At 38.9% G+C, this 144,179-nt stretch overlaps 2 protein-coding genes across 2 annotated transcripts; one reads left to right on the forward strand and one right to left on the reverse strand.

Moving 5' to 3' along the window:
* Positions 1-53,998: 53,998 nt before the first annotated feature.
* On the reverse strand, positions 53,999-61,714 carry LOC134311538 (cytosolic beta-glucosidase). The gene is made up of 5 exons (XM_062993169.1): positions 61,560-61,714; positions 59,807-60,031; positions 57,802-58,604; positions 56,651-56,774; positions 53,999-54,969 (listed from the first exon to the last, which is right to left on the reverse strand). The coding sequence occupies exons 1-5, from the start codon at positions 61,642-61,644 to the stop codon at positions 54,746-54,748; spliced, it is 1,461 nt and encodes a 486-aa protein (XP_062849239.1). The 5' UTR covers positions 61,645-61,714; the 3' UTR covers positions 53,999-54,745.
* Positions 61,715-67,547: 5,833 nt separating this feature from the next.
* On the forward strand, positions 67,548-116,102 carry LOC134311909 (adhesion G protein-coupled receptor A3-like). Its single transcript, XM_062993558.1, has 19 exons — positions 67,548-67,735; positions 82,211-82,282; positions 90,821-90,892; positions 98,525-98,596; positions 99,094-99,165; positions 99,499-99,659; positions 100,218-100,431; positions 101,180-101,344; positions 101,903-102,104; positions 102,405-102,554; positions 105,490-105,645; positions 107,359-107,562; positions 108,115-108,304; positions 109,309-109,517; positions 110,007-110,131; positions 110,555-110,678; positions 110,873-111,018; positions 111,308-111,403; positions 114,355-116,102. Exons 1-19 carry the CDS (start codon positions 67,548-67,550, stop codon positions 115,817-115,819), a joined length of 4,083 nt encoding a protein of 1,360 aa, XP_062849628.1. The 3' UTR covers positions 115,820-116,102.
* Positions 116,103-144,179: the final 28,077 nt, after the last annotated feature.

Consider the following 144,179-nt stretch of genomic DNA (forward strand, 5'->3'; position numbering starts at 1 on the left):
CATGGAACTATTATTTTAAGGTTTTTCCCCTAAAGCTTGGCAAGAGAACGCTGTGCTTTTTAACTATTGCAGCCAAATTAGTCTTTTTTATATGTACAGAAAGAAGTTACCAGACACAACCACTAACAAGGAGCTTAGAGCTCATGCCAGAATATTATATGCAATTTCTAATGATGCTCTATTGAGCCTGTAGTGCACTTTAGAAGTGCATCATTATTGTACACCCTATTTAGTAAGAATACACTATTTTATAGGGGAAAAAAAACTTAATGTGTCTAAACTTATTTCTAAATGTGTTTAATTTTTTATTCTTTTTGTGCAGATAAATTATTTTAAGTGTTACTGTTAATTTCAAACAAATAATCTTGTTATGGGTGTTTTTTTTCTCGAATACGAATGACTTAATGCCCAAACAATTTTCTTATTTTTTAAGCTACAGTGCATCAGAAGATAACTTCAGTCTGCATCCACAGCCGAGCAGTTCGTCGGGGATGCCTCACTCTGTGCCATTTTCAGCATGCCGTCTATCAAATTCCATTTTGCAAGGTCTGCTTTTGCATTTTTGAGAGCTTCAGTTGTTTTACTTCACTGCTCTGAAGACAACTGGTGATTCATAGTCTGTGACACTTTGACAGATGGACAGATTTGAGGTATTTTGGGGACTTCATCCTTGATACAGGTGGCAAAATGGAAAACATTTTTCATTGTGTTTGTGGCAGAGTTGCTATGGGTTGTGTGTGTAGGGGGGGTGAGAGAGGTACATCTACACAGTTCTCTTCTACACTGTACCAAAGTATTGGAACACTTACACATTACACCTACAGAAGCTTTAATGACATCCCATTCTAAATACATAGGTATTAATATGGAATCCCCCCCCCTTTGCAACTATAACAGCTTCCACTCTTCTGTGAAGAGTTTCTACAAGATTTTGGAGTGTGTCTGTGGGAATTTACACCACCCCATTCGACTCTGCTCTTGGTGATGTAAGCTTTACATGCAGCTGCTCAGAAAGGGAAACAAACCCATGCCATGAAGCTCTTAGCACACAGGGGGTTTTTTTTGGCTGATGTTAATGCTAGAGGAGGTTTGAAATTTAGCTGTTATTGAGTCAGCAGTGTTGACACTGGCGACTTCTATGCAATATGTACCTCAGCCACTTTACTATGTAACTTTATGTGGTCTGCCACCTAATGGCTGAGTGGCTGTGGTTCCTAAACACTTAAATTTTTCAATAACACATTTTACAGTTGATTGTAGAACATCTAAGAGGAAAGATGTTTTACGAACTCACTTGTTGCAATAGTGGCATCCTGTTACAGTACCCAAGCTAGACTTTAGTGTGCTTCTTAGAACCTTGTTTTTCAAATGTTTGTAAATTCAGACTCCACAGCTAGGCGCTTGATTTTAGACATCTGTGGCAATGGGACTGAATGAAACACCGCAATTCAATTATAAAGAGGGACACACCCAGTCCGTTTGTCGGCAGCACTTGACCCCTACTGTGGATGAGCTGCTGAGCCCCAATCTACAGCCACCCTGTTACATTTAATGAATGTTAATTGGAGAAAAAAATAAAAAAGGCCCAACGCCTTTGTCATTTGCAATAACCACGCACTTTTGGCATTTCCAAACACTTATTTATATATTTTTTTCTTAATAAAGAGGGAAAGCTTCTCTCTTAAGAAGTGCTGAATGTGGACAAAATGTCCACTTTGTCTGCCTAAGCAAATAATTACACAAATTAATTAAGTTAGCTGTTAACGCCTGCAGCTAGATTTCTTAAAATACAGAGATAGCGGTTGCCCCCAGGGACAAAAAACACTAGAGGGCAATGCCAATTGACCTGGAATAGAGAAAATAAGATTTGTCAGTTCCTTTGGGAGCTGTCGGCATCCTTTAGAGCAGGATGGTTGGTTCCAGAGTTGTCAGCGTGTAGTTCTTTATAAGCCTGACATGCTGGTTTGTTGGTTTTTTGAACTGGTGAAGGCTTGCCACACACTGAGTAACTAATGGCATGAAACCAATTTTTTTTTTTTTTTTAAACAAATGTCTGGCTGTGCACGTGTGTATACTGTGTGTATACTGGCATGTACTGAAAAGTCTCCCTGGTACTCGAATTTAGAACAAGGATCATTCCTTAATTAAATAGGTTCAGAATTGTAAACAACTAGCAGCCGGAAATTACTAACTGATGTTGTTTGCTTTCCTCCAAGCAGTTTTAAACTGTCTGCAATGTAATAAAATCAAAAACTGAGCGGAAGAGTAGGATGATTGTGGTTGTGAGATTATAGGTGCACCCTCAAAGCACTAAAGGATTAGTCAGCCTCAGCCTTATCAGCTATATACAAAACCCCCTCTAGTGGCATCTGACATGTTTTAGACTCATATTTTATATTTCTAACTTTGCTGTCAGAAAATTGGAGGATATTTTGGGTAAAAAGGAAGTGTTTTCCTCTCATTAACTGCATTTTGGGAATAAAAACTCACTATTGATGGATATGTGGAGACTATTGGTCCGCATGGTTTCATAAGTGCATATTTTAAGGAATTAATACAATTATACTCCCAGTGATGTGGAATTTGGTAGTTCAGTTCAAATTCCAGGTTAATGTAGGCAATTGTAGCCTAGCAGTTAAGTTACTGGACTAGTAATCTAAAGATTGTTGCTTTAAGCCCCACCACTGCCAGGTTGCTGCTGTTGGGCTTTTGAGCAAGGCCCTTAACCCTCAATTGCTCAGACTGTATACTGTCACACTAAGTCGCTTTAGATAAATGTAAATGTGTCAACTAGTATTTTTGCCATGCCACATCCTTATAATCAAGAGCTCTGAAAACCAGTGCATTGCATGATACCATGAAACTTCAAAGAATAAAAAAAGTCTTTAAAGGGTAAACTATTTCAAAACACTGACATATTCAAGCAGGCTGGTTTGAATTGTCTTACATTTTATAGGATCCCTATTTGAAAGTAAAAAAACACTGTCTACAAGCACAGCTTCATAGACTCTATAACAGGTTCTGTTATATAGGAACATTACCTAGGTGTCAAAGTCTAAACAATACAATGATTGTTGTTTGTATGAATGCAAGCTTTCACATGCTTTACATTTTACTCATTTAAAAAAAGAACTATGCACAAGAATGGATCTTAAACAAGTTAACTGGACTAGTGCCCATGGGCCACGGTAAGAATCATGTCCTTCTGTGCTGCCATTTTGGCCGGCAGAGGGGACATAAAGGCGCAGATGATTGATGTGACACTTTCTCCTAAATGACAATCACCTGCACCTCGTGAACACAACCAGGGTCGCTGTGCAATGGAACCGCCCTGAAAGAGCAGACTGCCCCCGAGGTGGTGTGACATCCCGTTTCTGGAGCATAAATGAACGTTATGGTGTGGTTGGGTTAGTGCTTGTGCATTGCTGTTCCCTAGTGTTCCCTGAGGGTTATCTGAGAGTTTCCTATCTCTACTTTTTTCAGCAGGGGCATCCTGTCATATTTTGTTTACCAGTTCTCAGTTCTGCGCTATACCAGTTCCTTCCACGTTCTCCATTGCGAGCTGCAAATGCTATTGTGTCTTCGACTTGTTACATTGTCTCTTTTTTTGGCCACCTTATTTATTTAAGATGGTTCTCTTTTTTTGTTGGTGGCTTTTTAGCCAGTTTTTTCTACCTTGGTAAAATAAATTCATTCTTGAAGGTGTGGGTCTAACCTTGCAATTCAATAGCAAGGCGTGGCCCACCTTGCCACAGAAGGAGCTGGCCAGTGTGACAGGGAGAAACCATGATATATAGAAAAACTTCCACCCGAAGCGAATTAATGCCCATGAAGCTAATGATGCTCATTAATGCCTCCATGCCAGCTAAATTGGCAATGCAGAAGGACATAGGTTTTAAATTATTTATTGCCCAACTACTTCAGCAGCTGCCACTTTGTAGTTATTTTTTTATATAATGTGTTTCACTGATGTACTATTTTGCGTCCATTCTCATTGGTACAGAGTATGCTGTTTGTATCTTACAAAGAATATTTAATTTTACTGCTTTTCTTTCATTTTTGTGAAACACTACTTAACACTGACATGTTTTATGGTGACTTTTACTCATTCAGTCATTTTAGTGATTTCCTGGTTGTGTCCCAAACCACATCTTGTGTGCTACATAGTGTGTAACAATCCCATTTGCAGTGCACTAATTAGGTATACTTTTTGGAACAGGATTGTGTGAATTGGGATGCAGGTTGCTTTAATACTCATCCTTACTTTGTGTCCTGTCCTCATGAGATCTGATTGGATTAATAAAACAAACTTGTCCCTGTCTGACTGAGACTTTGTTTTCCACCTAACTTTAAGCTAAAAGCTTCCACAAAATTTCTCAGACTGTCTTTCAGCAAAATAATGTGGCACCTTTTTCCACTCACAAGAGATTTTCTTGATCCTCAGCATTTCAGTTCCTATAGGAAAACTTACCGAGGCTGCATTTGCAATTCTGTTCAAAAGCTGTGGTGAAAACAGGATCATTTCTCAAAGCATATATATATTGTGTATATTGTCTTAGAAATGTTTCCTCTTTAGTGAGGTCATATCAGGTGAGAGGACTGAGCGTGTGACCCTGGGTATCTGCAAACTGCAAACTCACTATCTATGCAGTCTGCATTTTAACTGATGATGTCTGGACATTTGATCCTCCGATTAAGCTTGAACAACAGATTTTCCTCTTCATAGAGACTCCCATCTACTTTAAAATAGCATTAATACTCATATCATGCAAACAGTCAAAAACTGTTGTCTATAATTGTCTATATGTTTTTATGCCGAGATTAATAGTGGTAGACTAGCAAAACTGCAACTTTATTTAATTTCATCACAGCATTTAAAATGGTGTCACTGTTGAACACTATATTTTTAAAAGAATGCCACCTGTAATCACCAAAATGTAGTAAGAAGAACATGAACAAATACAATGAAGTAAATTGTCATTACTTTTTATTACATTAAAAAAGAAGTAAAAGTGCCCATCAAATTAATTACACTTATGAGTGAGATTTGTGCCTTTATTTATGGAAATTGTATACCATGCCACCATAAACCTCCATGGAGTCAAAATAGCAGAATTAATGCTGGTCCCTTAGTGGCAGCCCTTCAATCAGAGCAAAGGCTGAGATATTGTATTTTAGAAGTGTGTCTTAGAAAGGCCTGAACCTAATAATGGAAAGCCTGGTGCATTCATCATTAATCAGAATGGAAGAAGATTTGTGACTGTCTATCAAATCTGGGAGACATGGGATATTTGGCCATTTTACCTGCTGTTTTATCTGTTATTTACCACTGTTGGCATAGCAGCCTCAAACCTATGGGTTTCGTAGTTGAAATGTAATATGAACAAACATGCAGAAAGCAAATTGACTACCCTTAATTCCCCCTAGGTGTGAGTAAATAAGTAAATGTGTGGCTGTATATTGGCCTACAATAGACTGACTGTATCTGCTTTGGACACGCCTCACTAATGATTGGTGGGGCAAATCCACACACCTGCAAGAATGGAAATAGAACCTGAGTTGCAATCAAGGAACACCTGCAGAAGACCAGGCGGGACAAAGCAGCCCAACATCACTAACTCAAGAGAAAAGCAAGTGTGCCAATTAAGGAGCTGGCAAAGCCGAAAGGGAAAAACTATGGGATATATATAGAAAAACTTCCACCTAAAGCGAATTAATGCTCATGAGGTGCAGGTAGTTGTCAATTAAGAGAGACTGACACATCGATCATCTGATCATTTGTGTACACTCTGCTGGCCAAAAATGGCAATGCAAAAAGACATGACTCTTAATATGGATCAGACCTGCCACAGCTCCAGCCACGATAAAGCAGTTAGTGAGAATGAATGAATTAATAAAAATGAATTTCAGATGGTGGTGGGGGGTGAGGAAGTGTAAATATGGGAGCTTGGGTAGTGAAGCAGTGTAATACACTAGCCCAAGGTTTTTAAACTATTGTGACACAGGCAACACAAACAATGTAGCTTACTCTATCTGGTCTCACTGTGATTTACAAGATGTAACATAAAGCCTCCACAAGGGGGCGTTTATTTTTATTTTTTTCAACAACCCCCAGGGTTTAGCCCACTGCTAAAATCTAGGTTTTGTCTCTCCAAAAGCAATGCAGCTCTTGCAGAGGCTCCATTGTGAGCAGGTGAAAAGATGTGACCAGTGACTATCCATGTGTCAGAGGGGGCATTTAGGGGGCGGTGCTAGTGGTATGAATTTGTAGTGGAAGGAATTAAAGAACTAGATAATAAACTAAAAAAAATCAAATATTTTAAGCTGGCTTGATTATAATATTATGCTGTTGTGAGCATTGCTGGGTAAATAAATCCACTTGAAGAAAAACTGGAGAGCAGGATGTTTGTTATCAGAAAAGAGCTGCTCTAGCCTGAGGTGGGAAAAATATCATTGCCAGTAAAAAGGCTTGGTGTTTGGATGAAAAAAGCAGTTCTGTTATCAGAACTTTATCTTAGCTTTATCAAGCAAAATTAAATGTCTTTTCTGTGCCAAGTTTGATATGCAGCATTCTATCTTCAGTGCAGCTTGGGGCGTATTGGTAGCCAAATATATGCAGCGTGTTCCTGATGCATGGCGATTCTGGAAGAAGGTAATTTCCAGCTCTAACAGGTGTGACTGCTGAAAAGCAGAGAGAGGAAAGGCCACAGGTAACCTGGCACTCTGATATCGATTCAATTCTTCCAAGCCCCGAACAAGCCAGTGGGTTGGTATAGCAGACCCACCTAGAAAGATATCTGCATCGGGATAAGTTGTCCTTTTCGGCTTGAATACTATTGCATCTTCTCATCTACAGTACACCTTCCTCCAAGGCTGACAAGAATGCTTCCTGTATGTCACCCACGCGTGAGTGGGCGTAAGTGTGATCACCACACAGTTGAAAGCAGGAAAAATGACACTCTTCCAAATGTGTGTGTGTATGTGTGAATGAATCTTGCCCAGGGCTGAAAGGGCTATCCCAGAACTGCTATCATATATATTTCCACCTTCCCATCCCTAAATCCATTAGTGACACAATTTCCTCCTGCCTATCTGTGCTGCCCTTGATAGCACCCACCATCTATTTTATTTTATTCTTATTTTCAATTTTGTGGATGGGAAAAGGTTAGGATTAGTTATCGACAGGCTGAGGAAGCAGGTGACACAGGAATGGACTTCCTAAGCCTATTTTCTGCATCCTGGCTGACTGTAAATTCATGGGTGGGAGAAAAGACTAAGACTTTCTGTAAATATTTGTATAGTCAAACATTATTTACTCTATGTATTAGTCATCTTTTTTCATTTTTATTGACTATTTCATCTTAATAAGGGTTTAGTTTGTCCATTACCATAAACTCACCCATTTATTTTAACACTTGCATCTAGGGGCAGTTTACAACAGTCAATCTAATTTTTTAATGTTTTGGGAGGTGGGAAAAACATGTTGCTTGGTTATACCCACACTACCTTCTGCATGAAATAGGCTTATGTCTGTATTATATATCTATTTTCTGTAATGAATCCACACATTTATGTCAGTTTTTTTACTGGACAGAAACAGCCCAGCTCAAAAAAGCCCTAAACCATTATTCCTCAACAATGCATAATTTATCACGTCAGAGAATATTCACTTCTCCAGATTCTTTTTGTAGTTTGTTCTACATCACCGTGGCCGTGAGGGTGTGATCAAGCCTCCTCTGAGGCTGAAAGGAAAAGGAAACCATCAAAAAGGACAGAGTTGCTTGGTTGAACTGACTACGGCTGACCAGCCAAAGCCCATTCTCATAGTCCTGGTGGTTTGTGGCTGTGCAGTTGTTGCGTCTGGTATCTTTACAATAGTTGACTGGGCTTGCTTTGCCAAAGAACAGGTCCTTGGTTTGATCCCCAGTTGGGGCAGTGTGGAGTTTGCATGTTCTCCCCATGTCTGCGTGGGTTTCCTTTGGGAGCTCAGGTTTAAATTTGCTGGGGTTTTTTACACGCTAATGTGGCCAGTTAAAAAAAAACTTCACTGTGAGTTGTACTGTGTGTGACTATGTATATAATAAATAAACTTTGACTTGATTTTATTTAAACATTCATTTATGCACAGACTGATATAGTTAAATGACCTATAATTGTGTCTGTTTTAGCTTGTTTTAAAGGCAGTACTTAATTATTAATTTATTAAATCATCTTCATTACTACTTCATCCTGATCAGCATCAGGGTGAGTTTAGCACCACTCTAAATCAATGGGGTAGGAGAGAAATACAGTTAGGACTGCACTACTTTATTGCAGGACATCACACATTTACTCATATACCTACAACTCAGAGAAACATACAGTGACCAAGCCACCTTATGCATGTTTTTGGAAAGGGGGAGGAACTCTGATAGTACCATGAGGAAACCCATCCATACATAAAGAGAACAGAAACAAGGTTTGAGCCAGGACGCCCGTGTTACATGACACCTACACTACCTGCTGTACCACAAAGTTGCTCTTCTCAAATGTTATTTTTTATTATGGCAGTTTACAAAATATACAGTATATACTATAAATATATACTGTAGTTTTATATATATTTCTACTGTATATATATATACAGTATATATGTATATATATATAAAGAAACATCAAATAATGAATTAACTTTTTTTACCCAGTGCTCCTATTCTAAGGGTTTCTAACATTTTGTGATGTGCCTTACCACAACCTTCAGATTAATGCATCCCCATCTGTATCTTAGGTGATTCCAAGTGGATTCCCAACCCCAAGGTTAAGAAAATACTATGCAAAGACATTCAGGACAAAGACAAGCTCCCTTTATTTCCACTTTTGGGTGGTAATAAAGGGAGCCTGACAAAAATTTAGGGACAGCAAGATCCAGATCTTTGGAGAGTAAAAACAAAAAGTGGCAATAAATAAATAACCTTTCACCACCATTTCTCATCTACACACACACTCACACAGACCTATAAACACACACACACACACACACACACCTGGATGATGATGGAGGAGTCATGTCCAGCTGATCATCCATCTTGATGTGTCTGCTCACTATCTTCAGTCTCTCCAACCAGAGCCAAGCCCAAACCCCCAACCTCATTTAATCTGTGATCTACCCACATGTTCATCCTCGACCCAGCCACGCTTAACCCTGCCAAAATAAAGCTTCATTTATTCACATCTGTGATCATTCTCCAACTGCTCCAACAGCTGTAATTATGTATGATCGTTTCTACCCTGTGTGTGTTAAAATAGCACAGGAACATATTGAAAATATTAAAATTTTCCTTATTTACTTTTATTTAAGGCTCGAGTTTATATATTTCATGAATGGGATTGCCTTTATGCTATGCCATAACAATCTATTACAGCGTCACATAAAATGGTTTCTCAGCATTTCTGTTTTTAAAAGGAATAAATCCAACTGAATCATTATCGGCTATATTATTTCTCATGGAACCTTTATGAAGATCGATCTCAGGGCTGCATGATAAATCTTAATGAAACTTACCATAACAGAAATTAAAACAGGCTACATTTGTTATGCCAGGCCCAAAGGCTGCATTTCCATATAAAGTAATAGAGGGGTGTATTATTCAACTATTACTGACATCCATTCAGCTTTTCCATGAAATATTGCAAGATAAATGGCTGTGCTATATTTTGAGCTGGTGTTGACTGAAGTCAGCTACTGTATTGTAGCTTTTTTAAGACTTCTGACTCATGTGGTCAAGATAATGCTCTTTGGGTGCTGCCGATGACTAACCATTAACTGACTTTAAACTGCTTTTTCAATAGCTTAAGTTTATTATAAGTCATTTTGTCTAGTGTTTAAGACATTTTTTTTTTTTTTGGTTATGCTGATTAAAAATATGCTGGTTATGCGCCCAGGTGGCGCAGTGGGATATTCCGCTAGCACACATGCGCTGAGATTCTGAATTCCTTTGTTATAAACTCGGCATTGCCACCGGTCGGCTGGGTGCCGTCTAGCGGGCATAATTGGCAGTGCTTGCAGCAGACACTGCAGACATTGGTCACCGTGCAATCCTCCTCGAATGCAATCAGGGATGCCAAGCAGCGGAAGACAGAGTGACCATGCTAAATCGGGAGAAAATGCATAAATAAATAGAAAGTGAAAAGAAGTAAATTAGGTTGAGTGGGTGCCACACAGCAACATGGTTCCCAAATCCTTTTCCTTTCCACCTCTTAAAGTATGCGTAAGGCAAATTAGCTGCAATAAACCACTAAACTGCCTCTAAGTGTGAATGAGTGTGTGAGTGAGTGAGTGAGAAGCAAAATAATGAGACGCAAATTTTCATTATTCTTTTTTAATAGGGCAGCACGGTGGCTCGGTGGGTAGCACTGTCACCTCACAGCAAGAAGGTCCTGGGTTCGATCCCCAGGCAGCCTTTCTGTGTGGAGTTTGCATGTGTCTGCGTGGGTTTCTTCCGGGAGCTCCGGTTTCCTCCCACAGTCCAAAAACATGCAGTCAGGTTAATTGGGGACACTGAATTGCCCTATAAGTGAATGGGTGTGTGTATCTGCCCTGCGATGGACTGGTGCCCCGTCCAGGGTGTTACTGTGTGCCTTGCGTCCATTGAAAAGCTGGAATAGGCTCCAGCACCTAACCACCTAAAGTCATTAATTGCTTATAATGACTTATTAAAGGTTTCCTTTGCCCCAAGTAACTCATGTACCTGTACAGTCCCTTTTCTAAGAATGTTTAGAGGTTATTATATAGCTACTCCAAGCCATAAGTACAGTACATAAGGACAGTGATTATATGGGGATTTTCCAGAGAAAATGCTTGCTGCTCTCAAGGTAACGTCTTTTCCAGTGAAGTCCATGATTATTTCAGCAACATGATGCCAGGCCTCATTCTATATGTGCTACAACAGCATGGTTTCATAGACACTGAATGTGTGTGCTTGAATGGCCTTCTAAAGTCCAGTCTCCTGTTGAAAATGTATAGTGCAGCATGAAGATGAAAATCAGACAACAATGACCATGGACTGTTAAGCAGCTCAAATCCCACATCAGGCAAAAATTTACAAGAATTTAACTTGCAAAACTGCAACAGTTAGTGTCCTCGATTCCTAAAATATTTAAAAAATGTTTGCAAGGGCTTTGGCTGCCCCCCCCTTCCCCCACAGATATAGCCAATCATGTCTGTGTAGATGATAAAAAGGTTTATCATCCTTCTGTATAGTCTGTGGTACAATAAAGTCCAATAACAAGTTCTTCACATTTTCAGGGCTGTCACTGCAGAGTCCGATCACATCCAGAAGTCCAGCAGGATAGCAATGTTGTCATGGCAACCTCAAATCTACAGGCTTTAGTCTCAGGTGGTTGAAAAGGTTTACATCAGAACCACATTGGAGCAAAGAAACAAAATGTGTAGTTAAAATATGACATTAACTAAAAACAGTAATAGTAAGAAATAAATTGTGCATGAAAAGTGAGACTCTGGCACCCCCTATTATTACAGCATAACTAAAAGCAAGAACAAGAAGGTACCACAGCCATATTGGCTTTTACAGGACAACGACACCCATCTCCCACTCTATCAACAAACCTGAGCGATCATATGTGAGAGCCAGAACAACAGCAACCCAACATCCCTGATCACCACAAATCTCTAAGCCCATAAGCCCCCAAGCTCTGAACCTAAGGACAGACTGGCAAGTCCAAGTTCTTGAGGGCTGAAATTCAGGACAGTCAGATGACCTAACATATCATATAGAAAACTGGCCAGCAGGTGGGACAGACCAGGCTGCATCCGAAATTACATACTTAAACAGTCTGTAGTAAATTGGGGGCAGTGCACACTGCTCGGCCACTAAAACAGTAATCTCTTTCATTACGCAGTTTGTAGTATGCATGCCTTTTCAGATGTACCACATCCGCCATTTTACCAGCGTCACGTGATGCATTATGTCACATTGCCACAGTTATAACAATTTTAAAATCAGACAAAATGAATTCTGTCATTCTCCACAAAGCTACTCATAACCTTATTCAGGGTTGTAAATTTGTAATGTTTGTCTTACTCCGCTTTCTGCCATCTTTCTTCTTCGCTATGAATTCTATTGCAGCTTCAGTTGAATTATGGGATAGATTAAGCCGCTCAGGTGGCGCAGCGGTAAAAACACATGCTGGAACCAGAGCTGGGATCTCGAATACATTATATCTAATCTCAGCTCTGTCTACCGGCTAAGGATGAGCGGCCACATGAACAACGATTGGCCTGTTGTTCAGATTTGGGCGGGACTAAGCCAGATGGGGTCTCTCTCCCATGACTGGTGCAATTTTGACCTCTGCTGGCTGATTGATGGCGCCTGCACAGAGATGAGAAAAGAGTAATTTATATAATAAATATCATTTTTATAATTTATATAATAAATTATATATATAAGTAATTGCTAAGTAATTGCAAAATTGTTGGAAAAAAGATGCAACACAGAGATTTGCATGTATGACACACCAATAGGATTATGATCTGTGTTACCTTAAATGCATTTCACTAGCGTAAATGTCACGATCCAATCCAGACACAAGTCAGATCAAACCACCAGCTATAAATAGAATTTTATTAAATATGTTTCAAAATACCAACTACATATTGCAAAAGCAGGATTGAAGTCACTGTTTAGACAGATAGTTTAATAAAGCTGCAACATTGTTGACTGTGTAAGGTGGACAAATAAACTTAAGTTTAGACATTGGTACACTGATGAAATCAAAGTCAGACCAAACAAGAAAGTAAGCTGAATGTCAAGCCATCCTCCAACTGAAAAACAGAATAGAATGGGACAAAGAAAGCCAAAAGGCTATTTAAAGTCAGATCATTCATTTCCACTTGCTCTCTTAATCCATCTCTCTTGGGAAATGGGCCTTCTTTCACCTACCTAAGGCTACCAATCTATTCCCACCTCCATGTTCTAAACCCATACAAAGACAGGCAACAAGGACAAAATGCTGTGTACTAAGACACGATCTGTTTTATTGCAGTCTAAAATGTTTTGCAAGCTGTTGGGTGCAATGTAGGTGCGATCGCAATTTAACCATTTTGTGTCTAATAAGAGCAATAAAGCCGAGAAACCAAGACACAACAGATGGGAATTTTACAGTGGTTTGGTTTTAATTTGATTAAATGTCACTGTAGATGAAAATCTCTTTCTTACTTCTGCTCGGCACTGGTGTCCCCAAGGCCGCTGCATCTGCCAGAGACCCTAAATTCGACAGTCTGGCTTTCTGGATAAGCAAAACACAACTGCATCATCAAATTTGCAGATTATTTCAAAATTGAGCTCATTAAATGCATGTAGAAGTGAAATGGCAAAGGTGCCAAAGGGATCGTTTAGTAACAGCTACATGGGCCTGGTTGTCAGTATGTTAGCTAAGAACTATTAACTGTAAAGACTCGATACCACTTTTTTATGTCCGATACCGATACTGCAAATTGAGTATCTGCCGATACCGATACCAATCCGATACCGTCATTTCTCCTTTCAAACAACTAAGCAGTAATAATACGTGTCTCAGTGCACCATGGTTAAACTAGCTATCTAAATAACAATGCTCAGACTGTGAAACAAATATTCTAAAGAAATAAATACAGAACCTACAACATCACACTTATGCTGTTTTTATTTTAACTTTTACACACAGAACATTTAACAGCATTTTTGGTTACGTTCGAGCTGTTGTTCTGGTGACACATCTTGCTTTACGGTGTGTCATGCAAAGTGTCTACAATTGGAAGATGTGGATGTCAATCAATGTGATAAGTTTGAGAGTTGAGATTTTCCGTTATAGTTCTGTCACGTTTTTAGGTTATTAAACCCTGCTGAAAAGCACTGGGGACATGGGAAAACCTCTGGTATCTAAGAGATAAAAACAGTATGTATACAGTCATTTTATATTGGGAGGGTAGAAAAACATTGTGTTTAGTATTTGAAAGTGTTATTTCAGTAAGATGTTTAGAAATTGTATTGTTTAAAATTTACTTAATAAATACAGTGATCAGTACTGGGGACACAAAAGGCACCGAATTGATAATCCTATGTCACTTCCTTTTCATGAATAGAAACAGATGAGAAAGTGCAAGCAATAGTACACAAACAGTCCATCTCCCTTTTTATTTATCACATCCATCTTTCTTTTTTCATAAACTGATAGGGTCTATTTTGTCGACTAATAATTCATCTAATTCAAAAGAATGATCTAAACACATTCTGATATAATTTCTTTTCAGTTTTAAGCTTTTGTAAGTAATGGGTAACGGCTCAGAGTTATGGCCGCTAAGGACAGAACTGAGTGTACCGTTAAAGACTGCCTCATTCGAGCCCTGCAAATTAATTGCTGTAATGGTTTGATAAATTGTAGCCATCTGAACCTCATCTATATGCTTCAGTAATTTTTTATAGGTATTGTAAAGCACATTCGTTTCATCCTGCATCTTTCCATCATCAAGTGAAAACCAACCCAAAATTGTTAAATGTGTACATTTGGGTGACTAATAAGATTAATAAATTTTAAATGAGGATCAGGGTAGGGATGGAAGCTGAAAATCCTTTATCCTTCAAGAGGCTATCAGTGGAACACATCTATTTTAAGTGGAAATAAGGATTGAAGTTTTACAATGTTGCTTCTGAGTTCTTACTTTTTTCTTTGTCTGGCTTGAAATTTGTTGTTCCAGTTGTATTATTTCAAAAGCTAGAAACACCAAGCTAAAACGGGAACATAGAAGTTCTTGTATTTGAAATAAGGCCATGGTGGCACCTGTGCGTAAAAGTTGAAAGAAGAAAATCCACAGGGATATCCATGGGTATATTCTTGCTAATTTTATATTCTCTTTTAGAATCTGTGTGTGTGGATTGTGTATGTTCTGGGTTCATTCCCAACAGGTTTCTCTGTGAGAGATTGAGAGGGGGTAGGACAGCTGTCATTTTAGGTCATGATCTTGGTGGAGGCAGAGTAAAATCTGCAGCTGGCCCTGGATTAAACCCCCATCATATGATACTTAGATTCTGTCACACATTAAAATCAGCTGGTCTTTATGGAATCTCTGCAGATGTTCCATATATGCAGTCAGTTAATCTAGTATAATCCTTAAAGCTCAAAAAGATGCTTTGGTTCAACATGAGAGGTAAACATGGCGGTGGTTGAAAAATTAAGGATGAATCATTTTTTGTGTGTGCAATAAAACAGCTATGCAATTTCCACAGACAAATTCGTTTTTACCTGAAAGCCTAGTAAAGTGTTATATTATTATATATATATAATATTATTTTTGGAATATCATAGGCCCTCTCTGACAGTTCCCCTATGAAGTGAATTACAACATGGCACTATTGTAATAGATTGTGCCCCATCTATCAAATAACTGTTGTTCTGTCACTTAGAAGTGGAAATATCTAGCAGCAACAACAGCTCAGACACAAAGAATGGGATGGACATGTGTTGCAATGGTGCCTTCAACACCCACTACCGAACTCCAAACTGCATCTGTCAGCACATGTACAGTCTAGAGCTATTCAGATTACCATAGCAGTAATTATCTTAAATGGTGTAAAGCACACAATTATTGAACTCTAGAGCAATAAAAAACAAAACCAGCTGTAAAGTTGTAAAGTAACCAACTGTAAAGTTGTAAAGTAAAAGGTGATTCAATGGATTTAACCATTTAAAAAACAGTAAAAATGATTCATCTTCATGGTAATTTTGACATGCTACAGTAATTCTACTGTGCTTTCAACTTTGTGGCATGAAGTTGGGGAACATTTCTTACTTTTTTTTATTTTATTTATGCATTTTGTCCCATTTTCTCCCAATTTAGCGTAGTCAATTTGTCTTCTGCTGCTGGGGGATCCCTGATTGCAGTCGAGGTGAGTATATTGCTGCTCACGCCTCCTCACGCCTCCACAAGCCCTTAGTGGAACCCTTTTTTTACCCATGCATTCTGCACAGACGCCTCTCTATCTGTTAATCAGGGTCCTTACACAGCATTTGAAGACCCCACCCACATAGTCCCTAGCAGAAACATGTCTGCTGCAGGCACTGCGAATTATGCCTGCTAGATGGCGCCCAGCCGACAGGTGGCAACGCCGAGTTTCGAACCGAGGAGTTCAGAATCTCAGCACTGGTGTGCTAGTGGAATATCCCGCTGCACCACCTGGGCACCGGTATGGAAGAAAATTAATGATTTTACCGAACCCTAAACCTAAAGTCGAGAGAAACTTGTAGGAAATATGGGCTGGAGGATAGGTCTTATAAGAGCTCAATGAAGTGGCAGTGATTGAAACAAGATGTATTTCCAAAAAAAAGTTGGGCCAGAAATTGGCAACTAGAGCTGTGAAATTTGTATTGGAGCTAAATGGTGCAAAACTAGTGCCTGACCCTTTAAAATGCACGCATGTCTGAGTAGTGAATAATGAATCTGGTGGAAAGTGTTTCAGAAAATCTATTCAGAAGTCTATTAGGGCAGCAAATGGAAAACAAATTTATCAAAATACCAATGATTGTAGATCATTTAGAGCGGACACACATGTAAAGTTTCCAGGTATGACTGTGTGTCATTTATTAGGATTAAAAAGACTGCATTTTAGTATTTAAAGCCATGCCTTGTAGGTGACATTAGCCATTAGCATTACCAGATACAAGTTAAAATTTTCATTAACATTTGAATATGTATATGAATGTCTTTAATGAATTTGAAGCACAACCAGTCGTTAATACTAAACCTGCACAGAGTTAATATCACCTCAGACATTTAATGGCCACTTAGCGTGTCTGCCATGTTTACAATTGTAAACAGTTAAGACTAGCAATGCATAGCATGTCAAGCTTGGCTAGCAATACAGACAACAGCTCTGTGTATTTAGATGATGGTCTTTCTTCAAACAAGATTTAATTATATTGTTTTAACAGTTTTGTTTCACTGTGTCCACCAAACCCACTGTGGTGACCCCTAAGTACAGGAGCGGTTCTATAAACAATTACAGTACCTTTAAGGAAAGCAGATTACATTGATCCTATTTCCAAATGACTTTCCTTTCACTGCATATACACTTTATATAGGGTTCAAATGAAGAGTATTCACACCCTACATAATGACGCTACCAAGGGAAATTACCTTTCATCTAAAAGTCAGCCCCAATAAAATGTAATAATAACATAACATGTAATAATATATATAAGTAAGTAATATAAGTAACAAAGTAAATGTTTTTATTAGGGATGTAACGATACACTCTATCCACGATGCGATGCGATTCACGATACTGGGTTCACGATACGATTTTTTCCTGATTTTTTTAAAACTGAAATTGAAGACAAATTATGACAAAGTTTCCTTTTATTATTTCTCTTAAAAAATATAAAATAAAATACTGTATTTGTGATCTTTTATTTATCTAAATAATGAATGCCCTTTTATTTCTGAGGTAGATACAAACTATGCAAAACAATTTTGAATTAGCCCAATTTAGCTGAAAAACCCCGAATCTGGCAACCTGGTATAGCGCCAGTGACGTCAACCAGGCAATGTGTATAGCGCCAGTGCCCTCTGCTGTTTAAAGAAAATATCGATTCATTATACATGTCAAATCAATTTGAATGGGGGAATTTTTGAATCGGTTATTAACTGTCTTGTGGTGCATCATTACATCCCTAGTTTTTATATTTACTAAACTAAACTCTAAAAGTATCTCACAGGTACTACCCAGCTCTGATAGATTCTGCCTATTTGATATGTTTAAATGTTTGATGTGTCTAATATTTCTTTGGTTGCCATCAGAAACATGAAGGGACTGAAGAAATGGCTACACGTAGGAATTCCACATTTTACCTCACAGGCCAATGTACAGGATAGAGAGGGCAAAAGCCTTGCATCTTCAAAGGCACCTTACATCAGCTTTTTAGGCTGACATGGATTAATTATACAGAGCTGTAATTTAGCCCTGCTGCTGCAGAAAATATCAAAGAAAAAGACTTTGATTTTAGCATCAGGGAAAACAAATATGAAGAAACAACACTGGGTGTATTATTTTTCTTTTAATATGTTTTACTACAATTTCTTCATAACTTTTGTGAAACATTAGCCAGTATGTTTTTAATCGTGACTAATGGTTTGATGAGACAAAAGGCAACTCCACTGGTCAGACTGTTTTATGCATGTTTATTATTGTCTACATCATACAGATTGCTCATGTATCTGAAGCTTTTCATTTCTTTAATACTACTATTTTCTTCATGTATTATTGAGATTTCACATACAGAAATTAAATTGTACTTTCTAAATAGAAAAACTTTTTTTACTAAAGTTGGGTTAAACCTGCTTTTACAAGGAATTTTCAACTACACACTTTTATATTTTGGTTGGAAACGGTGAGGACAGGAGGATTAGTAACTGGTCGTGTTTGAGAGACTGAGAGAGAGCTTATTGTTCGGATTTAGCGCCACCTGATTTCCACCTTTTTGGAAGAAGAAGCTTTAAGGGGACGAAGATTTTCATGTGATGATGATGTGAAAGCAGCGGTGCATCAGTGGCTACACGCTCAACCAAAAACATTTTTTGATGATGGCATCAAAAGCAGCGGTAAAACATGCTAGCACACCAGAGCTGGGATTTCGAATACATCGTATCAAATCTCAGCTCTGCCATCCGGCTGGGCTGGGCGGCTATATGAACAATGTTTGGCTTGTTGGTTCATACAGGGAGGGAGCTGGATAGGGACCTCATGACTGATACAATTACGACCTCTGCTGGCTGATTGCACAAGGCTGATCCGCATATGAACTCACCTTGTAAGTGCTTCAACTCATTCTGCTTCATTGTTTCCTTTCCCTTAAGTCCTTAAAGAGAGAAAGCATTGGCTGCTGAGTGAGTGAGTGAGTGAGTGAGTGAGTGAGTGTTTTGCCGTATTGGTGCTCCATCCCGTATGTATTCCTTTCTTGTGCCCAGTGTTGGAGAAGTAAATTGATGGCAGGTAGTGTGAGTCCTGGGACCTGGACTTAAATCTTTGGCTTTTAGGAGTTTGGCATATTCCTCCTGTGCCTGGGTTGTGTTTTATTCTAGATTCTTTGGTTTATTTCACCTCTTAAAACATGCAGAAGGTAAAAAGGCTGTTCTAAAATTCCCCCTAGTTGTGAGTGTATGTGTGTGTGGTGAGGAGGATTAGTGCCCCACCCAGGGTGTATTCCTGCCTCACGTCTGACCCGCAGCGTCCCAGTTTAAGATCAACTGGTTTTTCAAGATAATTGCATAAATAAAAATAAAACTTTCCATTTTTAGCCTCTCCACCTCACCAGGTAACTAAATGATAATTCTCACCTTTCCTACAGGCATCCCTGCCTTTAAGGTTACGGTGTCACGAGCAACTGCTGGACTTGAACATGTAAGCTTCACCCAGCAGCGTCGTCTTTGCCGAGGACGACCAGGTCGCTACAATTATCACCAGCTATATTTAGCTTGTGCTATTCATATAGCATATTCTGCTTTGTTATTTAATTCACTAACAGCTCATTTAAAAGGTAATGCATCTCATGGGCTTTAGGGAGTAAGAGGAGATAAAAGAGCCTGTGCCTGAGTAAGTGTGTGTGTGAGTGTGTGTGTGTGTGTGTGTGTGTGTGAGGGAGTTGGAGGTTTAACCTGGCTGACCTCAGGTTTGTGACACTTTCTTAAAGCCACAGGGTTAAGTGGTTAGGTCAAAGGGCTGCTGGTCACCACTAAGTGACTGTACAATCAATGCTGTAGGTGACAGAACCAAAGGTCACAATGTTTGGAAACAGTACTGGAATTAAAAGAGATTTTTCCATTCTCTCAGGATGTTTGTGTGGGTGTGTGCAAGAGTATTTGATCTTACTGTGTTTTGACACACATCTTACACCTCAAGTTACCGTTCTGATGAAATTCTGAAGTCAGATTTCAAAAATCTGATTTTTTTTCATGAACCCCTGGTGTCAGGATTGTTCTTAAATGCAATAAATGCAAAAATATATTACACATAGTGTACAGTTTTTCATAAATATAATCTAAATTTATGTATCAGTTTACCAAGCCCTAAGATTTTAATTATTTCTGCCACTATTTTGTTTAATATTAGCATGTACAGTGGGGCCAAAAAGTATTTAGTCAGCCACTGATTGTGCAAGTTCTCCTACTTAGAAAGATGAGAGAGGTCTGTAATTTTCATCATAGGTACACTTCAACTATGAGAGACAAAATGAGAAAAAAAAATCCAGGAAATCACATTGTAGGATTTTTAAAGAATTTATTTGTAAATTATGGTGGAAAATAAGTATTTGGTCAATAACAAAAGTTCAACTCAATACTTTGTAACATAACCTTTGTTGGCAATGACAGAGGTCAAACGTTTCCTGTAAGTCTTCACCAGGTTTGCACACACTGTAGCTGGTACTTTGGCCCATTCCTCCATGCAGATCTCCTCTAGAGCAGTGATGTTTTGGGGCTGTCGCTGGGCAACACGGACTCCACAAATTTTCTATGGGGTTGAGGTCTGGAGACTGACTAGGCCACTCCAGGACCTTGAAATGCTTTTTACGGAGCCACTCCTTCGTTGCCCGAGCGGTGTGTTTGGGATCATTGTCATGCTGGAAGACCCAGCCACGTTCCATCTTCAATGCTCTCACTGATGGAAGGAGGTTTTGGCTTAAAATCTCATGATACATGGCCCCGTTCATTCTTCCCTTAACACGGATCAGTCACCCTGTCCCCTTTGCAGAAAAACAGCCCCAAAGCATGATGTTTCCACCCCCATGCTTCACAGTAGGTATGGTGTTCTTGGGTTCTTCTTCTTCCTCCAAACACGACGAGTTGAGTTTTTACCAAAAAGTTCCATTTTGGTTTCATCTGACCACATGATATTCTCCCAATCCTCTTCTGGATCATCCATATGCTCTCTGGCAAACTTCAGACGGGCCTGGACATGTACTGGCTTAAGCAGGGGGACACGCCTGGCACTACAGGATTTGAGTCCCTCTCGGCGTAGTGTGTTTACTGATGGTAGCCTTTGTTACTTTGGTCCCAGCTCTCTGCAGGTCATTCATCAGGTCCCTCCGTGTAGTTCTGGGATTTTTGTTCACCGTTCTCATGATCATTTTGACCCCACGGGATGAGATCTTGACCCCAAGGGAGATTATCAATGGTCTTGTATGTCTTCCATTTTCTTACAATTGCTCCCACAGTTGATTTATTCACACCAACCTGCTTGCCTATGGTAGATTCACTCTTCCCAGCCTGGTGCAGGTCTACAGTTTTCTTCCTGGTGTCCTTCCACAGCTCTTTGGTCTTGGCCATGGTTGAGTTTGGAGTCTGACTGTTTGAGGCTGTGGACAGGTGTCTTTTATACAGATAACGATGTCAAACAGGTGCCATTAATACAGGTAACGAGTGGAGGACAGAAGAGCTTCTTAAAGAAGAAGTTACAGGTCTGTGAGAGCCAGAAATCTTGCTTGTTTGTTATTGACCAAATACTTATTTTCCACCATAATTTACAAATAAATTCTTTAAAAATCCTACAATGTGATTTCCTGGATTTTTTTACTCATTTTGTCTCTCATAGTTGAAGTGTACCTATGATGAAAATTACAGACCTCTCTCATCTTTCTCAGTAGGAGAACTTGCACAATCAGTGGCTGACTAAATACTTTTTGGCCCCACTGTATTTGGATTAAGATTGACTACAGCTGGACTTCTTTAGTGCTAGTTTGAATGCATCCACTCAAAAAGCCTATTGTTTGCTATGACAATGTCAGCTTCCCTCTACCCTAGCCAAAAAATTCAAGGGACCCCTATAGAACCACTACAGGTAAGCTTAGAATGCCTTTATTTGTCATATATACAGTACATATACAGATGACAGTACAACAGAATTTTTTCTTCGCATATCCAAACTTGTTTGGAAGCTGAGGTCAGAGACAGGGTTAGGGGCCTTGCTCAAGGACTCAACAGTGGCTGCATGGCAAAGCTGGGATTCAAACTCTCAGCTCTACCCACTAGGCTACCACTGTACCAGACAATATAATATTATTAGAATAACGATAATTTTAGCAGTGTCGGTTCTAGATCATTTCAGTGGAAGAGAGTAGACTACGTATGGCCATTATTATTTGTAATTCTTTAATCCACATTGATAGCTATAATAAAAATTAATAAAGTGGTCTGAGACATTGGAGCGGTCGAACCCCAATTTAATTCTCAGGACAGTGAGCTAAGAATTTTATCTTGACAGACTAGGAACTGACTCGTAACAAATGTAACAAGTTTATCTGTACATATAATCTTACATATAAACAACCATGCGCTCAGCATATGCCACATTCGGTGGCACAACATTGATAAATAGCCAGTCTCTTCACCTTCTGTCTAGATCACTTCATAGCCTCTTATTATAAAACTGTCAGCATATAAAGCTCATTGCATTTCAACAGCAAACACTCTGTCCAAACTTTGCATCATTTTCAGCAAGTTTTCTGCTCCAGCACTATGGAAGCAGATATCAAACTGACATGCTATACAAACGAGTGACAGTAAATCCGTAAAGAGGAGGGGGGAAACGACACAGAAATGTAAACCCTCGCTCAAAGCCGATGAAGTCCAGATGCATGCTGTGCATTCAAATTGCCCAGCTATGCTTGACAGACAAGCGCAGTGCCTGTCTAAGGATCTGAGTCTAGATCGCTGTTTGTTTGTGCCAGCTTGCTCTGAGGCTATCTGCCGTCTGTTTTGTGCACTAGGCTTACATGTCCACAAAAGCAAACTTGCTGTCAAAGCCCACTGTCAGATCATTTCCAATTTGAACATGGTTTTGGAGAGATACTAGTTTATTCAAAATACTCAGAGTAGATGGTTGTACTTTGTTTTGTTCTCTACTTAGCGATTAATAGGCTGTTAGTTAAGATCTGTCTCTTTTGATTTTATAGAAATGGAATTAAAACCACCTTCTTGTTTCTACATTCACTGTCCATTTTATCAGCTCCACTTACCATATAGTAGCACTTTGTAGTTCTACAATTACTGACTGTAGTTCATCTGGTTCTCTGCATGCTTTGTTAGCCCCATTTCATGCTGTTCTTCAATGATCAGGACCAGCACAGAGTAGGTATTATTTAGGTGGTGGATCATTCTCAGCACTGCACAGCAGCGCTGCTGGAGTTTTTAAATGCTGTGTCCACTCACTGTTCACTGTATTAGTCACTCCTACCTAGTTGGTCCACCTTGTAGATGTAAAGTCAGAGACGATCGCTCATCTATTGCTGCTGTTTGAGTTGGTCATCTTCTAGACCTTCATCAGTGGTCACAGGACGCTGCCCATAGGGCGCTGTTGGCTGGATATATTTTTGGTTGGTGGACTATTCTCAGTCCAGCAGTGACAGTGAGGTGTTTAAAAACTCCATCAGCATTGCTGTGTCTGATCCACTCATACCAGCACAACACACACTAACACACCACCACCATGTCAGTGTCACTGCAGTGCTGAGAATCATCCACCACCCAAATAATACCTGTTCTGTAGTGGTCCTGTGGGGGTCCTGACCATTAAAGAACAGTGTGAATGCAGGCTAAAAAAGTATGTAGAGAAACAGATGGACTACAGTCAGTAATTGTAGAACTACAAAGTGCTTCTGTATGATAAGTGGAGCTGATAAAATGGACAGTGAGTGTAGAAACAAGGAGATGGTTTTAATGTCATGGCTGATCGGTGTATATATATATATATATATATATATATATATATACAGTGTATCACAAAAGTGAGTACACCCCTCACATTTCTGCAGATATTTAAGTATATCTTTTCATGGGACAACACTGACAAAATGACACTTTGACACAATAAAAAGTAGTCTGTGTGCAGCTTATATAACATTGTAAATTTATTCTTCCCTCAAAATAACTCAATATACAGCCATTAATGTCTAAACCACCGGCAACAAAAGTGAGTACACCCCTAAATGTCCAAATTGAGCACTGCTTGTCATTTTCCCTCCAAAATGTCATGTGACTTGTTAGTGTTACTAGGTCTCAGGTGTGCATAGGGAGCAGGTGTGTTCAATTTAGTAGTACAGCTCTCACACTCTCTCATACTGGTCACTGAAAGTTCCAACATGGCACCTAATGGCAAAGAACTCTCTGAGGATCTTAAAAGACGAATTGTTGCACTACATGAAGATGGCCAAGGCTACAAGAAGATTGCCAACACCCTGAAACTGAGCTGCAGCACAGTGGCCAAGATCATCCAGCGTTTTAAAAGAGCAGGGTCCACTCAGAACAGACCTCGCGTTGGTCGTCCAAAGAAGCTGAGTTCACGTGCTCAGCGTCACATCCAACTGCTGTCTTTGAAAGATAGGCGCAGGAGTGCTGTCAGCATTGCTGCAGAGACTGAAAAGGTGGGGGGTCAGCCTGTCAGTGCTCAGACCATACGCCGCACACTACATCAAATTGGTCTGCATGGCTGTCACCCCAGAAGGAAGCCTCTTCTGAAGTCTCTACACAAGAAAGCCCGCAAACAGTTTGCTGAAGACATGTCAACAAAGGACATGGATTACTGGAACCATGTCCTATGGTCTGATGAGACCAAGATTAATTTGTTTGGTTCAGATGGTCTCAAGCATGTGTGGCGGCAATCAGGTGAGGAGTACAAAGATAAGTGTGTCATGCCTACAGTCAAGCATGGTGGTTGGAATGCCATGGTCTGGAGCTGCATGAGTGCAGCAGGTGTTGGGGAGTTACATTTCATTGAGGGACACATGAACTCCAATATGTACTGTGAAATACTGAAGCAGAGCATGATCCCCTCCCTCCGGAAACTGGGTCGCAGGGCAGTGTTCCAGCATGATAATGACCCCAAACACACCTCTAAGACGACCACTGCTTTATTGAAGAGGCTGAGGGTAAAGGTGTTGGACTGGCCAAGCATGTCTCCAGACCTAAACCCAATAGAACATCTTTGGGGCATCCTTAAGCGGAAGGTGGAGGAGCGCAAAGTCTCGAATATCCGCCAGCTCCGTGATGTCGTCATGGAGGAGTGGAAAAGCATTCCAGTGGCAACCTGTGAAGCTCTGGTAAACTCCATGCCCAGGAGAGTTAAGGCAGTTCTGGGAAATAATGGTGGCCACACAAAATATTGACACTTCAGGAACTTTCACTAAGGGGTGTACTCACTTTTGTTGCCGGTGGTTTAGACATTAATGGCTGTATATTGAGTTATTTTGAGGGAAGAATAAATTTACACTGTTATATAAGCTGCACACAGACTACTTTTCATTGTGTCAAAGTGTCATTTTGTCAGTGTTGTCCCATGAAAAAATATACTTAAATATCTGCAGAAATGTGAGGGGTGTACTCACTTTTGTGATACACTGTATATATATATAAATAGGTTGTTAACAGGTTTGACTTTTGACTGCCATTGAAACAATCTCTAAGAATATGACAGTGTGTAATGACAGTCAGATAATCAATAAATGGAGAAGTGGGGTATTTATGAACTGTAAAATATCTTGGTACACTATTTTATTTGAGATAAAATAAAGTGAAGGTTATTTCCTGTGCATAAAATAAAATGTTCTTTATCCTGCACATATAAAATTTAAATGTTCAGGTTTAATATTATACTGGATATCTTCAAACCAACTAATTTAATATTAGCTGTGGATAAAAAACCTTTTCTGGCAACCTTTCTCACAACAGGAGCAAAATGTGTGAGAAAGATGAATTGAAGAGCAGCATGATTCCTTTGAGGTTCTTCTCCATCACATTTGGACAGAGACATAACCCATCTTCCTCAGCAGCAACAGGTTCACTGGGGTCACAGAGTAAAAGCTATAGCCATATCCTCTGAGATTGTATGTGTCATACTAATGTGCTGCAGTCAGATGTGAATAGAATAGGAAACTGTTCATTAGTACATACAGCCTCAGGCCTACTTGTTATTTATTACCCTCCATATAACTCACAGTTTAATCTGTATCCTGTTCTCCATGTGGTAGGTCTACTATGGCATGTCTGGCACAACAAGTTGAATTATAATGCATACGCTACACTGCCATAATTTAATCAGTTGCATTCATTGCAAAGATTAAGCATGGAACCTGGGAGCTCAATAGACAAACAATGGCTCTTAAATGTGTCACACCGAAGAACTTCATGACTTTTAACATGGCACCATTAGATGTGTGGGTAAAAATGTCTAGAAGCATCAACAGCGTATTTGCGAAACAATAGCCCACGCATGCTCACAGAACAGGACTGTAAGCTTGTGTAGGCTAAAGTGTCTTTTTATGTTTGCAATATTGCTAATGAGTTCCACACTACCTCTAAAAGCAATGTCAGCACTTGATTAAAGTCATCATGAACTCAGTGTGCAGAATACTTAACCAGGTAGGACAAGCTAAAAAAAGCCACAAGCAAAAAGGGCAAAAGGAAAATCACACAAAAAAGTAAGAAAAGAAAGGAACAAAATATCTGCAGCGCTCAACAGAGAAAGAAAATAGAAAAGGGAAGAATGAAACCTGAGGGTCACAATAAGAAGAGCATAGATCCAAACGTGGGGCTCCAGAAAGGGCTGTCACACTGCCTCTGGAAGCAAATCGTCCATCCAGGGCAGTTTTGTTGTGACAGCAGAAAGATGCCACAACTCCTGCTCGGTTCCCATTGGCACCAGCAGAAAACGAACCTGATCAAACCCAGTATCACGATTTCAGAGTAGAGGTGCCAATGTAGGAGCCAGTAGTCAAGTCAAATTTTTTTGTATAGCGCTTTTTACAATAGACATTGTCTCAAAGCAGCTCAACAGAATACAGGACCGACAGACCAAAAACTCCCTTTGAGCAAGCCAAGGGTGACAGTGGCAAGGAAAAAATTACTAAAATTACATGAGGAAACCTTGAGAGGAACCAGACTCAAAAGGAAATTTAAATTAAACAAAATTAATTTAAACTAAGAGTTATAACTAGTGAAAAGAATAAACAATGCTGTGAGTGAGAAACCATGATTAAATACACATCCGTTCACCTGGAGCAAAATAACACTCAACAAAGCGCAAGTAACTGCCAGTTAAGAGAAACTGCAATGTCAGTTGTCTAGTCCCCCATGCCCAATTTTTCACCCATAAACATCATGGCAAGTAGTCATGATTCTGTAACTCATTCCCCTTGCTGATCTCCATTACAGGTGGGTCTGTTACACTAAGCATCAGCCTATTACACTAAACACATTGTTGGACTGTTGTAGAGGTGACAACACATTCTCTGTCATGGAGAAATAATGGTCTGGGGTGTTTTTGATCGCTTGGGCTGGGCCACTTTATGTAAGATAATGAATATTTTAATACTACAGCATAAAATATGTGAAGGTTGTTTTCTATTTTAGCAAAAGCTATGGACCAGTATCTTGTTTAAATCTTTGTCCCATTAAAAACCAGTAGCCACTAAAGGCCAAAACAATTGCATGTATGAATCCTTAAATAAATATAAAACACATACCATAAAAAGCATCTTCCTACAATTCAGTCTGATCACACTGGTTTGTGCTAAGCATTTCTCCAAAAAACTCTTAGCGGGGCACCCACGTGGCACAGCGGGATAATCCGCAATGATAAACCAGCACTGGGATTCTGAACTCCCAAGTTTGAACCTCAGCTTTGCTATTGGTCAGCTGGGCAGCCCCAGCAGGCATAATTGGCAATGCCTGCAGCAGACAAAATTGGCCATTAAGTCTGCCAGGTGGAAAAAGACAGGACTGAAAGTGGGTGGGGTCTTTGACGCTGTGCAAGGACCCTGGTTAGTAGCCAGAGGCGACTGTATAGAAAGTGGAGGAGCACAGAGATCAGTGCGTGGCTCTCACAAATTTACCGAACGTGTGGGGGAATAAGAAGGGGTCGGTGGACTGCGCACATGTCTGAGGGAGCGTGAGGCAGGCAAAAATACCCTGCATTAATTAAATGAAAATGCATTAATTAAATAGCAATAAATAAGTTTTATCTCATGTCTGGTCAGGTGGCTTACAGTTCTGGGGCTTTAGGATTTGTTTGGTTAAAGAGCAATAGCATACGAATACACAGTACAGACACCAAGTCTTGCAGAGCCAAACAACAGAGTTATAGTGTTATGCTGAATTCTGTATTTGTTGTTCTTTGCCTTCTGGATGACCTAGTGGGTGCATCCCATTTCTTTAAGTGCTGTCTCCTCATTTACTTCACTTATTTTCTATGTTATTCTTTTTAGTAGAGTGAGGAAACGAGGACACATGAATCAGGGCTTAACATATTAGTGAAATGAGATATCCTGGCTTACACTAATGGATGGTGTGTTACCAGCTGTGTGACCTGTCACTATAATTAATTAAAATAGGCTAATTGTGTTGTATTGTATTTTATTATCATACAATTAAGTGTTACATAAAAGCATGTAATATGGCCCTGATATCTCTTGCTAATTGCTCCAGATATGAAGGTGTGGGTGGAGAAAGGACTTAATTGTAGGCTACATCATGCACTACACTGCAAAAGACTTTGAACTGCAAAAGACACTAATGTATCCTAGCTTTAAAAGCCTGGCAAATGTAGTGTATAAGTCCAGATATATAAGATTTAGAAATGTAGTTACTATTATTTGTATTTTAAATGTGATATGTACTTTTAAGTGGCACCTAGAGAATAGAGTACAGCCATGCTATCCATCCAACCCATAAATTGTGTTTATTTTTATATTTAAAGAGCTAAATTGTCAGCGAATATAAATATAATTTCTCGAATGGAAAGACAGCATGCATCCTCTGCCTTTCCTCAGTGTATCATTTAACAGCAGCATCTCATCAGTAAGGCATATGGCACAATTGAGACTCATACTGAGACGTTCCAAAATTAGGCTCCAGTTCAACAATGACTCATTTTGTCTACTGTGAGTCACCATTTAATTTCTCTGTTACTATTTATAAGTTTTCTTTACGCATTATACTTCAGGACAACAGTGATGCTGTGCTCTGAATCTTAGGGGAATGGAAACTATCTGCTATACGCTGTCCTGATTTTGAAAACAAAATGATGTGTGCAAAAATATTTCAGAAGATGACTCAAAAGCTTATATTTTTTCTAAACTCTTAAACGTCAGCAACTTATTTTTAAGGCCTGTTTTCCCAGATAAGGATGCATGGGTTATATTTTTTCCCCTCACAACCAGCTATCCTAATATGTTAGCCAAGGTTTTTACTTGTGAAAAGTAAAATTATAAATAAGATAAATAGCTTCTGAAGGATGTCTATAGCGTAATGTCTATAGCATAATGTCTATAGCGTGATCTGAAGGTTTCTCCAAACAAAAAAGCTCACATGTCACATCAGCAGTTGGGGCAGCACGGTGGCTAAGTGGGTAGCACTGTTGCCTCACAGCAAGAAGGTCCTGGGTTCGAACCTCAGGTGGGGCGGTCCGGGTCCTTTCTGTGTGGAGTTCTGCATTCTGCATGTTCTCCCTGTGTCTGCGTTGGTTTACTCCGGGCGCTCTGGTTTCCTCCCACAGACCAAAGACATGCAAGTGAAGTGAATTAGAGATACAAAATTGTATCTCCAATGACTGTGTTCGATATAACCTTGTGAACTGATGAATCTTGTGTCATGAGTAACTACCATTTCTGTCATGGATGTCACCGAAGAGTGTAAAACATGACGTTAAAATCCAAATAAAACAAACAAAACATCAGCAGTGACTTTTTGCCCAACGTTGCTAGTTTATTACTAGTTGCTTGGTTGTACAAGTATACTGCAACATTTTGAACATGGACCTAAAATGTAGAAAAGTTGTCTTTATTGTACTGTATGTAGATGATGAATCCCACAAAAAGCAGTCAGGTTGTTTTAAACATCAACACCTGAATAAGTGAAGGTAAGGTACTGGACTAGCAATCTAAAGGTCGCTGGTTCAAGCCCCACCACTGCCAGGTTGTTAGTGTTGGGCCCTTGAGCAAGGCCTTTAACCCTCAAATGCTTAGAATGTATACTGTCGCAGTACTGTAAGTCACTCTGGATAAATGAGTCTGCTAAATGCAGAAACTAGTGAGTTGGTTAAACACAGTCCTGTTCTGAGATTTGGCAACCTTATTTAGGTGAGAGTAATAATGTCTTTGTTTTAATACATACACTGATCAGCCATAACATTAAAAAAACCTTCTTGTTTCTACACTCACTGTCCATTTTATCAGCTCCACTTACCATATACAGGTAGAAGCACTTTGTACTTCTACAATTACTGACTGTAGTCCATCTATTTATCTGCATGCTTTGTTAGTCCCCTTTCATGCTGTTTTTCAATGGTCAGGACTCCCTGGACCACTACAGAGCAGGTATTATTTGGGTGGTGGGTCATTCTCAGCACTGCAGTGACACTGACATGGTCGTGGTGTGTTAGTGTGTGTTGTGCTGGTATGAGTGGATCAGACACAGCAATGCTGATGGAGTTTTTAAACACCTCACTGTCACTGCTGGACTGAGAATAGTCCACCAACCAAAAATATATCCAGCCAACAGCGCCCCGTGGGCAGCGTCCTGTGACCACTGATGAAGATCTCAAAGATGACCAACTCAAAGAGCAGCAGTAGATGAGCTCTGACTTTACATCTACAAGGTGGACAAACTAGGTAGGAGTGTCTAATAAAATGGACAGTGAGTGGACACGGTATTGAAAAACTCCAGCACACAGCACACACTAACACACCACCACCATGTAAGTGTCACTGCAGTGCTGAGAATGATCAACCACCTAAATAATATCTGCTCTCTAGTGGTCCTCTGGGGGTCCTGACCATTAAAGAACAGCATTAAAGGGGGCTAACAAAGCATGCAGAGAAACAGATGGACTACAGTCAGTAATTGTAGAACTACAAAGTGCTCTTATATGATAAGTGGAGCTGATAAAATGAACACTGAGTGTAGAAACAAGGTGGTGGTCATAATGTTATGGTTGATCGGTGTTTGTACCATACAATCAAACTCTCCTCTTTTCATATCCCAGCTTGTCCTAAAAGTGCAAGGTCAACAATTATGCAGCCCCCGGGAGCCAAACGGATTAAGGGCTTAGTTCTTGGGCCCAACTTTGGCGGCTTGGCAGGGCCAAGATTCAAACTCTCAACCTTCAGATTGATAACCCAGAGCCCTAATCATTTATGTAGCATTCAGCCAGTGCATGCTCACTCTTCAAATCCTTCTTTAAATGACAGCATCCACTGACATTCACATGAACTGTGTAGCTCATCTTATGCCGCTGTATTGCATAGCGTAGTAGTGAAACACTGGTGGTGTACTGACAATATTTAGTTTGATTATTAGTGGTTTGAAGCAACCAATACAGCCAATGTACGAGGGATCTTCAAAAAGTTTCCGCACTTTTATATTTTGGTTGGAAATGACTTTTATATTTTGGTTGGAGGAGTTTTAATTAGTCGTGTCTGAGAGAATGAGAGAGAGCTTATAGTCCGGATTTAGCGCCATCTGATTTCCACCTTTTTGGACCACTCAAAGAAGCTTTAAGGGGAAGAAGATTTTCATGTGATGACGATGTGAAAGCAGTGGTGCATCAGTGGCTCAACCAAAAACATTTTTTGCTGATGGCATTAAAATGGTACGACGCTGGGAAAAATGCATCACAAAGGAAGGTGACTGTGTAGAAAAGTGATGTCATTTGTTTTTGAAATTCTTTTTTTTTCTATTTTATTTATTCATTTTCTCCCATTTTCTCCCAATTTAGCATAGTCAATTTGTCTTCCGCTGCTGGGGGATCCCTGATTGCAGTCAAGGTGGGTATTTTGCTGCTTACGCCTCCTCCGACCCGCGTGCACCCCTTAGCAGAACCCTTTCTCACCCATGCATTCTGCACAGATGCCTCTCTATCTGCTAATCAGGGTCCTTACACAGCATTTGAAGACCCCACCCACATAGTCCGGTCATCCTGCCCGGCAGGCACTGCCAATTATGCCTGCTAGATGGCGCCCAGCTGACCAGTGGCAACACCAAGTTTCGAACTGAGGAGTTCAAAATCTCTGAGCTGGTGCGCTTGAAGTAGAGTTTAAAGAAGTGCTTTTTGAAGAACCCTTGTACAAGTATCACATTATGTAAATATATCACCCTATGCTTTTCCTCATGCCACTGTAGATCACCAGCTCTTAAGGAAAATAAAAGATTTCTGATTGGTTGTGCTGTGGCTGTGTGATAAGTTGCTTTTGTACATTATTTGAATTGTGTTTTACTGTGTTCTGTGAATTTTTACACCTTACTTGTAATAATAAAAAGAGTAAAATATTTACCAACGCATCTTAAAATTCCACAGAAATTAAATAAATGCAACATTGTCAAAGAAAAAACATAGTATGCCCTTTAAAATACTGATCGGAAGTGACAAACCCAGGCAGAAACAAAGGCCTTTCAGATTGCACTTGACAGAAAAATGAACAGTGTCACATCTACTTGGGGAGAATGACTGTGCTCTGATTGCTCATGCAGTCTGCGAAACGCTTTGCGGTATAAGGCATGGTGGCGAAGACAACAGATTCAAAAATAGCCTCCCAGCAAAGAAAGACGGAAGATTTTAAAGATATTATCCTCAAAGACGAGATGGCAGCTTTGAGTGAGACTGGAAAAGAGAAGGCGCTGTCTGTGGTAAAATATGAAAGACCTACACTTGGTGACAGCCCATGGCTTTTCTCGATACCACTAACACCAGCTGACTTGAATGATCCATTGCCGCTTTGTGGAGACTTGTGATACAAACGCTGAGGGCGAGATGTTGGAGATCCAAGTTCTCCCTCCCTGCACCTCTTTTCCTTTACCAGGCACCGTGCTGTCACACAGGGGTATTTGTTATGTTCTCTCATTTCTTCTTTTCCAGGCGAGGAGCGACTGGGGCTACGATCGTCCTTGTGCCTTTTCAATTTGACAAGCGAGTAGCCTTGGGGACTTTGAACTCCATTTTTAAATTGACCATTTGTAATCAGGCCTCTAAAGAGAGTCAAAGAGGAAAAAAAGGGCCAAGGGAGGAAAAGAAAAGAACACAGGAGAAAAATGGAAATGCCGCTTTGGTTGTTACCATGGTAGACCTAGAGGTGCAAGTGTAGTAGAGTTACTCAAGATGTCAAAGCATAGAGACAGACTAATAACAATACCATCGTATCAAATTTAATATGGTTTAAAATGTGCTATGTCTTATTATTAATAATCTTATTTAAAAAAAAAAAGACTGGCGAGTTAGACAGGCAGGCAGGCAGGCAAGCAGGCAGGCAAATTTAGGATAAATAAAGTACATCTATTTATGTAATATGGCACACTATTTTAGAGTTCAGGGTAGATAACAAAAAGCTTTTTCTACCGGCTCAGCTGGAAGTGATAATAAAGATTGACAGCAAGCAGACTTTCCTAAGCAAATTGATAAGAATGTGCAATACTGCTCAGGAGATCAGTAATATATTCAAGTGCTAAACTATGAAGAACATCAAGTTTTTAATCTGGGTAGCTCGAATCAAATCAAAGTTTATTTGTCACATACATAGTCATGCACAGTACAACTGGCAGTGAAATGCTTTTGTGACTGCTTGGCCACTTTAGTAATTATACAATTGGACAGAAAAATATTACTACACAATAGAAATGGTTTTTTTAATGAAAAAAAAAGGTAGAACATTTGAACATTTTGACAATTTGAACAATTTGAATTCAAAAATAAAATAAAAATATTATTAAAAAAATAAAACTAATTTATATTAGAAAAAGGGAAACAAACATTGGTAAAACGTCATCAAAGTGCAAATATGAGACGAATCTGCATTTGTGTAGAATAATCGTCAAATTTACTTTTAATTTATTTGTAAGCTTCCACATGTATCTGTGTTTAGCTGGATTTTCCTTCTTTTTCACTTTAAAACTTGTGTTACAGCTCGGGGTACTGAGAAATTGTGAAAGTCAGAATTTCTGAGAGTCTAAAACACTTATCGTTAAAAAAAAAAGCTTAATGTGACTTAATGTATTAAAAGAACGACATAGGGACACGAAACCTCTTTTAATTATTACTGCTCATAAGTTCTTTCCACTAATAAAATTCCTCGCTTAATGTTTTATTACAATAAGTCATGTTAAGCTTTGTGCACTGCCCCACTCCATAGAAAATAACGGCACAGCCAGTGCAAAAGCGGTTTTGTCACTTCTCATGTGAATGCGCCCTTATTTAACTCGCTAAGGAATACTCCAAGGTATTCCAAGATCAAGCATCTCTACAATTAAGAAGCATAAGAAAACAATAAAGAAGTAAAGGTAGTGCAGGTTTTATTGTATTTTTATATAGAATTTTTACTGTTTTTCAACTGTATTTTAGTGTATTGTGTATTATATTTGTATAATTTTTAGTGTTTACATGTCAAAAATAAACCCATTATTTTACATTAGCCTAAAATATATGCAGTTCCACAGGACCATGGAACACATTAACAGGTTTCCCATACATACTCATGGGAAAAAATACTTTGAAACTCGATGCCAGTCCCTAGAACCAACTGACATCAAGTTTCAAGGTACCACTGTATACAGTCTCATTATTGGGATGATTGGTGTCCTTAGCTATCTTCCTGATTTTTAGCTTATGTAAGTTTAAAGTTTTGTGTTGGTACTACAAAAATATATTTCTCTGCCTGAGTTATAATCCTTGTACATATCTTGGTTAAGCAAAGTGTGTGGAATAGACTAAAATGCTTTTGGAGATCAGTACGGTATGCACACAGCTGAAGTAATGTAATCTGCCTTTTTCATGTTAAAAAAAACAACCTGCAGTTGTCCAAAAAAGCTTATTTAAATACTCTGCGAGTTAGACCAGCTAAAGTTAGATTAAGATTGGATGTTATAAAAAATGCATACAGAATTTCTTAGCATGTAGGGCTCACATGTCTTATTTTGCTATGTTCATCAAATGATAAATACACTGTTTAATGTATTGGAGTTAATAAGCATAAAGTAGCATCAGGTGTTCCCACTGTATTTTGGCATGTTCATTGGTATACACAAGGTCAGCAATTACAAGTGCCCTTAAACTACCTTTGGTCATGCTGATTGCCCTGACTCCCTACCAGCACTGGCATTTAAAAAGATATTTTGGATGTGTGTGTGTGTGTGTGTTAATGCGCTCATTTTCTGTAAGACTGCCTCACACCTGAAGCCACACTTGTTTTTAACAGCATGCCATGCAGCGTATGCAAACTGGCATGCCAGTAATAGAGAGTGTGGCCTGTGGCTTACTTGTTTTTATGCCAGCTGTGTAAAGGAGAGGATCCAGCTGAACACCCAGTGACACCAGATTTATGTCAATACAATTTAAAAGCAAAATAATATTTATTTTAAGGGATTTTACTAACATCAGTAGTTTTGCATCATAGTTTTAGGATTAAAAGGATTGATAACAGGTTACACTGACGTCTAAAGTAGTAGTAGTGGGTCACTGAACCAAAAAAAAGGATTTGGTTAAACAGTGTTTAAATTAGATGTAGTTTTTGAAAACAAGATGGTAGTAGCCCAGGGGTTAAGGTACAAGACTGCTAATCAGAAGGTGGTTGGTTTAAGCCCTACCACTGCCAACTTGCATTAAGTCACAACTGTCAGTTGCCCTAGAGAGCATAATAGGCACTACAGGTGCCATGCAATAGAATTACATCCTGTTTTGGGTTTATTTTCTCACCGTTTACACAGTATTTCTGGAATATTCATTCATTCATTTATTTATTCATTGTCTGTTTTACCACCACTTTATTCTGGTCAGGGTCAAAACAAAACACCCTGGACAATTCGTCACAGGGCAAACACACACACACATTCACACCTAGGGCAATTTTGTATCCTCAATTAACCTGACTGCATGTCTTTGGACTTTGGAGAACCGGCGCACTCAGAGGAAACCCATGCAGACAGACACTGGGAGAACATGCACACAGAAAGGACCCAGATCGCTCCATCTCAGAATTGAACCCAGGACCTTCTTGCTGTGAGGCGACAGTGCTACTCACCAAGCCACTGTACCACCCATTTCTGAAATATGTTTTGAAAAAAATAAACTAACCAATGTTAAATACAAATAGCAAGATTCAGAGCAGAGCATTGACTGGTGCTCAGTACTTTTTATTTAATGACATTAGATTTGTTTGCTTACAGAGGTCACTGTGGGCCGGGGCTCTCCTTGATCTCTGGTGAATTTGTGTAGTGTACATACATAGACCATTAGATAAAGTGGTCTGAGGTGTCAAATGACATATAGTGCAGGTTTGGAGGTCACACACACCATAAGGTGACCCCGTTTTTTTTTTTTCTCAGTTAGTATTGATCCTGTACGTTGCTCAATGCAAGCTTAAAATCAATCAGGTGTTGGACAAGGTAGAAAAAGTATACAGGGAAACCAGTGAGAATCCTTAAACATAATACTTTAAATAAAAATTACATATGTGCACACTGTTACCCTGGATAATGGAGGTTTTTGTACAGTATAAACATATATTAGAGTTAAGATATTACTGAAATTGAATAATAATTCTAAGTATTATTGTGAGTATAGACAGGCGGAGCAAATAAATACAAATAAGTCAAGGTGGCTTTTGATTGCCCACCATAGAAACCCAAATGGACAGTGGAAGAACAAGAGAAACTCCTCACAGACTTTGACCAAACGTGAGGATCAAACCCTGCCATACATGATGATTACACTGATCAGGTATAACATTAAAACCACCTCCTTGTTTCTACACTCACTGTCCATTTTTTGTAGGCTCCACTTACTATATAGAAGCACTTTGTAGTTCTACAATTACTGACTATAGTCCATCTATTCATCTGCATGCTTTGTTAGCCTGCTTTCACCCTGCTCTTCAATGGTCAGGACCCCCACAGGACCACCACAGAGCAGGTATTATTTAGATGGTGGATCATTCTCAGCACTGCAGTGACACTGACATGGTGGTGGTGTGTTAGTGTGTGTTGTGCTGGTATGAGTGGATCAGACACAGCAGTGCTGCTGGAGTTTTTAAATACCGTGTCCACTCACTGTCCACTCTATTAGACACTCCTACCTAGTTGGTCCACCTTGTAGATGTACAGTCAGAGACGATCGCTCATCTGTTGCTGCTGTTTGAGTTGGTCATTTTCTATAATGTGGCCTTTACACAAAACAGATCTCAATCAAGTTTAAAATCAACGACAATGTTGGGCCAATGTGTTGGACATTTCTCTCCATCATTAAAACACCAACAAAGATAATATCTTTGTTAAAACTGTGTTCAATTTATCCAGTAACCTTCCATAGACTTGCAGAATCCATGCCAAACAATATTGAAGGTGTACTGACAGCTTGTTCAACGAAGAGTTCAACCTTCAATTTGCTGCCTGCCTGTAATAAATTATAGACCAGCAACTTGAAAGCCTTCAAATAAAATCTTGTCTAAGTTTATTAGCATGCTCTTTTCATCTTGTAGAAACGGGCAATCCATGACTCTTATTTAAACTACCATAAAACAAAGGGGTAACCCCATCTCACGCTGTCCCCTAATGCCCCCTCAGGTTCTGGCATCCCTTTTCGCATGTCAGAAATACCATGAATTATACAGAGCTTATCTACAAACCAGAGCTGTTCATTACATTAAAAGGAATAGGTGGCGTGGTGTGGTGTGGCGTGTACTGTATGTGAGGAAGCAGCATAGACCTGGTTTCAAAAAGGGGGGGGGTAATTATGATAACAAGGAGGCAGACAAAAATATGCAGCTCAAATGGAGAGCTCCCATTTGTTTCAATAAAGGAAATTGATTCCCTTGTCCTCTGGTGAATGGGTGCTCTTCTCCCCAATATGTGTGTGCGGTGAGTAAGACAAAAGCAATGGGGACGCATTGATTTCTGTGCAGCTCGCACTTCAGAGGTTGGTTGAAGCCAAAAAGCGGGATGATAGATTTTAAATATTGAAGGATGGGTATATCACTGATTACTCATTCTCACTGTTGTACAATCCCCATCCTGACATTTATTTCTGATTTGTACATGATAGTTTTAGCATGCAGCCTGATTCAAACAGGCTGTAAACGTAATTTATTCTGCATATATGCTGAATGATTTGAAGCCTGAATGGAGGTAATAACTGGGATCATTATTTCATTCTGCACATACAGCGTGATAAAAGCACAAACAACCAGTAAATATATGACCAACAGATATGGAAAGCAATTACTTTTAGCTCTGCCAGGGTGCATGTGTGATGGGATATGGGCATGAGCAGACTGTACATTAGCAGGCAGGTGAAGTATTTTTAAAATACTCGCTGGCAGCGACTTGCAGAATGTAAAGGACAAAAAGGATGCTTATAGCAGGCTCTCCCTGGGGTTTAGCCCTTTCTCACTGCTAAAGGGGCAGCTTAGTGGACTGATGTAGAACATCAACCGAGCTACTTTTGTACCAAGGTAAAGCAGAATGGAAGCAGCTCACCTTTGTGGCCATCTGCTAGTCCTTGAGAAAAGTTTTGTTTAAATTGATCTTTGCAAGATTGAGTGGTGTGATGATGTACCAGTGACAAGTCATTAGTTAATCATTAATAACGGTTTTATTCTAATAAAAGAGGGCCAGAGGGAGTCCAGAGTCACAAAAAGCACTGGACAGGGAATGAGAACATTGCAGGGCACCAGTCAATCACCTATTTAATTACTCCATCACATATAGACACCAACAGTCTGACCAGGATGAAGATACATTTGTAAAATACATTATTGGAGTCTTTCTTAGATTTTCCACAGACAAAATGAGTCAAATCTACCAACAACACCTCCCCTCTCAACACCTGTGTATAGTAACATCCCTCTTAACCCTGCTTTTATTTCTGAGTTAACTGCCAAATCAAACGCATCTACCTGTCAGCTCAATTCTGCCCCCACCTCACTTCTTAAAAAGTGTCCTTCACTTATCTCTGACCCTATCTTTCATTTAATTAACTCATCTCTTGCTTCAGGTTATGTCCATATCACTCTTAAAACCTGTGCTATCACTCCCACACTTAAGAAACCAGGTCACTGCTACAGCAACCCCTGAACACTATCAGCCAAATTCTAATCTGCACTTTTTAGCCAAGATCTTAGACAGTATCATACCTTCTCAAGTGCAATCTTTTTTGATAAACAATGATCTTTTTGAACCTTTTCAGCCCGGTTTCTGTACAGTGCATAGCACTGAGACAGGTCTTTTATGAGTACTAAATGACCTGCTCCATATTACTGATTCTGGTGATATCAATATTCTACTACTGCTAGAAATAAGCACTGCATTTAACACCATTAATCATGACATTCTTATCTCCCACATTTCAGCTATAGGCATTTCTAAAACTGCCCTTGCCTAGCTTATCCTACATCTCTAATAGATTTCACTTTGTTGCTCTTGGTAAGCATCATTCTGCTATTAGAGCTGTACACAAGGTGTTCCCCAGGGATCAGTCCTCGGCCCTCTACTCTTCATTATCTATGTGTTACCCAGCGGTCAGATTATCTGCCATCATGGACTTCATTTTCACTGTTATGCTAATGATATTTTGATCTACGTCAGCATCAAATCTACCACCTACCTAACCTCCCAACCCCGCTTTTATATCTTGAAATCACGATCTCAGACAATGGATGAAAGTAAACTATTATACTGTTTGATCCAGGTTTTTTTTTTTTTACCTCATATTAGAGCTCTGATCATAACAGGGTCTCTCATCTCCATAATATTGCTTGTCTTCACCCCATGCTCTCTATGAGAAATACTGAAACTTGCTTGGACTACTGCAACTCACTTTTTACTGGTGTCCCAAACAAAATTCTTCACCATCTACAGTATCATATCAGCCCAGTTCTATGTGTTTAGTTACATTGGTTACCTGTCCCTCTTTGTTTTCAGTTTTAACTCCTGCTAACATACAGATCTCTACATGAGCTAGGACCAGCCTATTTAGCCAAATTCCTGCACCCTTATTGCCCTGCCCAAACACTAAGGTCCTCTGATACATGGTGTTTATCTGTCTTAGACTGGTTACTGTTGGGGATATTTTAGCATTATGGCCCCCAAACTGGGAAACAGATTACCACAATCTCTTTATAAGTGTCACTCACTGTCCCAATATATGCCATTAAAACTCAGCTGATTTTACAGTAATTACAGCAACATTGGGTATGAATAATGGCTATATAAATTAAAGTTGTTATTATTATTTATTTTTAGTTATTATTATTAATTTTTCCTCCCAATCTAGTCATATCCAATTACCCGATTACATTACCCCTCCTCTCTACTGATGTTGACCTTCACTCCTGTCCGAGGAGAGCCGTGACTAACACAAGGCCCCTTCGACACGTGTGTAATAGCCGACTGCATCTTTTCACCTGCAAGAGGCGAGTTCATATGTGGAACAGATGCGAGCCATGCACTGATCTCCATTATCCCTCATCCTTGTCCATCAAACAGCCAGCAGAGGTTGTAACTGCACCAGTTACAAGGTCCTCTCTGGCACCCTCCCTACGAACGAGCCAATCATTGTTTGTGCAGGCACCCAGCCTGCCGGTAGCAGAGCTGAGATTTGAACCAACGAGTTTGTGAAGTCAGCTCTGGTGTGCTAGCACAGTTTGGACTGTACCTAAAAACTGTGTTTATGAACCTTACAAAATCCATTTTAAGCTAAAAAAAAACAATCCTCATCTGGAAAGTTTAAAGAAGCCCTTTGTGAATTCAGCGTTGTATGCAAAGAACTTAAACCAGACAGTAGGAGTCACTGATGTAGCAGCAAGAATGCAATTTCCTATCTGGCCTCTTCACCCTCAGACATTGACTGAGGCCAGTAGCAACGCTAAGTCTAAAGTGTACAAAAAAGCATCTGAACATTTTATTACCAGTTTATACTGAAGTGGCAAGGTGGAACAGCAGGTGGTATTGGTGCCACACAGCTCCAGGATTCTGGATTTAATCCAAACCTCACTGTCTGCATGGAGCTCTTCCCATATCTTCCCATATCTATATGAGTCTCCCATCTCTTGAAAATGTTACACAAACTGTGCATCATTCATTGTTTATCATATAAGTAATTCAAATTACTTGCACACTTACCAATTCACCATGTTTTCCATGTATTTTATATCCTGTTCCGACCATAACCTTCCTTTGATATTAGTGCCAGTATTGTCCACTTTTGCTTAGAAACAATTTCTTACAATTTGGCTATAAAGCATTCACCTATTAAAGCACTGAAAACATAAACTTCCCCCTCACACATTAACACCAGTGAGCACGCTCCATATGGCCTGGGACACATCGTCAACCAATCTATCTCAGCCAGAGCCGTTCTCAACCAGGGTGCACATTCTTCTTGTCTGGCTTTTGAGATTGAGCCTTGCCCCTCCTCTGGGCCAGCCACCTCAGCGCTCCCGAAGCAGGGTGGCATCCATCTCTTCACAGCTGCATTGGGTTCCAGGACACCGCCACTAGCATGGTACGTTCCCCAATAAATCAGCGTGTGTCTTTGCTGATAGCTCCCCGGCTCGGTTGTATGGATGACTGTCACTTACCTGCGAGGACCTGCATGCCAATGAACTTCCTATTACTGATAATGGCATAGTCGCTCTGCTTAAAGGCTTAATAGCAATTGAAAAGCGGTGGTTACTTGCTTAAAATGTTTATACAGTTTTCATTATTCATTAAAATATGAAAATAAAACAATTAGTCTTTTCACCTGACGTTGGTTTTATGCTAGGCATGGTTTACATTTATCTCCCTCCTGACTGCACAGTTAAGATTTACTGCATGCCTGAAAAGAGCCCCTATTTTTCTTCTAAAAAGCAGTGTACGTAAAATGATTTTCTTCAAAGCCATTAAGCTGAGCCTGATGAGGGTTAGGAACAGTTCTTGTATAAATGAAGGCCATGCAGTAGCAAGGTATACGTATAATGCTGTGATCATTGAGACCGTCAAGAGGTCACTTTCACTCTACACTGGGAACAACTAATTCTAAAAAGCATAAAAACTAAAACTAGTCAAATAAAGTGGTTATATAGACCGATCAGGCATAACATTATGACCACCTTCCTAATATTGTCTTTTTGCTGCCAAAACAGCCCTGATTCATCGAGGCATGGAGTCTGTCATCACCATTCTATCAGAAACAGCATTAACCTTTTCAGCAATTTGAGCTACAGTAGCTCGCCTGTTGGATCGGACCACACGGGCCGGTCTTTGCTCCCACCTTGGCCGCCCATGACCCTGTCGCCGGTTTACCACTGTTCCTTCCTTGGACCACTTTTGATAGATACTGACCACTGCAGACCGGGAACACCCCACAAGAGCTGCAGTTTTGAAGATGCTCTGACCCAGTTGTCTAGCCATCACAATTTGTCTTGTCAAACTCGCTCAAATCCTTACGCTTGCCCATTTTTCCTGCTTCTAACACATCAACTTTAGCATAAAATGTTCACTTGCTGCTTAATATATCCCACCCACTAACAGGTGCTGGGATGAAGAGATAATTAGTGTTATTCACTTTACCTGTCAGTGGTCATAATGTTATGCCTAGTCGGTGTAAGAGATAAAATGATATAAAATGCTTTAGTTAGCTTTAATAAGGTGACCAGATTTAAAAAATGACTTATTATTACTACTTAAAAATGGCTTATTTTATTTGGCTGGCATAGGTCTTGTTAGTCCATTTATTTTTTTTCTTATCAATCCCCTCTCCATCTCCCAGTTTCTCTTACTATTCACAGTTTTTCACATTTTCTTCTGATTCTTCTTCACTCTCTCTTAACTAATACAGTCCTTCATTAACTCGTTCATTGTCACAACTTTTTTTCCTTTTCGGGGTTGTGGTGGGTATGATTCACTGGGCGAAAGGTAGGAAACACCCCAGTCAGGTCAAAATTGGACAAAAGGTGATCAAAAAACTAAAAGAGATTGAAGAGTGAGATAAAACATAATGAATATGCTTAGTCTACAGCAAATAAACTAATACATTTACAAGAGCTAGATAAGGTTGATCTATTCTATAATTATAACATTGTTTATTAAAAGACTGAGATGATTACCTACAACATTGCCTGCACAAATATATTTCATAACCTTATTTATCAGGTATGATATTAAAGCCATTTGGTAGTATGTATCTTAACAATTTGACATTACCGGAAGGTGGCAAGTCTGGCCATGATTTTTTTCTTTGGTTTGTTTGGTTGTTTTGGGTTTTTGCAGGTGCGCATATGTGTGTGCGTGTGTGTGTTTGGGCAAGTGGTGAATTTTAGGAAAGAAGACAAGCAAATTGCTATAACAAGCAGCCCCCTTCAGCTGGCCAAAGTATGACATGATAGGTGTGCATTAACTGGAAAACTTTAACTTTTAAGAGTTTGTTCACATTGCACTGCTAAAATCTAAGCCATTTTTGGGGGACTGCTCTTGCCTGGAACAGTTTTCTAAAATCGATGACTGTTGACGGAGTTAGTTATAGCTGGTTACCCTAGGTAGTCAGCTTAAACTAGACATAATGGGTTGCCCCCTGACTCCTGCATAAACACAAATAGTAAAAGCTGGAAATTGATCTAGAATAATGAAGTTTAAAAGCTCTAACAAATACTCATCTGCAACTAAATTAAGCAACAATAGACCAGCAAACATCAGCAACACAACTGTAGGTCAATGGCATTGCATGAATGTGTTTTGAATGCAAAAACAGCAATTTACAATTTTTGTCTATTTATTTATGCATTTTCTTCCTTTTCCTGCCGATTTAGCGTAGTCAATTTGTCTTTTGCTGCTGTGGATCCCCAATTGTGTTCGAGGAGGGAACATTGCTGCTCACATGACCTGCACTGTCATAGCAGACCCCTTCTTTTTCTGCACAGGCACCTCAGGGTTCTTACACAGTGTTTGAAGACCCCACTCACTTAGTCCCGTCATTTCCCCACCCAGCAGACACATTGGCCAATTTTTGTCTGCTGTAGGCACTGCCAATTGTGCACACTAGATGGCACCTAGCCAACCAGTAGCAGAGCCAAGATTCAAACCGGGATGTTCAGAATCTCGGCGCTGGTGTGCTAGCGGAATATCCTGCTGTGCCACCTGGGCACCAGCAATTTACAATTTAAACCACAATACTTCTTTATTTGACACTAGAAACCTAGTTAGCCAAGCAATCAGCTTAATTTGGTCTAGGATTTTTTAGCAGCGATGTGAATAATAAAACTCCTTAATTTAAATATTCCTTTATAAGGTTGTAATGTAAACATGTTAGCACAACACTACTGTGTTGAAAGTGGTGAGCTTACTTGGTAACATAACAACTACAATGGATTAATCATTGCCGTCTGTCTCTGTCTATGACACACAAGTGGATTGATTACCGTAAACTGGCCCTGGTTGTGACTGGGTGAGTAAATATGTGAGTTTTCTGTGCCCTGCAATGAACTGACAACCTGATCTGGGTATATTTCTGGTCAGTGTTACAGAGTGGTCGGCAGTGGTAGCCTAGTGGGTAGAGCTTTGGGCAATCAGCTGAAAAGTTGAGAGTTCAATTCCCAGCACTGCCATGCAGCCACTGTTGGGCCCTTGAGCAAGGCCCTTAACCCTGTCTGCTCCAGGGGCGCCGTACGATGGCTTACCCTGCGCTCTGACCCCAGCTTCCAAACAAGAAAGAATTTTGTTGTATTGTACACCTGTATATGTATTTTTGACAAATAAAGGCATTTTATTCTCTGAGCAGGGGTAGCTCAGCGGTTAAGGTACAGGACTAGTAGCCGGACGGTCACTGGTTCAAGCCCCATCTGTCAGCTTGCCACTGCTGGGTCCTTGAGCAAGGCCCTTAACCCTTAATTGCTTGCAATATAAACAGTCTTAGTTGTAAGTCACTTTGGATAAAAGCGTCTGCGAAATGCTGAAAATGTAAATGTAAAATTAGACAGGTGGGTGTAAATACATTTCAAGAGCACAATGCCAAACATGTCCCAGTGCAGTCCAGAAACTGGTAAAGAGTTTAAGTACACAACCAGGATACAAACAGAGTTCAAACAGGGGCAATCCTAAAAGCAAGGTCAAAAAGGCAAAGCAATGTACAGTTCACAAGATAGCAATCAAAAGATCAACAAAAACACTGCTCATAAAGGCTGAAATACCATAAATTGGCAAGGCTGGTAAATTACTCGAGTCCTTTTGATGCCTTCTTGATTCCTAAACCCAGAAATCAAAGTCAGACAGGTTTTAAGAAGGTCTGAATTCTCTACATGTGCTTAGAGAAATTAAAGAGCTAGGTAGAACAAGCTTCTAGAGCAAGGACATTGTTGTAGCTTACATTAGTGGTCCCCAACCACCAGGCCTGGAATGGGTCATTTATTACCGGGCCGCACAGAAAGAATAAATGAGATCGCTACAAAAGCAATAAAAACACTGCTTCCATTTCCATCATCCTATATTTGTGAAGTGGGATTTTCTGCAGCGATGGCAACCAAAATGAAGTTATGGAGTAGACTGGACATAAGGAACACACCTCAGGTGTTATTGTCTCGTATCACCACTAGGTGGGAGCATTTCATTGGAGTGAAAAAAGCTCAGGGTTCCCACTGACTCTCCATCATTGGTGAGTAGTATTGTTATGTACAGTACTTTGTGTTTATTATTATTATTTATTTATTTATTTATTTTTCATTTCAATCAACAAGAAGACCCTAGAATGTGTGGACCACTTCCCGTACCTTGGCAGCATCCTGTCCACCCAGTGCACATCATCTAAGGACGTAGAAAACAGAATCCAAGCGGCACATCAAGCTTTCAGAAGACTCACCAGCTGTATCTTCCATAACAAGGATCTAATCCATCGAACAAAACTCATGGTCTATAACGCCGTCGTCGGGTGTAGGGGTGTGAAACCTGGACCCTCTACCAAGCAGATCGGAAGAAGCTGGAGCAGTTCCACCAACAGAAGCTGCAAGCCATCCTCGACATCAACTGGGATGATTATGTGACCAATAATGCCATACTGGAAAGAGCTTCCTCCGTCAGCATTGAAGCATCCATCATGAAACATTAACTCCGGTGGATAGGCCACGTAACTCGACTCCCACGTATGATCCTGTTTGGTGAACTTGCATCGGGAAATAACCCCTCGGTGCCGCACGGAAACGCTACAAAGCGGACCCTAAAATCTACAGGCATTGACCCCAAGACCTGGGAAGCATCAACTCAAGAAAGACCACTGTAGACAAGAGCTGTCAAACGAGGAATTACACTCTTCGAAGCAAACAGAAGTGATACTGCAGAAGTGGAAGCGAGACAACAATGGAGGAAGGAAAGAGCATGGCAACCCCGAGCTCATACAATCCCCTGTGAACATTGTCCAAGAATGTTTGTCTCAAGAACTGGTCTCACAAGCCATCAGAGAGCCAAACACTGACGGAGAACCAAGCATCGTACTGGAGATCTATCCTCGGATTACGAGGGGACGCCATCATGTCATATAATTTTATTTTAAATCCTCCCAATCCCGCTGGTCTGTGAACTTATATTTTTTATGAAACTGGTTTGTGATGCAAAAAAGGTTGGGGACCGCTGGCCTACATGGAAGTCTCTTTGGCTTAGTACATGGTGTTATAAAATATCCACCCTTACATCTGAAGCACCCTGCTAATAATAGTGGGACCAAATGATGTGCTTTTAGATCTTTTAACATTTTATCCAACTTTTTGTTAAATGGTAATTAAGAAGTTGCCCATTTGAATTAATTCCAGTGACAGGCAGCAGCTTTGATGAGTGACATCACTATGAAGTGATGCTTTTGTAAGTCTCTTAAATATACAAATATGGATCAAGTAAGTGAAAAGTAACAAGGAGACAACAGAACTTCTCTGTGTTAAGGCAGCAGAGTGGTGTGTGTGACTAGGTATAGTCATTGTATTCTGATTAAGGAGACCTCTGGTGGTAAGGTGGAGTAATGGCAGTATTGTTAACTGCAATCATTCATTTATTATCTTTAGCTTCAGTATTCTGATCAGGTCTGCACCGCATCCTACCTAGAAACCCTGGGTAAATGGCAGGAATCAACCATGCACTGAGGGCCAGACAGGATATTAGTGCAGATGTATTACACTTGTTAGTATCTTAATCCTAAATAATAATATGGAAAATATAAAATATAATATGGAAAATACAAAAATAAGATACAATATTACTACACTATTTTACCCATTCTCATGCATATTAAGGTCTGCATTTATCTTCTCTCTGACAGCACAGTTGAATTCATGAATGCCTGAGATGAGAGCCCATTTTTTCTCCTGAAGTGCAATGTACAAGAAATGATAGTATTCAGAGCTATTTAGTAGAGACTGATAAGAGTTCGTAAAAGTCCTTGTATAAACAAGGACCATGCGGCAGCAATGCCAGATGATAATGCTGTGATTATTGAGACCCCGGGGAGGCCTCTTTCACTTTCTCCAGTATAACTCGTTCACAGCAAGAGTCCATTATTCTGATGTAAATGAGAGTGAAAATGTACATTCAACACTGAACAGACTGCTAAAAGTACACTCCGTATTCTCTAGTAATCCCCTCCTAATTGTGTCATTATAGTGCTTATTCACCACATTTCAAACTGTCTGTAGTGAAGATGCTAATATACTTGAGTATGATGTCTCCTGTCAACACTTAAATTCTACATGCCATCCTTCTATTTATACCCTTATCTAATTACTTTAGGCTTGTTTTACACTAATATGCATAATCATAGGTTTGTCTCGAAAGTACGTAGGGACAGAAAAGCGAGCTCACCCTTTATGATAGTGCTGAGTCAATCGGCTTCTTTATTTATCCTTTTACTGATCAGTTATGCAGTGGGTCTGGAGCCTATCTAAAACACTGGAGAAAAGATGAAAATACATACCTGGACTGGCTACATATACATTTCAGGGCATCAAACACACACTCATTTCCAGGTAGGGGCAGTTAAAATTATTTTATCCACATTATACCACATAAGATTTCAACCAACTGCTGAGTACCTCCTGTCTATACACATTTACACCTACAATACATAAGTGCTCATATTGCCATTATGGATATACTGTATAATGTATGTATTATATACTGTATATACACGCTGATCAGCCATAACATTAAAAACACCTTGTTTCTACACTCACTGTCCATTTTGTCAGCTTCACTTACCATATAGAAGCACTTTGTAGTTCTACAATTACTGACTGTAGTCCATCTATTTCTCTACATACATTTGTAGCCTGCTTTCACCCTGTTTTTCAATGGTCAGGACCCCCACAGGACCACCACAGAGCAGGTATTATTTAGATGGTGGATCATTCTCAGCACTGCAGTGACACTGACATGGTGGTGGTGTGTTAGTGTGTGTTGTGCTTGAGTTGTTGGCCGGATATTTTTGTTTGGTGGACTATTCTCAGTCCAGCAGTGACAGTGAGGTGTTTAAAAACTCCATCAGCATTGCTGTGTCTTATCCACTCATACCAGCACAACACACACTAACACACCACCACCATGTCATTGTCACTGCAGTGCTGAGAATGATCCACCACCCAAATAATACCTACTCTGTGGTGGTCCTCTGGGGGTCCTGACCACTGAAGAACAGCATGAAAGGAAGTTAACAAAGTATGCAGAGAAACAGATGGACTACAGTCAATAATTGTAGAACTACAAAGTGATTCTAAATGGTAAGTGAAGCTGATAAAATGGACAGTGAGTGCAGAAACAAGGGGGTGGTTTTAATGTTATGGCTGATCGGTGTATATATATCCAGTCAAGCAAATACTCCTAGGGTCAACACACTGTTTAGAGGAAGAAATAACAACGCTGAAGTAATTGATTTGGGTTCTGACCAGAAGTAGGAATGTTCAAGGCTTTCTTATGAAAAAGCTATCCTAATTCAATATATGTTGTGGTCTAAATGGGCTGCAATTTGATTTAAATAATGCATTAGAATTAAGTTTATTATGGTCTATTTCATTATAGCTTTTTCAAGCCACTTGCTGGTATATAAATTAAAGGACAGCAGTGTCTTTTCCTTTTTCTGTTGTATCACTAGACAATGCCCTGTGTCTGTGTGGGTTTCCTCCGGGAGCTCAGGTTTTCTCTAACAGTCCAAAGACATGCAAGTGAGGTAAATTGGAGATACAAAATTGTCCATGACTGTGTTTAACAATAAATTAATTTTTATTTATGCATTTTCCCCCAATTTAGCGTAGTCAGTTTGTCTTCCGCTGCTGGGGGATCCCTAATTCAGTTGAGGTGGGTGTATTGCTGCTCACGCCTGATCCTAGTTTACAATGCTGTCTAAGCAGACCAAAAATGCTATTATCACCAAGCACAAGCAGTCTAAAGGGTACAAAACCATCTCCAAAGACCTTGACATCTCTGCCTCAACAGTTCAAAATGTTATCAGAAGTTTGCCCCTCATGAAACAATGAAGAACCCCCCAGGGTCTGGTGGAAGGAGGAAAACCGATGAGAGAACCCTACAAAAAGTGGTCCACAATGTGGCACATAAACCACATACAGCATTCAAAGAACTTCAGGCTGAGCTATAGACATCAGAAGTGATGGTTTCAATTCATACTATACGCCACACACTGAACGAAACAGGGCTCTGAACAAAATAGAACAAAACTGCACGACGCAAGACAGTGGATGGTTTTCTCACCTCTTTCTCCTCATTCTTTGTTCTTGTCTTCTGAGAATAAAAAATGAAGAATATAGAAAGTGAAGGTGATGAAACAATGGCCTTCCCAACCTTGTTTCCTTTTCTTTCTGTAATGCAATGAGAAAAGGAGGTCATGAAAGCAGAGAAAACCAGAGAAAAAGACCTACAATGCATAGACTATCTGTGTTCAAGGGTAAATAAAGTGATCGTGCGACTTGGACTCTCATGGCGTCAGAAATACGCAGATGAGGGTGATCAGTTATAAAATAAAAAGTCATTCTTTGCCACAAGTCAACCTCTCTGTAACTGAGATAGCTAATTAGAAGCTAAATTATTCAGTTAATTTATATTAAGCGATTGAGTACCCTTGTCACTGAATATTTCATTATGCCTGTCAAAAATATAACAAGTTAACTTCAGGCAAATACAAATGTGTCCCCTGTGGTAATTAGCTAATACGTTCGTCTGTGTAGTGGTCTATTGCAAAATATGATTAAATGTTACAATTAAACATGCTGATGTGTCTTACCTGTACATATCATTTATTTGTATCTGTATCTACAGAGAAGAGTGTTTAACTTTTTCTGTTGCTATGTAATACAAGAGTATATTTAGAACAACCTGAATATCTATGAGAACAGCTGCTTGTGGGTCTGTCATGCTAGCCCTCCACCCCTGAGATTTGGGTTCGAATCTTAGCTGTACTGTCAATCTCTTAAAACATGCATAATGCCCCTAGGTGTGGCTGACTCTGTGTTTTCCTGCCATGAATTGGTACGTTGTCCAGAAAGTATTCATAACTTAAGCCCAGTGCTCATGGTAACCCAGGATCCACTGCTAAACTGACCAGTATGAAGCAATTAAAAAGAATAAATGGAAATTAATCAGTGTTTCATTATACATAAACTGTTCACTTGTTAGTTCAGGCATAATGAGTTTGTTTATTACTAGGACTTGAATGAAGTGCAGACCGTAATTAAAATGTTTAAATTAATGCAAAATTTCAAAAAATTACCAACTATTTTTTTAATTATGTATATACAGTACGTATACTGATCAGCCATAACATTAAAACCACCTCTTTGTTTTAACACTCACTGTCCATATTATCAGCTCCACTTACCATGTAGGAGCACTTTGTAGTAATTCTACAATTACTGACTGTAGTCCATGTTTCTTCGCATGCTTTGTTAGCCCCCTTTCATGCTGTTCTTCAATGGTCAGGACTCTCCCAGGACCACTACAGAGCAGGTATTATTTGGGTGGTGAATGATTCTCAGCACTGCAGTGACACTGACATGGTGGTGGTGTGTTAGTGTGTGTTGTGCTGGTATGAGTGGATCAGACACAGCAGCGCTGATGGTGTTTTTAAACACCTCACTGTCACTACTGGACTGAGAATAGTCCACCAACCAAAAATATCTAGCCAACAGCACCCCGTGGGCAGCATTCTGTGACCACTGATGAAGGTCTAGAAGATGACCAACTCAAACAGCAGCAAAAGCGATCGTCTCTGACTTTGGACCAACTGGGTAGGAGTGTCTAATAGAGGGCACAGTGAGTGGACTTGGTATTTAAAAACTCCAGCAGCACTGCTGTGTCTGATCCACTCATACCAGCACAACACACACTAACACACCACCACCAGGTCAGTGTCACTGCAGTGCTGAGAATGATCCACCACCTAAATAATACCTGCAATGTGGTGGTCCTGTGGGGGTCCTGACCATTGAAGAACAGGGTGAAAGCAGGTTAAAAAAGTATGTAGAGAAACAGATGGACTACAGTCAGTAATTGTAGAACTACAAAGTGCTTCTATATGGTAAGTGGAGCTGATAAAATGGACAGTGAGTGTAGAAACAAGGAGGTGGTTTTAATGTTATAACTGATCAGTGTATATATGTATTGTATATACTGCTCATATTCAAGTGGAGAACAATAATGTCCTTCAATCATACAGTTTATAGGTTTTCTGTGCCCTCCCACTAGACAGCCTTAGCAGTCAAGTTTAATTTTCATAAAAATAATATCCAAATTGACATTTCAGTGATAGATCTGACAGAAAAGCAGCGTTCCAAGTATGCAAGGTACACGTGGGATCAAGCAATAATATATTACACTGAACCCAAGCTTTATTCAAATTAGGTTTTCTCATTTTAGGACTTTAATAAAATCCTGACTTAAATGCTGAAATTGTGATGTTGTTTAAGCCCACTCTGCCCTCAGTCAAGTGTTTTGAGCATGGCGCATGCAGCCGCTCGTATATTTTCATTACCTGATAGACTGAAGCAAAGCCTTTTAAGGTCTGGAAAACAAGGACAAGAGTTTTGAACTAGATCCTGGAAGTAATGTAAAGCCAGTAAAGATAGCTGTGAACCAGACAAGCAGCTTAATTCTGAATGCTTCTCAGTGAAAATGGAACATGAAGGCAGATCAAAAATTAATACAATTTGGACTAAGATAACAAGAGTATCTTGATGAGAATCTGAGTGGTTTATATAGTAGGAATTAAATCTCTTTTTGAATAATTTATTACTTTAATTTGTGATATTAATTTTTGAAATGGGCTTCATCAGCTCCTTTTAATAAATGAATCAGTGAAAGGGGGGAGATAATTCAATTCAAGCAAATTAACAGTAGCGTTCATGACAGTTTTAAAAGACCATTCAGTGCACTATCCTGCGAGTGTAAAATATTGTTTTAGTAATATTTTGGGTAGTCAAAAACTTATACAAATAGAACAATATTGAAAAACATGACAATATTGCACCTAAAATGTTTTGAGGATCACTTGAGCACCCAGTTATGACAGATGCTGAAAAGGTACGATAATGACTATCCTTAGAGTTTTGAGAATCTGGGACATGACTTGTAACTCACTTACTCACTCACATAGAGCAGTAAGCCACAATATTAAAACTACTGACAGGTGAAGTGTATAACATTATAATAGTACCTGTTAAGGAATGTGATATATTAGGTGGCAAGTGAACAATCTGTTCTTGAAGTTGATGTGTTGGAAGTAGTAAAACGCTCATGCAGGCTGTGATAGAATGGTGTCACTCTCACACACACACACACACTCTCTCTCACACTCTCTCTCTCTCACACACACACACACACACACACACACACACACACACACACACACACACACACACACACACACACACACACACACACACACACACACACACACACACACACACACACACACACACACACACACACACACACACACACACAGTGCATCACAGCGCATCACAGCTTGCTAAGTATGGGACTTATTTACTTATTCCCCAGCTTGGTGCTCATATGTACGCAGATCCTTTAACTCCTGTAAGTTGTGAGGTGGGGCCTCCATGGACCGGACTTGTTTGTCCAGCACATCCCACAGATGCTCGATTGGATTGAGATCTGGGGAATTTGGAGGCCAAGTCAACGCCTCAAACATCGTTGTGCTCCTCAAACCATTCCTGAACCATTTTTGCTTTGTGGCAGGGCGCATTATCCTGCTGAAAGATGCCACAACCATTAAGGAATACCGCTTCCATGAAAGTGTGTACATGGTCTGCAACAATGCTTAGGTAGGTGGTACGTGTCAAAGTAACATCCACATGGATGGCAGGACCCAAGTTATCCAAGCAGGACATTGCCCAAAGCATCACACTGCCTTCACCAGCTTGCCTTCTTCCCATAGTGCATCCTGGTGCCATGTGTTCCCCAGGTAAGCGACGCACACGCACCCGGCCATCCACGTGATGCAAAAGAAAACATGATTCATCAGACCAGGCCACCTTCTTCCATTGCTCCAAGGTCCAGTTTCGATGCTCACGTGCCCATTGTTGGCGCTTTCGACAGTAGACAGGGGTCAGCGTGCAGCCCAATACGCAACAAACTGTGATGCACTGTGTATTCTGACACATTTCTATCAGAACCAGCATTAACTTCTTCAGTAGCTCGTCTGATGGATCAAACCACACGGGCCAGCCCTCGCTCCCCACGTGCATCAATGAGCCTTGGCCGCCGATGACCCTGTCGCCGGTGTACCACTGTTCCTTCCTTGGACCACTTTTGATAGATACTGACCACTGCAGACTGGGAACACCCCACAAGAGCTGCAGTTTTGGAGATGCTCTGACCTAGTCGTCTAGCCATATTTATAAATAAATAACCACCTATCTAATTTGATGTCTAATAAACTACAGAGACATGTTATTTGTTACCAAGATTTATTATACATTTCCCTTTACAAACTTATGTTAACTGTTAGAAAAATAATGATGAATTATGAATAATGAAATCATCATTAATGATTATGAAACATCAACAGTATTTTATATTGTATCAAAACGTTATGAATAACCACATAACTTGACAATGTACAATGTTTTTTTTTAGGTACAATGGTATTTTAACTAGTTTGTAATGTGGTAGATACTGTTCATTGCTTACTGATAGCTCATGGTTTATACACCAACCAGGACGAATCTTCGTCTGATACAACCACTTTAAGGACCAAGAGCAACTTATTAAAGAAGCTGTATCTGTACCTGTGATACCAGTTTCCACCACATAGTGGCAGTGTAAGATCACAAAACACAAGCAGACTTACCCTGCCTGTCCTGTTAATCAAATATCAAATAATAAACAGAATAGTAACTGTACAAAATCAGAGCAGTTATTTATTCTGGAATTCATGTCAATATATTAAAGTTTTACAGGCTGAAAATTTTAGTGTTGTAATTGATCAGCCAAGCATTTAAAATTCCATATTTGTCTTGTAATACCAGTAGAATCAGTACCCTCAATTAATGCTCAAATTTTGAGAAACTCATAGCCTGATACTAATTAGCTTTTATGCTTGTGATTTCAATATGAAATTAAGTACAATTTTAATCTGACAAAGCAAAAAACATGTATTTGTCCATTTAAGAATCATGTATTTAAAAAGTACTGTTTGGTGATTGTTTTTCCTCCCAGTCATTTTGAACCTTTACCACTCTCTACCTTGATGTTGGTACCATGTCTCTGTATAATAGCTTTATATTCTTTACCAGAACGGTACATAGTGCGTTTACATTCAGTGCTGCAGAAATCCACATGAAAGAGACCAAATCGCACGCTGAAGCCATCTGACCACTCAAAGTTATCCAGCAATGACCAGGCAAAATATCCTCTCACATTTACACCATCTTTGCTAACAGCTGAAAAACAAAATACAGTATTGTGAGTGGTAAGGCAACATAGTAATTAAACAGTAGTAAAATGTGTTCTTGCATAGGGCAGAGGTCTCAGGTATCAGTTTGTTTATGAGGATTTTAACGATGTGTTTTATACTTCTGGTTACATTCATGACAGGAATGATAGTTACTCATTACACAAGATTCATCAGTTCACAAGGTTATATCAAACACAGTCCTAGACAATTTAGTGTCTGCAATTCACCTCACTTGCATGTCTTGGGACTGTGGGAGGAAATTGGAGCACCCGGAGGAAACCCACGCGGACACGGGGAGAACATGCAAACTCCACGCAGAAAGGACCCGGACCGCCCCACCTGGGGATCGAACCCAGGACCTTCTTGCTGTGAGGCGACAGTGCTACCCACTTAGCCACCGTGCCGCCCCAGAGGTATCTCAGCTGTTGTGGTATTGGACTAGTAAAAGGTGGTTTAAGCCCATTGAGGAAGGCCCTTAATCTTCTATTTGGTCAGAGCAGAGCAGAGTAGGGTAGAGTAGAATAGAATCTTTATCGTCACTATACACAGGTACAATATAATTTTGTATGGCATCTCTCCAATAGAGGTAATAGCAGCAGTAGAAAGGTGCTCTGAATAAACGTGTCTGCTATGTTTCTTATATTGGGATTTTACCGTCATGTTTTACACACTTTTGTTACATTCATGGTAGGTAGTTACTCATTACACAAGATTCAGCAGTTAAAGTTTAATGTCAAACACAGTCATGGAGAAGTTTTTTGTATCTCCAATTCACCTCACTTACATGTCTTTGGACTGTGGGAGGAAACCAGAGCTCCTGGAGGAAACCCACATGCATTTCCAGCATGTTAAATCAAGTAATTTCCTCCTTGTATCTGGAGTTTACTAGAAGCTATAAATGTGGAGTGTGAAAAAAACACTGCTTAATCAAGGCTGTGGGTCCAGAGCCATCTGACACAAGGCAGGAATACACTCACACTCTCATTTGGAGCAACCAACCTATATAGGAGTAAACTAAAGTAACTGGAGACACAAAAGAAAACATGTCCAGCCCTAAAGTCAAGTTTTAAAGCCCAGGTGCTCAGAACCCTGGTGCTATTAGCGCCATGCTTTATTTATAATTCCAAATGAAATGTAAATGATGAATTAATTTGTACACTAAACATTAGTGTACAAAAGACTTTAATTTAGGATTGTTTAACAATTTATAAAAAGTTATTATAGATTATAAAGGAACAGTAGCATTTCTCTTTGCAAGATTGCATAATGCCCGAGCTTTGAAAAATAAATTGCTGTAGTTTTTACTTTTAAAACCATTTCTAAGGGAACAAAAACAATAAAACTGGGGAATTCAAGAAAAAATGTTGACCAATTTATCAAAGAAAAAGCAGTCTAGAAAATAGAATTGAGTTTTTTCACTGTTTGATGTAGACACAGAGACATCTTAGGTTTAGTTTGATAATTTAAAGAATGAATAACGGCTTTGGTAGTTTTGTAAAGATCTGGCAACACAGCATTTTCAAATATTAATAAATACCTACATATGACACTTCCCTTTTAAAACACTGTTTAATTATTTAGAAACACCCTAACAAGGTGTTTGTAAATAAACCTGATCTAGTTTACATCATGTGTATAAAGTTTAATGATTACTGATAATGCAAGACCTTTGGATACTTCCAGCAAAGTGTCCTGATAAAACTGGCAGCGGTCAGAGTCTTCCAGCTCCACAGGCCCCACCTGTGAGAAGCCATTTTCAGTTATGTAAACAGCAGGATTGTTGCAGGTCTCCTAAAAGAGATTTAGTAAAATCATGTTTAGGTGAGGTTATATATTCTGTTATATATAAGGTCACTTTATTTTACACACTTCTTGCAGATACAAATGTGTGTGATGACCCAGCCAATAGCACCGCTGGGGATTTGAACCCTGGATCCCAGCAGTAGTGAGCTAGAGTAACCCACTAAACGTTTCATCCTAAAACCTAATGAACTTCACATTTGAAAACCATGAATTTGGAGTACGGCGTTGTCCACTCTTCTGGGAAGGCTTTTCACAAGGTTTGGAGTGTGCTTGTGGGAATTTGTACCAATTCCTTGGCTTGCAACTAACAGTCAAATTTATCCCAAAAGTGTTCAGTAGTAGTTTTTTCTAATGCATTTTCTCCCCTTTTTCTCCCTTTTAGCGCGTCCAATTGCCCGATTGCATCATGCTTCCTCTCCACCAAAGCCGATCCCCACTCTGATTGAGGAGAACGAAGGTAACCCACAACCCCTCCGACACGTGGGCAGCAGCCGTATGCATTTTGTCACCTACACTTTGACAAGTGCAATGCGGATCAGCTCTGTGTACGGGGAGACACACCCTGACAGCACTCTTTTCCCCATCTCTGTGAGGGCGCCATCAATCAAGTCAGCAGAGTCGTAGTTGCATTAGTTATGAGAGAGTCCCTATCTGGCTTAATATCCCACCCCAGTCTGAACAACAGGCCAATCGTTGTTTATGTGGCTGCTCAGCCCAGCCGGCAGGCAGAGCTGAGACTAGATACGATGTATTCGAGAGCCCAGCTCTGGTTCCAGCGTGTGTTTTTACCGCTGCGCCACCTGAGCGGCCATGTGTTCAGTAGTAGTTAAGGTCAAAGCTCACAGGTTCCTCAAGACCAATCTCGTCTCTTTACGGACCTTGCACAGTGTAAGCCAATGAATGGATAAATAAATCTGATAAATACTGTAGCTATAATTACATGAACATTAATATTTAAAGTCTTTATTATCTGTCACCATCATTGCTGGAATCTCACTAATTACTATTTATGTACCTTTATGTATTTCAGCAACTTCCGAAGTCCTTCAGGCACCACAGCAAGCCAGGACACCCCAGACACTGGCCATGAGGGATCCATTACACGCTCAGCTCCCAGGTCGCCTGCAAGACTAACTTCACTAGAACAAGAGGTCATCTCCTTCACTTTTCGTGATGTATAGTAGTTTAGTGCAAAAAAATCTGCCGTGCCCAAAGGCTTTGGCTCATCTTCTGAAAACTTGGGCAACCGTTCACCCCCAGTGAATCCTAGTTCCCGGTTCTGGGCCTCAATCCTGCACTTCATGGACTCTGGATAGTCCCCTGTGCCAAATAAAGGGCAAGTAAACCAGTCCAACTCGAAATTCATGTAACGCTTTGTGGCAGCTACATCTCCAGGAAGGCTTGGATCCAAAGGTTCAGCCCAGTCACTGTTAAGAGCTATAGACACCTTCCCTTTCTGCTCATGTCTGAAGTGAGCATCATAGCTATGCCAGGCTTTAGCATGAGCACGAAGCATGTTGTGAGCTACTAGGTAGACAGAGGTTCCAAGCTCCTTGAGGCCTGGGGCAAAAAGTCCCTTCTCATAGCCAAGTTTAGCGTAAATAATTGGCTCATTTATCGTAAGCCAGAGCTTCACCCTGTCGCCGAAGGTCTTAAAGCAAAACCGGGCGTAGTTGTCAAAAAAGTCTGCAATCTGTGGAGATTTCCATCCACCAACATCCTGGAGGGCCTGAGGCAGGTCAAAGTGGTTTAGGGTGACCATGGGCGTAACAGCATTGCTAATTAGGTCGTTAATCACCTTGTTATAATATTGTACACCTGGGGATTAATAAACAGGGGAAATTATTATATATAAGTACAAAATAACTTTTAGTTAAAACATAAACTATAAGGACAGACGTATGTGGACACCTTTTCCAGTTATTAAGTCTAGCCACAGCCATTCCTAACAGATATACAAAATCAGTTATATATAATAAATGCTATGCCTGCTTGTGGTAGAATGATGGTGCCTCTGTGTACAAACATGGTCATGGTTAGACATGTTTTTGTATGAATTCCAGTGACCCACACAGAGGCCTGATTTCAACCTCAACAAACAGCTTTGGAATGAACTGGAATGTCAAGCCAGGTCTTTTCATCCAACATTAATGCCCAACCTCACAAATGCTTTTTTTAACTGAATGGGCACAAATTCTCTCAGACAAAATATTTTGAAAGCCCAGAAAATAGAGACTGTTCTAGTAGCAAATGGGGGCCAATGACACATTAATGCACATGATTTTGGAAAGGCATGACCAACAGTTTAATAATTAGGTGTCCACATACTTCTGGACATATATTTAGTGCATACAGACTAACTTACAGACTAACCCTACAGAAGTAACACACAACCCAGCATATGCTTTGTAAATTATGATAAATAAATTATGTTGACAAAAAAATATATTTATATAAATTCATTCTGAATTTACGAATAATGAAAAAATATACACCGATCAGATATAACATTATGACCACCTTCCTACTATTGTGTTGGTCCCCCTTTTGCTGCCAAAACAGCCCTGAAACTGTGATGCACTGTGTATTCTGACACCTTTCTATCAGAACCAGCGTTAATTTAAGCTACAGCAGCTCGTCTGTTGCCTTCGCTCCCCACGTGCATCAGTGAGCCTTGGCCGCCCATGACCTTGTTGCAGGTTTACCACTGTTCTTTCCTTGGACCACTTTTGATAGATACTGACCACTGCAGACCGGGAACACCCCACAAGAGCTGCAGTTTTGAAGATGCTCTGACCCAGTAGTCTAGCCATCACAATTTGGCCCTTGTCAAACTCGCTCAAATCCTCACGCTTGCCCATTTTTCCTGCTTCACTTGCTGCCTAATATATCCCACCCACTAACAGTGGTCACAATGTTATGCTTCGTCTGTGTATATAGTATGTTGTTTTCTAAAAACATTCTTGATATAATGTGGACATTTCTAGCCTGATTCAGTTTCCAATATACACATGCTGTACCTTTCGGATTGACAAAACTTGTGGTTCCATCAGGGAGCAGCCGTGACCAAGAGAAGGACAAGCGGTAGTGAGTAAGCCCCAGCTGTTTAATACACTTCAGATCTTCATCCCAAAGCTGGTAGCTGTTACATGCCACATCTCCAGAGTGGTTTTCAAACACTCGACCTTTAGCATGGCAGAAAGTGTCCCATATGCTGGGGCCTTTACCATCCATATTCCAGCCACCTGCACACAAACCAGGGTTATTAGTATCTACTGATATTACACTAAGTATACTCTTATGGCCAAAGTTTATATACATACGTAAGGGACATGTCATTTCTTAGGGTTGCATTTATATTTGCAGCAGCTCTTTTCTGTGACTGAATGATTGGAACACTTTACAATGAAATAGAAAATGTATCTAGCCATGATTTGAAAGAAAGCCCTTTAGAAATAAATATCACCTTATGCTAAAAGGAAATGTATCCGGACAAAGTAACCATCAAAAACAGTCTAGTGAATGTTACAGTGTGATCAGCATAGAGGTTGCCATGCTAGAAAAAATCTTTAAAGCTTAACTGAATTTTATTGTTTTACAGATCAGATCAAATAAAGCTTGAGTCACAGTGACTGGGAGTATGCTTAAATAAAAAACATAAGACATTCACACCCAATCACACTGTACCTACTGTTAAGCATTATAGTGGTGTTATTATGCTCAGGGGCAGTTTTGCTGCCAGTGGAACTATAAATGTATAGGACATGACCCAAAACATTTATCAAAACTTATTTTGGAATGGCTAAATCAGGCTAAAACTAAGCTTCTGGACCAGCTTAACCAAAATCCTGATCCTTACCCTATTTTTTTCTTTCCCCCAATCCTTCGTCACAAAAAAAACAGTAGTTAAAGAAACTATACAATCCTAAATCTGACATTCATTCATTCATTGTCTGTTTTACCACCGCTTTACCCTATTAAGGGTCGAAGTGGGTCTGATTTACTGGGCGAGAGGAAGGAAACATTCTGGACAGGTCACCATCACAGGCAAACACACACACACACACACACACACACACACACCTAGGGGGACTTTAATATCTCCAATTAACCTGACTAAATGTATTTGGAATGTGGAAGGAAACTGGAGCATCAGCAGGAAATTCACACAGACACAGGGAGAACATGCAAAGTCCACACAGAAAGGACCAGGACCACTCCACCTGGGCATGGAACCCAGAAACTTCCTAAGGCGACAGTGCTACCCACTGAGCCACCATGCCGCACAAATCTGACATAACATGCAATAATTGCCACCTTTGACCTCAAGTGTATGCATTCTTATCTAAGATTAAGCAGTACTTTTTTTATTTGTATTCAAAACTAAACATACTTAAATTAAGCTTGTTAATGAAATCAAACTAAATATAAAAATCTTTCAATATTAGTACAAATAAAGTTTTAAATAAAGGTAAGTATTTACCATAGTTTACCTTAAAATAAATGTTTTATGATAATAGTAATATTTATACATTTATACATATATAAATTCTCATTTGGTGGCATTTAATCTACATTTAATCGATTTATTTAAAACGCTGCAGTTACAGACAACATCTACATCAAACATACTACTGTACTGAACAGTAAAAGTACCAAAGTACTACACCACTTGTTTTGTACTGTTTAGTATGCTAGTAGAGGTTTAACAATGCATTTTCAGTAGCTGGAGCCCAAACTAAACCAAAACAGTCTCAGTCAGAGCTAACTCACCTTCTATTTGATACGCGGCAGTAGCAGCTCCCCATGCGAAATCTTGAGGAAAAACTTGGACGGGTACGTGCTGAGGAAGCGCCATAACTGCTCGAGTGTGTTTATTACTAATAAATGTTTAGTAGACTTTACAGCTTCATATGCTTCCACCTGAAACCCAGTGTGCTCTTTAGTTTTCAATACAGAACTAGGGACGCTTACGCAAAGGCTAAGTCTCAAACCACGTATTACCACACTTAATAGTGTGTGAAATCGGAACACTGCCAATGTTATTTTGACGAACTACTTAGTAACGTAGTTTAAGGTTTAAGACGCAGCCAAAGCAAATGGACGTGCGGTATTTGTACGTCATCACGCACTCCGAAACATAAACATCGGCTCTAGCAGTGTTTATTCATTCATTCATTGTCTGTTTTGTGCTGGTTAGGGTCGCAGTGAGTCCAATTCATTGCCAGTCCATCACACACACACTTAGGGCAGTTTTAACCAGCTCCAATTGGCCCGACTGCATGTCTTGGACTTGTGGTAGTAACCCAGAGCCCCTGGAGGAAACACAGGGAGAACATGCCAAACTGCACACATAAGGGACCGTGGCCACCTGGCCGGGAAATCAAACCCAGCCCATATTTGTTCTATGTCGACAGCGCTACCCACTGCGCCACCGTGCCGACACAGTGTTTATTCAGTAGAACAAAAACCTAACAGGATTTAACATGTTTAAATTTCATTATACCTTAGCTTTAGATAAACATTGGATATAAAGTCTACACATCCCTGTTAAAATGGTAGGTTTTTGTGATGTAAAAATTTGACTATAATAACTCGTTTTAGATTTCCACGTTTAATGTGACATAATTTGCCATAATACAATAGCAATATGTTTAATGATATAGTTTTGAGTGAAAAAAAAATAAGTATGCACACCTTCTTAGGTGTGTTGACTTTTTATATCCACTGTATATGCAAAACTTTTTAAGGGAAAATTTGAGGTTTGTGAGGTAACATCCATCATAAATGTAAATTAAATACACACACACACACACACACACACACCAGTCACTTTATTAGAAACATTTGTATATCCATGCACCAGTGTGTATTTTATCTATTCAGCCAGTCACATGGCAGCACATTGTGTAAAATTATACAGACAATGGGTCAAGAGCTTCAGTTCACATAAAACATGACAATGGGATTTAAAACATGTGATCTGAGTGATAGTCATGGCATAATTGGTGTTGCCATACTGGCTTGTTTTGGTATGTCTGAGACTGACACAACTTACAACTGTGTGTAAAGAGGAATTAACGCAAAATTTATCTAAAAACAAAGACAAGTGAGCTGAAGTTTTACAGATAATAACTGTGGTAGGCAGAAAAGCATCTCAGAACGTTTTGAACTTGTTGAACCATGTTAGGAAGAGGCTGGAACAGCAGAAGACCACAATGGGTTCTACACCTAACAGCCAACAAGAATTATAGGCTACAGTGGGCATTGAGTCTCCAAAATTATACAGTTTTTTAAAATATTGGCTGACTTTATGAATGTCAATTTCTGTTCAGACATGCCAATAATATAATAATAATAATAGGGTCAGCATGGTTCGAATTATGGAGGGATTGGGGGGATCTGACCCTCCTAATTAATACCAAAAAGAGGTTAGCTAAACTGTAACTTAAGGTAAAACTAAGAAACTAGCTGATGTTAGCATTCATCAATATGCAGATAATATAGTTAAAACAATAATAGAATAAATGAGCATGGACAGTGGTAGCTCAGTGGGGAAGGTACTGGACTAGTAATCATAAGGTTGCAGGTTCAAGCCTCACTGTTCTTAGCAAGGCCCTTAACCCTCAATTGCTCAAACTGTATTCAGTCATAATTATAAGTCATTTTGATAAAAGCGTCTGCTAAATGCCACAAATGTAATGTAAGAATATCACTATACACAGGTACAATAACATTTTGTATAGCTCTCTCCAATAGAGGTAGTAGCAGCAGTAGAGAAAAATAGTAGTAAAAATCACAAAAAAATATTTACACTCTGCATAAGTAAATGTACATGTGTATCTATAAATATTAAATACTGAATGTGTATAGTAAAGTATATTAAGCTAGATAGCTGCTAACATTAACATACAGTGCTTTCTCTGGCTTGCGCAACTGCAATTTTATTGAAGATATACAAAGTTGACCCCCCAAATGTCACTGTATAATGACATTATTTAACACTCTAATGGTCAGCATTTGGCAACAGCAAGAATCCATGGATCCAATCTGCCTTGCGTTGACTGTTTAGACCAGTGGTGGTAGTGTAATGGTTGTGGAGGTGTAAATTGGTGTAAACTAATCATTTACTGTATGCAATTCTGATCTACACTAATCAGCCATAACATTAAAACCACCTCCTTGTTTCTACACTTACTGTCAATTTTATTAGCTCCACTTACCATATAGAAGCACTTTGTATTTCTACAATTACTGACTGTAGTCTATCTGTTTCTCTGCATGCTTTGTTAGCCTGCTTTCATGCTGTTCTTCAATGGTCAGGACCCCCACTTGACCACTACAGAGCAGGTATTATTTGGGTGGTGGATCATTCTCAGCACTGCAGTGACATTGACATGGTGGTGGTGTGTTAGTGTGTGTTGTGCTGGTATGAGTGGATAAGTCACAGCAGCGCTGATGTGACAGTGAGTTTTTAAACACCTCACTGTCACTGCTGGACTGAGAATAGTCCACTAACCGAAAATATCCAGCTAACAGCGCCCTGTGGGCAGCATCCTATGACGACTAATGAAGGTCTCAAAGATGACCAACTGAAACTACAGCAATATATGAGCGATTGTCTCTGACTTTACATCTACAAGATGGACCAACTAGGTAGGAGTGTCTAATAGAGTGGACAGTGAGTGGACACAGTATTTTAAAACTCCAGCAGCGCTGCTGTGTCTGATCCACTCATACCAGCACAACACACACTAACACACCACCACCATGTCATTTTCACTGCAGCGCTGAGAATCATCCACTACCTAAATAATACCTGCTCTGTGGTGGTCCTGACCATTGAAGAACAGGGTAAAAGCAGGCTAAAAAGGTATGTTGAGAAATAGATGGACTACAGTCGGTAATTGTAGAACTACAAAGTGCTTCTATATGGTAAGTGGAGCTGATAAAATGGAAAGTGAGTGTAGAAACAAGGAGGTGGTTTTAATGTTATGGCTGATAGGTGTATATGGAGAAATACAGTATCTTAAGGCTGACCATTAATGACCTTATGTCTGAGCAGAAATGAGCACCGCTTTAGAACCGAGTCCTAATCCTAACTTGACTTCAGTTATTGTTTCCCTCCAAATTCAACAATGCTGACCACAACAACTTAATGACATTAAAGTTAGATGAGTCTATATGTGAATGTTTTATGAGCAAAAAACACGTTAGGAAGTGTTCATATTGTTAGCTAAGATGACTTTGTGTCCTGATTTGTTTTGATCCCGTTTATAGCGCCATGATTTGAAATCACTGACTGACTGCACCTTTAATGCAGCCTTTAATGCACCTAGTCCACTTTTTTTTTAATTCTTTATTTTGAAACATATTCTTACATTGTTGAACATAAACATACATTACATACATTACATTACACAGTGGGCATTACACAGCAATAATTCCAAACTCTTCCAGTAATACCAAAGTTTTTCTAGCTTTCTTGTTCTTGGAAAATTTGATACAGTCAATGTAGTTAAGAAGGGCTATATTAAATACACTGAAACAGGGATTAAAACTACACCATTTAGCTTGATGTATATGATACACTGCCTGGCCAAAAAAAAGGTCACACACTCTAATATTTGGTTGGACCATTTTTGTCCAGAGTTGCATTAATTTTTCCCCAAGATCTCGTATTGATGATGGGAGATTTGGACCACTGCGCAAAGTCTTCTCCAGCACATCCCAAAGATTCTCAATGGGGTTCAGGTCTGGACTCTGTGGTGGCCAATCCATGTGTGAAAATGATTTGAAAATGATCTTTCACAATTTGAGCCCGATGAATCCTGGCATTGTCATCTTGGAATATGCCCGTGCCATCAGGGAAGAAAAAATCCATTGATGGAATAACCTGGTGGTTCAGTACATTCAGGTAGTCAGCTGACCTCATTCTTTGGGCACATAACGTTGCTGAACCTAGACCTGACCAACTGCAGCGACCCCAGATCATAGCACTGCCCCCACAGGCTTGTATGGTAGGCACTAGGCATGATGGGTGCATCACTTCAGCCGCCTCTCTTCTTACCCTGATGCGCCCATCACTCTGGAACAGGGTAAATCTGGACTCATCAGACCACATGACCTTCTTCCATTGCTCCAGAGTCCAATCTTTATGCTCCCTAGCAAATCGAAGCCGTTTTTGCTGGTAAGCTTCACTGACAAGTGGTTTTCTTAAGGCTACACAGCTGTTTAGTCCCAATCCCTTGAGTTCCCTTCACATTGTGCATGTGGAAATGCTCTTACTTTCACTATTAAACATCTCCCCGAGTTCTACGATTTGATTTCACCAAACGTTTAAGTGATCGCCGATCACGATCATTCAAGATTTTTTTCTGACCACATTCCTTCCTCGAAGATGATGTTTCCCCACTGTCCTTCCACTTTTTAATAATGCGTTGGACAGTTCTTAACCCGATTTTAGTAGTTTCAGCTTCTCCTTAGATGTTTTCTCTGCTTGATGCATGCCAATAATTTGACCCTTCTGAAACAGAATGTCTTTCGACATGGTTGTTTAACAAATGACAAGCTACTCACTGCATCAGTTAGGGTTAAATAACTTGTTGCCAGCTGAAACATAATCACCCATGAAGTAATTATCCAATGGGAGGCTCTTACCTATTTGCTTAGTTAAATCCAGGTGGTGACAGTTTTTTTTTTAAGTATCAAAAATAAATCAGTCACATATTTTCTATTTGTAGGGGAACCATCTCTGTAGAAATGTAATAACACAACTTGCATATCCAAAGACAAATTCATTTTAAGTTTTTTATTCAAAAACTGAACTATCTCATGCCAGAACATAGATACAATGGGACATAAAAAAAGATGCTCAATAGTTTCTCTGTCTCCATTACAGAAAGAACAACTATAATCTATATCCAGTCTGAATCTTTAGTAATCCACTATTCCTTCTCAAAAAGGTAGCCGCTCTGTAGTGACGTCAGCGACGGAAGTGGGACATTTACACGGACTTTTACGAGTTCATCAGCTACAACAATACTGCTTTTCGTGTTTTTTTTTTTTAATTTATGCGAAACTACTATAATTTCTAGTTGCTTTAATGTTTAAATATCACTGAAGATTGATAAAAGTCGAACAAACAACCATACTTAGCGCGCACGCTGTTTTTGGGAAACATTGTTTGGCATGCTGATCGTTTGAGCTCCATTCAACTCTTGTTTTTGAGAAGTGTGCAGACGTTCATCGCTGGATCTTGTGTTTAATTTAACTGTTACAGAAACTGGAGTTTATTGTTGGAAATCTGGTCGACACAAAAGAAACTTACGCTTGAGCGGAGCGTGACCAGATTACCTAAAGTTTGTGTGTCTTAGGCTGCAGCTGTTTCTTCATGGAGTACGCGACGTGGATTACGACGATCACGGGCAACTAAGGTTCAGGAATCTATGCTCGAGTTATTTCTGCAGCACCTAACTGAATATGAATAATTTTGGAGTTTTGACACGCTTGAAAGACTTTATGGTTCGAAATCGAGGCAGCTGGAAAACAAAAGAGTCTCGCAGCGCTTCTTTGGACTGATTGGTATGGAGCACACAAAGCAACGTTTCACCCGAATGTCGCTGATTTGGACACGGTACCTTCAATATGACCTGGGATTTTGCGTACGAAAGCGTTTCTCATAAACACAGTACGTTATTTAATACGCCACCAAGAAACCCAATTTGGCATTTTAGCGCATAACAACGACAGAAAGTAGAAATGTCGGCTAGATATTGGTGCCTCCTGTTTCTGGTATATACCCTGCTCAGAGGTGCAAACTCTGCAGTCTCCTCTGAATGTAAATCATACGAAGAACGGTCGAAAACTGGTGAAAAAGTGGTCTGTAGCAACATGGAGCTCCAGCAGGTGCTGCCTGCCCACTCTTTCCCCAACAGAACAGTCGCACTGTAAGTACAAATCTTCTTAAATTACTTCTGCTGTCCTACTAAATTAGTAATAAAACCAGGTTTGGGACTGGGAGTAGATAGCACCTTCTTTGACTGACCATTTGTCTGGGAGCATTCACACCTTCCATATACATATACTTGTCAGATACATATACTTGTTTTTATTGGCATACAGATGTCTTCTGCAACTTTTTAATTCTGTAGACACTTCTCTTTCTTACATACGTTATATACGTATATAATGTTTCTCTACATACCTTTTTAGCCTGCTTTCACCCTGTTCTTTAACGGTTAGGACCCCCACAAGACCACCACAGAGCAGGTATTATTTAGATGGTGGATCATTCTCAGCACTGCAGTTACACTGACATGGTGGTGGTGTGTTAGTGTGTGTTGTGCTGGTATGAGTGGATCAGACACAGCAGCGCTGCCGGAGATTTAAAATGCCGTGTCCACTCACTACACTTTATTAGTCTCTCCTACCTAGTTGGTCCACCTTGTAGATGTAAAGTCAGGGATGATCGCTCATCTATTGCTGCTGTTTGAGTTGGTCATCTTTGAGACCTTCATCAGTGGTCACAGGATGCTGCCCACGGGGCGCTGTTGGCTGGATATATTTTTGGTTGGTGGACTATTCTCAGTCCAGCAGTGACAGTGAGGTGTTTAAAAACTCCATCAGCATTGCTGTGTCTTATCCACTCATACCAGCACAACACACACTAACACACCACCACCATGTCAGTGTCACTGCAGTGCTGAGAATGATCCACCACCCAAATAATACCTACTCTGTAGTGGTCCTGTGGGGGTCCTGACCATTGAAGAACTAACAAAGCATGCAGAGAAACAGATGGACTACAGTCAATAGTTGTAGAACTGCAAATTGCTTCTATATGGTAAGTGGAGCTAATAAAATGGACAGTGAGTGTAGAAACAAGGAGGTAGTTTTAATGTTATGGCTGATCGGTGTAGGTCCCCTTGAGAGACTACTCCTGTGTTATATTTGTGAATTTAATCAATTACAATTTTTTTTGTAGTTTTAAGGTAGTCATTTTGAACCAGGGTCTTTTAAACCAAAATGAAATTGAAAGATTGCAGTGATATACATGTTGTTTACAAATGTGTAATCTTTTGATTATAGCTGTCGGTGCATCTTGGAGATGAGCACTTACAAACCGTAGTCTGTTTGTTGCAATGCATAATTTTTTCAGCCACCCTGTCTGTACTCATCCATCAATGGAAGGGTCACCATTTGTGTGGTCGACCATACTATGGAGCAGTGAATCAGTGTCACTGTTGCATAAAATCGTCCATCAACCACAAACAAAAAAGGTCAGAAACTGACACTGATGAACATCTAGAGTATAAGGTGTATTGGATTTAGCAGAACTAGAGTACAAGTAACATAATTGCAAAATTAAGTGTCTATTTTTAGTCAAACATACTGTATAATTTTAATTGCAGTAATTGTAATAATAACTGTCTATCTATTTGCAATTGGCTCGTCACAGTTTCTGCCTTGCATCCCTTTAAACATCAAACACATTACAGTCAATAATAAAACGTATAAGAGCAGGCGAGCTGAGTTAAGCAGATACAATTGTCAATGAACAGCTTATTCTTATTAAGTAGTGTTGCCAGATATAAAATTTGTGAGTTTTTAGGGAGTTTGGGTCAGGAAATTGGTATAGACATTTCATCATCTTAATTATTTCCTCATCTTTCTGTAATGGCAAAACAGCTTGTAAAGCATTATACTACCACCACCATGCTTCACTGTATGTACAGTGTTGTACGGTGTATGTACAGTCCCTGTATGATTAGCAACAAACACCATTGCATTTTTGTTGCTAAGACTATGGCAACGCAAAGCTGGATTGTGAACAATTTGAAGTTAATATCTTCATCAGCAGTTTCTATTTTATAGTAGACTTGGGTCTTGGTCATTCTTGGATTACTTAGGCAAATTTGCTGTTAGCAAAAGCTGACAATGTGGGAACACATGTACTTTGCATTTATGTATTCAAACTAGCTTTATTTGTAAGGGCACAAAATATTCACTAGCTGGATTTGGGAGACCACTGTGGTTAAACATCATATAACTGTACAGCTAATTGTTTGTCCTAGGTGCTGTATTAAAGAGCATATAGATCATAGTCAAAAATTACATTTAATGGTTTAGTTCACTTAAAGCGAAACTATTTTAGACTGCCTTCAAATCCCAAGACTGCTTTGACATACATGTTCCTTACAAGTGTTTGTAAACTTTGGCACTAAGTTGTGTGTACATTTAACTGAGTAAATTTGTAATTTGAACATTACTGCATTACCTGGCCACCAAAATATTTACTTACTGTGCCAATGTTTTGGCTCTGGCTAGGTTGGGGATGATTGATAGCATCTTGAAGCCGTGTGTCAGCACACTGCACTTGTTTTAAGGAATCTCAGCGATGCTAACATAGATAATGGTGCATAGTGTTTACCACATGACTTTATGATGCCCTTTTGCTTTTGTTCATGGATGTTGTGCTGCAGTGTTTGTCACCGTGGCCGAAATCTAGTCGTGTTCTGCAAATATGGGTTGTTGTCCGTCTACTGTATAAAACTTTTTTTCTCTGGAGGTTCTCGATGTTATCATCGTTCTTTCTCTGTGTGGTCCCTTGCTAACAAAAGATCAGATCAGTATGCACATGTCTAGATTCCATTTTAACCGTTGCCAGCCATTTCTTTGGCAAAGGTTCAGAAGGCTACTTTGGGTAATTATGCATCCAGTTAAATGTCTGTTGAGTAACTCTAGATCTACCTCTTGAACATGTTAATTTTGTTGGCAATTTTTGGGCATTTATTTTCTCAGTAACCCCTTTATAAAAAATAAATAAATAAACAAATACAGACAGTTGTCTTGGTTTTTATCTGCTAATAAAAAAATGAAGAAAATTCTAACATTAAGGGCCCTTTGAAATCTGTAATGCAGAAAAAAACATAAATGGAATTGCAGATTTGTAGGAATATGCAGCTTTTTTAAGTAATTACAAATGTGTTTTAGGAGAGCTCATTGCATAAGTCCTGGACTCATTTTTATATACTATTTTTTAGTGAGCTTCAGGTCTGTGTCTTTCCTGCAGTGTCCTTAATGCATTTCACCCAAAGGACCTTGAGAACTCTTTTGGGTGACACAGTGGCTTGATGGGAAGCACTGTTGCCTTACAGCGAGAAGGTCCTGTGTGTGATTCCCAGACGGTGTTGTCCACGTTCTTTCTGTGTGTAGTTTGTTCTCCCCATGTGTTCAGGAGTACAAAGACATGTAAGTTAGGTAATTTGGAGATACATAATTGGCCGTGAGGTTGTTCGACACTGAACTTGAACATGTAACTACCTCTCCTGTCATGAATGTAACCAAAGTGTAAAACATCACGTTAATATCGTGATAAACAAACAGCATTCTTAGACTAAGAAGATAAAACAACAGTTTACTGAGTGTACAAGGTGAGGAGTGATCAAGCAGTGTTTGAGACACAGCCTTTTCATACATATGTTGTGGAACCAGCAGTAACTGTGAGGATTAACCAGTGGCATAAAATGATCTTTGTTTATTTGATTAACTCTACTTGATTTACACTAATCAATTAAAGTTTGCTCATCAGGCTGTAGCTAAACCTCAACCTGGCATCAGTCTAAATCTGGCATCCGCTCTTTCTTCTCTCACATGCGCACACAGGTACAGACACCTCAAACAATCTATCAGAGATCAAATAATAGGACTGAAGCATGCGTGGCTCTAAACATAAAAAGTGTATTAGATTCAGACAGTCAGTAGAAAGAGCTGATAAATAGAGACATGCACCCACTCTTCAATAGCGCTAATTCAAAGCATTTAAGTCAAGACACACTGTTATGTAGACAGAAATGTAAAAAACACAATAAAAATCTAATGAAATTTGGGAGAAAAGAAAACATAATTATAAAATCTTGTTATATATGATAAAAGAAAAACATCACCCTACAGAAGATTTTGTGATAAGCCAGGTCATGAGCTGTAATGCTGTGGAAGCCGTCAGTGTTGCTGTATGTTTTTACAACTGTTTCCCACTGTGTCCGTGTTGACTTTTACAGTTATTTCCTCTGGTCTAGAGTAAGACCTGCAATCCCAACACACCACTCATAAAATATGATCTTGTCCGGTTTGTTCTGCCATATCCTCTACCATTAACTAGGGTATACTTTTTCTTGGACCGTGTTCAAGTTGCTGTTGGTGTTTTTTTTGTTTTCTCACACAAGCTTGCAGAATATTGCTTTTCCTGTTTAAATACATGCACTTCTTTGCAAAGATTTGAATATCCATGTTCTTTTGCAACATCATCTGCAAAAGGAAAAATCCACACACTTCGATAAACAGTTACTGTTGATTTTCTAAAATAGCTATTAGAAACTCAAATGTTATTACACATTTAATAGTGTATTTTTCACTTTGTTAATATCAGCAAATAAGGGCAGAAAATTCAATTTGTGAATCAGGTGCCATGTGCACAAACCATAATCTAATCACCACACGCCTCCTCCAACATGTGTACAATCTTTCCGACCGCTTCTTATCATCTGCCAGTGCTGGGTTCCTACTTAGAGCCATATCTCACACATAGAGTTATGCTAGCTATGCCCCTTTCATGTCATGTTACTAAATCTCAGCTAGGTTAAGATGTGGAAACCGATTATTTATCTTCTGAAACATTCTGTTGATTGTAATGCAGGCTTGGTTGTTACGATAGCAAGTTTTTTCCATCCCTTAGTCAACTCTACGTCATGTTTTTTTCCTCCACCATGCTGGACAGCTGGCATGACGTTTTGTTGTTAGTGAACCTTGCCCTTGTTTTCACCTGTCCACAAGATATAGCCTTTGAAATGTATAGAGCATCAGGGTGGTCTTGCTCACATGCTGAAATGTGTTTTTTAAAGTCAACGTTTGCTTTCATTTACACTTTGTTCAACAGTGACTTTAACTTTTTAAGTTCTAAAGACTGGTGTTTATTTTCTTGTCTTTCTTCTCGATCAGCAAAGATATTGAGCTCTTGGTGCAACCTTTCAGGATGCTCACTCTTATTGGGAGTCTACAATAACAGTGCCAAATTAATTAATTCATGTTCTGGCTTTATGTTTCTCTGTAGGACTTCTAAGCTATTATGAATGTTTTAATCAGAGGATTGTTTTACGTGAACAAAAATGTTTAGAGACATTTTAATATATTTTAATAGACAGTACGCTGACCTGTGTTCAGCTCTTTCTACATGTATCCGTTTCATTTAACCACATGAAAGATGTAAATGGGACAGCCTGTATTTGAATGTATTTCTTTGTGTACACACACCTGTGGTTGTGTTAAGTACAGGAATAATAGCGTTCCTAGAGCACCTGGCCGTTTTTTTTCTGTCTGAAGCACACCTGGTGCTTTTAGCTAAGCACTGTGGGATGTGGGACTTCCTCTCTCTGGGAGAAATGGGCTCTCAGTTTAAAAGGCCAGCAGATTCCCATTAAATGCTGTTGTTCACAGTGAGACAAAATCAGGTGGGATTATGGAAATACTACTTAGGCCGAGTTAGGTCCTCTTTCCAACTGCAACAGAAATGACTTCTTACACAAAAGCAAGCACTTTTAATTCTGGCAAGCCTGTAGTATTCTTTTATTCTTTTCTTTTTCATAAGTTGATATACTTTTAAATATAAGTTTTATTTGCTGTAATGTTTGTAGCTGCTGTTAAATGAAAAGGTAAATTTAAGATCCTCTAAAGTGTGTTTTTAAGCATTGCACAGACAAGTTACTCTTAGTAGCTACTTTTTTCTTTCTCCATTTTAAAAAAATCTATCTTCAGAATTAATTAGTAATTCTTATAACAGTTTTATATAAACCAAAGTCATTTGTTTAATCTCTTGAACACTTATGTAGATGTCAAAGTGGCTCGGTGGGTAGCACTGTCCCCTAACAGCAAGAAGATCCTGGGTTCGATTCCCAGGTGGTCCTTTGGATATTGGAAAATTGTCCAGGACTGTGTTTGATATTAAACTTGAAATGATGAATCTTGTGTAACCAGTAACTACCTGTTCTATCATGAATGTAACCAAAGTGTGTAAAACATGACATTAAAATCAGAATTAATAAATAATAAATACAAACCTTTATGTAATTGACAAAGGTGCAAAGAAAATAGATTTTATTGATTGTATTTTGTAAATAAACAAGTTTTAAATTTTACAAAAATTTGTAGTTACATATCAAGGTCAACAAAATATCACATCCGTAGACTTAGTACGTGTAATTTAGAAGTGTCACTACCACTCCCATGTTGAATGTAGCATCATAGTGGTCTTGGCAAGGCTGACTGGACAGAACAGTCACCATTATATACAAGACACCATTCATTTTTTAATGTGCTGACTCATAGCAAATGCACCCAACTAACAGTGAATACGCTAGTGTCACTGAAACTGTAAGCTAAGACTCTTTTTGAATAGGATACCCCCCCTTCACATACCAGTTAGCTGAGTCCTACAGACAACAGTATATACTGAGACTTAAGGGCCACTAACAGTACAGCGCAATACAGGTTACCAGCTGTGTTTGTCACTGGTTTTAATAGGCTAATTAAACTAACATTATAAAATAGGCTATATGAGGGATCTTCAAAAAGTTTCCGGACTTTTATATTTTCATTGGAAACGGTAAGGGCGGGAGGAGTAGTAACTGGTCGTGTCTGAGAGACGGAGAGAGAGATTATAGTCTGGATTTAGCACCATCTGATTTCCACCTTTTTGGACTACTCAAAGAAGCTTTAAGGGGAAGAAGATTTTTATGTGATGATGATGTGAAAGCAGCGGTGCATCAATGGTTATGCGCTCAATCAAAAACAAGTTGGTACAACGCTGAGAAAAATGCATCAGAAGGTGACAATGTACAGAAGTGATGTAATTTGTTTTTGAAGTTTTTAATAAATAGAGTTAAAAATTCTCCAAATGTGATGATGGGACATCACTCCTGATACTATAAATTACACATGCCAAAATGCAAAAGGCCTTGAAGAGTACAATGACATGTCCTTGTTTAAGAACCCAAATTCAGATTGAGGCCAATCATAGAGAGTTTTAGACAGCTTTGTATAAAAGGTCTAAACTCTAAACCTTTTTGCTTAAAGTCGTTATCAGTCAAATTATTAAGCATATAAACAAAGAAAATGACTGATGATTGGTACTCAATAACCACCCTTAATGTGCTTCAGGTGTGATGTGTAATATAAACACCACCCAGAGATTTAAGTGTTTAAGGTGTGTTGCAACCATGGTGAAAACTAAGGAGCTGTCGAAAAGATAAGTGAGATCATCATTTTATTGCACTGAAAGGGCAATGAGTAAAAAATTCCAAGACCTTGAACATTCCTAGATACACCAGTGGGAGTTTCAAACTTATAGCGCTACAGCACGTCTGTCGTGGTAAAAAGCTCAAAATTGTATCCAGAGGCTTTAGCAATCTCAACAGGACAGTAAAAAAATGCCTGTGTTACTGGATGATGTGATTATGGTTGGACTCCACAATGCACGCCACTCTTTACCAACAAGGACGGGAGTAAACGACTGGAAAGAATCAAGAAATCAAATACACATGCAACATTTATTGGCAACCATACATTTAATACTTTGTACAACCTCTTTTTGGAAATAAAACAGCACTTATTCTCTTAAACATCTTAGAAGGTTGGCGAATACAGAGCAGGGAATTTAAGACCATTCCTCTTTACAGAATACGAAGTCTTTGCTTGTACACTCTCCACTTTAGCTCAAACACAGACCTTTTATGAGATTTAGATTAGGAGACTGAGATGGCCATGGCAGGAGCTTGATATTTTGTTCAATAAACCATTTCTGTGTTGATTTGGACATGTGGTTTTGATCAGAGTTTTGCTGAAAGGTGTAATGACATTCTACTGTTAATTTTCTTGGTTAAGGCAAATGGATGGTATTTTCACAAGTCCAAGATACCATGCATTTTAACAAGGTTCCCAGGGCCTTTAAAGGGAAACAGTTCTACATCATCACAGACCCTCCATTATACTTAAGTGAGCTTAAAGTTCTTTTCAAACTTCTTTTTAGACCAAACCCACCTTGAGAGTAAAGCAATATTCTTGTTTGATTTGACCATACATCTTACGTTTGTGGTTAGATGACAAGAAAGGCTGACTAGGTCACCCTAATATGCCTTTTTTTAAATATATAATGAATATAATTACTTATTAGCCTCTCTTACCATCCTCTACACTGTCAATGGGGCTAAACAAACTTGGGTTCTCATCCAGACAAGTTTGTCGCAGTTCCAGTGCATTAGAACTTTTAATTATTGACCTAACTGTAAATATGAACATTTTTGAGGCAAGTTGCTAATTTTTAGAATGATCCCATAACTTACAATGGTCTATACTCCTATACTCCTCCTAGTGTTCTTATTTTTCCAGTGTTGAAGAATGATTAAACAAATTTGACTTCTGTGTCACCTCATATTTGTACACCCCATAATTGTGGTACAAATGGTGTAGTTAAAAATATTGATTTCTTGATGGATTTTTATACTTTTAAGTTGCTACCTTTTTACTGATTAATTTGTAGTTAGGTTGAATAATTTTCCACTAAGTAGTCTATACTACACTTCAGCCTAGGGCACTACTCAATGTGTTTTCATCCAAAGTTTGGCCAGTTTTTAGATCAACATTTGTATCAAGCTTTTTCCCCCTGCAGATTTTAATTGCATTGGATGTTGACTGAGAACAATTACATTTATGGACCGACCATAGGCTTCAGAACAAACAATCCGATGTTTGGAGTTTTGTTTGGAAGACAAATTTTTTAATTTTATATTTACACTTTGTTTGAAAGTGTATGGCCAACTTTAGCCATTGGATCGTTTATAGCCACTAGTCTCATTTACAAAACTGTTCAATGAGTCTACCCAAAGACATCTAGAGTATCTGCCAAATGCTAAATTTAGTTCTGTTTTTTTTTAAAGATAGTTCTGACTTTTTTTTTTATTATTGTTTTCGCCACAAAAGTATTTGTTTTGTCTCACAATTGCTGCTGTACCATGAACAGGTCATTGCTGACTGACTTTTATTTACTCATATGCTTTTGGAAAGCTTCTCTGTAAACATTTGGTTTTGCTCGGCTTTGATCCTTTTATTTTTATCTAGTAAAAATGCATCCCGTACTATTAAAGGTTCTTAATCAGTTATCAAACATGTTAACCAGACATTCTTCAACAAAGATCTATACCACGTGTAGCTTTTAAGGATCCATGCAGTCTACTCCGATGTGATTGTGTTGCGTCAGCCCCTGGGCACCGGGAACTATTTTAAATATCAAGATAAGGTCTAGAATTCCTGAAAAGATTTCCATCTCCTTGACTGTGAGGCCCACAGGCACCAAGACAAACAATCATTTACATGCTAATTGTCTAAACTTCCTGGGAGAGGCCACAGAAGAGGTCTGAAATCAGGGTTCCTCTCCCCTGCACGGCTCTAGACTCTTAAGCCGCTCTTTGGGAAAAGACGCAGGTATGAATTCCTTTAGGCACCCATAAATCACGGCTGTAGTCCATCACCAAGTGGAAGTATTTTAGGAACAGTAGGATTATTTATGCACAAAGTGAACAGTCTGTCTTAGTAACAGGGAGTCATGGGTAAATAAGGGCTTATGGACTCAATGATGAACAAATGTCTCTTGGTTGGCTTTTTTGCATTCACTAATTTTAAATATAGACAGTGAAAAAGTCATGCTTATTTTTGTTAAAACTGCCTTTTGATTTATTATTGTTTTTATTTTTGTCTAAGGACTAGTTTTCTAAACCAGATTGTAGCTGTGGTATAAAATATTAACCAAGTGTGACCAAAAATGTTTGTACATAATCATTTCTTTACCACATGAACTTTCACAGAGGAAATAACCTGAAATGGTAATAAATGTAAACATAAACCAGTGTTTACATAATTTTTACACTGATGCCAAGACAAAAACTTTAACAATGTGCAGTTAATTACTGAGAAAAGTCATTTAGCCTCTGGAAATTTCCATCATGTTTCATATTATTTGCTTTTCAGTCATGTAGTGATCACTTTTTAATGGCTGTTTAGAAGCCTTATTATTGCAGAGAGAAAGGGTACTGGAGCTCTCGGGTAGTGCAGCCGTCTAGTATGCTAGTCCACCCACCGCTGAAATCTGGGTTCTGGTGCTTTCAGCTGGCCAATTGTCTACAGACTTGTCTGAGTGTGAAGTGGGGATGTGGGTGGCCGGCCCTGGGGATGTCTGCACCCAGCGTTTTGTGGTGGAACCTATACCCCTTGCGATCTCGACCAGGGTAAAGCGCTTGAGGAAAAATTACATTCAGTGAAGTAGAGAGAGTACTAAACATTCACTAATTAAATAAAGAAATTTTTTTACCCACATATACAGCTAAAAAATGTTTGGAATATCCTGAACTTACTTATTTAGACTGCAAATAGAGCAGAGCATAGCTGCCCTGTCCCAAAAAAACCCACAATATTTACTAAATACTGTGCTAAATTAGTTCTTCCCCAATTGCTGATGTTAGTATACTGAGCATGATGAGGATTTCTTTTGGCTGCTTCCGTAAGAGCTCACCACAGCGAACCATTTTTCCACCTGTTCGATTTGGAACAGGTTTTTTTTTTTTATATTGGATGCCCTTCCTGACACAGTCCTACTATTTTATCTGGGTTTGGGATTGGCACTAGGGGTGCATTGATATGTATCCCCTCCAATGGCTAGGCTCATGTAACACCATACGCCTTCTGTTCAGAAAATACCGTACTGTCTGAATATGCTAATATGTTATATTAATGTGTTATTATATATTATATATATTATTTAATCAAGGGTTCTTTTAAAAAGTTCTGCACCTTTTAAACTTTATTATACATCACTTTTCTACAGTCACCTTCCGATGCATTTTTCCCAACTTTTTAATGCCATCAGCTAAAATAGTTTTTAGTTGAGCTCGTAGCCACTGATGCACTGCTGCTTTCACATCATCATCACATGAAGACCCAATAATTGCTCCGACCCCCCTCACCGTTTCACCATAAAAGTGCGGAAACTTTTTGAAGATCCCTCCTATATAGTAGTTTATATATGTCGTTTTTGAAAATTTTGTAGACTGTTCACTCCTACATTTATAGCACAGCCTTGACCTTGTGCTGTAATAAGCATCCAAACTGAATATGCACCACTCACCCCCCTTCACAGAAGGACTTACACTGTACAGTCATGTTTATTAGTTTAAAGTTGTGTGATGAGAACTTGGTTTAAAAGTAACCTGGTAATATCCTTTGTGTTAAACGTTATGCTGATGAGTGTGTTGCTCAAGGGAAACAAGGCTGGAATGTGATGTGATTCTGTAGAATTCTGGTAGTGCCTGAGCGAGGGTGGAGGAAGCTGTAATAAATCCTGGTTTAGCCTGCAATAAAGCTAGCCCTCAGCACCCTGTAATAACTGTACGCTGTGTGAGTACAGGATGGGTGTATAAGCTACAATATCCTGTAACTCTAGCTGAGAATGTTGATTAGAGACTTCCTTCAGGGTGTGTTGATTTTTTTACCATTCATTCATCTGGTAACTATGTTTTCAAAACTATTTACCATGCTGTCGAGTCTTTTAAACAAACGTAATGCTACACCTTATTCTCAACTTAATATCCAGTATTTAATCCTACTGCTGTAGCAACTCGTATTGCCAAGGAGCAAACATCTACAAATATTAATAAATAAGCTGACCATATGGATAATTACTAATAAACTGCATTATCTTTTATGTCTTATACAGAGTGTCTTTATTAGCGTTATCATATTCCAAGCACTTTATAAAACTGCCAAACCCATCAAACCCATTTAAATGTATGGAATTCAAAAAGCCTATTAATAAGCCTTAAATTAACCAACACCATTCTGGCTCTGTCTCAAACCACAAATGCTGTATTAAATAGTATGTCAGATGAATACACTAAAAGCAATGTGGTTACTGTTGCTAATGTGGTACGCTATATACAACTGTTGACATTGTGCATTGTTGACAAGATGTCTGGCTAGTTAAGCGTGGCGGCACAGTGGCTCGGTGGGCACTGTAACCTCAAATTATTTGTTTGTAGTCAAAGTGGTCAAATTATACCATATGCAGACTACCTTAATAGGACTACTGGTAGCATGTTGGCTAGCTTTCTCTTAATGGGCTTCAAGGAGTTTTGATTTATGTCACTGCATTCACAGTAATTTAATAACAATAGCCAAACCTGTAATCATTTTATTTAAATTTTTTGCCTTACCCCACCGCTTTATCCCGGTCAAGGTCGCTGTGGGCCCAGCTTTCACAGAATTACTGGGCACAATGCAATAACACACCAGACAGGACTCGGTGAGTGCTGTGCAGTAGCCTTTGATGGATTGATGTGCTGTCTGAGGTGTGTGAGGCGTTGCAACCAGTGATTCTAGGGACATAAAAGTTTGAATTTCAGCGGTGCTATCTATGGGCTGGGTGTCAACACAGACGTGATTGGCCATGTCAAATGGGTTGGCACTCCGTCCAAGGAAACCAAAAATCCCTGCCTTGCGCCCAGTGTTTGCAGCAGTTGATGAAAATTAAATGAACCTAGCTGGCTTTATAACTGGTTATAAACTAGGTTGTAATTTTTTTTGGATGTCATTCTGTACTAATTTTATTCTTAAAGTTATGAAGTATGAAGTCTTAATAGTAATGCCCTGTCTGCTCTGTGGTTACAACCTTTCCTGTACTCCAAACTAAATCTAGCCAACCAGTCTTCCAAAATAAATCTGTTAACCACTAAAATGTAGAATTCAGAAGTAGCTGGATGTGTGGAAGATAGACATCTTATGTTGGTTGCGTTCTGTAAACACAGACTGACAGATCTGCTGCTTGTAGTGTGATACTGTGGAAGTATTTGAGTTGGTTTGTGCATGTCTGAAAATAGACTCGGTGACACTTTGACTGCATGCTTTCACCACAGTGTCTTAAGTGTAGGTATGTTGGTTTGAAATGTATTGAGTAAATCATGTTTACATATTTCTAATCACATATCCCAATGTATCTAATAGTGCACTATTTATTATGTCAGCGTAGAAATTACAGTCTACAGTCATGGGCTGATTCCATCAAGATGCAGGACTGAACGTTACAGGAAGTCTTTTCTAACAACAGACTATTCAATAATTGCTGTTGCATATGTCTACTTTTTATTTTTATGTTGTATCTAGATTTCCTGTAGTTATTTAGTACTGTTATATTATAAAGGGGATTTTTTTTACTGTCAGTGAATGTTGAATGTCTGTGGCAAGTTATTTGTCTGATGAGAGCTACTGTAACAAAGAAACTTCCTGTAAGGGATTAATAAAGTATTTATCTGTCTTTCTATATATCTGTCTGTCTATCTGTCTATCTATCTGTCTGTCTGTTTATATGTCTGCCTATGTATCTGTCAGTGTGTCCATTTGTTTGTCTTATATCTGTGTGTCTGTCTATCTATCTATCTTTCTGCCTATCTGTCTGTCTATCTTTCTGTTTGTCTGTCTGTCTATCTGTCAGTTTGTTTGTTTTCTTATATCTGTCTGCCTGTCTTTCTGTCTGTCTGTCTGTCTATCTATCTTTCTGTCTGTCTATCTAGTTGTTTATCTATTCATTTGTCTGTCTGTCTGTCTGTCTGTCTGTCTGTCTGTCTGTCTATCTGTCTGTCTGTCTGTCTATCTGTCTGACTGGCTATCTGTCTGTGTATCTGTTTATATGTCTGCCGATCTGCCTATTTGTCTTACCTCTCTGTCTGTTTGTCTATCTGTTCCTGTCTGTCTGTCTATCTGTATGTCTATCTGTCTCTCTGTATCTGTCTGTCTGTCAGTTTGTTTGTCTTATATCTGTCTGTGTCTGTCTTCCTGTCTCTGTCTGTCTATCTTTCTGTCTGTCTGTCTCTGTCAATCTGTCTGTCTGTCTGTCTTTTTGTCTATCTGTTTCTGTCTATTTATCTGTCTGTTTGTCTATCAGTTTGTCTGTCTGTCTATCTGTCTGTCTATCTGTCTATCTTAAAAATATAAAAAAAATATGTTATAAGTTACAAATAAGTATAATAAATTATAAAAAAAAATAATGGCTGGCACAAGTCAGAATTTTTTTCCTACACATGCATACTTGAAAAAAAATCTGATACAGAGAGTGGTGTTACATTGAATAACCTGATTGCTGGGCCATAATTCAATGGTCTAAATCAATTGTTTAGTATTTTTAGTTTTGGCACCGTGTAACATGTCTATTTTAATAATCAGATACCTGCAAAAATCCACTGTTTATGTAAACGGATGTACCGTCACTATTTAGCCTTTCTAATGCATCTTAATGTGTCTATTAATCTTTGTTTCTTTGGGCTGTTTTGCAGGATCTTAAGCACCAATAAAATTCAGGAACTCCTCAATGGATCCTTCATGGGAATGTCTGCACTGGAGAGGCTGTAAGTTGAGCTGTTTTGTTATGCTTTTTTCTTATTGTGTATTTTAAAGCAGAATTAAGCTGTTGTGATAGAATGTCCTGAAACCCAAATCCAAAGTTATAGGGTTTGTGATGTCACACCTTGTCTACCTGGCATTGAAAAAGGTTTACAAAAACATTGAAAATGAGTGTTCAATTTCTCCATCATAAATGTTACGGTTGCTATATATCCGTTAGTATAATAGCTGATAGTATATTGGTTAGCTAATAGCTAAAATATATACTAATACCTAGCTATACTAATAGCTAGTATTTCCCACATTAATTCGACATTTCCTTTAACTGTCTACCAGTCTCTGTTGTTCACTGGGAGAAGGTTTCCCTCTCCTCCATGCAGGATTTTTTTTTAAAAATGTTTTTGGCATTTAGCAGATGCTTTTATCTAAAGCGACTTACAGTATACAGTCCAAACAATTGAGGGTTAAGGGCCTTGCTCAAGGGCCCAACAGTGGCAACCTGGCAGCGGTGGGGTTTGAACCAACAACCTTTTGCTTACTTGTCCAGTACCTTAACCGCTAGGATACAACTGGCCGTTCTTAGCTGTGTGATGTTTGACTTTTTTTGCATGCACATCCTTTTTAAAATTACTCAAATTTTTTAGTAAAATTAGGATCCAGGCTTTGACCCCATTTGACAGCCATTTCTTGATTAATTTACTGGAATGTTTTGGATCATTGTCATCATGTTGCATGGTCCACCTTGGGTAAAGCTTCAATTTTTGGACAGACTCACGTTTTCCTCAAGCGCCCTGTGATACAATAAAGAATTTATAATGGATTCTTTGATGGTGAGCTTGCACCTGATCTAGCAAAGCAGCGCCAAACCATGATATTTCCACCCCCATGCTTCCGATGACATTCTTGTGCTCGAATGCTATGGTTGGTTTGAGCCAAACATGTCCACAGCACATTGTTTCCGAAGTACTGGTCTAAATCTAGGTTTGGGCGGCACAGTGGCTCAGTGGGTAGCACAGGTGGGGCAGTCCGGGTCCTTTCTGTGTGGAGTTTGCATGTTTTCCCCATGTCTGCATGAGTAACTGCCGTTTCTGACATGAATGTAACCAGAGTATAAAACATGATGTTAAAATCCTAATAAATAAATAAGGTCTACGTTTTTTTCTGGCCAACTTATGTCTTGGCCAGTAAGCGCAGTAATGCTGGAATAGGAAAGTGCTTTTTTTTAATCTGTAGCTGCATATAACTTTCCTTCAAGGAGTCAAGCGTCATGTTTTGTTTTAAAGAAAAACCTGGTTACCAAAAATGCAAAGAAAATAAACCAAGACCGGAGAGAAAAAGACTGTCTGCACAGTGTTATATTTTCTGGGGTGATGGGACCCAATGTGATATCTTCTCATGGGGCCCAAAATTCCTCACAGTGCCCCTGTACATGATTGTTGTACTATGGTTGGCTTGTTTAAGAAATTGTCCATTCTGCCTACACCCACCCCTATATTATACGTGGTCCTCAAGTTATTTCAAGTGTAAGAAGTCACAAAAAAAACCTTAAAAATTTAGAAAATGTGGGTCAGTACCTGTGTTTCTTTAATAGTCATTATATTAATTTAACCAAATTATTTTCCAGATAGTGCGCATTTGTATCTTTGGCACATTGTCAGGGTGTAATGTTACCTTTAATATCACCACTCATAGCATTTGAGGCATTAGACATTTAATACTATTGCCTGGCATACTTTAGTAATTTGTTGCCTTCAGCATTGGTACCAAAAATTACTGTAAACTTAAATGATAACTCACTCGCAATGTGTAGTCCGGATGTAAACAAAACAATTTACACTTGCAATGTGGCTAATCTGCTCTAGAAAGCACAGTTTTGTTTGGTCTGTTCACAAGCCCCATAAATACCACTCTACCATGATACAGGCTTGTATGGGCTCAGTCACTGTTGTACTGTCTAATATACCCGGAACTTTCTTTACAATATTAGCCTGACAGCTGCCAGCGGATATACATCAACAAGTCGAGGAATCTAAAAGTGGCTGTGAGGGAGCGGAGGAGGGTAGAGGCGAGAGTTAATTTTAGTTCCTGCCCTCAGGGATCACTATTGTCGGACCTGGTTTGTGCTTGTGGGTGACACAGAGGAAAGAGGTTAAACAATTCTGTGCCAATAACGGATTCATGTTAAAGTCATTAATAGGGGTTATTTGCACCTAAAATTCTCCTTTAATACAGAATTTTGAGGTGGTTTTTAATTTTTTTTTTGTATAGTAAATGAGAAAAGTGTTGCCAGGTTTTTTCCCTAGAGCCTGAAAGTCAAAAGTTTGGGTCCTGCTATGTCGTTTTCGGGGTGATTTAGTGCTTTAAAAGATAAAACATGCAACCTGGTAACCATCGCCTTTCTCTGAACGCTAAAATAACATGATGTCATCTGACTGGAATTTTAAGGACACAGTTTTGTTTCCTTTCTGGGATCCTGTGTGAAGAATAGCCAAGGGGGATCCTGGGATTTTTTCAGTGCATTTCTTTCAGTGCATATCACTGGCATTCTGAGCCGCTTCCTCTCAACCTGTAGGGCATTTTGAAGCATTTCAACATTTAAAATTGTAGATGGATATGTTGAATTGTGTACATTTTTGGCTTGGTGTTTGGGTGGTATAGCAGTCTATCAACAGCCGGGCATCTAAACAGACATGATTGACTACGGATAGGTGAGACTGGGACATAATCTTAATATGATCAATCATGCTTTAAAGCACTAGAATCATGCACATCAGACCACCCTATAATTAAGAACATACAAAGGACAATCAACAAACTTACAGAACTAAAATATGACAAAATTATGCTGGGTACCAGGACCAGATCTTAATCTACCTTGCAGCCAGAAATATAGCCCAAATTATAAAGACAAGATAAAATAAGCAGACAGAAACAAAATACCTATCTTGACATAAAATGACACATACGTGTTAAACATGGCATTAAAATCCAAATAAATGAATAATAAAGCTGGGACTGGGCTGTCCATAGTATTACTGCTTTGCGTCCAGTGTTTCCCGATGGAACCAGACCCGCTGCAACCCTGAACAGGACAAAGCAGTGGTCCCCAACCACTGGGCCGTGGACCGGTACCGGTCCGTATGTCATTTATTACCAGGCCGCACAGAAAGATAAAGATAATAAATAGAGATTGCTACAAGAGCAATTACACTTCCAACACTCTTAGGGTGTTATTGTCTCCAATCACCACTAGGTGGGAGCAGCTTCTTGTTGCATCGAAAAAAGCTCAGGATTCACACTGATTTTCCATTCTATAGTTATTCTATATTAAATCCCCCCACCCCTGCCGGTCCGTGAAATTATATCTTATATGAAACCGGTCCGTGGTGCAAAAAAAGGTTGGGGACCGCTGGGATAAAGGATATAGGGGCAGTTGTAGCCTAGCGGTTAAGGTACTGGACTAGTAATTGAAAGGTTCAAGCCCACCAATTTCAGGTTGCCACTTTTGGGTCCTTGGACAAGGCCCTTCACTCTCAGTTGCTTAGACGGGATAAAAACGTGCCTTAAATGTTTCTGCCTTATTTTATGGCACAAGCAGTGTTCAAACACTTGTATTTAATGTGTTTGTGACTGATTACTTTCTTGGTGCAAGCCTTACCACAGTAGCACCTACTGCATGCACAATCATTATGCGATTACATTATGTAAATTGTTAAGTAAATTAGTTGTCACTGGTTTAAACATCTGTACACAATACCTGCAAATATACATAGGCTAGCAGTCGCAGTAAAATTCGTCCCTCACTTTCACCTAACTGTGGGTGACGCTTTGCTTTTCTCATGCTAATTAGGCCAGCGGAGGCCAGAGGTGTCACACTGACTCCCCTAAAGCTTTATGCCTCTGGCAGCTTTTGTGTGTTGAATAGAAAGCGAGCGCTGAGTTACCATCTCTTTGTATGGGGAATAAAGCCTCACCACAGTCTCCAGCTCACGCCACAGCCGTGCTCACTGCAGCAGCAGCTCCTCCCTGCTGTGTGACTGGCATGCATGGCATGAGGAAATCAGTTAAAGCCCACCTTTCACCTTTAACCCCCCCAGCCATGAAATTCTAGCACAACTGTGGCAACCTTGCTGTTTCCTTACCCAATGAAAAGCCTGCCAAAAACATTCCATATTTTTGCTGTCCACACTAATCACCCACCCAAACCTCCTGCTCTACAAGGATACCCATGTGCCTCAGATGTTCCATATAGAAGTCTCTTTATCTTATCTTATCTTGTGAAAGAGTGGCGGCAGTGTTTTAACTGTAATACTTTAAAACCATTTGTTTTAGTGCCAGCGCTACCACTGGCTTTGTTGGCTGTTACACACACCTTATTGCCTAAGTCGTAGAAAAGTAAGGCTGGGATATTTCGTAGTCACGTACAACAGGGACTCGTACTAAGCATGAGTGGCAGATGAATCAGACTGAATGCGATTTTTCTCCATGCATGTTAAAGCTCTCTGTAGGAATCCGTCACTGTCTGGTGAAAAGAAATGGCCAGCAGCTTTTCATGTGTCTGAGCTTTTTACATTATGAATATTCCAGGCGTTTGTATGGTGCAGCGGTAAATCTTGCTGGCCTACTAACCCTTGGAATGAGAGTTTGAATCGCCAGTGGTGCTTTCGGCTGGTCGGGCGTCTACGTACAGGCATGGTAGCCTTGGTCTGTGGGGGGTGGCTGAGGCCCCATGATTAATTGGCATATTGTTTGGTGTTTGTTACAGCATTTAATTAATATTTAATAATTCTGTACCAGCTGCATGTAACTGTTAAAGAACAAAACATGGTTTTAATTAATAGTTAAAAAAAATTAAAGCCGCTCAGGTGGCACAGCGGTAAAAAGACACGCTGCAACCAGAGCTGGATTCTGAGTACATCGTATCAAATCCAGCTCTGCCTTACCGGTTAGAGGCTGAGTGGCTGTATGAGCTCAGTTGCTCAGTGGCCGGTTGCTCAGTTGGGGGGGCGGGACAAAGAACCGGATGTGGGTCTCTCTCTGTCAAAATGCGATTATGACCTCTGCCGGCTGATTAGAGGCGCCTGAACAGAGATGAGGAGGAGTGCCCTTAGGGTGTGTCTCTCCGCATGCAACGCTAGGTGGCACAACACTCATCAATGTGTGGGTGGAAAAAATGCATCCGGCTGCTGCCCATATTTTGGAGGGGATGTAGGTTAGCTTCGATCTCCTCGGTCAGGGAAGGGTTCGGCATAGACAGAGAGGAAGCACGATGCAAATTGAACAATTGGATGCGCTAAAGGGGGAGAAAAAGGGGAAAAATAAAAAATAAATAATTTTTTACATTTATGTAATAGAGTTTTGATTATAATGAAAAAGGTAAAGAAGGTAATTGATTAAACACTTTGTGTAAAATGTATGTGTGAGGCACCCAGGTGGAGCAGCTGGATATTTCGTTAGCACACCAGCGCCGAGATTCTGAACTCCTCGGTTTGAAACTCAGCATCGCCACCAGTCGACTAGGCACCATCTAGCGGGCATAATTGGCAGTGCCTGCAGCAGACTCTAATTGGCTACTGTGTCTGCTAGGGTGGGATGACCGGACTATATGGGTGGGGTCTTCAAACGCTGTGTAAGGACTCTGATTAGCAGATATAGGCGCCTGTGCCTAAGAACTGCGTACGGGTCGGTGGAGGCATGAGCAGGAAATATACCAGCAGCAGAAGACAGATTGACTATACTAAATCAGGAGATAAATGGAAGAAAATGCATAAATAAATAGAAAGATTGCCCAGCTCTAATGCTAACCATTATTCAAACTTGATATTATCAATTAAATAGGTACTCAGCTGGCCTAAAGGTCTATTATGCTAGCCCACCAGCACTGAAATCAGAGTTAAAATCTTAGCGGTGCTATTGGCCGAACGGTTGTCTACACAGACGTGATTGTTTTTGGCTAAAGGGGGAATGGATTGACGCCCTGTCCAGGGTATTCATGCCTTGCGCCCAGTGTTTCCTGATCGAACCAGGTATGCTATGTCCCTGACCAGGCTAAAGCGGTTGATGACAACGACAAAACATAAGTGAAGTTACATTTCTGAGTAACGTTTATTCTGTAGCATTTTAATCAATGCATGCATCAACGCATGCATCAGTATGCATGACGTTTTCTCAAAATGCATGATTAGTATCTCATTTCCTTTTAATTAATTTTAAATTTGGGTTTTTCCTAGGATAGAAAAGTGCTTTTATTACAGCAAATCGTTTTTTTCTTTGGTTTTTGGCTCCCGGTGTGGTTTGGGCCAGAAGCTTATTTTTGTAGTACATGAGAAAAGAAGCTTGGTAAACACAGCCACTGAGAACTTTGTTTATCTTTCTGCTCTAGAGGGACCATGAGCTTCTCTCAGCACTGGTGGAGAATTTGAGAAAGCCTCATGATTGGTCTGCTAAAAGCAAGATAAAGATAAACTTTCCATATGTGAAATAAGAACTGTCTCTCCGGTTATTCATTTTAGCAGCTCCGATATACCAACTGCCAAGTAGTCCACATACTTTGCTCTCCTGGGTTAAAAATGTGGAACGTGTTACCACAAGGAGTCGTGGACCAATTTGCCTTTAACAGCTCTGGTAATTTTATTTGGAGCAGGAAATAGCACTAGCAGGGTGGTTTCTGGATAGAGTTCTTTACTTGTAGTCTCACTATTTTTATTCTATCATACTGCGTTATTCATTCTACATTAAGTTATCTGGTCCACACTTACTAAATAGTCAGTTATATCAAGGTGTCAATAAAGGACGACCAGATAAGAACCCAGCCCAAACTCCAGTCCAGAGCCCTATCAAAAACCTTTGAAATGTGATCAAGAGGTAGATGGATTATCAAAAGCTATCAAACAAAGCCAAGTGGTTTAAATTTAACCCCAGAAGTGGCATAAAGTCACCCAGCTGCAGCGTAAAGGCTGTTGGAGAGCATGCCAAGCCATATTATTCCACCAGTCTGAACTTCCACCTATGTAATACTCCCCATATTATCAGTTATATAATACAGTAGTATCTTCAAACTCAGCATAATTTGGTTCTGGGAGTGGTGTTGAGTTTTAAAGGCTTTGAGATTTAAGGTATTTTTTCCCCATAAGGATGTATGGGAAACCTGTTCTTTTAATACATTGTCATGTCAAGCTATACAAATCTGGGATTTGTTAATTCTCTTGAACCTTTATTTAACTGTATTTAAGTCCAACTTTAATGTTTTGGTCAACTTGACATGATATGATGTAAACCAATTTTTTTAGAGTATTTCAGAGTAAACAAGTAATTTGGTAACCGGCATTACTGGGTATAAAAGGAGGATCCACTTTATTTGGTTGTACTGTCGTCTCACTATTTGCAGAGCTTTTTATTTAGAGTCTTTTTATTTTGTGAAAGCAGGGAAGTGGAGCAAATTCCTCATCTGTCCACATTGTGCTCATCTCTTCCTTCATCATGTTCCCCACTACATCAAAACCATTCAGGTGAACCAGCCCGGCCTCCCTGTACATCACTCTACCTTCTATTCAAACCACAACTAAAGCACTTCAAAAAGCTCCGGGCCTTTGAGCTATAGAGACGCTGGGCTGTGTTGGGCTTTTGAAGAGGATTGGCTGTTGGCTGGCTGGTGCAGGTGTCGTCTGTAACATTGTTCACTCTGCTTTTTGAACTCTAAAAGATGGAGAGAGTCATTTTTTTATGTGCTGACCTTGGAGGTCATGGCATAACTCATCACAGTCTTGTGTGTTTACTTTTTAAAAGCAAATGAACTCTAAATTATTAGCCTAAAATACTAGAATACTAGCATCCATACATGTGAACCAAGGCTGGTTTTTAAATATAATAAAATGAAATGTAATCATTACAGGGAAATGATTGATAAAGACAATAACATTACGCATAATTCTTATATTTGTATGTTTTATTCAATAGAATTCAATAGTACTTTTTAGGATTGTTAAAAGTGCTACTGTTCTGTGTATCTTATAAAGGATACTTGGGCACTACTAAGCAGTATGTTAAATTAGACTTTCAAATGCCAGTGAGCTGCAACAAAGAGCCAGGCTGAGGTTTACTTCAGACTACAATGATTGGATTATAGAGAACTGGAGTAAGTAATGGGCTCACTGAAATGTGTGAGAAAATTGTCAGTCTAGTTCTAAAAAGAGCACTTCTCAATGCAAGATTGCAAGCAGTTTATGTCCTTCACCATCTACCGTACATAGTATTAGGAAAAGATTCAAAGAAATCTGTGTAGTTCAAGACTGAAAATCACTGTTGAATGTGTTTGACCTTTGATCCCTCAGATGCCATTGCATGAAAAAACAGAACTATTTCCCCTATTGTCTTTTCTGCAACTGCTATTTTTGTGATGGGACGAATAAATCTGCAGTTGAAGACTGCATTGACGTGTCTCTCAGTTGAATGTAAAATGTTGACTTTTATTGTAATTGTCTGAATGTGTAGAGATGTCAGTTTGCATGGAAATGCTCAGTGTATTTTGTCTGCCCTTTTTTTAGGGACATACGGAATAACATTATCTCACGCATCGAGCCTGGAGCCTTTCTGGGACTTGGAGCTCTCAAAAAATTGTAAGTCATTTTTACATCTTTGTGTTCTGTATGTTGTTATAAATGCAACACTTGGTTGAATCTTGGCATTCTTAAACTGATTTGCTCAGACATCCCAAGTTGCAAAAACTCATTTCAGGGAGGTACCCCCGGACCCCGACCCCCCAAGCCCCCAGATAGTGTGATAATAGATAATAGATTTATGTTCCCTACATAGTGCACTAGATTGTATATTAGAAAATAATTTATGTTCCTTACTTAGTGCACAAGATTGTACGTATATTAGAAAAGAATGTATGTTCCTTACTTAGTGCACTAGATAGTGTACTAGATAATAGACTTATGTTTCTTACATAATGCTTTAGGTAGCGTAATGGTTAACGGATTTAGGTTCCCTACATAGTGCACTAAATTGTATATCAGATCACGGATTTATGTTCCCTACATAGTGCACTAGATAGTATTTTAGATATGAATTTATGTTCCCTACGTAGTGCACTAGATAGTGAATTAGACAATTGGTTTATGTTCCCTACATAGTGCACTAGATAGTATTTTAGATATGAATTTATGTTCCCTACGTAGTGCACTAGATAGTGAATTACACAATTGGTTTATGTTCCCTACACAGTGCACTAGATTGTATATCAGATCATGGATTTATGTTCCCTACATAGATATAGATATACTTCATTTGTCATATATACATATACAGGTGTACAGTACAATGAAATTCTTTTCTTCACATATCCCAGCTTGTTTGGAAGCTGGGGTCAGAACACAGGGTCAGCCATCTTACGGCGCCCCTGGAGCAGACAGGGTTAAGGGTCTTGCTCAAGGACCCAACAGTGGATGCATAGCAGAGCCTGGATTTGAACCACCAATCTTCCCGTTGATAGCCGAAAGCTCGACCCACTAGGCTACCACTGTCCCACATAGTGCACTAGATAGTATTTTAGATATGAATTTATGTTCCCTACATAGTGCACTAGATAGTGAATTAGACAATTGGTTTATGTTCCCTACACAGTGCATTAGATTGTATATAAGATCATGGATTTATGTTCCCTACATAGTGCACTAGATAATGTATTAGATAACGCATTCATGTTCACTACATAGTGCACTAGAAAGTATAACTGGATGTTGATTTGTGTTCCTTACATAGTGCACCAGATAGTGTATTACATAATTAATTATGTTCCCTACATAGTGCACTAGATTGTATATTCGATCATTGATTTATGTTCTCTACTTAGTGCGTTAGACAGTATATTAGACAATTGATTTATGTTCCCTACATCAGGGGTTTTCAACCTTTTTGGACATGCGCCCCCCTTCGTGTGCCAACCGCAAACTCTCGCCACGCCCCTTCCCCTTCGTCAACCACTGCACAGAAATCATTGAGAAAGCTTCTGACAAGCTAAAATAACCTAATTAATGTTGTGATGCAATTTTGCTGATTGAAAATATTACTTTAAAAAGATAAAACAGTCTGACCCCATCTGAGCTGATTCTATCAGCACATTATATAAATTCGTGGTTCACTTTGGTAAATCATAAGCGGTTCTTGCTTTTTGATGTAGATGAGAGCAGAAAACGTTGCATCACAGTCAAGCATAGACAAAAGTTCATCAATTACTAAGTGGGTTAGTTCGGGATCATCTGCTCTGACTGACAGAAAACGTTTAGCTCCACAGGCAGAACGACTCTGACTCTGTGGTAATACTCAGTATAATTAAGCCTGAGCTTTTTAAGGTAAGCGAGTCACACAAAATGTTCTGTAGTAGTTGGTGTTTATTTACAACCGCAACATTCATTACAACAGTAAACACGGTGAGATGACTGAGAAAAGAAACTTACGCTGTGCTTAAAATGAATTGACTCCTGAGTCACTTATAATCGATGTAAACAGAGCGTCTCTTAAAGACACACACACGTCCTATAACAGCAGTCGTTGCTTTTGTCACCGGTTATCTTCGCTGATAGCTCTATTTTGAAGGTTTTTTTCAGACGGAACTGAATAACATTAAACGTGCGTGTGAGCGTGGTCAGTTAGAGTAATAAAATATGTCTCCCGTGGGTGAAAAATGAATTGCTTTAGTTTTAGAAGTAAAAAAATCTCGTAATGCCACGCCCCCCGGTCAGGCACTCGTGCCCCCCCAGACGCGCCCCACAGGTTGAAAACCCCTGCCCTACATAGTGCACTAGATAGTATTTTAGATATAAATTTATGTTCTCTACTTGGTGTACTAGACAGTATATTAGACAATTGATTTATGTTTCCTACACAGTGCGCTAGATTGTATATCAGATAACGGATTTAATATGCGATGGGGAAAAAAGTCTGTGTCGCCTGCGTGTGTGTGCGTGTGCTCTTGGCCGCTCGTTCTAGATTCCGGGAGATTTTATTTGACTTGCGGGCATCAGGGAGTTGCTATGTATATGCGGGAGACTCCCGGAACTTCCGGGAGACTTGGCAGGTCTGTTTGCTACAAACACCAACTGTGTTTTTTTCTATTGAAATCTGGCAACCCTGTTGTATTTGGTAATTCCTACTGTTTGCTAGTATGGCTTGCCTCGTCAGAGACACTTCTTAGGCACTTAATAGGAATTTGTCAAGAATACTATAGCTTTCACATAAAGTTGTCTCAAGACACCAAGTTTAATTACACATCCCCTCCCAGAAAACTCTAACTCTTCCCTCTGCACTTGTGCACTTTTGTACACACAGAGAAAGCTAGTATGCTGCATTTCTCGACAGTATAAAGAATTCCTTGTCTGTGTAAACAGAGGAATGTAAAGCGTTTTTTAATGTTCAATAAAAATGAAGAATTTACAACAGAGATAAAAGATTTTGAGAAAAAAGTATCAGCTCACTTTTGAGGAGGTGGAAGAAATGAATGCAAAGTATGTGTAGCATTTTCTTTCATCTGAGGTTGCCAGTTTAGTTTTTTTTTAACAGAATGTGCTAAGCTGTGTTTCTGAAGTGGCCTCAGGACAAGTCTCTGAATGTCCTTGAGCCACCCAAACAAAGCTCAAACTTCAACCCCATTGAACAACTGTGGAAAGATCTAAAGATGGAAGCTCAAAGATGCTCACTTGAGAGGAATGTGATAAACTGCCCAAATCCACTTGTGCAAAGCTTTATTATTCAGCTTAAATTAAAGGCATTAAACATGGTTTTAGGAGGCAGAATAAATGACACACAAAACCAACTTAAGCAAACCAAGTAGAATATGTAATTAGGTGCAATTTTTAGTTTGAATCCCACTTTTTTTGAAGTTCTGTTTTGGTGTTTTTTGTGACAAGTTCAAGAATGTCTTGTAGATTTTTTTCTTTTATGGGTTGCTACAGTGTTTCCTTCTGGTCTGCATACCTAATTTTGCACAGTTTAGTTACAGAATGTGCTAAGCTGTGTTTGTAGGTTGTAAACTTTCCAATGTATTGTTTTATTGCTTGCATGCGTATTATAGACATGTAACCTTATAATATTCATTTTCAACTGGCGCAGGCACAAGCCCTCCAGCAAGTTGCAATAATAAATGCAAAACAGTCAGTTTGGAGTAAAGATATCGATGTCTATGTGTAGACTCACAGGCCTAATTATGTCCGATTAGTCAGCGGATTATTAGTAATCAATACTAATCATGAAGAAAATAATGCACTGTTGAGGCTGTTTGAATTTTTAAAAAGGTGGAAAGCTATTTCACACAGGGAATGTGAAAAACACACTTGCTGGATGAATCCGCTCAGCACAGGAGTCTGTCAACAAAAGAGTCCCTGTGATTAAACTCTTCTCAGCCCAGGCTTCATTATTTCCCATCTGCTGCTTTGCCTAAAAAACACCTAACTGCATTTCCCCCGCTGCAGTTCGAGACAAGCTACTGGCCTGGGGGCACCGGGAATAGACGTAGAGTTTAAAAGCGCAATATCGAGGAGAGATGAAAAGATTAAAGAGATGAAGGAAACGTGAGAGAGGAATAAAGAATGAGGATGAAACCGTAATGAAAAGACTGATTTAGGAGAAAGAGTGCTTGAAAGACATCACTGATGATTGAAAAGGATAGTATGGCAACCGTGATTCAAGAGGTTGAAAATGAACAAGTGATGAAATGGTCTGGGCTCCAGAGCTGCTGTCAGCACAATGTCTTCTGATAATTTACTCTACTTTCTATAAAAGAGAAGAACAGTTTGTTCAGGCTCAGGTTTTTAGATGCAAAGATCCTCATGGACCTGGTCTAACACTCTGATATTTAACAGGTGAAAGGGAAATTCCAAGGGGAGATGGGTTGTGGGAGACCACTCAGTGAATAATCAAACAAACTGCTCATGTTGCCATCTACTAACTACCCTCTGAGGTACAGCATTTTTAAAGTGCTGTGAAACAGTGATAATATTTTTTGAAATAATTAGAAATGTTATTCACAATGTAGCTCCTTTGTTGTATCTCTAAACTGTGGTCAGGTTCATCCTGTTTGCTTTATTTATTCTTAAAAAATGGTCTAGAACTAGTCTAGAATAGATTGGATATAGTTTGGAAAGACATACACCTGTGTCTACAAGGGCCTGCAATTTACTGTCTATTGTCAGGACAAAAACCATCTGTGGATCTCCATGATCATTGGTAAAGAAAAAAAATATCTAAGTCTTTAGGTGGTCTGGGTTCCATAGTGGCCTCGTCTTTTTTGAAATGGAAGAAGCTTGGCACAACCTTGAAGCATCCTAAAGTTGCCAGCCTAGCACAGGCAAACTCTGAAGTGGCCTCGGAGCAGGTCTCTGAATGTCCTTGAGCCACCCAAACAAAGCTCAGACTTCAACCTGATTGAACCTCTAAGAAAAGACCTGAAGACAGAAGTTCACAGATGTTCACCATTCAGTCTGATGGGGTTTGAGAGGAATAGGATAAACTGCCCAAATCCAGCTGTGCACAGCTTTATTATTTAGCCTTATTTAAAGCGGAATTAAACATGGTTTTAGTGGGCAGAAGAAATAATGCACAAAACCAGCCAAGTACAATGTGTAATGATGGAGTTATAATATGCAAATAATGGTTTAGTAATCCTCTGTTTTGAAGTCCTGTTTTGGTGCTTTTTGTGGTTATCAAGTACCTGAGATAACATGTTCATGAATGTCTTGTAGATTTTTTTTCTTTTAGATGCTCCTGTGTTTACGGGTTGCTACAGTGTTTTATTCTGGTGCTCATACCTAATTTGGCACACTTTTTATGCCGAATGTGCTTTTTTACATGGATGACTTACGTTGGTCCAAGACTGCAGTTGATGAAAGGTTGTTGGAATGTACTAGCTTCTGTTCTCAAAGTCAACAGGCACCCGTCAACTGAAGCAGCGGTGTGATATTGGCGGCTCTCTTTGAGCTGAAGCCACTGTCTAGAGGGTGTAGTAAATCAGCGCTAATGCCAGCATGTCATGTTAACTAGAGGAGCTCAGCACCGAGCCTCATCCCATTCCACATGTTTAACTTGTCCCTGCTAGATAAAAGAATGCTTTGTGATATGTGTAACATGCATTATATACTTTCTGTACTAAGGCTGTAGTACTGTCAGACTCAAGTCAGTACCAACAGTTATGAAACTTCTAATATATGCCCGTTTTCTCCAAATGTGTTCATTACAAGCTCTGTCTGTATGATCTGTCTTTTATTGAAAGTGTTTGGTGCAGCATAAAGAGACAACCACAACCAGATAATCAGACAACCACAGACTGTTGAGCAGCTGCAGTCTATTATTAGTGTCCTCAGTTACCAAACCATTAAAAAAGTCTTAATAATACAAAAGGTGATGAAACACCACTAAACTCATCTCTGTCCCAACGTTCTGGAATTGTGTTGCAGGCATCACAATTTCAATGTGTTAATATTTACATAATACAAAATCAGTTAAATGTAAGAGAATTAATGAATAACAGATTAAGCAATTATGTAGTCATGTGCATTTTTAACCTGTTGTTTAGCCTATTAGTTTTTACAAAAGCTTTTTTGAACCCAAATGATTCAGGGTTGCCAGATTTCAGTGTTCTTCAATAGGAGATGTCTTGGACGATTTATAGATATTTCTTTTATTTAAAACATTGCCATAACACACAGATTTTGTGGTTTCACAACTTGCCAACTTATTGGTGCTGTCCAGACAGAAACAGCACCATTAGATCTGTATGATCACTGGAGCAGCAATGTTACTATTTTAAATCTTGTTCTTGTTTGAGCATTTGTTTTTAGCAATACTGTATTTAAACCTAAACTGTCAAATCTTGACAGTTATAACTGCACTAAAAAGCTTAAGGCAAAATTAAGACTCCCCTCATTTTTGTTTGAAGTTTGCATTTTCCCTTTATTTAACTGTACTGATTGACTAAGGTTACAGTTTTAATTAAGATAAAGCTTTTGGAACAAGTCTCTGCATTACAAAAACATATAGCAAGAGCAGACTAGTTAAATTACAAAATCAGGTAGCTGTTGATTTTTTTTATTGAGCTAAGCCCAAAACATGAACTGTCAAACTGGTGTTGCATGAATCACCCCCTTGAAGTACTGCAGATTTGCTGTGTGCACTGAATTTGAAAGTAATTATTGACATTAGGTAAAATTACTAACTGGTAGCTCAAGATTATTGCATAGGCTGTACAGATGGTGGTGTTCAGTCATATGTCATACAGTTTCCCAATCTCTAGTCTACCTAGACTTATCCAAGCCCTACAACATGTGCAAAAATGTTTATATTGTGGCTGAGGGCTTCCTTATTAGTAGTTTGACAGCATGTTGTGACATCTTGTGTAGCGCCACTGTCCAACACTAATTATCTGTGGTTCCTTTACTTTACACTGGACAATCATTAATATAATTGTACAGACAGGAATGTTTATAGTGTTTGTAGCTTTTTTTCTCCCATTTTCATACAAAAAATTTTATTAAGCTTTTTGGCCATCGCTACTGCTACTTGTGTAACACCTTGACTTTGTTTTTAATATGTTACTACATTCATATTTATAAGTCAGAAATGTTGTATATTTGAGTGGTACTTGTTTGGTGTTGTTTGGTTCATTCATGTGGTACTTGGAGGTTTTGATTTGATCATGGGTAGATTTGTAGGGCTGTACTTTGACAAGATTAAGACCCAAACTTGCTGGTGTGTGGAAAAGTTTTAATTGTAGAAGTCAGTTATTGCCTCCTAAAGGCAAAACTGAAACCTACAGCATTAAAACAATACTGTACTAAATAGTATATAAAGAAAGACACCTTAAATTATTAAGTTCCACTTCATGTTGCGCTGAGGATGCAGTTTGGGACACAGCCAGAAAATCTTTATTACTCAAGTCGACATGAGTAAAAATCACCAAATGAAATGTAACATTAGAAGATATACTGGTGGAAGTAACATCTGTGCAGGATGTATTTTAGGTATTGGTTCTAAGTACATGGCTGCAACAAAGTACAAAAGTGCACCAGATCACTTTTAAGATTTGGTTTGTTTCCTGAAGTTTGAGATGTTTTGTGTGTGGATTAAAATTGTTCAGCGTTGGGGTGTTCTTTAAGAAACTCCCAGTTGTCAAATTTAATTTAGAGAATGATGAGGTTATTACTGGGTGTGTATACATCTGTGTAATAATTGTAATCTGTTTGCTCTCTTTTTTTCAGAGACTTGTCCAACAATCGTATTGGCTGCCTCAATGTGGATATATTCAAAGGCCTGACAAATTTGGTCAAACTGTGAGTATGATGTATGAACAACTTAGTTTTAAATAAAATATTCTAAAGATGATATGAAGTGTAATGATTAAATTAAAAATACCTAATGTTTAGGTTATCTTACCTTATTATCTTTTAGGGCCCCGTCAGCCACAGGCCACCAGACCCCCCAATCCCCATACGGCAACCCTGTGTAGAATGAAACTAAATTGTATCAGCACAGCTTGAGCAGTAAAGTAGTTGAATTATAAGTGAACAGTACTAGATTGAAAAGGGGGTTATATTTATTTTAATGAAAAAACTAAACTGCTTTACTACAGGTCCTTACAGGCAGAAAGCAGATTGCTTATTTCCTTATGTAAACGAAGTGGTTTCTTATCTAATAATTGTGTGCAATGATTGTTACAGCATTATTATAATCAGTGCCTCTATTTTAAACTGTGATTAAACCATCTTAACATAAGAGCTGCTGGCACCTTGAACTTAGCGATCCTGATTTGGCTGTTCTCTTATTTCAGCAACCTTTCAGGAAACATGTTTTCATCATTGTCTCCAAGGACATTTGACAGCCTTGTCTCTTTAAAAACACTGTAAGTAAACTACACATACACCACAATACCAAAATAGACGGTGTTTACAATCTGTAATCATATAATTTTATGTAATAGCTTATTATGACCTTTTTCATATTTACCTCTGTACACTGCAAACCTCATAGATTATTGATTGCAGATGTTGAGTTCATGAACTGTTATCAGCAAACATTTTGGATATGGCTTAGATAAGCTCACAGCAACGACCCATTGTTTGTTTATTAGGATTTTAAGGTCCTGTCTTACAATATAGCTTTTTTGGAGGAATATATGTAAGTGGTAAGACTGTCAGACACTTGCTATTGATTAAACACACTGTTTGTTTATTAGAGAGTTTCAGAGCCCTTACCTACTGTGTGACTGTAACCTGCAATGGTTGGTACGCTGGATCAAAGAGAAGGAGATATCAGTGAGGGACACGTACTGCGCCTACCCTCGCTCACTACAGGGCCAGCCCATAAACTCCCTCAAACCCGAAAAGCTCACCTGTGGTACGAACACACCCACACACATATTATTAAACACTTGTTTCACTCGTTGGGTGGAGAGGTATGCATGAAGATGTAAAAATGTAACATTTGCACATACTTTAAATATTTATTAGCCAGCTCAGCTTTTCTGCATACATTTATTTATTCAAAATGTGTTCAGCTAAAATAGCATTACTGTCATTTGTATCTGGCTGTTTCCTGTTTCCTGTTTCCATGTAAAATAAAAAATTATACAGTGATATTTAAATCCAGACACAGTGGTTTAAATGCTCTAGCACACCACACCACCTTAGCTGTGCTATCAACCGGCCAGGCACCTACACAGACAATGATATGATATACAGGTATATGTATTTAGACACAAAAACATTGCTAAATAATCACAATTAAATTAAAAAAATATTTAAATACACATTGTAAGTCTTGGATAACAAATGAATAAAAACAAAATTAATCGCCATAGAGCATAATTTTCCTCAGCAGCCTAGATCTCAGGTTATGCTCATGGTTAATGATGTTGGTGTGGGTAAACAAAACATACGTTTAATCTCTTTTCAGATGCACCCCTGGAGCTTCCCTCTTTCCAGATGACTCCTTCCCAGCATCAGATTGTTTTTCAGGGAGACAGTCTGCCTTTCCAGTGTATGGCTTCTTTTGTAGACGAGGACATGCAGGTGCTCTGGTACCAGGATGGCAGGATGGTAGAGCCTGATGCCACCCAAGGGATCTACATAGAAAAGAGCATGGTGCAAAACTGCTCACTTATTGCCAGGTAATGCAGTGTGGGGATGCTGTGTCATATAGAAGCCTGAGGTCATCTCTTCAAGCTAGTGGTCTATTTTTCAACCTTGTTTTGTTGAAAATTGTGATTTGAAGTTTATTATGAGTAAACATGACTCAATGTGTTTGTGTACACTTACCGGCCACATTATTAGGAACACTTATATGCAGTGAATAAAATCAGATGTGTCATGTAGTTTGAAAGCATAAATGACTTTGACCGGTGCATTGTTGTTGCCAGACTGCTGGTTTGTGTGGCTCAGAAACTGCTGATCTACTAGAATTTACACACACAACTAACAGTCTGTAGGGTTTTCACAAAATGATACAGAAATCATCTATTAAGCAGCAGCTCTGCAGTCAGATCCCCTTTAAATAAGAGGTCAGAGAAAAAAGGCTAGGCTGGTTTAAGCTAAGAGGGTATGGTAATAAGAATGGCCATTCTTTACCACAGCATCTTAAAGGGCACATTAAGTCAAACCTTGAGGCAGATGGGCTACAACAGCAGATAACTGTGTTTGGTTTTAATTCTATTTGCCAAGAATATGACATGCAAATAGAATGGTCAGAATTTGGCTTAACAACACAAATGAACATGATGATTTTAGTGTACTGTAGTGTACCCCTAGGTCACTGTAGCACTTTAGGAGAAAGTCATGTATTTATAGCTAAGCTACAGATTTAGATTCTAGGGAGACAGTCTGTTCTTGTGTAACTAAACATTTTCTCTTTCTTCTCAGTGCTCTGACTATCTCCAACATCCAGCCAGGCTTTACTGGAGACTGGGAGTGTCGGGTGCGTACTAGCCGAGGCAACAACACCCGCACGGTGCACATCGTAGTTTTAGAGAACTCCGCCAAATACTGTGCTCCTGAGAGGGTCTCCAACAACAAAGGAGAGTACAGGTGAGGATGGCAAACCACTATGGCATACATTTAACACTGAAGAACAAACGGTATTGCATAGTCATGTGTTATAAAGTTAAATATGATAGGTCAACTGAATAAGCCTGGCTTTTATGCATTCTGAAGCTTGATGTTATACAAGAATTGATGTGGATACAAAATTTGATAGTAAACCATTTTGCAAGTTAATGACACAATGAAGAAGGGTCATACAGATGTTGAATGACTCCTCAGATAAATAAAATGATTTGTATTGTGATGTCTTATCCAGTTCCTTTTAAATAATATCGTGCTTTAGTGATTTAAAATACTTTGGTGTACCAAATGCAGTTAAAAAAGGCAATTAAAAAGGTGCAATTACTTATTCACCATGCTGGAGGCTAAAAGTTCAAAAGTTGTTTACAAAGACAAACACGTGTTCAGTTTCTGCTCGTTGAGCATGTCTGCTGCCCTCTACTGGTCTTTTACAGTAGGTAGAGTACAACAGCATGCAAAACTAATACTTTTCTGCTAATCACTGTTCATCATGAATGTTAATCATGCCGTTGTTCTGTGCAGATGGCCTCGTACACTGGCAGGCATCATGGCTTTCCTGCCCTGCGCACGGCAGGTGACTGGTACAGGCATCTACTCGGGCGGCTCAGCCGAGGCCCGGCGTGCCAGGAGGCGGTGTGACCGCAGTGGGCACTGGGCAGAGGAGGATTACTCCCGCTGCGAGTACATGAAGGACACCACCCGTGTGCTCCACATCATTAATCAGGTGCAGCACTGTTTTACTTTATTGGACTACTTTCATTTCAAAAGCCTTTGAAGCTTTTCCACTGGACAGTGGAAATGCTCTTTACTATCCACTGTAAGACATAACGCTGTAAAACCAATAAACCTTAATGTCAACGCTCTAGTTTAATTTCATATGTACACTTCTTTTATATTAAATAATTTATACCATATCAGTTATCATTTATATTATATAATCAGTGTGGATTGCAATAGATTCCTCTGCCTTGTGCATCACATTTCTCGTTTCTTTTTCTGATTTTCTTCTCTCCTTTCTTGATAGATGGCTTTAAACCTGACCAATGCAATGCATACAGCACAGCAGCTCCTGGCGTACACTGTTGAAGCCCCTAATTTCTCTGACAAGGTGGACGTGATCATCGTGGCTGAAATGATCGAGAAGATTGGGATGTTTGCTGAAAAGTATAAAGATGTGAGTTAACTAACATGTACAGCCATGTACAAACAAAAAGAAGTATTAGTTTCTATTAATTAGATGTCATTATGGTATTTTGAACTATGTTAAATAGGTTTTTTGGGTTAAAATAGACTGTGGAACTGTAACTAAGAACTTTACAAAACTATGTACTTATTATTCTGTTTATGCTTTTTTTTTTTTCTTTTCTTTCAATTTAGTCATATCCAATTACACACTTGTATTTCCTTTAATGCTGGTGGCCCCCATTCCTGACCGTGGTTGTAACTAAAGCCAACTGCTTTTTTTGCTTGCACCAGGCGGGTTCATATGCAGATCGGTATTGCACACAGAGAGTCACGCACCAATCTCCATTATGCCTCATGTTTGTGCAGATGCCATCAACCAGCCAGCAGAGGTCTTAATCTCCTCTGGCCCTCCCTCCCCCGATTATTGTACTTATACATGTCTGCTTGGCCGTTAGCAGAGCTGAGATTCGAACTTGCGAGTTAAAAATGTCAGCGTTGCTTGGTTTAAATGTTAAAAAGTTAAAAAGATGGTAAATAAATTAGTCCATATTTAGTATATTTAGTTTCTTAATGGGCACGCACATTATAATGCAGCACTGTCAGTGAGGAAATTTTGCCTTTAATAATTGTATTACTACTTAAGTCTAGTTCTGGGGCAGCGCAACGACTCGGTGGGTAGCACTGTTGCCTCACAGCAAGAAGGTCCTGTGTTCGATTCCCAGGTGGAGTGGTCCGGTTCCTTTCTGTGTGGAGTTTGCATGTTTACCCTGTATCTGCAAGGGTTTCCTCTGGGAGCTCCGGTTTCCTCCCACAGTCCAAAGACATGCAGTTACAGTTGTGTGAAAAAGTGTTTGCCCCCTTCCTCATTTCCTGTTTTTTTGCATGTTTGTCACACTTGAGTGTTTCGGAACATCAAACCAATTTAAATATTAGTCAAAGACAACACAAGTAAACACAAAATGCAATTTTTAAATGAAGGTGTTTACTATTAAGGGAGGAAAAACAATCCAAACCTTCATGGCCCTGTGTGAAAAAGTGATTGCCCCCCTTGTTAAAACATAATGTAACTGTGGTTTATGACACCTGAGTACATTGTCTCTAGCCACACCCAGGCCTGATTATTGCCACACCTGTTCTCAATCAAGACATCACTTAAATAGGACCTGCCTGACAAAGTGAAGTCCACCAAAAGATCCTTAAAAGCTACACATCATGCCGAGATCCAAAGAAATTCAGGAACAATTGAGAAAGAAAGTAATTGAGATCTATCAGTCTGGAAAGGGTTATAAAGCCATTTCCAAAGCTTTGGGAATCCAGCGAACCACAGTGAGAGCCATTATCCACAAATGGCGAAGACATGGAACAATGGTGAACCTTCCCAGGAGTGGCCGGCCACCCAAAATTACCGCAAGAGCGCAGCGACGACTCATCCAAGAGGTCACAAAAGACCCCACAACAACGTCCAAAGAACTGCAGGCCTCACTTGCCTCAGTTAAGGTCAGAGTTCATGCCTCCACCATCAGAAAGAGACTGGGCAAAAATGGCCTGCATGGCAGAGTTCCAAGAAGAAGTCCTAGTCAAAGTCCTGACCTGAATCCTATTGAGATGCTGTGGTATGACCTTAAAAAGGCCGTTCATGCTCAAAAACCCTCTAATGTAACTGAATTACAACAATTCTGCAAAGATGAGTGGGCCAAAATTTCTCCAGAACGCTGTAAAAGACTCATTGCAAGTTATCGCAAACGCTTGGTTGCAGTTGTTGCTGCTAAGGGTGGCCCAACCAGTTATTAGGTTTAGGGGGCAATCACTTTTTCACACAGGGCCATGTAGGTTTGGATTTTTTTTCTCCCTTAATAATAAACACCTTCATTTACAAATTGCATTTTGTGTTTACTTGTGTTGTCTTTGACTACTATTTAAATTGGTTTGATGTTCCGAAACACTTAAGTGTGACAAACATGCAAAAAAACTGAAAATCAGGAAGGGGGCAAACACTTTTTCACACCACTGTAGGTGAATTGGAGATACCAAATTGTCCATGACTGTGTTTGACATTAAAGACTTAAACTGACAAATCTTGTGTAACCTGTAACTACCTGTCCTGTCATGAATGTAACCAAGGTGTGTAAAACATGATGTTTTATTTTTTTACAATTATTTTATTAGGAATTTAACTTGTTCTAAACCATTTTCTAGTGCTAAACATATTAAAGTTTCAGACTTGTAAGTTTCCCCTGCTTGTGTTTGTGCTGCTTTAGAACCCTCTTTAAGTGGAAACTTAATCCCACAGTGCAGATGAATGTGCAGCTTTTTTCACTCCTGTAACTGTTTATCACCTCACTGTCTAACATCCTTAGTAACTAGAGAACAAAGCACACTTTCTTCAAAAGAATTTAAAGTGTTGCAACTCTAAAAAGAGAGATGATAAGCAGGTAGGATTAAGGATTTCTAGTGGTAGATTTCACTCTGCTTAAAGAAAATTTTACTCTGTAAATCCTACACATAGATCCACGTTTCGGATTTTGGATTATAGGAGCTGTAAAATTGCCACTCTTGCCACTTTTTATTTTTCTCAAATCCTTTTTCTTCTTCCCTTCTACTTGGCCAAAGTAAACTTCTTCAATGTCACAGTCTTGCTTGCTGTGTTTACAATGCAGCACATGTTTTCCCTCAGCCTGCTGAACTAATACGATAATGTTTTATGACCTTGTGTAAAACATTACCTTGATTAGGGTTTGCCTTTTCCTATGAGTGGCTCATTGTGAGGTTGTATCATGCATTAATGTGGGAATGGAGGCTCTGGTATTCTCAGTATTTGAGGTCCAACCAGAAAATATACCAACTTAAATGAATTAAGTTCTTGAAATTGGTGTATGTGATACTCTTGTGTGATGCATGTGGATCTGTATGTGTGTTGTGTGCAGTTAGGTGACGTGATGTTGGATATATCCAGTAATCTGATGCTGGCTGATGAGCGGGTGTTATGGATGGCGCAGAAGGAGGCACGTGCTTGCTCCCGGATCGTCGAGAGCCTGCAGAGGATTGCACTACTCCGTCTGGCTAGTGGATCTTACTACAGGGTAAAATACTTTACGCTCTAGGAGTCTAATATGCTAGCCTACCATCAGCAGCTTCAGAGTTTGAGTCTTGGTGGTGCTACCGGTCTGGCCAGGCACTAAGCAGACATTAATGTCCATGTCTAAGAGAGGGACAGTTGGATACGGCTTCTTCTTAATGCCTATGTAACAGTGACTCCTGCTGTCTAGTCAAGGCTCCATCCCAATACTTAGGACACAAAGTGAAGCATCCACTGACTGGTGTGAAGAAAGGGTTGTTAAAAGACTGGTGAATTCCAGTCTGCTGCCCTCCTCAGCCAGCTCGGAAGTGGAGCAAGCTGCTGAGTTAAAAAAAGGGAACTATAGAAAGTAAAAATGGAAAAAGAAAAAATACAGTTTATTGTTTGTGCATTTTGATAGATAACTTCAGTCTGTTGGGGAAATTTGGAGCAGTGTCAACAAAGTTGCAGACAAAGTTTGGTTTTGTATTGTATTCCATTATAGCACCTATATCTATACCAAGCTTTAATGTTCTGTTCATAACACAACTGAACATTAAAATAATGCCTTGTTTACCTTTTCACCAATATGTAGTCTAACTTTCAAATTAGAACCATGCACCTATACATAAGTGGTGTGTCCATCTCAGACCTGGCCAACTAGACCGGTCATGTTTATGAAATCTTAGCTGGTGATTAAAGGGCAACAATCCTACTTGGATACTCTTAATAAAAGAAAAATGTTATACAATGCCAAAAAAATATTGTCCTCCCTCTAAATTTCCTTATTGGTTATTAACTTATTAGTTTCACATCTTTATCCAATGTATAATATAGCAAAAGAAAAACATCAAACATACCCACACCTTCACACTACCACCACCATGTCTGACTGGGTATGTTAAATGTATGATGTTCATACTGTGGAATGCTGTGTTAGCTTCATGCCAAATGTAATTGGATCCATCTCTAAACAGCCCAACACAAATGGCAGACGTTCTTCTTGGTTAATAATGGGATTTGACCTGCCGCTTCAGTTTTGCTCCGTTTCTTTTTAATGACACAAAGTTAAACTTTGGTTTGCTAGAAGTTGTTACACAGAGCTGTTAATTCAGTACTAAACATTTAAATAAATAAACAATCCAGTCCTGAAATAAATTCGCTTCTGAAAAGATTCACCTTTGTTCACAATTTAAACTGGCCTTGTTATTGGACTGTTATATTTCAGTCACATTCTGTTTTGTAATTTTTTTTATTGCAGTATAGTGTGCTGCCTGTTAAACCCTATAATCTACTTCATACTGCTGAAATGGTTTTATTCAAGTGCTGCTTTAACAGGGCTGCCAGTAATTAATCCTGTCTAGTCTGTATCCAATTTTTGTCTCCTTTCGGCTGCTACCATATTAAGGGGTCGTCACAGTGAATCATTCTGGTCTGCATACCTGGTTTGGCACAGATTCCAAGTATTGAATTCATTTGGGTTGTTTGGGTAACTGACAGGGAGAACCACCAGTGTTGATTTTTTCTTCTTCAGTAAATAAAGTTTTTATTTATTAGTGTATGTTTTGTTCACTTAGATTGTCATTGTCTTATACTAAATTCTAAAAGAACTTTAGTTTGTAATCATTTAGTGTGTTTGGATTTCAGATGCATACTTACCACCTCCAAAAATCTGGACTGTACGATTGTGTTCTTATTATTGTACTTAATTAAGTGTATTTTCTAATTCCTTCAACAGAACTCCCACAACATTGCTGTGGAGGCACATGTGATCAAGGCCAACAACTTCAATGGCATGACCTGCACACTGTTCCAGAAGGTGGCATTAGAACGCCCTTTGATTCCCCATCTGCACCCAAACTTGCACCCTGACATTAACCTGGACCGTCAACTCAGCTTCAAATGCAACGTCTCAAGCAATCTCTCTTCTCTCGCTCTAAAGGTGTGCTCAGTTTTTCTGCATGTCATGAATACGAATTTTTAAAGGTGTCATTTAAAATTATGCATGTATGATTTTATAATATTTCTATAAGCAGTTTTTATTATTGTTCAGTAAAAGCTGTTTTCTTCATGGGACCAAAGGTTTCACTTAGATTTTTTTAAAGAATGCAGTACCCTACTTTCTCTTCTTTTTTGAGAAAAAAAAGTCTTTCATAAATCATACCAAACGTTTATTTGTAAACTAAAGATAAAACATTTCTCTACCTTTTTTATAGATTATTGCCATAATCTGGTTGGGAGGAGTCACAACCAGGCATTTGCTTTATATGCATTTGATTTGTCTTGTAGAATGCATCATACATTTGTCAAATGTATTCTTGAAAGATTTATTATGGACACAACAAGCACATCACTATCAAATGTATATTTTTATGTGTAAGTTTTGTAACACTAGTTTTAGCTTATACAGTACTTTTCCGTTAATATTTTTATGATTCTCTGTACAAAAGCAGTATTTTATATAATTTATATAACTTTCTTTGAATATTTACAGAACACAATCGTGGAGGCGTCTGTGCAGCTTCCTCCATCTCTCTTCTCCTCGTTGCCGGGCTCAGGTCAGGCAGACGACGGCATCTATAAGATCCAGTTGCTGGCTTTTCGCAATGGCAAGCTCTTTCCTTCTACAAGCAACTCTACCAAGAGGAGGAGTGTTGTCACCCCTGTGATCCTCACCAAGATTGGTAAATTGCACAAGCTCGCTATTGTCATACTGTTTGATTTATGTAATTAGGTTCTTTATTGGGTTTAAGTCAGGACTCCAAAACATGTTTTGTTTCAGCTGTTTCAGCTGCATGTGAACTTCCCTTTTTTTTTTAATCCTTGACCTGCTTCATAGTGGAATGAATCATTCTCTTAATGATCACCCAGCTTTCAAAATACCACCAAATGTTGTTTGACTGTTGATGTTTGACCCTTGTGGTGCAAAAAAATAATAATTTATAATTAAATAAATTTCCTCTCAATCTAGTCGTATCCGATTACCCGATTGCATTATGCTTCCCCTCTACTGATGTTAATCTCCACTCATGACTGAGGAGAGCTGTCCCCTTTGACATGTGTGCAGTAACTGACTGCATCTTTTCACTTGCACAAGGTGAGTTCATATGTGGATCAGCTTTGTGTGCGGAGAGACACGCTGACCCCACTATCCCTCAGCTCTGTGCAGGCGCAGTCAATCAGCCAGCAGAGGTCGTAATTGCATGAAATTTTAGCATGTCATCAGGTAGTTTTAACTAGTGACAGCTTGAATTTCATGATGAGGTTGAAGATTTAAGATCTGATTACATATGTTTCACTGGGCCGGCTAAAATAAAGGCTTTGTATAGTTGACTAAGCTGGATGATCAAGTAACCAATGCGGCAATCACTTTTTATGTGGGTGATATGGTTGTTGGATTACTTTGTCTTTTAAATAGATATAATAATAAACAGCAAAAAGTGTGTTATTTGTGCTACAATTCAAGTAAATTTTGAAACAGAGATGATCAGGCCAATGACCCCTCAGCCAACATGGGTGTCATGCATGCAGCATAGGTCAACTGGACATGTCTAAATTGGCAGGAAAAGGAAGAAATGAGACAGATTATACAGTGTATGCTAGAAGTGTACAGTTGTAAGACTAATAATGACATGGATTTTGTGTTTTTTCTTTAATAATGACATGGATTTTGTGTTTTTTCTTTTAGACGGTCTCTCTTCTCAGGCTCTGCATGGTCGGGTGAACGTGACTCTGCGGCGCTTCATGCAGGGCTCAGACCCTGTGGCTGCACGCTGGGATTTCTCAGCTCAGGATGGCCAGGGGGGTTGGCGAACAGACGGCTGCGTCGCCCTTCAGCATGATGCCAACTTCACCACTCTCTCTTGTGACTCGCTCAGTAACTACGCCCTGCTGATGGTGAGCAGAGCTTTCTGTGATTCTTTTTAAAACAAAAAAGTTGCTTAGTTTTTTTTTCTAGATTTTTTTTTCTCCCATTTATCTCCCAATCTAGTCATTTCCTATTCCCAATTGTGAATCTGCTGCTGCTTGCAAACCCATGATCTGACAGAGAGCCTGATCACCACACCCCCACTATGACATGTGTCTTATATAGGCTGCTTCTTATCACCTGCCTGTCTTGGGTCGTATCACGTACATGAGACTGACCCCCCACTTCCCCAAACTCACACAGGCACCCAGCCCAGTCCCTGAGATTGCATATGGCTGCGGCAGCAGGAAAAGAACCCGCCCAACCTTTCCTCCTTCAAACACGGCCAATTGTGTTAGCTGAGCGTTTATAAGACCTTACCAGTTTTCTGGGATATTGCTTTTTTGGGTAAAAGTATGGAAGAAGTGCTCAGCAAAGCTCTGCACAACTGATTTTATATGATACTTGTCTTTAAACAGGATCTGAGCACAACGGAGTCCAGTACATACACCTTCAAGCCACTCCACCCAGTCATCTACGTCGCAGCCTTCATACTTAGTCTCTGTTTGCTGGCCATCATCGTCAGCTACATTTACCATCACAAGTAAGAACCATGGACTCTGTTGTGTGTATGTGCGGTGTGTGTGCAGTCTTAACTCATGCTTAGAACAAGCCAAAGCTAAGATACTGTCTATAGTTAAATTCAAATGTTAAAATACACTTTAACCTTCCTGAAGACATTTCAATGATTTCAAATTTTTAAATTCAACAAACAATCAAATCCCTCCTCCTTTTTTTTTTTTAAAGCCACTCCTTTAATCCGTGTGCTTTTATATATTCAAACATGATTGACCGGTTAGGTGTGACTTTTGTGCTAACCTCTTCCATGTGGTGTTTTCATGTTATGAGTTAGTCACATTAGTTCATTTTATCTAATATTTAAATAAATACAAATCACTTAACTGCAAGTGGCTCTCATTGGCTTGAATTGTATTTGCCTAAACAGGACATTATTGTGTTTTCACAGGTCTGTGTGTATCAGTAAGAAATGCTGGCACATGCTGGTGAACCTCTGCCTGCATATTCTCCTCACATGTGCGGCTTTCGCTGGGGGCATTAACCAGACACGCTATGCCAGTGTGTGCCAAGCGGTATGAGCTACACACCTACAATTCATCACCACCTTGTATAAACCCAGATTAAAATGTTAAATAACAAACAGTTGTACTACAGCCCTATTGGATGCATGTCATAAACACACAGGTGTGCAGTTCTCTTGAATGTAAATACTGGTAAAATTGTAGTACTGCATGTATGTAATGTTGTTTGTGTTTATGTGGTTTAGGTGGGCATAGTACTGCATTACTCCACTCTTGCTACAGCCCTGTGGTCCGGAGTCACTGCTCGAAACATTTACAAACAGGTCACACGCAAAACCAAACAATATGAAGAGCTGGATGAACCTCCACCCCCTCCCAGACCCATGCTGAGGTAAACACTATCATTTCTAATCAAATCTGAGCTGCTTGAATCCACCCAGACAAAATAACAACAGATAGAAGTGACCAGATGTAAGAAAATATTAGTGGTGGTGACAATAACATGCATAAATGATTCTTGGCCGCCAATGACCCTGTCGCTGGTTTACCACTATTCCTTCCGTGTAAATGTACCAGACCTGCTTCAACTCTGTATAAACCAGGATTAAGCAGTAGATGAAAATGAATTAAAGATAAAAGAAAAAAAAATATTTAAGGAGGTCATTTTCTTTTATTTCTAGATTTTACTTGATAGGTGGCGGCATTCCGATAATCGTTTGTGGCATCACTGCAGCTGCTAACATCAAAAACTATGGCAGTCGTCCCAGTGCACCTTAGTAAGTATTCTTCATACATAGCACTTTTTATTATTATAAGGTGAGATGTGAATTGTTTGCAGATATTGAGTCTGTATTTTGATCAGGAATCAGAAAGGTCTGTGTTTGTGCATAATCATCTGTTTATTTTAGAAACCAGGCTTGTAAACTGCTCACTTTTTGTCTTGTTTGCATCTCTGTACACCCACAAACGTACTTTTTATTATCTATGGCATGTGTTACCCACACTGCTTGAGGTGCGGTGAAGTTTTGTGAGCCTAATTATGACAGTTTATTTATAGCCTGGCCACACTGTTTCTCTTCTTCAGTGCCAGCTGTTTGGATTGCGTAAGAGCCGAGTTGCTTAGGAAGCTGCACCATCTGAGCTTGTTAAAGCTTAATTAAACTTGTGCCAGTAATAAACTTGTGATGAATGTGATAAATGCAGGAATGAGGATCTCTGATCAGGCATCGAAATGATGAGAGAAAAATGCTAAATATTTCACTGCACGCTAAATCAAACTGATTGTTTGTAGGAGAAAAGATCAAGCCAACTAACTGTGCACTTGCTGTTATCTTACTTACATAACACAAGGTTTTTATATAGTTTTGCTTTTTTATAACTTTTACTTTTACTACCTGCATCGTCTTTTATTCACAGCTGCAATGTTTACATTTGAACTGCTGTTCAAGGCCTTGTGCTCTTCTAAACAGAATGAACCATGGAATTAATTGTTTTCTTTAACAGCGCAGTAGCACCATGTTTAGTATATACAGTTATATTTGCTGTAATTGTAACATTTACACATGATTATATGTTATGTGCATTTATTTAAAGCTATTCTATTATTAACACTAATAATAGCTGTCAGCAGGGTAAAACTCAGGCTTTTCTATGGTTGTGCTATTAATGTGGTAGCTCAGCAGTTAAGGTACCGGACTAGTAATCAGAATGTTGCCCCTGTTGGCATTGTTGGGCCCCTGAGCAAGGCTCTTAACTTTTGATTGCTCAAATTATATTCAGTCATAAATGTAAGTTGCTTGGAATGAAAGCGTCTGCTAAGTGCTGCAAATGTAAACGTAGTCCAAAAAGCATGTACCTTGATTCTTTATTTGAGAGTAAAAATGTACCAGAAGCTTTTTATCCAAAGTGACTGAATATAATTTGAGCAATTGAGGGTTGAGGGCCTTGCTCAGGGGCCCAACAGTGGCATCTAGGCAGTGGTGGGTTTAGGACCGGCAGTTTTCTGATTACTAGACTAATACCTTAACTGCTGAGCTACCACTTCCATATATTTATATTTACATGTAAGGCATTCAGCAGATGCTGTTATCCAAAGCGACAATTCTGACTGAGTTCAGGCTTAGGGGCCTTGCTCAGGGGCCCAATTATTGCAACCTGACGGTGCAAATTTCTGATTACTAGCCTATTATCTTAAATGCTGAGCTACACAGTTTGATTCTGCTGATCCCTTGTTCTGATAGATTATTTATAGTTTTATCTCAATGCTAGAATTATCTACTCTTTATGCCGTAAAAATAACCAGGGTGTAAGACACGTGCAGTTATACTGTAAAGACAAACAAAACTAAGTTGAATTGCTTTACCTACATGTACCTAAATGCATAATTTTAAATAAATAAGTAAATAAATAAATAAAATGATTGCATTCTTACAAAAATAAAATAGTTTGGAATAAAAATAAAATAAAAATAAGATGTTTTTTTTTAATAATGAAAAGCCTTGCAAAGCCACGTAAAAACGTCAAAAAGTGCAAAGACTATATACATTTACATTACACTCTTATCCAGAGCGACTTACAGAAGTGCTTCCATAGTAAACATTTCATTACTCTAATCTAAGTAAACAACAGTCCAAGAACACATCTGCTAAAACCTGTTAGTACCAAAGTGTTTTTCTTTTGTTTTTTTTTTGTTTTTAATGAAAAAGAAATGAATAAGAGTTTGCTTACTAAAGAGGTGAGTTTTTAATCGTTTTTTAAAGACAACAATAGTGTGTGTGTATGTATGTGTGTGTATATATATATATATATATATATATATATATATATATATATATATATATATATATATATACTGTATATATATACTGTATATATATATATATGTGGCGGCTGCTGGTCTTTCAAAGAGGGGAAGCTCATTGTCGGCTTACATCATAAAATTTGTCAATTTATTTACACATAAATTCTGCCCTCTGTTCCTTTTACAAGAAAATGGCCTGAAATGGGATGCAGTTTGTCTTTCAACTCCACTCGCAAAATCCGCGATGAGACTGAAGTGACGGTGTAGAGATCAAAATAGCTGTCAATCAAAACGGGATTCAGCCTTTCGACCGATCCTCCAATCATCTTGAAGAAGCTCAGCGTCCTGACCCGCCCACAGCTCCATTCACCCCCAGAGACGCTCATCCGGGGGTGGGACAAAATCGTGGCATTTATCCAATGACCGGCGAGTTTCGAAGCAATTAAAAAAACCTTTCCATGCAGCCCCATAGAAGTGAATATACACTCAGCTTCTGCGGGCAAATGCATTGACGCTAAGGGAATGTATGAGAAGTTCGAGTCAGTCGATTTGTGACAAGTAGCTGATTCTAACGCATTTGTAGTCAAAGAAATGTTAACACAACTGTACATATTTGACATTAATTTTTGACATTTTAGGGGAAGCTGAGCTTCCCTTGCAGTCTTAGAGAAATCGCCACTGATATATACAGTATATACCATAGTCAAAATCAGACTAGAACACTGCGGCTGTCCAAAACTGGCATGTAAACATAAATGGTGACATCTAGTGGGAAGGGTCTAGAATTGCATGTCCTGTGACAATTCTTCAGTATACTGGAGGCATTTTCATGTGCCTTGGAACAGCTTGATTCAGTAATTGTGTAATAATAATCAAAAATATATGCTTTAAATAGTACTCTTTATTTTTATTCTTCTTTTCTTCCAGCTGTTGGATGGCATGGGAGCCCAGTCTTGGTGCATTCTATGGTCCAGTGGCTTTCATCATCTTTGTGGACTGCATGTACTTCCTGAGCATTCTCCTTCAGTTGCGGCGCCACCCGGAGAGACGCTTTGAGCTCAAAGAACAGTCAGACGAGCAGCAGCATCTCGCCGAGGCTGAGGTACCTGGGGTTTCTTCTGGGACAGATTCACCTGGACCATTAGCTCTGTCAGCACTGGAGAATGAACACACCTTCCTGGCACAGCTGATCGGTGTCGCCGGAGCCCTGGCACTCTACGTGCTACTGTGGCTGTTTGGTGCCCTGGCTGTTTCTCAGGAACATCCGTTGGATTTGGCGTTCTCTTGCCTGTTTTGCGTGGCTGCTTTGGCACTGACTGCCTTCCTTTTGGGTCATCACTGTGTTATGCGACAAGACATGCGCCGCCACTGGGCACAGGCCTGCTGCTTCGGCCAGCAGAGGTACGCCATGCAAATCGATGCCCTCCTAGCACCAGTGCCAGCTGATCTGAGTGGCTCGAATAATACTGGGAATGGTGAAGCAGGGCGGTGCCATGCAAGCGGCACAGAATCTTCCTGTACCAACAAGAGCGCGGCAAGTGTGCGCAACTCTACACAAGGCTGCAAGCTGACCAATTTGCAAGTAGAAGCAGCACAGTGTAAATTAGCTCCAGCGCCAGCCAATGGTGCCGCCCAGTTGGACAACAGTTTAACGGAGCACTCGTTGGACAACGAGATCAAGATGCACGTCGCCCCGATTGAAGTCCAGTACCATCCAAATATCAGCACCAATGGTCAGACTGGAATAGTAAACACAAGTGCTAACATTAACGGACACTCAGGACGCCACCATAAGAATAGAGCGCGAGCTCATCGTGCCAGCCGGCTCACGGTTTTGCGCGAGTATGCCTACGATGTACCTACCAGTGTAGAAGGCAGCGAGCACAGTGCCCCACAAAGGCGCCCCCATCACGAGAGCCTACAAGCCCGGAACAGTCGGCGTGCCGCGTACCTGGCATATCGGGAGCGCCAGCAGAGCCAGGTCCAACAAGACAGCAGCGACGCCAGCGCCAGCTTGCCCCGTCGCACGCGCCACTATGACCGGGGTGCCAAAAAAGCCACAGACACCAACGGCCTTGGAAACAGCCGCCTCAGGAACAGTCTGGGAAATGGTATAAACAGTGAGGTGAGTAGCAACCAAAGTAATGGGATTAGTAATGGATGTGTAGCTGTGGAAGCAACTGAGCCTGAAGTATCAGGCTCAGTTAAAGACTGCTCAATGCAGCCCCTTAGCGTCGAACTAGAGGTACAGTCCAAGTCCTACGGAGTGAACTTGGCATCGGAAAACGGAACTGCCAAAAGCTCAGAGAGGCACCAGAATTTGTCGCCTCTGAACACGGACAGTTCAGCCACCGTTAAGACTGGTTTGTGGAAACATGAAACTACGGTGTAGCTTAGCGAAAAATGATTTATTTTAATTAAGATTTTACTGTGAACTCTTTTTTGGAACAAAATATTTTAAGTGTTTTAAAAAGGTTTATGAACAAATGTTTGTAAGAAAAAAAAAACTTTGTATACCACCTGCTAGAAGAACTTTAAAGGGTCTGTTTTGTATCATATATTTCTTTTTAATATGTGCACATGATGTATGGTAAGCTGCCCATTATTATGGGTAAAAACAGGCCTAGTCTTTGGTTTAAAAACATGTTTTGGCAGAATTTAGTGAATTGTTTGCAAATGCATTTGCAAAATAAAAATAATCAATTGATTGTTTTTTTAGTATTTGTAAAGCACAGTTTATTGATTTCTGCAAATATCTGCTCATAATATGTGTTCCGATCTTTATCCAGGTAATCATAATCAACGTATTTTGCCTAAAGTAGTAATACACTGCACACACATGGACAGGGCAGATCCATTTCTTTTAAGAATCGATCTGGAATACTGATTTGTCTGATGCACGTTTCTACTGTGATGGTCCATCTCAGATGTCTCCGAGCCCATAGACCTTGACGCAGCTTCTGGTAAACATAAGGCTTCTTTCTTTTTTGCCCAGTAAGGCATTTGTGAATGTAACTCTGTATTGTAGTGCTTGACAAAGGTTTGCCAAAGTAATCCCTCACCCATGTGGTTATATCAGCTATTGTTGAGTGGCGGTTCTTGATGCAGTGTCATTTGAAGGATCGAAGATTACAGGTGTTCAGCTTAACTTGCACCCTTGCCCTTTATGCACTGAAATTCCTTCAGATTCCTTGAATCGTTTAATGATATTCTGCACTGTAGAGGGAGAAATATGCAAATCCCTTCCAATCTTCATTTGAGGTACATTGTTTTTAAACATTTCAATCATTTTCTCACACATCTGTTGACAAACTGAAGATCATCTGGCTACCATAGGCTCAGCCTTTCCTGGTTGCTGCTTTTGTATCAAACCATGATTACAATCACCTGTTGACATCACATGTTTGAAATTACATCATATTTTATTTTCTACCTCATTACTAGCCCTAAATTGCCCCTTTCTCAACTATTTTGGAACGTGTTGCAGGCCTAAAATGCAGGAGTGGATGTTTACTAACAAAAAAGATTAACCACTCAAACCATTTTTCATACTGTTCCAACTCTTCTGATTTGATAGAATTTTGTTCTTTCAATATCTCCACACTTGTTCTGACAAGGTTAGCAAAACAGATGTGTGACTTTAGTGGACACTGGATTAGGCTTCTTCGCCACCCACACCTCCAAACTCTCATTAACTTAATTAACTTTAGAGAGTTATAAAGTTTTAACCTAGTGATTCACTGGTTTCTGGCCTGAACTGTGCATGAATGGTTTGTATTCAATACAACATGAACAACATGATGGTCCTGTGACATGTGATGTTTACTGCCTTGGTTATTACCCCTATCAACATGTTCTTAAAACAGCATAATTCTTTGAATAGAAGTATTAAAAAGGTGGGAAATACAACATATTTGTGTGGATGTCTACATACATTTGGAGGGTGGAGTAAATAGGGGGGAAAATCCTTTTTGTGATGACTAATTCCAGACTCATTAAAATGTGTAATGATGCAACATGGTTTGCCCCAAAGGTCCTGTGCTGTGATTAAGCTGGGTGGGTTTTGCTGTCTGTCTGCTATTTTTGAAATTGGAGGTGCCAATGGTGCAGACCATGATAATAATATTCTGGTCTGTTGCCTCCTGATACAATGGATACACTAAACATTTTAGCTCAGAGCAGCACAGCCTCTACACTCATCTTTTCCCAAACTTCTACACATTTTAGTGTTCCTATTTTATTTGAATTACCTTGACCTACAATAAGACAGATATATGGTACTGGGCTAGTGATCAGAAGGTCACTGGTTTAAGTCCCACCAAGTGGCCACTGTTGGGCTGCTGAGCAAGGCTCTCAGTTGCTTGTGTTGTATCGTCGGTTTGAAACTCAGCTCTGCCATCCGGCTCAGATGGGCAGCTACATAAACAACGATTGGCTTGTTGTTTATACAGGGTGGGAAGCCAGATAAGGGACCTCATAACTGGTGCAATTACGACCTCTGCTGGCTGATTGATGGTGCCTGCACAGAGATGGGGGATAATGGGAGCAGGGTGTGTCTCTGTACACAAAGCTGATCCACATATGAACTCGCCTCGTGCAGGTGAACGGATGCAGTTGGCTACTGCACATGTGTTGGAGGGGGCGTGTGTTAGTCATCAGTAGAGAGGATGTGTAATGCAGTGGGGTAATTGGATATGACTAGATTTGAAGGAAAATTGGGGGAATGATGCAAAAAAAAAAATGTCCTTTGTCCAATGAAGGTACAGTAGACAATGAGTGACTTCATGTGTCTTAGATGAAGCATGTTAGCACACGCCCATCCATAATGTTAGTTGTTATATTATTTTATAGAATTGTTGGTATGGTGTTCCTAATGGGTGAAAAATCATACCCAGATAAAGCGGTCAAGCTTAGGCAACCTCCCATTTGTGTGTGTTTGTGTATAGATAAAAGATGAAACTCTTCTGTGAATCATTACCCTAAACTCCTCATCGTCTAGCTGATTTGAATAATGGTTGACCCCTTTTTAACTCTTGCATGAAGGTTAAACACTTCAAATACTGAATGTAAATCTAATATATAAATGATATGCCCTGAATACTGACGTGATTAAACAGTGGGTTATCTGTAACTGTCATGTCTAGCAATAAAAAGGAAACAAGGCTTTCAGTTTGCACTCTGCTAATAATTAAATGCATTTCAATCAGACAGAGATAGATTACCAGGCCACCCACAAGTGTTGAAAAAATTAATAGAGGGTGTAAAATATGTATGGAAGATTTATGACTTGACTAGTGATGGGTGTGATCATGTAATCAAGCCATTGTCCAGTGTAATTTTAGAAAACCTTTGTTTGACTCATATGTCCTTTATTACAATGACAGACACAAGACAATTTTGCCTTAGGTTCTTCTTTGCTGTGGTTGTCCTAAACAACATCTTTTCTGTAAATATAGGGTGGCACGGTGGCTCAGTGGGTAGCACTATCGCCTCACAGCAAGAAGGTCCTGGCTTCGATACCCAGGTGGGGCAGTCCGGGTCCAAGACAGGTGTTCTTCTCGTGTCTGTGGGTTTCCTTCAGGAGCTCCGGTTTCCTCCCACAGTCAAAAGACATGCAGTGAGGTGAATTGGAGATACAAAATTGTCCATGACTGTGTTTGACATTAAACTTGTGAACTGATGAATCTTGTGTAACCAGTAATTACTTGTTCTGTCATGAATGTAACCAAAGTGTGTAAAACATGCTGTTAATCCTAATGAATAAATAAATTCTTTAAATATAACAATGAAATACAAAATATGATTTTAGAAGGTAGGTTGGCTGCCCTAAACAGTCCCCAAGTTGGGTTGAGTGTGTATATAAGTGATAAAATGTGTGTTGGCCTATAATGTTCCCTGTTCAGGGTGTATGGCTTCTTTGTGCCCATTGTTTCCAGTTGTCAACCGACCCACTACAGCACTTACTAGGATGAAACGGGTAGTAAATTAATAAATGAATCAATAAATGAGTCATTTATTATTAACAATACACCCTTGGGCAAATTGTAATATGGTAGGTAACCGACAAAAATAGCAATTTGGAGGCACAGATCAGATTTAAGACCCCAGATCACCATTCCGTACTGTAAAGAAAAAAAATCTTCTCTCCTGTCAGTTAGTGATAATTTTCCTTATGTGTGGTGTAAATAATGGTTTGTATTTATTACGGCCATTATAGCTGGTGGCAGCTTTGCATATTTCACTGTCCGACGAATATGGCTGGGCTGTAAAGACATCTGGTGGTGCGGTGTGGTGAGGATGTGCTTCAGAAATAGTGATATCTCTCATAAAGTTGTACCATCTGTGCCTGGTAGACTTCATTTGCTTAAACTTCAGGAAAGAACAAATATATGAAGTACGTATGCCTAATTATGCAGAAAAACAGAGAATGTGAATGAAAATTTACATACACATTCTGGCTCTGTTACAACAAAACATACTCTAATGTTCTGAAATTCCAGAAGAGATAAGAAAAAGTTTTTAGAATGTTTTAGTCAGGAAAGGGTTACAAAGCTATTTTAAAGCTCTGGGACTCTAGAGAACCACAGCAAGCACCATTATTTTCAAATGTGAAAAACTGAGCAATAGTGAATCTTTTTCAAATGTGGTGGTTAATCATCAGTTTTGCATAATGAATATATTAACACTGTAAATTTCCAGGAAGCACAAAATTGGTTAAAGTGTCCCTAAACTAATATCAGATCCTTAGTCATGCACTGATCTTGGATGAGAGGGTCTGGCTCACAATCTGTGTTCCAATTTATCACAGATTTATTCAGTGTATGCATTTATATAAAGGCTTCCAACGTTGTGACAACAGTTTGGAAATTGTACTTTCCTGTTACGGCATGACTGTGCAGTTGTGCGCACAGCAAGGTCAATAAAGACATGGCTTGATGAGATTGGTTTGGAGATACACTAGTGGCCTGCACAGAAAACTGACATTAACCCCACTTAACACTCTTGGGATGAATTTGGACAAAATTACAGGCCAAAGTGTAAGTTGTTGTTAAATAGTTGTTATTGATTCTAAATAGTCGGATCCATTGTTATTAGGTAAACAGGCAAGCAACTGGCATTAGAATGGGTTGTACCAAAGACCTTCGCAACTAGAGTTGCCTGTCACAAACTTTGTTGTACTTTTTGATTAAGATTATATGGCTAAGGCTGTACGATATTCTAAGAACACCATGAACAATGCCAAGGGGTCAGCAGAAAAAGGGTAAATCATCACATTTATAATTACTATGGAGCAGTGAAAACATCTGCAACATTTTACACAACAGCTTGGAAAGGCTTCATGTTTAGTATGAACTTAGTATGATGCTTGGACACATAGTGAGGTGCAAGAATCACTTTCTTCTGAGTTCCCTGCTTTTCTTTCATCTTCCAAAAAATGCAGACGTTGTCCTTTCCATAAATCGGTGCATGATTTAAAAATATTTTGTGTTGGTGACTCTTTGTACTTATTTCTGAAGATATGAATCAAATTTTCATTGAATAAACTCTATATAGTTGTATAGTTCTGGTCAGTGTGACTAATAACAAAAACCTTGTTACGGCGAAACAGTGGTTCTCAACCTAGGTTCTTCTGTAGGGGGGTCCTCATTGAGCCTAGAGGGGAATCCCATTGCATTTAATTGAGAAGAGTAAGAAAGAATCCCACATGATGAGACTGGAAAAAGGCAATTTATTGGCATCTGTATCTATTTTAAACTGCAGATAGCCTTCTATGAGAATGGACACTTTTGATTTGCCCACCACAAATGTGCAAAGGTCAATGGATGGCGAATATAAAAGATTCCGATTCAGTTATTGATGCAGATCCCACTAAAGTAGACCAAGGTTATGAAGCACTAGCAGTAAACCCACTTCATTAACCAAAATCGGGAAAATACATACCTTCAACGTAAATTCAACAAATTTCCCTTGAGCACAAAAACAATACCCTTTGTCATCCTTGCTCAAAGTATAAGAATACCATCATAACCCGTGTCAAGGGGGTCCCAGAATTTTTTTTTAAACAAAAGGGGGGTCTAAGAGGAAAAAAGGTTCAGAACCGCTGCCCTAGAAGATGTTTTATTTGTTCTTTTTAGGAGCAGAGTCTGGCACAGCAGCATTTAAGCACATGGCAATGTACAGCTTTTCTGTGTTTTAACTTGACTGTGGATTGTCATGTGTGTTTGTGTCCAATTAATTGTTTTTGTGGTTCATGGATTACATCTGACCCAGACAAACAAATTTACTGTCAGCTTAAGGTGAGGATTTGGGTTTTCTTAGTGATTTTGCAAAACTTTTCCATGTATTTTGTACTTACAAACAATTATTAGTACACTGGGAGTTTGGGTTGCTCAGAAATGGCTTGTAAAATGTATTTTCAGCTTAATGTGATCTGTAAAGCGATGTGTAGACTTTCTCATTGTAAGGCTTGAACCTCAGATTGATGGGTGCATTCAAACTGGCCTTGTTTATAAGGGCACAGAGAAATCACCAGCTTCTATCATTCACTAATAATGAGTTAGGAGACCACGTCACAAAGTTGCTGTACTTACATAACTTTCTGCTTTGCCAAATTAAACTCAAAATTGCTGTGTGTACACATTTTACCACACAGCCTTAGAGGTAACAGGCCAGAACATACAGTAGAAAACACTTGAGAGTGACCGGGGACGAGGATCCAATCACGTTTCGCTTTGCTGAGGTAAAAAGATATAAAAGGGAGGATGGACTTAACGCGCGAAACCTAAGGTACCGTGAGCGCGCAAACAGGTGGCGCGAAAATGGCAGTGCGCGGTCTCGTCGGCGTCGTGTGAACTTGGAGAAGCTGGTTAGCAACAGTGCTAATTATATTATTAAATATAATTTAATTCATGTAGATTAAAACTCGAGCTGAATTACCATAATGGAATCAAAGAAAAGGTATAGAAGGACATTTGTAAATACGTCTAGTTCGGCTGCTGGTTAGACCAAAGGTGGAAGAACCAAACATGCATGAATCAAACGCTTTTTTACATGGTAAGGCTGCTTTAAGTTCGTTTATTTAATTACTAACCTGAATGCTGTTTATAGTTGTATTGTTGTTGAAGATTCAGTCATGTTTGTGCTTTTACCTTATTTTAAAGACTTAATTCAGGACTTATAAAGACTATTTTTCACTTAGCATTTATTTGGGCTGCTAATTATCGACGGTCTGTGAACCCTGTAGCCTAATGCTAATTGGAATACCTGCAGTGAATACCTGGTGCTAATCTCAACCAAAAAGTAAGAAGTATTAAATATATGTAACCAGTACACCAAGACTACCGTGGTGGCATTTTACTGCACAGTAATATTTATTTAAATATGCCATATTGAGCTACAGTGACCCATGCAAAATGTCCATGCAAAAATGAACAGAAGGCGTTTATGATCTCCTCATGCCAGAATAGAACTAGACAAGCTTGCATGGTTAGAGTCTCCTGCAAGGATTGTTTATGCCACACATTCAAATCCTCGTTGATTATTTAGGTTGTGCTCCAGCTAGCACAGATTAATCACCAGAAGTTCCTCATGTACCTGCATAAACAGTGATTTTTACAGCCTTGTTTAGTACTTAGTTTTATTGTGCAACGAACGTCCATGATTTCCCTTTTATTTTAGAGTTACTATTGGTATTTTGTAGATGCTGTGCATTACGAGGCTGAAGTTAGTTACTTATTCGCGGCTTCCGATTCGTTTGGTTACTTATTCGCAGCTTCTTATTTAGCGGCTGAAGTTGGTTCCTTATTCATAAAGGGAGCGTTCGCCATGGACATTTGCTGCACACTTTATATTTTACCGACATAAATCAACTAAATGAAGACGTGAACATAGTTTTTTTGGCTGATTCTCATCGTGATATTGTCAATGTAAAAATGTGATTCAAATATAAATAAAATATTTACTTTGTAAAATATTTTTTCAATTCATTCTTTCAGGCTGCATTTCCACTGTAAGGAAAACCTATTTTTATTCAGAAGCATACTGGTGGCATAATTCAAGTCGGGCCAGACAAATAACAAATCCATCATACAGAACTGGTCCCTCTCTGTAAGAAAAAGTTGATTTTAGACTGGCCCAAGTTCATTCTATACCTAAAATCTAACTGCCAACATGGCACACTCAGCAATGGTGGTTCTAAGTTACCACATCCATAAATTCAGACATGGTGTTTAAGTAACACTGATCCCACAGCTGTAGATAATGTGGTCAGTTGACCCATTTTTGATAGAAATTTTGTAAATCCAGTAAAAATCAGTGACTTGAATATAACTTTTTTTGTTCTGCCTCAGTCGAAAAAAATGTGAATAATAGGATTCATATAGGCTACATAGTACATTACATAGTGTAAGGAATTATTGTAACTTTTAAAAAGCAGGAAAGTAAATAATGAACCATTAAGAATTTAGACTGGTAAATGAAAACAAAGGAAATTGTGGAAATGATGTTTATGGCCAAAACAGCTGCGTGTGTCCAGTTTAATATGATTAAAACGATTAAACATTGCTTTCAAATTGATCAGCGTTAGAATAAACTATCATAAGACAATTAATCAATAATAAAAATGACTGGTTTGTATTGATTTGGTTGAGAGGTTGTTTAGTGCTATTTTTTATGTACTTAACAAAAGGGAAAATAGATTTTTAGTAGAGCAATGCATCCCGTGGATACTCCTAGTGACATTGAAATTCTCAGTGCAAAAAATCTCAATCTAGCTAATTACTAATCAAACCCTGTAATCCATTGGAAGCCAGGCAACTGTACTGAGACTATCATTTGACTTTAAATAGTTTTTTCAATTTGCAGTTAAGAATATACTGCCAAGTGTTTTGTGGTTGAAAACTAGTGTTGAAAAAGCTGGTTGAAGATGATGTATAATATTTTTAGAGCTGTTAGAGACTTTGCGGTCTCAGGGACCCTAAACAGGAAATGAATGTCAAGAATTATTATTATTATTTTTATTATTTTACTCAAACCATGGCTTAGTAGTGACGTGTAAGACTGACATCTAGTGGATAAAATGTGTACATGCATTTTTGGCTAATACTGTTTGGCCATCAGAAGACCCCTTATAACAAAATCACTGGTCTTTTTAGAAATAATCCTAAAATTCCTCAATAATATAAGACTGAACATATACAACACAAAGACCAGTAAAACTAGCATAAAGCACCGATTCCTGCCATGAATATCATAAATGTAATAACATGGTGATATAAAAACAAACAACCTTTTTAGAAACAAAACTGCCTCATTTGTGTATGTTTGCAGGTCCATTAGATGTTAACACTGAAAAGCATTGTTTGAGCTTAATGACCAGTTTTATATGGACATGGCAATTCTTAAACTGCTAAGTAATCAAGCTGTTGCTGTGTGTATTAAAACAAAAGAGAGAAATTTAAAACAAGTTCATAGCTTTGTTTAATGTTAAAACAATATTATTTGCCAAATGTAAATGACCAGGCTGTCATATGAATTTGGATGCCACATCAGACTGACTGTCACATGTCTTCCTACCAAGACAGATGGATTATTGATGCAGACTTTTCTTTACCTCAACTTTAAAGGCTAAGCACCACCTAATGGACCTCTCTAAAGATTTCACATTATTTTAGCTAGTTAAAAACCATACACGTGAATAAAATGTAAATAACTTGTTTAATTCACTCAAAAATCGACGATTTCAAGTAAATTGACGGAAAAACCCGAGGTCGCTCCGGAAATTCCAGGAAGTTGCAGCGTGACGTCACTGGTGGACAACAGTGTACTCCTACACCGTTATGACTGACTTGGACAGCGAATTTTCCAGTGCTGGTTCTTCAGATTCCGAAGCTATTTCTGAATTTAATGAAGAGGATGAATCTGCAGTGACAGTGGGGGTGCCTGTATAACGTTCTTTCTTTCTTTCTTTCTTTCTTTCTTTCTTTCTTTCTTTCTTTCTTTCTTTCTTTCTTTCTTTCTTTCTGAGTGTCAGGCTTTGTGTTTTAAAATGGAAACAATGGCAACAGTAATTATAGGCAAGTTTATTAATGGTTCACACTCAATAAAATAATTGTAATATAGACTATATTTAAACAGCCTCGGCGTTCTAAAACACTTAATGACGGTTAATATGGCATTACAGCCTGCAGATTCTCTCTTGCTGGCTTGCTGGAATGATTGAAATGTATTTTTTCGTTGAATAAAAATGTATTGAAACGAATAATAACTTAAAATGTAGTATATATTGTTATGTTAATTATACCTACTAAATAGATGGGTAATATTGGCGCGATAACCAGGCTAGATTTGCTCTGCTCTGTAAAGTATGCATGCAGGTACAGTACAGGTGTGTATTAGTGCACCGAGCACCATCAGAGAGAGATTTAGTGCTGAGGGGAACATCGCTACCCCTCTCAGATCCTCTCTGAAACCACATCAGGTGAATGTGTTGGTTTTTCTAGCGCGCATGATAACGCAGGTTTAAGGTCTTTCAGCCTTTATTCTATTTTTATTTATACCATATTTTGATCAGATTAGTGCATTTAAAATATTTAGCCTAAACACTTTTTTTTCGTTTTACAGTGTATATCTAGCCTAGGATAGAAGCTAAATTTAAACCTTTTTTAATAGAGAAAAGACGCGCATTCTTATTGCGCATTCCTGCTCTGTTCAGTATTTATCAATAAACACGCATTTGATTTGTCCTAAAGCTGTCTCATCTATATATCTATCTAGATATATAATATTTATATATTTGGCGATAATATCACATCGGTGTTGGTGTTGAATTGAATTATTGCAGCCAAACACAACGCACCTTTTAATCATTTTGCATCGCCTTCCATTCAACTTCTTGAGTTGTTGTCCACCATCTACGTCACACGTGCGACGCCTGTGACAGAATCCGAACACCGCGAGCGACGCAAAACATCAGAATTTAAAGCCGTATTCCTTGAATTTGTAAAACAAAATGTTTTCTAACTATCAATAATCACAAGTTAGGAACTCAACTTTCGATGCATGTATGTGTTTAAAACTTCAATATTAGCTGGTGCTTAGCCTTTAAGCCCCTCTGAGAGAGGAAAAGTGTGTCTGTTACTCCATTAGGGATTGAAAGCTCTAAGATAAAGTGCACCCAGTACCATTTTATTAATTCATGTACACATGCTGATGAAAGGACAGTAAACAAACAAGTGCATGCTAAAATGTTATCAGTTTATTATTTTTTTTTTTTACCAAGATGGGTTTGAATAAACAGTAATGGAACAGGTGATTGCATTTATAGTACGAATGCATGCATACTGGCCAAAGGTATAATATAGTACTATAGTACTGAAGCAGAAATTTACCTCCCTATGGCTTCTGTATTTAGGGTTGTCTCAGCGGATTTGGTCTGCATTTATTCAGGCTTGAGACTGGCACTGAGAGCTCAATGACAAGTGCATCTTCTGAGGGCTGGGCTGTTTAGACATTAGCCTATCATGTCTGTGCAGATAGTACTACTGAGATTTGAACCGCAGGTTCCTGGATCTCAGCAGTAGTGGCCTAAGGTACTTTACTGCTGTGCCATCCGAGTGGCCACAGAATTTACATAAAACTAACTGTAATATATTATACCACTGGTAAAATTCAGTGTTGATTTTTAGTGAAAAGTTAACATCAAAAGAACAAACTTTTCCAGTCTTAAACTGTATTGGATCCTATGTAACTCCCCTAAACACACACGTGCACACATTTACCTCGTGTGCCAAATTAATTGTAAAATGTGTAAAAAATTTGTTTATATGATGACCAGCTAACCAAATTTAGTTCAGGTGCTGTATCACAGACTACAGCAGTTAAAACATATTACCAAATCACAATTTACAAACCTCCCTCAACATTCTGTCCCAGATGCCTAATATAGCATCGGCAATGCCCCCCCTCAGTACAAGCCCATCAGAAATCAGGTCTTTTCCCAGCATCTCTTATCTAACCAATAAAAACATACTAAAGACGAGTAGACAAAGGGTTGTTTTATAATACTGTATCTAGCAATAATGGTGCCTTGGATACTACTAAATAATACCTTATGAAATACAAAACATATTGACATAACAATTGATACAGTATATAACAACAAAGCATAGTTAAATTATATGGCAGTTCTTTTGCAAATAAATTAGCTTTGTTTGTACTGTTTATATAAACTCACCAGAATCTGAAACTGAATGTAGGTCACTTAAAAGAAAACAAATGCACTGTTTTGTGCTGCAAAATTATGCTGCAAAAATACATATTTTCTAAGTATTATTTACAATATGTCTTTGTACTTAAGTTTAGTAATGCCTGATATTGAGTGTGGGGGTGTTTTGTAAGGCACATATTCATAGTCTTAATGTGTGGTGTTTGTTTTTTGTATCTTCTTATTAGGGTGCTTCTCCCAACTATTTTTTATTAAATTAGTTTTTCATCAGTTTTGCATTAAATCCTACTTTCTGTGCCAGTCCTTTAGAATAAGTGATAAACAGTGTTCACAGTATGTGTGTTTTATTTATAACCCAATCCATTTGACAGAGGATTTTGTTTGCATTTGGTTAGCCACAATACATTATGAGTGAGAAATACACAACTGAAAACATTAAGTGTTAACATGTTTGGTTTTATGTCATGATTTTTTAAAGTCAGAAAACCTTTAACAAGTAGATTAATGATTCATATGATACTTAGTTCATCCATTTTTACCCCCTGAGTTATCATACAATCCCCCCAACCTTATTGTTAGAGTCTGTGGTGCAGCTGAGCCTGGATTCTTTTTTTCTTTCTCTGAACAAGTTTTTTTAGCTGATGGAAATGAGGAACTATGATAAAATTATCCCATCTTACCCATTACCCAAGTGCTAAATATATACAGAAATAAAAGCAGTTGTACAAGGCTGTACAGCCATCAGAACATTGCTTATGACAATGTGCACTACAGAACTTATTGGATAAAATGAGAATTCCAAAAACCATAAAGCGGTGGTATTGCTCATTCAGTTGTCAGCTTGTATTTAATTAAAAAATGCACACTTTCACATAGTGCTGGACAATAATTCGATATCGATATACTGTATATCGTGATAGAAAATGTTTCAATAATGGTGATATGATTTTTAAACAAATTTGAATGATACATATTACGTATTATATCAGTGCGTACTTTTTTGCGGAAGCATTTTTGCTCGCAGGTGTTCCCACAGGGACGCAATTCAACAGCGCACCTCAAGCAAGTAGTTCTCCACCAAAATAATGTAGTAATACACTCAACATAAATGTCAACCACCAACACAATTACAGAAAAAGTACTAGTAGTGAGTACTAATACCAGTGAGTACTAATACAACTAATATTAGTTGTTGCGCGCTACGAGTAAAGGCACGAACGGACTCTGCGCGTTCCACTGTTGCCAGATTGGGTGGTTTTTTTAATTTTTTTAGAAAAACAATTTAATAGCATTTCAATAACACTTCTATTGAAAAGAGAATATTCAGTTTTAGGATGCCCCAGCATTGTAGAAGGCTATTAAAAGTAAAGTCAATTTTCAATGCTGATTTGGCTTAATAGTGTTGGTCAGAATGTGTCATATTCTTTAAAGAAAATTAAAATTTGTTTTCCATGCATTCACGCTAGCATGTTCTGGGGTTCAGATGAGTCTCATCAGTACACACAAGTTTGCAGTCAAATGATTAAGTATTGCAAAGGAATATCTTTGAAATTGTTCCTCATAATGTTAAGGTTATAGGCTATATTTTAGTTTTTCACAAAAAATAAGGTATCAGACAGTTTCTGTGCCAGCCCTGTGAGCAATGGTCTCAGTTTGGCCACCCCTATGAAAATTGTCTGGCTCCGCCACTGTCCACAGTTGAAAAAGAAGCAGACGAAATAGCTGATAAGAGAGGAAGGACTAATTCAGTGGTGTATTCAGCTTGTATTTCTTGCCAGAAACCAGAAAAGAGGTTTGCAGGTACTGCCATTCAATGTTGGTGTTTTTGGCAGTTTTTCTGACATTTGTATTATTCATATCGATATCGGAATTATATCGTATCGACCGAAATTAGGAGTTATATTGTGATATAAATTTGAGCCATATTGTCCAGCCCTACTTTCACATTATAGAAGCACCTGATCTATATTTAATAGAACTAACTCTTGATGTACCATCATAAGAGGGTTTTTACCACTTATCTGGCTAGGTTTGGTATTTGGACAGACAGCTTTTTCTTGTTGGGACCGTCTGTTTCTATATCCTTTAGTAATTTAAAATGATTTGCTATAGATTTTAGCCATTAATTTAATTGAATAGTTTGAAGTATTACTCTGTGTGATTTTAATGGAGGTAGACTGTAGGTTGGGGCTGTTGCTAATTATGGCAGCAGAGCAGGAGGGGAGTCTGCAAAAGCCTCTCTGTGTGCATGATGGAGTGGCAGAGCATGCAGAATGAAAGGCAGTGTTAGAAGGTAGTATAAAATGTGGTTTTTAGATTGTTCTAAGTGCATTTTATGTGCACATCATTGCACATGCAAGCTGAAAACGCATGTCCACATACTTGCACATGTACACATGTGTACTTGAAAGTATACCTAGGCACTGGTGCATAATTTTTACTAGTTGAGTGAGGTGATGCTCACTGATTCCACTGAATAGATTCCACTGCTTCTGAGTGGACAGGCTTGGGACACTAATGATGATGATGCTCTGCTTGCCGTTTCCCCTCAGTGAGGAGGGAAAAGCTCTGTGTCCATTGGTTGCTGGTCTGGTCACAAGGAATCACTCATTTTTCCTCTGCCTCTACCTTAACTCTTTTATCACTTGCTGTGAAGAAAGAAAAACAGTTTACAGTCTGTTAAGTGAAACCTGAGCACAGGGTTATTAACAAGGGAGGAAACACTCATTCTGCAAATTAGGTAAGGGCATTTGCTTGCTGGAAATGTACTATTAACGCTGCTGTGAGATATACATTTGTGTACTGTATAGCAATAAATTATTTGTCATATTGAATAGTAATTGGCAAAACATATGTGTAGTTATTACAATTGTGCACTAATAACTGTAGAATGCAACCATGACCTGATAGTCTTAATGCTAAGTAGTTAGACTTGTTTAAAGTTTTTATAAATATCTTTTTATAAATATCGTTTAAAGTTTTTATAAATATCTTTAGACAAAAATATGGGTTTGTCTAAGCATTCTGAGAGTTTAGTAATCAGAACTCTATCAGTAGAGCTTTCTAACCTAGCTGGCTAAGAGACATTTTTAGGACAGAGTGAAAAAGCCCTAGAAAAAACGAGACCTATATTCCAGGAAGAGGAATATTTCATGCTGTAAGCTTTTTACTTAGACTCATGTGATTCTTGTTCTCTCACAAAAGAAAACGAGGGCACAAGGCTACATTTCAAGGTTTATTTCAAATTCCAGATACACACATTTTAATATTAAAACTTGCTGTGTGGACACATTCAGTGATTTTTCTGGGTGAACCTAAAAACATCTGCTTGCATTTTAACATTCAACCTCTACCTCCCACACACCTTTTAAAGACAGTTGTAATTTTTAGTTACTTTTCTTTTTTTTAATCACTTGAATAAAGTGAGGAGTGGTATGCAGAATATGTTTTTTTTAATTAAATTAGCTGGTTCCTTAGAAAAAGTGCAATATTATAATGGTTCCAATGGTGCCAAAATTGGTTCTGTACTTCACAGTACCTGTAAACAACATTTCATATTTTTGTATAAATTTTATATTGACCAAAACATGACGTTATGTCGTTGTGGTTACAATGATATTGTAAAACAATACATTTTCTGACAGTTATTTTGGACTTGTTTTTTTGGCAATATTCATTCCAGTAACAAAATTCAGTTAAAGATTTTCTCACAACAATAGGCAAATTTTTTGTCTTGGAAAAAATCTGCCACATGCTACCAACTGTTAGAGTATTGTACAAAGCGGATTCCAAAAAAGTTGGGACACTAAACAAATTGTGAATAAAAACTGAATGCAATGATGAGGAGATGGCAAATGTCAATATTTTATTCGTAATAGAACATAGATGACAGATCAAAAGTTTAATCTGAGTAAATGTAACATTTTAAAGGAAAAATATGTTGATTCAAAATTTCACAGTGTCAACAAATCCCAAAACAGTTGGGACAAGTAGCAATAAGTGGCTGGAAAAAGGAAATTGAGCATATAACGAACAGCTGGAAGACCAATTAACACTAATTAGGTCAATTGACAACATGATTGGGTATAAAAAGAGCTTCTCAGAGTGTCAGTGTCTCTCAGAAGCCAAGATGGTAAGAGGATCACCAATTCCACCATTGTTACGCAAAAAGATAGTGCAGCAATACCAGAATGGTGTTACCCAGCGTAAAATAGCAAAGACTTAAGTTATCATCAACCGTGCATAACATCATCAAAAGATTCAGAGAATCTGGAACAATCGCTGTGCGTAAGGGTCAAGGCCGTAAAACTCTACTGGATGCTCGTGATCTCCGGGCCCTTAAACGTCACTGCACCTCAAACAGGAATGCCACTGTCAAGGAAATAACAGAATGGGCTCAGGAATACTTCCAGAAAGCAATGTCAGTGAACACAATCCACCGTGCCATCCGCCGTTGCCAGCTGAAACTCTACAGTGCAAAGAGGAAGCCATTTCTAAGCAAGCTCCACAAGCTCAGACGTTTGCACTGGGCCAGGGGTTATTTAAAATGGAGTGTGGCAAAATGGAAGACTGTTCTGTGATCCGATGAGTCACGATTTGAAGTTCTTTATGGAACACTGGGACGCCATGTCATCCGGACCAGAGAGGACAAGGATAACCCAAGTTGTTATCAACGCTCCGTTCAGAAGCCTGCATCACTAATGGTATGGGGTTGCATGAGTGCTTGTGGCATGGGCAGCTTGCATGTCTGGAAAGGCACCATTAATGCAGAGAACTATGTTCAGGTTCTAGAACAACATATGCTCCCATCTAGACGTCATCTCTTTCAGGGAAGACCCTGCATTTTTCAACAAGATAATGCCAGACCACATTCTGCAGCAATCACAACATCATGGCTACGTAGGAGAAGGATCCGGGTACTGAAATGGCCAGCCTGCAGTCCAGATCTTTCACCTATAGAGAACATTTGGCGCATCATAAAGTCTGTCCCCAGACGTCTGTTGAGTGTTGTAAGAAGAAGGGGGGATGCCACACAGTGGTAAAAATGGCCTTGTCCCAACTTTTTTGGGATTTGTTGATGCCATGAAATTTTGAAACAACATATTTTTCCCTTAAAATGATACATTCTCTCAGTTTAAACTTTTGATCTGTGATTTGTGTTCTATTCTGAATAAAATATTAGATGTTGGCACCTCAACATCATTGCATTCAGTTTTTATTCACAATTTGTTTAGTGTCCCAACTTTTTTGGAATCCGGTTTGTAACTTACTATGTATGTAACTCTAAACAACTCAAACTTATTGTTTATAAGACTTAATTTTCTTTGTATTATCACTAAGCATTTGCATTTGGACAGTATGAGCATGACAATGTTCACCACAACCAAGAGACGCCAGTGGCGGGAGGAGCTGTGCCGCTTTCCCAGGAATCATGGGCTGTCTAAGAAATTTCTGCTTAACTGCTGCTTGGTAAGACGCATCATTTCCTGGGCACTGCCTGCCAAAAAAGGTAATTTTTGCTTTGCTTTGAGAAGTGCTTTTTGTAAAAACAACTAATTATTTATAGAATATTTTTCTTTTATTCTGTTATCCTGGAAGGTGATTTAAACTTTACTACATCTACTGCTAAAGTGGTGATTGCCTTCTTCTTTACTTAAATGTTTTAGCAAACTGGCACTGGTTAAATACTCATGCATGCTGTTGCTTTGTCATTAAATGTTTTGCAAGTTGTGTGATTGGTACAATACCTGTTTGGTATTGAGGCTTTTTGACTGGCAGATTTTATGCTTTTAAGTCACAGAAGTAGTTTGTAGTTTCAGAAAACAGTAAACAGTATTTTATAAACAGAACAAATCATTTTCATATTGTTTAATAAGAAAAGGGCTTTTAACTAAAACACAATTTGTATGATAATAATCATAGCATTCGGTTATCCATGATGACATTATGATTTTTATATTATTGTTACATAATAACAGGTTGTCTTCATATACTTCATATAATCCATTACTCCTATACTTAGTGCAAATATCATCTGTTTTCATTTGTTTGCTGCTTACCACTTTTCTAATTTTGTATTACAGCAATACTTCCAAATAAGACTGGTACCAATTAAAGTGGTCCAGTCAACTTACATGACTGTTGGTGGTTTTTTTGTGGTTAATTCCAGAGTTCTATTAATTTTGTCTGGGATTCTGTATTTATTGGTTGAATCAGGTGAATTGTGTTATGTAGCCCAGACAAAAGTATTGGCACCCCTGCAATTCTGTCAGATAATACTCAATTTCTTCCAGAAAATGATTGCAATTACAAATGCTTTGATATTAAAATGTTCATTTAATTTGTCTTCAATGGAAAACCACAAAAAGAATTGTCAAAAAGCCAAATTGGATATAATTCCACACCAAACATAAAAAAGGGGGTGGACAAAAGTATTGGCACCCTTTGAAAAATCATGTGATGCTTCTCTAATTTGTGTAATTAACAGCACCTGTTACTTACCTGTGGCACATAACAGGTGGTGGCAATAACTAAATCACACTTGCAGCCAGTTAAAATGGATTAAAGTTGACTCAACCTCTGTCCTGTGTCCTTGTGTGTACCACATTGAGCATGGAGAAAAGAAAGAAGACCAAAGAACTGTCTGAGGACTTGAGAAGCAAAATTGTGAGGAAGCATGGGCAATCTCAAGGCTACAAGTCTATCTCCAAAGACCTGAATGTTCCTGTGTCTACCGTGCGCAGTGTCATCAAGAAGTTTAAAGCCCATGGCACTGTGGCTAACCTCCCTAGATGTGGACGGAAAAGAAAAATTGACGAGAGATTTCAACGAAAGATTGTGCGGATGGTGGATAAAGAACCTCGACTAACATCCAAACAAGTTCAAGCTGCCCTGCAGTCCGAGGGTACAACAGTGTCAACCCATACTATCCGTCGGCGTCTGAATGAAAAGGGACTCTATGGTAGGATACCCAGGAAGACCCCACTTCTGACCCAGAGACATAAAAAAGCCAGGCTGGAGTTTGCCAAAACTTACCTGAGAAAGCCAAAAACGTTTTGGAAGAATGTTCAAAAGTAGAGCTTTTTGGGAAAAGGCATCATAGAGTTTACAGGAAAAAAAACGAGGCCTTCAAAGAAAAGAACACGGTCCCTACAGTCAAACATGGCGGAGGTTCCCTGATGTTTTGGGGTTGCTTTGCTGCCTCTGGCACTGGACTGCTTGACCGTGTGCATGGCATTATGAAGTCTGAAGACTACCAACAAATTTTGCAGCATAATGTAGGGCCCAGTGTGAGAAAGCTGGGTCTCCCTCAGAGGTCATGGGTCTTCCAGCAGGACAATGACCCAAAACACACTTCAAAAAGCACTAGAAAATGGTTTGAGAGAAAGCACTGGAGACTTCTAAAGTGGCCAGCAATGAGTCCAGACCTGAATCCCATAGAACACCTGTGGAGAGATCTCAAAATGGCAGTTTGGAGAAGGCACCCTTCAAATCTCAGGGACCTGGAGCAGTTTGCCAAAGAAGAATGGTCTAAAATTCCAGCAGGGCATTGTAAGACACTCATTGATGGTTACCGGAAGCGGTTGTTCGCAGTTATTTTGTCTAAAGGTTGTGCTACCAAGTATTAGGCTGAGGGTGCCAATACTTTTGTCCGGCCCATTTTTGGAGTTTTGTGTAAAATGATAATTGATTTGACTTTTTTTTCATTCTCTTTTGTGTTTTTTCATTGCAAGCAAAATAAATGAAGATATTAATACCAAAGCATTTGTGATTGCAATCATTTTCTGGAAGAAATTGAGTATTATCTGACAGAATTGCAGGGGTGCCAATACTTTTGGCCAGCACTGTAGGTCCATCTGAAATCCAATGTTTTAGCAAGAAAGGTTGCTGTTAAAAACTGTGGATTATTTGTAAAGTAACATGGGGTTAATTGCATATAATCTAAACATGAATCCCATCTTTTTAGGTATCATTAAGTAACCACAAACATAAGGAAGACTTGTAGTGAGAAATGTCTGAACCTGCTGATAGGGTTAAATTGACGTGTTTTACACTGCCTAGCTGTGAATTTGCACATTCAAAGATAACATCTGTCACCCCCCCCCCCCCCCCCCTAATAACTAAAACACTTTTAAACCTTATCTTGTTAGTGTTCAAAAGCAGGCATTACAGGCACATTAAATGGTCATTTCCACAAGCAGCTTGTCTTATCAAATACTTGGCTTTCCATTTAAAAATTAACGATGACTGGCTCTCTGGTCCAGAGCCTATATGTTGAAGCAAACAAACCCTCACTCTAGAACAAAAGACTTACCTAGCACTACAATACTTTTTTAAAAGTCAGAACCCACTGACGCAACCCAGCACTTACTTCAGTTTTTCAACTTCAACAAATATCAGCATATGAAGCCAGACCTAGATGGATCCAAACTCAATCCTAACTGGAAGTACTAAACAAAGACATTAAGACCCTGACTATACACTTGAGAACCATACCATCATAGAATCTTAAAAGGATCAGAATGATCATGGACGTCTTCTAAAACAAGAAATCATCCAAATACAGTATATCCCAACAGATTTTTATTGACATCAGAGAAAGATTCCCTCTGAACAGATAACCAAACATCAGCAGCAGTAGTAACCGGATCACAACAAAAAGATGTCCAGTCCTGGCCTTGGAGTATTTAGATCAGTTTAACATGTGGTTACATTCTCACTGTAGTTTCGCTCAGTTTAAATGAAGTTTATAAAACGGATAGTCGTTGTAAAATCCCTGATAAACTCACACCTATGACCACCTCACATCATTCCATATTAATACGCCACTGAATAGAGAAAGTTAATGTTATTTTCGCCCTCACGTTGCCTAGCAACACTTAATCGGATTACCTTGCGTCGCGGAAGAATGCTTTATTGTAAGTTTATACACAATAAATACATTTATGATTAAACATTGTTGTATTTCTTATATTTTATGTTGACCGCCGTTTTATAAAAGCAATAAGCCACTCGAGACCGTGCATTACTGTTATGATTTTAGCACGGGGAAAGAAGTTTTAGTTCAAAAACGTCATACCCGTGCTAAAATCACAGTAATGCACGGCCTCTCGTGGCTTATTGCTTTAGTTAGTTGTTGCAAATCATTTTAAATAATCATTTTAACTGACCGCATTAAATAAACATTAATGGTTTTTCATCTGTTAGGGATGTTAATAAATAACAAGTTAAATAATAATAGAAAAACAGCAGCTATAATGTTTTCTGTGGTCTCTAAGATTTTATAAATATTCGGTGTCAATGTTGACATAAACAAATCTTTCTTTAGGGTAGTAAAATAGGACCTGGTTAACATTATATGTTGCAAACCACCAGTCTCATTTAATGTAACATCTGACTTTTGGAAGACAGGGTCACATGTTTCCAGAACTGTATGCAATATTTGTGGGTTTAATAAAGGCATTAAATTCTAAATTATTAGTTTAAACATGGTGCATGTGTTTGATGATTATTCAGCCATGAATGTAGTATTTTGATTGTATAGACTTTTCTAGATGTAATATACTTTTCTTTGCGAACAGTACTTGCACTTAAAGATCTACTGGCTGGGGATTAGACTTTACTAATCTGACAATCCAGGCACATTGCTGCTGACACAACATTGATTATTTATTGACTCTTCATAGTGTCTTGAGTGTTGAGTAAATTTATACTGCCTGCGGTGTTGCAAATCATGGATCTTGTGTGCAGTGGCTGCTTTAATAAACCAAATCTACAGTGATTCGGCTGACTGGTCATAAATGTAGCATGTTTCATTTGCTAAATGAGTTAGAACAGTGGACAATCCGTCATTTAAATCCTTAAGAATATGGAATCCCACTGGGCATGCCACTGGGCGTACTGTAAATATATACTGCTCTGCTTCTCTAACAGTCAGTACTGGATGCCTTGTAATCATGTCTTGAGGCATAGACTATAAGAAATCTTCAGACATTTATTATTGCGGATATGTTTATTAAAAAAAAAAGATACTAACCATGTTTTTATATGTATATAGTTTTATATACTCGTCTGGACTTTTATATGAATAAAACAGTATTTGTGGGATTTGGCAGACACTGGGGGGGGATTGTAGAGGAATTGTAATTGAATACAGGGTGGGCCATTTATATGGATACACCTAAATAAAATGGGAATGGTTGGTGATATTAACTTCCTGTTTGTGGCACATTAGTATATGGGAGGGGGAAAACTTCAAGATGGGTGGTGACCATGGCGGCCATTTTGAAGTCGGACATTTTGGATCCAACTTTAGTTTTTTCAATGGGAAGAGGGTCATGTGACACATCAAACTTATTGAGAATTTCACAAGAAAAACAATGGTGTGCTTGGTTTTAACGTAACTTTATTCTTTCATGAGTTATTTACAAGTTTCTGACCACTTATAAAATGTGTTCAAAGTGCTGCCCATTGTGTTGGATTGTCAATGCAACCCTCTTCTCCCACTCTTCACACACTGATAGCAACACCGCAGAAGAAATGCTAGCACAGGCTTCCAGTATCCGAAATTTCAGGTGTTGCACATCTCGTATCTTCACAGCAAAGACAATTGCCTTCAGATGACCCCAAAGATAAAAGTCTAAGGGGGTCAGATCGGGAGACCTTGGGGGCCATTCAACTGGCCCACGACGACCAATCCACTTTCCAGGAAACTGTTCATCTAGGAATGCTCGGACCTGACACCCATAATGTGGTGGTGCACCATCTTGCTGGAAAAACTCAGGGAACGTGCCAGCTTCAGTGCATAAAGAGGGAAACACATCATCATGTAGCAATTTCAAATATCCAGTGGCCTTGAGGTTTCCATTGATGAAGAATGGCCTCACTATCTTTGTGCCCCATATACCACACCATACCATCAATTTTTGTGTTCCAACAGTCTTGGAGGGATCTATCCAATGTGGGTTAGTGTCAGACCAATAGCGGTGGTTTTGTTTGTTAACTTCACCATTCACATAAAAGTTTGCCTCATCACTGAACAAAATGTTCTGTGTAAACTGAGGGTCCTGTTCCAATTTTTGTTTTGCCCATTCTGCAAATTCAGTGCGCCGATTTGGGTCATCCTCGTTGAGATGCTGCAGCAGCTGGAGTTTGTAAGGGTGCCATTTGTGAGTAGCTAATATCCGCCGAAGGGATGTTCGACTGATGCCACTCTCCAGTGACATGCGGCGAGTGCTACGCTGTGGGCTCTTGCTGAATGAAGCTAGGACAGCCACTGATGTTTCTTCATTAGTGACAGTTTTCATGCGTCCACATTTTGGCAAATCCAACACTGAACCAGTTTCACGAAACTTGGCAAGCAGTTTGCTAACTGTAGCATTGGAGATGGGTGGTCTCGTAGGGTGTCTTGCATTGAAATCTGCTGCAATGACCCGGGTACTGCGTTCACCAGACATCAACACAATTTCTATCCGCTCCTCACGTGTTAACCTCTGCGACAAGTCAATGGCTGTAAACAAAGAGAAGCTTGTGAATAACTCATGAAAGAATAAAGTTACGTTAAAAGCAAGCACACCATTGTTTTTCTTGTGAAATTCTTAATAAGTTTGATGTGTCACATGACCCTCTTCCCATTGAAAAAACTAAAGTTGGATCCAAAATGTCCGACTTCAAAATGGCCGCCATGGTCACCACCCATCTTGAAAAGTTTTCCCCCTCCCATATACTAATGTGCCACAAACAGGAAGTTAATATCACCAACCATTCCCATTTTATTTAGGTGTATCCATATAAATGGCCCACCCTGTAGAATGCAAGCAATTACAGTCCTTGCTCTGAGGCCCAGTTGTGGCCCAGAGGTGGGGCTTGGACCAATGACATTTTGATTACTAGTACATTACTTTAACCACTAAGCTGCCACTGCTTCTAAAAAGTAAGCAAACCTTTTATTTCTACTCGGATGACGGCAGTAGACATCTTTGTTTTGGTCTGACATCTCAAACAACCATCACTTTTTCATTTGTTCACAATTTTTTTGCAATCACATACCAGGTATATATTTTAGCTTTCTGTAGTAGAAAATGTTATAAATCATTAAGGTCTTTCTACCAATTTAATCCTTAATATTAGTTTTTGTGAGATGTCTGCTGTGTGTACTGTAGAAATAAAACACCTTTTTTATGTGGTTGGCTAATTTTCCGAAGGTCACGAGTTCCCTGTTAATGCTACAGACCATCCAGTGGTCAGAAGCTGATGAGCTCTATTTTCTGTGGGTGGAGGTATAATGTTGCTGGTTTCTCACATCAGTCAGGTGAAGCCAGCTAATGTGCTATCTGTGGGCTTCATATTATGTTTGTGTACAGGTCTGTCTGATAAATTGCATAAACCACACATGATAAAAAGGGACTAGCTTCATGTGTGCTGGAACAATCATTCACCCTATTGTGTTCGTAGTGGTTATGTGATGGGGTAGGTGTGGATGTTTAATTGTACTTATTTTACTTTTAAATGTAGCCAAACTCATTTCTAATAAAGTTAGCAACAAACTGGACACCATCTATTATTATTATTATTATTATGATTAGTAGTGGTAGTAGAATTATAATACATTTACATTTTCAGCATTTAGGAGACGCTTTTATCCAAAGCGACTTACAGTACTGTGACAGTAAGCAATTGAGGGTTAAGGGCCTTGCTCAAGGGCCCAGTAGTGGCAACCCGGCAGTGGTGGGGCTTGAACCAGCGACCTTTGGATTGCTAGATTGCTGTACCTTAACCATTGCCCTTATAAGTAGTAGTAGTATCTGGCATCCAAGAATGTACAAATAACAGAATTTTGAGATGCTTCCTAAATTTCATCTGAACTGTCTGAAAATTGTCTTGTATTTTTATCTGATATTTTTAATTAAATTACTGCTCCTTTCAGCCAAGGATAGCTTTGGTCTGTGCCACATACTGTAGCTCACCTAAATGTCTGAGAAACACCAGCAGCCCAGACACACATACAGACTCAGTGAATCGGGATTTAATCTTTTTAATTCTGTTTGAGAGTTATTGAAACAACAGCTTTATATTTATTTCACACTGCTGGCATACCTGTCCATACATCGAGATGTTCTATAGTAATACACAGATTTTGCCAGTGGAGGGCGCTGTATGTCTATGCATTGGTGACTTCTTCGCTGTTTTATAGTCATCCATAACGAAATCCTGAGAGTTATTTGAATGCTATTGCTTAATATGATGTTTGTCTTAGTGGAATCTTTTGGAATCATTAATTTTACAACATGTGTACTAAGTTTTATTAAGAAAATATTTACCTATTTATTTACTTGTTTGTTTGTTCATGCATGTAAATTTAAGTTTTGATATCTGGGCCAATATTGGACTGTTAAAGATCAACCTGAAACCATAAAATCCACATAACTTTTGAATAACAAGCTACCAAACTGTCAGGGTGACAGTAAAACCATTGTGTATTTTTTATTGTGGCATTGATTCCACATATTGTGGAATTAAAGTAGGTCAGAAAGTACCAGACCACCCTAAATTGTGCAGTTTATATTTACAGTTTAGAGCCATTATGCACAATTATACTGAGATGCAGTTCAAGAAATAAATAATTCAAAAAGGAATCGGGCAGCTCAACGCCACTATTTAAGCAGTATAATACTTGAGATCATATTTAATATTTTGACATTTTCAGCATTTAGCGGACGCTTTTATCCAAAGCGACTTACACAATGAGCTGAACACAATGAGCAATTGAGGGTTAAGGGTCTTGCTCAGGGACCCAACAGTGGCAACTTGGTGGGTGCGGGGCTTGAACCGGCAACCTTCTGTTTACTAGTCCAGTACCTTAACCACTGAGCTATCCACTGCCTTCTTTTAATAAGGGGAAATATGCTGTGCTTTAAAAAACACTTTACAAAATAATAATAAAGGATCTAGATCATATAAAGGATATGTTGTAAAAAGAATACTTACGGAGAGTGTTACATAAATTTGAGAACCAGTGGTGGTTGAAAAACCAGTGGTGAGTCTGATGTCATCTCATAAATGTTATAACATTCAAGACTTGCAAGTTTTTTGTGTTCTAGCTAAGTGATTTGGTTAATCTTATTAGTAAGCATTTTTGAGGTCTTCATCTCTGTGATCTAAAATTAGCTATTAAAATACACATACATTAATATAGTATTTTTATTAGTATTTTTCATTTGAACCCAGTGCTTTTCTTAAATTGCTTTTTGTTTGCATGTACTGTACTTACTTATTGCATAATGCATTTAGCAATTTTTGTTCAAAGCGACTTTCAATTAAGACCATATACATTCAAAGCAATTCAGAGATTTTCTCAAGGATCCAACAGTGGCAACCTAGCAGTTTTTTTTAAGCGGTGGGGGTAGTTTGATACATAAATACTTGTGTTGACCACTTAAAGTCCTGTTTACTTAGTTTACTTTAGCTTAAAAGTTACATGCCAGTGTTTGTTTAGTAATGTTTACACAGTTTATATACAAAGCCCATTAACAGAAAAAGTTGGGACATTTTGTAAAATGCAATATAAGCAGGGATTTATATTTAGTTGAATTCACTTTTCTTGAACGTTTTTTTATCTGACCAAACTATAAAAGGCAATATGTTACATTTTTAAGTGACCCTTTTTGTAAATATAAACAATACTTTGATGTCTGACATTTTTGGCATTTAGCAGACGCATTAATCCAAAGCGACTTACAGTACAGTTACAGTATACATTCTAAGCAATTGAGGGTTAAGGGCCTTGCTCAAGGGCCCAACAGCAACAACCTGGCAGTTGTGAGGCTTGAACCAGCGACCTTCTGATTACTAGTCCAGTACCTTAACCACTAGGTTACAGCTTGCCATGTCTGCCAGACATTTACCAAAAGTTGGGACAGAAGCATTTGCCACAGTTACATCACCTTTTCTATTAGTTATACCTTGTAATGGTTTGGGAACAGAGGATGCTAATTGTTGCAATTGTAAAACGTATGGCCATTTTTGGCCATTGCTTGACAGAACTATAGCTGCTCAAGAGTCCAAAGCAGATCTGGACTGCATGCATTCCAGTCAAGCACACACACTCTGAAGCATATCTATGAAGTCAGTCTGTTGTTCATTCAAAATGAAGAATTTTAGATGGACAAATGCCAATATACATCTCAACATCACAAACTGTATTAATCCCATATTGTTTTTATTGTATTTTACAAAATGTTTCAACTTTTTAGGACATTGGGTTTGTACTGTATGCTAATGTATAATTATTTTATTGAGATTTATATTTTTAAGTTCACAGTTGTGCTTATTCTGCCTTCGCTGTTGTCATTGTTGGAGAGTATAGTAACCTTTTACTAGTATTAACCAAATCAGTCAATTGGGGCATTGTGATTATTTTTAAATAATACATTTATTTCCCTGACTGTATTATATACACAAACACAATTCTGACTCTTAGGTTTAAGCTGAATTTCAATACATACCATTTCCAGGGACTTTAAGGTGTGTCATGTTGTTGATTGACTATCTGCTGATGCTCAGCGGTATGGGATATTAACAATGAATTTATGATGATGGCATGAATATGAAGCTATCAGTAATGGCCCTGTTGTCATTTAGCTCCACTGAGTAGAACAGAACAAAATATTTCAATGCCTACCTGGTACTGCTGCATGTGCTCGATTATTAATCATACTGTTGGTTAAGAAAATAATTACTAATGGTAAAATACTGGTTTCACTGTATCTCATCTGCAACTTTTGAGTGTTTCTTACTGCTCTATAATAACTGCTAGCCATTTAAAGTGGTAAAACATTTTTGTTTTCAACATTTAGGATATCAGTATTAGAGATTCATTGCAGTTATAAGTGCAAATATACAGTAAATGGCAACAACTGTGTCCTGTTTATTAAGTTCAGGTGTTTGAGCCATACCTACAGGAGTATCAATTCATTGTTATTTTATTCCTTCAAGTTTGTGGAACAGTTTGGAAAGACTCTCTTGTTCCTCCATGATTGTTTTCTGTGTACAAAGTGAAGTTTATAAACATGTGGCTTGACATCTAGCCCTGAACTCAACCCTGTTAAACACATTGGGCATGAATTATTTGTGAACCATGCTCTCATCCATCATCCATGTCTGGCCCTACGAATGCTCTTTTGACTGAAATAATTGAACAATCTCACGGCAAATGAAAAGTGACTAGCACTCACCATTTCAAGTGGTGCATTGTGGATTTGAGGATATCAGGCTGAGAGCCTTGAATAAGCTCATATCTCCAAAATAAGAAGTTATTATGGCATCAGTGTCTGCAGAACTTGATAACTGCTGTTACTAGCAATGAATGACTAGTAACTGTTCTTTATTGTTCTTCTGTATGAAAAGTTCTTACTATACTTTTTACTTGTTTGTTTTACTTGTAAGTTAAATACTGTTCATAAACATGTGTAACTAGAACTTCATTATGATGTTCTTGCATATTTGCCCCAATAGCTTACAGGCTTTACCT

The sequence above is a fragment of the Trichomycterus rosablanca genome, chromosome 4 (genome assembly GCF_030014385.1).
Source record: "Trichomycterus rosablanca isolate fTriRos1 chromosome 4, fTriRos1.hap1, whole genome shotgun sequence".
NCBI classification, from domain to species: domain Eukaryota; kingdom Metazoa; phylum Chordata; class Actinopteri; order Siluriformes; family Trichomycteridae; genus Trichomycterus; species Trichomycterus rosablanca.

What these genes read in the sequence shown, in the direction of transcription:
- LOC134311909 (XM_062993558.1), top strand. Translation starts at nt 67,548, where the DNA reads ATGTCGGCTAGATATTGGTGCCTCCTGTTTCTGGTATATACCCTGCTC. An exon ending in ATGTCTGCACTGGAGAGGCT is followed by an intron (nt 82,283 to 90,820) that starts GTAAGTTGAGCT and finishes CCCTTTTTTTAG; the next exon opens with GGACATACGGAATAACATTA. An exon ending in AACAACAAAGGAGAGTACAG is followed by an intron (nt 101,345 to 101,902) that starts GTGAGGATGGCA and finishes TGTTCTGTGCAG; the next exon opens with ATGGCCTCGTACACTGGCAG.
- LOC134311538 (XM_062993169.1), bottom strand. Translation starts at nt 61,644, where the DNA reads ATGGCGCTTCCTCAGCACGTACCCGTCCAAGTTTTTCCTCAAGATTTC. An exon ending in TGCCGCGTATCAAATAGAAG is followed by an intron (nt 60,032 to 61,559) that starts GTGAGTTAGCTC and finishes GTTTGTGTGCAG; the next exon opens with GTGGCTGGAATATGGATGGT. An exon ending in TTTGCTGGAAGTATCCAAAG is followed by an intron (nt 54,970 to 56,650) that starts GTCTTGCATTAT and finishes TTTGTTTTTCAG; the next exon opens with CTGTTAGCAAAGATGGTGTA.